The sequence below is a fragment of the Salminus brasiliensis genome, chromosome 13 (genome assembly GCF_030463535.1).
Source record: "Salminus brasiliensis chromosome 13, fSalBra1.hap2, whole genome shotgun sequence".
Lineage (NCBI taxonomy): Eukaryota > Metazoa > Chordata > Actinopteri > Characiformes > Bryconidae > Salminus > Salminus brasiliensis.
The window spans coordinates 35,327,919-35,471,267 of NC_132890.1; the positions used below are offsets into that span (position 1 = coordinate 35,327,919).

At 41.5% G+C, this 143,349-nt stretch overlaps 9 protein-coding genes across 14 annotated transcripts in view; 5 read left to right on the forward strand and 4 right to left on the reverse strand.

The window, feature by feature from the left end:
• The first annotated feature begins 3,161 nt into the window (after positions 1 to 3,161).
• LOC140575202 (ATP-sensitive inward rectifier potassium channel 1-like) lies at positions 3,162 to 4,328 on the forward strand. The gene has a single exon (XM_072695415.1). It carries the CDS (start codon positions 3,162 to 3,164, stop codon positions 4,326 to 4,328), a length of 1,167 nt encoding a protein of 388 aa, XP_072551516.1.
• Positions 4,329 to 8,140: 3,812 nt separating this feature from the next.
• On the reverse strand, positions 8,141 to 9,262 carry LOC140575199 (ATP-sensitive inward rectifier potassium channel 1-like). The gene has a single exon (XM_072695412.1). It carries the CDS (start codon positions 9,260 to 9,262, stop codon positions 8,141 to 8,143), a length of 1,122 nt encoding a protein of 373 aa, XP_072551513.1.
• A 6,498-nt stretch (positions 9,263 to 15,760) lies between these two features.
• Positions 15,761 to 30,122, reverse strand: LOC140574663 (sodium- and chloride-dependent GABA transporter 3-like). The gene is made up of 14 exons (XM_072694544.1): positions 29,993 to 30,122; positions 29,749 to 29,883; positions 25,465 to 25,602; positions 23,000 to 23,084; positions 22,400 to 22,532; positions 21,800 to 21,934; positions 20,941 to 21,044; positions 20,704 to 20,828; positions 20,490 to 20,602; positions 18,414 to 18,551; positions 18,123 to 18,225; positions 17,926 to 18,026; positions 17,618 to 17,788; positions 15,761 to 15,851 (listed from the first exon to the last, which is right to left on the reverse strand). Exons 1-14 carry the CDS (start codon positions 30,120 to 30,122, stop codon positions 15,783 to 15,785), a joined length of 1,680 nt encoding a protein of 559 aa, XP_072550645.1. The 3' UTR covers positions 15,761 to 15,782.
• Positions 30,123 to 32,356: 2,234 nt separating this feature from the next.
• Positions 32,357 to 53,124, reverse strand: vwa7 (von Willebrand factor A domain containing 7). Of its 3 annotated transcripts, none has more exons than XM_072694541.1 (17): positions 52,886 to 53,124; positions 49,641 to 49,922; positions 46,953 to 47,186; positions 46,171 to 46,267; positions 45,569 to 45,706; positions 44,870 to 45,065; positions 43,597 to 43,772; positions 42,859 to 42,971; positions 40,802 to 40,918; positions 39,796 to 40,002; positions 38,574 to 38,700; positions 38,065 to 38,217; positions 37,318 to 37,410; positions 35,935 to 36,212; positions 34,395 to 34,531; positions 33,745 to 33,904; positions 32,357 to 33,062 (listed from the first exon to the last, which is right to left on the reverse strand). In XM_072694541.1, the coding sequence occupies exons 2-17, from the start codon at positions 49,896 to 49,898 to the stop codon at positions 32,463 to 32,465; spliced, it is 3,084 nt and encodes a 1,027-aa protein (XP_072550642.1). In that variant the 5' UTR covers positions 49,899 to 49,922; positions 52,886 to 53,124; the 3' UTR covers positions 32,357 to 32,462. The 3 variants fall into 3 exon arrangements, with proteins under 3 accessions (XP_072550642.1, XP_072550643.1, XP_072550644.1); XM_072694542.1 differs by lacking the exon at positions 52,886 to 53,124 and adding an exon at positions 52,203 to 52,283; XM_072694543.1 differs by lacking the exon at positions 52,886 to 53,124 and adding an exon at positions 50,836 to 50,937.
• Positions 53,125 to 57,683: 4,559 nt separating this feature from the next.
• LOC140574823 (von Willebrand factor A domain-containing protein 5A-like) lies at positions 57,684 to 81,801 on the forward strand. Of its 2 annotated transcripts, XM_072694836.1 has the most exons (25): positions 57,684 to 57,811; positions 60,904 to 60,955; positions 61,631 to 61,833; positions 62,672 to 62,900; positions 63,077 to 63,240; positions 63,892 to 64,006; positions 64,982 to 65,130; positions 65,328 to 65,416; positions 66,183 to 66,327; positions 67,246 to 67,325; positions 67,408 to 67,522; positions 67,845 to 68,003; positions 69,172 to 69,275; positions 69,443 to 69,660; positions 69,887 to 69,908; positions 71,460 to 71,476; positions 71,611 to 71,640; positions 72,221 to 72,259; positions 72,676 to 72,702; positions 73,963 to 74,001; positions 74,462 to 74,488; positions 75,075 to 75,113; positions 75,785 to 75,921; positions 78,280 to 78,403; positions 80,251 to 81,801. In XM_072694836.1, the coding sequence occupies exons 2-25, from the start codon at positions 60,916 to 60,918 to the stop codon at positions 80,328 to 80,330; spliced, it is 2,391 nt and encodes a 796-aa protein (XP_072550937.1). In that variant the 5' UTR covers positions 57,684 to 57,811; positions 60,904 to 60,915; the 3' UTR covers positions 80,331 to 81,801. The 2 variants fall into 2 exon arrangements, with proteins under 2 accessions (XP_072550937.1, XP_072550936.1); XM_072694835.1 differs by lacking the exons at positions 72,676 to 72,702; positions 73,963 to 74,001 and having other exon boundaries at positions 57,727 to 57,811.
• A 7,838-nt stretch (positions 81,802 to 89,639) lies between these two features.
• On the forward strand, positions 89,640 to 116,470 carry itpkcb (inositol-trisphosphate 3-kinase Cb). Its single transcript, XM_072695659.1, has 7 exons — positions 89,640 to 90,473; positions 107,932 to 108,031; positions 108,819 to 109,032; positions 109,321 to 109,525; positions 110,531 to 110,632; positions 111,008 to 111,079; positions 112,431 to 116,470. Exons 1-7 carry the CDS (start codon positions 89,640 to 89,642, stop codon positions 112,641 to 112,643), a joined length of 1,740 nt encoding a protein of 579 aa, XP_072551760.1. The 3' UTR covers positions 112,644 to 116,470.
• A 1,912-nt stretch (positions 116,471 to 118,382) lies between these two features.
• Positions 118,383 to 126,000, reverse strand: actmap (actin maturation protease). Of its 2 annotated transcripts, none has more exons than XM_072695353.1 (7): positions 125,934 to 126,000; positions 125,368 to 125,583; positions 124,653 to 124,715; positions 123,678 to 123,802; positions 122,110 to 122,239; positions 120,870 to 120,940; positions 118,383 to 119,737 (listed from the first exon to the last, which is right to left on the reverse strand). In XM_072695353.1, the coding sequence occupies exons 2-7, from the start codon at positions 125,559 to 125,561 to the stop codon at positions 119,412 to 119,414; spliced, it is 909 nt and encodes a 302-aa protein (XP_072551454.1). In that variant the 5' UTR covers positions 125,562 to 125,583; positions 125,934 to 126,000; the 3' UTR covers positions 118,383 to 119,411. The 2 variants fall into 2 exon arrangements, with proteins under 2 accessions (XP_072551454.1, XP_072551453.1); XM_072695352.1 differs by having other exon boundaries at positions 124,653 to 124,721.
• A 349-nt stretch (positions 126,001 to 126,349) lies between these two features.
• On the forward strand, positions 126,350 to 130,108 carry snrpa (small nuclear ribonucleoprotein polypeptide A). 2 transcript variants are annotated; one of them, XM_072695117.1, is made up of 7 exons: positions 126,350 to 126,435; positions 126,984 to 127,073; positions 128,118 to 128,290; positions 128,400 to 128,573; positions 128,683 to 128,853; positions 128,939 to 129,027; positions 129,357 to 130,108. In XM_072695117.1, the coding sequence occupies exons 2-7, from the start codon at positions 127,001 to 127,003 to the stop codon at positions 129,514 to 129,516; spliced, it is 840 nt and encodes a 279-aa protein (XP_072551218.1). In that variant the 5' UTR covers positions 126,350 to 126,435; positions 126,984 to 127,000; the 3' UTR covers positions 129,517 to 130,108. The 2 variants fall into 2 exon arrangements, with proteins under 2 accessions (XP_072551218.1, XP_072551219.1); XM_072695118.1 differs by having other exon boundaries at positions 126,351 to 126,435; positions 126,989 to 127,073.
• An 8,760-nt stretch (positions 130,109 to 138,868) lies between these two features.
• The window catches only part of LOC140574738 (uncharacterized), a 76,480-nt gene continuing 71,999 nt past the window's right edge, over positions 138,869 to 143,349 (forward strand). Inside the window, exon 1 of the mRNA XM_072694673.1 lies at positions 138,869 to 139,146. Coding sequence (XP_072550774.1) covers positions 139,051 to 139,146 — 96 coding nt within the window. The 5' untranslated portion in view covers positions 138,869 to 139,050. The remainder of the gene's footprint in view (positions 139,147 to 143,349) is intronic.

Sequence of the window (143,349 nt, forward strand, 5' to 3'; positions counted from 1 at the left end):
TTGGGAATTGCTGAAAATATTTCGTTTTATGTTTATGACTTTGTTGACTACTTCGAAAATAACAGTATGCTCTTTGGCCCAGGGTGCCCAAACATTTTCTTAAGGCTTGTAGTATGTAGAGCTCAATGGCCATTTTGTCATAAATATAAATACACAAAAACCTGCTACACAGCTGAAAGAGGCAGTGGTGACTGAATGGTTAGAGCACTGGGCTATTGATGACTATTGATGATGGCCAAAAGCTGATCCACACTGAGAGCCCTTCCAGCTTCAAGTACGGCTCGGCTCGACCCGCCATCCTTTAAGATCCACGGAAGACGAGCGTCCAGACTTTTTTCTGTCCTGCACCGAAGTGGTGGAACAAACTTCCCCTGGGTGTCCGAACAGCAGAGTCCAACGCTCACTGTCCTCAAACCCAGACTGAAGACCCTCCTCTTCTGAGAGGACTTGGGTGAAGAGTAGAGTACTATGGTCTCCATATTGACTTGTGTTTAGTAGAGTCTAAGATTAGAGGATCTGAATTTTAGTCTATTTAAACTAGCTGAGGTTCTTCTTCAGTAAATAGTGAAGCTCTTTTGTAAGTCGCTCTGGAGAAGAGCTTCTGCTAAATGCTGTAAATGTAAATGTAAATGTAAATTATGAGGGTTGTGGGTTTAATACCCAGGCAAGGCAAGCTTCCACTTTTGGACACTGTTGGTTGCTCACCACTTCTGACACTGTGTTGCTTACTAGTGTGTATGTGTTCACTGCACGGATGGGTTAAAGTGGTGTAAAAGGTTGTTGTCTCTTAAATACACATTATTATTCAACATCCACTAACATCCATAAGGAAATCATTCAGCTGACCATAAAATAAAATATAAAATAATCCTTAAATCCATAAAATAAACCTTTAAGAAGAATGATAATAATAATAATAATAATAATAATAATAATAATAATAATAATAATAATAAAAAGACGGAGAAAAAAAGTCCATGGAGGGTTTGGCATTTCCTGGATGACTTCCAAGAAGCAGGTTTTCCGTTCTGGCAGATAGAACAGTGTTTGTGTGATGTTCTTTTGTAAAGATCAGTAGCCTGTCCAAATATTTGTTGTGTAAATCTACCCACTTTTCCTGTAGTGAGAAAAACAACAACAACTGAGCTTGTGTACAGGTAAACATCATGCGCAGCAGTCCTGCCTTACTTGTAGGAGGGGACCATAGAAAACAAAGAGGTTGCATACAAAGTTAGAAATACTTACTGAAGCACTGTGAGATTTAGAAAAAGGAGGATAGTCTGTGCTTAAAGACTAATTAAAGAATTCCACATGCAGTCTGTACTGCTACATGCCTTCCAGAGTCCTTGGAGAACAGAAACAGAAGATCATCTATAGAAGGTAAGTTCCATAGAAGTTTGTTTTTACTGTCAGTTTTCATCTCTAAACACTCTGTTCTGTCAATACCAGAACGAAACATCATCACAATAGAAGAACTTCCTACTCATTTATTCTCCTTCACTTTTCTGTCCAGTTGATTTCAGAGATCGCTGTAGACTTTTCCATCTCATCACTTTCTTAAATTCATTCAGTTTTACTTTTTTATCTTAAGAGCCATACTACAATTTAGTGGAGCAGATTTGCCAACCCATGTGAAGAAGAATTGAGCAAAACAACAGAGCTACGTTAGATTTCACCTTACATTCATGAGACTGCATTATACCTTCACACAGCCAGTATGTGGCATTCTTATGGAAACTTCTTGTTCTCTGTCATTTTTACTTTGTAATGCAAAAATATATATTAAACAGAATTATATACATTTTAAAAGAGTAGGTTGTCTTCTATACAAATGAATCTTTTACATAAATTAAAATGAATGAAAATAGAAAAAAAAAGAAAAATAAATGTAATATTAAATCTTTTTTGAGGATATTGGTAAAGTGGGCACTCCATATTGTCAAAGTTGGACCCTCACTTTTTGCAGGAACAGGGGCTGAATTGACCTAATGTAAATAATGTATTTTTAAAATTGGTTCAAACATGGAAACATAACATGTAGTATGTTTTATTTGTCATGTTATATAACATCAATAACAAAAATGAAAACAGATGTTGAAATTAACTCAAAAATGATATGATATAATGCTATTCGCTTATAGATTTAAACATGTAGAGATTTAAAACATCTCTCTTACTTATCATCATTATCAACACCTAACCTCAATAAGACAAATGACTAAAAAAAAAAAAAAAACTTAAAATGTCATCTAAAAAAAATGGCAAGTGTTCTTAACCAAACACATTCATTAAAATCATGAATTAAGCCTAATTAAAAAAAACAGAGGTTTATTTACATTTATGGCATTTAGCTGATGCTCTTATCCAGAGCAACTTACAAGGTTACTTGTATTACAGAGGTGGGTCAGTGTAGTGTTAGGAGTCTTGCCCAAGGACTCTTATTGGTGTAGCGCAGCATAGTCACCCAGACCGGGAATTGAACCCCAGCCTCCCACATGGTGTGGTAGTTCAGTGACAGGTAGTGGTGTTATCTGTTGCGCCACACCAACCACATTTGTGGTTTATGTTTCTCAAACTGATAGAAAATATAAAAGATTTATAAAAGATCTATCTACTATCTGGTTATCATGTTTGACTCATGTTTTTATCATGTGAACTAGGGGCAGTGAGCACACACACACCCAGAGTGTTGGGCAGCCAACTCCAGCACCCGGGAAGCAGAGAGGGTAAAGGGTCTTGCTCAAGGGCCCAACAGTGGCAGCTTGCCGAGCCCAGGTATCGAACCCACAACCATGTTATCGATAGCCTGGCTTTATGAGTAAATGTAGATAAATTACCAATATATACACAATATAAATAATAGAAGTAAAAAAGCAATAACAATATTATTTACACCACTTAACACCATTTCCCTCAGAGTAGTTGTATGGTATTTGTATGGTATTTCACTTCCATGGTTTGTCCCACCCCTGATCTGGAAGTTGGCTGGGTCGTGTCCCAGGAAATGATAAAAAATGTAACCCCTCATATCCCAAAGATGAACTAAACAACAGGTTTAAGTTAAATATAAATATACTTTAATAATAAAGTTAATAAAATGTTCTCCATTTAAATATCTCTGTTTTCTATCCTCAGACTGAGAGCATCCATATATCTGGACAATGACCCGTACCTTGCCACAGTTGCTCAGAGACTATCTGGATGAGCGCCGTATTCACAGGAACCGTCTGGTAACCAAGGACGGCCACTGTAACATTGAATATGGCAATTTGAGATACAGCAGTCACTTTGCCTACGTGCTGGACTTATGGACCACCATCTTGGAATTCCGTTGGAGTGTTGTCCTCTTCTCCTTCACCTCTGCCTTCCTTCTCAGCTGGTTCATATTTGCACTTCTCTGGTTTTGGATCGCTCACAATAATGGAGACTTATCATGGCAAAACCCTTCACCTGATCACAATGCTTGTGTAATGAATGTCTACGACTTGACCACCGCCTTCCTCTACTCTTTCACGACACAGATGACCATTGGGTACAGTGTACGAGTCATCAACCCAATCTGTCCTGGTGCCATCGTCCTCCTTGTTATCCAGACTCTCATTGGAACAGTTGTTAAAGGCTTCTGGTGTGGAGTGGTCATCTCCAAAATGTCCCTGCCTAAGAAAAGGGCGAAGACCATCAACTTCAGTAAGAAAGCGGTCATCTGCCCAAAGGATGGTGCCCTGTGTTTGCAGATACGATTGGCTAATCTTCGTAAAACTCTAATGGTCGGGAACCAAATCTACGGAAAGCTCCTCAGGACGACTGTCACCCCCGAAGGTGAAACTGTGATCATGGACCAGATCAATATTGATTTCATGGTGGATGCTGGGAAGGACAACTTGTTCTTTGTGTGCCCTTTGACCCTGTATCATGTCATTGACAAGACAAGCCCATTCCTCGAGATGGCGACAGACAATCTGCAACACCAGGAATTTGAGTTAGTGGTATTTCTGGCTGGGACAGATGAGGCCACCAACTTCTCCTGCCATGTCCGGACCTCATATATCCCTCGAGAGATCATGTGGGGCTACGAGTTCTTCCCCATCATTTCCCGCAGCAAAGAGGGAACCTACTGTGTGGACTTTTCTGAGTTTGACAGAGTGGTACCCGTACCAACTCCACACTGTGCCATCTGCTTCCACAATGAGAAAGCCCACCACTTTGACTCCAGCGATGGGACTGACAACCCAGTGTTTGAGGAAAGTGAGTTCCCTCATCAGGATGAATTCAGTCATGAGGGAGGTCAGACGTCTGTCAATTTTCGAACAGTTCGCAAAAGATCCTAAATCTTAATCAACAAATTTCTCATAACATTTGGTCCCACTATAGACTAAGTGTCTATAATAGTGATATAATAGCATCACACCTTAACAACACATGTGATAACAAGGCAAGTACTAGTCATCTAATCATAGTTATAGATTACAGATTACACCTAATCATAGTTATAGATTACAGATTACACCTAATTATAGTTATAGATTACAGATTACACCAGTCATAGTTATAGATTACAGATTACACCTAATTATAGTTATAGATTACAGATTACACCAGTCATAGTTATAGATTACAGATTACACCTAATTATAGTTATAGATTACAGATTACACCAGTCATAGTTATAGATTACAGATTACATCTAATTATAGTTATAGATTACAGATTACACCTAATTATAGTTATAGATTACATATTCCCTGGGTAATTACACAAGTTTGTATTGCTTAAATAGTGTAATTACTCTCATGCTTATAATTACACTCTTCCAGCTATAGTCAGAAAACTGCACGTCATATAAATGTAATTACATATATAATTTCATAAGAGAGAATCTGCTGCTACAACTCTCAAAATACACTTATTAATTACATGAGTGACAAAGTAAAGTTGATACACAGGTATTTACACAAGCTGTGCTGCTGTAAGCCATCTGTAACAGTGACTTGGTGCTTTAGGTGGATTGTTAATGTGTAATTCTGCAGTAATTAGAGAGGTTGAGGTTAAGGGCCAGGATAAAGGTTAGGATTAGGTTTTTGGTTGAGATTAGAGACACCTAAAATAAAGTGGGACCAAATATTTCATTGAAAGCAGAAGGACATTTCTTTTATCAGCCCATATTTCTGTGCATGTGCCTTTAGTCCATAACTTCATTTACATATCTTCAACATTTTGGCTAGGAAGGCTAGGAACTTTAAGCCAACGTATCATGTGCACCTTTTGCCTTTTACTTGTTAAAACTTCATAGAGGAAATCACTAGTGAAATACCAGGGTTTGCTCAATGGTTAAATATAGATGATTTAGGAGATCATGTATTTCGATCATGTGTGATGAATTACATTGATATGCAAATAAAGATTATTTTGGTATAACCTGTTGTTATTTCATCATTATAAGGGATATGAACCTATAACTGTCCTTTAAAATCACACTACCATAATAAACACTTATAGTAAGTTTATAAATCTTTTGGTACAGTTGTCAACATCAGCACAATATAACTACATGATGAATGAGGTACAGGGTAAATAATAAAATATGCAATGAAAGGCCACAATATTGCTGGAAAGATTGTTGAGTTATTTGACTTAAACAATATGGAACCTTTATCTTTTTAGATGAAATAACACTCATAAAACTCTCAGTAACATCTCAACAACATCTTAGTGATGCAGCAGCATCTGAGCATTCTGTAGATCATCTGGAGACTTCTACTGAATTCAACTGTTCTCCAGCTGGAGAGTCCACGTTCAGATCTGTAGACGCTCACCTGAGAAATCACTGATCATCTAATAGCTCTAATACTGACCATCTCAACATCCTCAACCAGTTGCTGCAGCCTGGAACTGGAGTTCACCAGATTACGCTGAGATTAAGGTGTGAAGGTGAGGGTTAGAGTTAGGTTTTTGGTTGAGGTTAAAGTTAGAATTAGAGCCAGGATAAGGATTAGGATTAGGTTTTGGGTTGAGATTAAGCTTAGAATTAGAGACAGGTTAAGGGTTAGGATTAGGTTTTGGGTTGAGATTAAGGTTAGAATTAGAGACAGGTCAAGGGTTAGGATTAGGTTTTGGGTTGAGATTAAGGTTAGAATTAGAGACAGGTCAAGGGTTAGGATTAGGCTTTGGTTTGAAGTTTAGGCTAGGATTAGGGCCAAGATAAGGGTTAGAATTAGGTTTTAGGTTGAGATTAAGATTAGTATTATGGGTAGGATAGGGGTAATGATTTGGTTTTGAGTTGAAGTTAAAGTTTGGATTAGGGCCAGGATAAGAATTAGGTTTTGGGTTGAGATTAGGGTTAGGATTAGGGCCAGGATAAGGGTTAGGATTAGGTTTTGGGCAGAGATTGAGGTTACGATATATAATACATAATAAACAGCTATAATTAAACAGGGCTATAAAATGTAAAAGCTATGTTTAACATGCTTTATGAACACATCATAAAGGATTTTAATTGTGTTAAATTTTTTTTACTCATATGATATTAAACAAAGGTAAAATAAAGCAATATAGTAAAACTTAATATTAAAAATAGATCAAGTGAGGCATCTTACCATAAAGGGGCCTTTATCACGTTATCCTAAATGTAACAACTGATACACAAGTTTATGAGTATGTACTTGGAGGATGTAATGTGTGGTTGTGCCCTCAAAGTTGTCTGATATGACAACATAAAGAAAGAAGAAACAGAATGAAAAAATATATAATTTTATTTGAACATGGACCAAAATCTGAAGACAAAATAACAGACTGAAATCATTCTAGATATCTTAATTCATAAGAAGTAAAACATTTGACCTGCCACAGAGTAAAGACATGTCAAACATGTGAAAAGACTGAAGACATCAGGTTAAAAAAATTGAAAATATACTCCTATTAAGCTACATGCATAGTACCTCTTCGGTCCGCTGCACTGAACTAGTACATTTTGTATCAGTTTACTCTACTCATGGTAAAATACAGGTGCAGTTCTTTGCATTTCATAAGCAAACAGTGTTAAGAATGTATACATTATCCTGCAGTACACAGCACATTCAGCATACACCCCAAAACTGAGTAGGCAGTCTGCTTAGAACATTAGGCTGAACCTAAAATGAATGTAATTTAATTGTGGACTTCTTTCATTTATCCCATCTAATAAAAAATGAGATCTTTATTTCTAAAGTGTATCTAAATGTGCATATGTTTTTTAGTTTAAATAAAACAGAATAAAAATAACCTTATTAAGTAACTGGACAAATGGGAGTTTTGCATATAATTCTTTAACATTTAAAAAAAATAACGCTCCCTTTATTTCTTTAAGAAATTGTCAAAACAGCCATTGAATGCAAGTTATTAATTTTTTTGCAGGAGAGATTGCTGCGGACATATGAGGATGTAAGGTAATACAAATGCATAAGGAAGGGCAAAGTAAAAAAAAAGAAAAGAAACTGAAATATTTAAACATACCCCCCTAACAACTTTGTATGACCTGGAAGACCACCAGACCTTTCTCTATCCGATCTTTGTAAGAGAAGAAAAAAATCTAACTTCACTTTCACTTTAGATCTGTGAGTCTCAATGGATGTAGACTTGGTCAAGAAGACACCAAGAAACACAAAAAAAAGCACATTGTCCTCAGAACAATGGACTGACCTCAAGAGTCCAGACCTCAATGTTGTTGAATGTGTTTGGAATGACCTGGATGGTGAGAAGTAGAAAATCCTCAAAATTTTAGGACTGAACATTGGAAGTGTAGAATAACAGAAACACTGAAAATGAGCCACTTGCAAAGAATAATAGCTGTAATAAAACCTATTGATTTAGTGGGCAGTTTAATACAGGCATACATGTTTGTTTTTCCTGATGCAGAAAGAAATTTGCCATGAATTTAAATAAATGGATGGTGGTCTCTGATTGCACAGTACTGTATGTTCTTTTCAACCAGTCATATAATTATGTAAACAGTGTTTATGTGCATTTTTTTTAGTTTTTTTTGTTTATAACCCAATTATTAAGAAAATACATACTTCTACTTTTTACGTTTATGTCCTATGAGTTTTCCACCATCACATCACTGCCACTGTGCTTCATTTCTTAATTACTTTTGGTTACTTGGTCATCACATTTTGGTAGAACTGGACTGATCCATTTCAATCACCTCAAAGTCCTTGTTGTCAATGCCATCTGCCACAGAGTGTTGATTGTGGCAATTCACATCATGATAGCAATATGCACAGTGAGCTGTTGGTACATGCTCCATTTTGGAGAAGTTGGAGAAGTCCACATGGTATTTGCCATTTTTATTGCGCGAAATGATGGGCAGGAACTTGTATCCCCACATGATCTCCTGAGGGATGTAGGAAGTCCTGACCTGGCATGAGAAATTGGTGGACTCAGCTGTGCCATCCAGAAACACCACCAGCTCAAAGTCCTGCCGGGGCAGAACGTCCACTGCCATTTGGAAGAAGGGACTGGACTTGTCAATCACGTGATATAAGGTCAAGGGGCACACAAAGAAGAGATTGTCCCTGCCAGCATCCACCATAAAGTCAATGTTAACCTGCTCCATAATGATCGTCTTGCCTTCCGGTGTGATGCTCGTCCTAATCAGCTTGCCGTAGATCTGACTGCCAAGCAGCAAGCTTTTGCGAAGATTAGCTACGCGTATCTGCAAACACAGCGCATCCTGCTTAGCGGAGATGACTGCCATCTTGCTGAAAGTGACAGCCTTGGCTCTTTTCTTGGGCAAGGCAATCCTGTTAACTAGAACCCCACACCAGAAGCAAGCAAAAACTGCACCAACTAGAACTTGGGCCATGATGACAACGATGGCACTAGGACAGGTTGGTGTAATTACTCGGTAGCCAAAGCCAATGGTCAGCTCTGTCTCTACAGAGTAGAGATATGCAGTGGTTAAGTCATTCATATTAAGGACACATGCACTGTGGTTTTCGGGTGGGTTCTGCCACCACAAGTCCCCATTATCACGGGCAACCCAGTACCAGATAAGCGTGAAGATGAACCAGCTGAAAATGAAGGAAGCCACATAAAAGAACATGAAGGAATACCAGCTGATCTCCACAAAAGTGGACCAGGTGTCTTGCATGTAGGCGAAGATGTTCTTGTATCTCATGTTGCCATATTCAATGTTGCAGTGGCCATTTTTGGTCACCAGACGGCTTCGTCGAATTCGGCGCTCAGCCAGGTAGTCTCTGAGCCACTGTCTTATAGTCTGTGCCATTGTCAAGACACTTGAACGCTCAGTCTGGGGAGAGAATATATTTATTAGACCCTGTTCAAAGTATAAGATTCTTGAGGAACCTTTGGAGGTACTTCAGTTTGAAACTGGAGGAACATTTTAAGGTGCTTTGAGGACCTTCAAGGAACTGTCTTCTAAAAACAGGTTCATCAAAGCACCTTAAGAGGTTCTTCCACCGTTTCAAATTGATGGATCTCCAAATGTTCCTCCAGGGTTCCTAAACTATTCACAGTGTATACTATGCATAGACAATTTTGGTTGTTTTGGTTCTGTATTCCAGAACAATGGATTTGAAAGAACGACTGAGCAGAATTTTAGAGCTAGTATGTGGTAATCTGTATTAAATCCACACCCCGAATTTAGAAGTACAGTCAAATTGTCATGTTTAGTAATTCTTCAAAAATTCTTTGCAGTTAATGACTGCCTAAATTCTACAACTGGCTATTTTCCTGGGTTTTGCTCTACCAGTCCTGTGTTATAGCTTTAAATATACCAAACTAAGGGCATGGACACTAACACACTGGAGAGTGAGGAACAACCTTCTGCAGGGTAAAATATAATATGGATATTTAATGTAGTTTATCAGATTAAGACATTGATTGAATGAAGTTCATGTTGACAGTTTCATGTTGATTAAACATCTATTCAGGGACTGGTTGCAAAAAAAATGGGTGTACATCAAGAGACGGTTCTTTACCTTTAAAAAGGTTCTTCACTCTCAGACTCATCTCCATTACTAACACGGTTCTTTATGGGACTGAAAGTGGTTCTTTTTTTATTTCACTTAAAGAATCATTTGAAGCACCTTTATTTTTAAGAGTTTAGCCATCAACTTTGTCTTCAGCAAGTGAAATCCATACGCAACAGCGTTTGGATCAGGTGACTTGTTGTCTGAAGAGTTCTGTACTGTCTGTCTCTGAAATACTCTCTAGCTGAAGGAGCAGAAACAACTAGTTTTGGTATTGGTTTGGATATCAGTTGTTAAGTGTTCAGCCACTGACAGTCATAAATATCAATGCTACCAATGTTTCACAGTATTTTGAATCTTGAGCAGTTTGCCTCTTTTAGCTTAAGTGCACAGTTCAATTTACTAGAGTAAAGAATAAAATATGCTTCTGCTGTTTTGGTTCTCACATCTTTTGGAATCAGCTAAATCATCTGTCTGATACAGTGGTGTAAATAAGGAATTTGAATATGTTCTAAAATACCATTTTATCTCCAAGTGTAAAATTCCTAGAAGCACATTTTACACCTGTGTATTCTATGTATAATCTACTCAGTGCCATGTAGACCTTACAGAAAATAACCTAAAAGAATACATCAAATGTAAGGAAATAAACAAGACAAGAATCAACAGAATCAACAAAGAATTTAAGTTTTTTAAGAGAAATTGACAAACTGATCATCCGATGCGAACCTACCTGTCGTAGAACTTTCTACGTGGACATTCAGGATCTTGGATCTTAGCAAATAGGCTGAAAAAAAGCTGATCTCTGTATCTCGCTCTGTCCCACAGTCTTACGCTTACGCTCTTCCTTTTTCTAAAAGTTGTCTAAAAGCCAAGCTTTTGTATGCTGCCTTTTTAAAAGCAAGGCCTGATGTTTACCTATACACAAAGATGTTTGGGATACTTCAACACCTTCTTAGGACAGACCAGGGAGTTTAGGGTTGGGCAAACTGGACACGCTGTGGTGTTAATCATGTGCTCATTCTCAGAAAGCTATACTCTTCATACAATCCATCTAGAAATGCTCAGAGCATCATTTTTTCACTTCAGCTCTCAAAATGAGAACAGCTGCTGGCACGAGAAAACGGCACATTAAGAAGAGATAGAAAAATATGTAAGAATATTAGAAAAGTGAGGTAGTTTTGTAGGCTAACAGCTACCATCTCACACCAAAAGCCCCAGTTTCAGTCATATTATTAGAACTGAACAAAAGAATGGGATCAGTTGGCTATTCAGTATAAGTCAACACATTTCTCTATGAAGAATTGAATATCTCAATCCTCCATTTATTTCACACTTACAATGTGGTTGGATTAAATGTCTAGTCAAAGATGTAAGCTGAGTCAGGTCACGCTTGTATTTGTCTGTGATTTGATACTATTGAATAAGGTCTTTATAGCTCCTAAAATATCTAGTAAAAATGAATGAAACAGATGCCTTACAGCTTTCAAAAGACTACGATCTCTCTTGGTTTAACAAAACAGGTGTCCAAAGATTTTATTTTTAATCTATGCCTGGAAAGAATGAGTTGTGATTTATGTAAAATGTGTTTCTAATTTTTTTATTTATTTACACTTCTAATTAATAATATTTATTAATTGTTAAATAATTAAAACATTGAATGAATTGAAAACATTCAATGAAAGGTTTTTCAGAGAACCAAAACAAAATTATAAAAAAATAATAATAAAAACCTAAAATGTTATCATAATAAAAGTTCAACAAAGAGTTCTTTGAATGAAGCAATGGAGGAACCATCAGTTTTGGAGAACCATTTTTATTACAGAGCTCTGACTGTAAATAACATTTGACTTCTTCATGGTTCTTTTACAGCTTCACTTTAAAAAAAAACTTTTGGGCACCTTCATTTTCAACACAGTAGGTTGGATCTGAACAGGAAGGAACTGCCATATTTGGTAGTGGACAGTTGCTTCTTCCCATTGTCCTCAGCAACTGGTGTCATTATTCATATTCCATTGTTGACAATTCAATTTTCTTGGAAATAAATTAGATGAATTTTGCCATAGACAGTGAACACAATTAATGCTTCTGTGTTTTGGATGCACAAAACAATATAAGAAAATACACAAGCATAAAGATATGAAAACATAGAATCCGGAACCCTTGTGTTGACAAAATATTATCTTTTGACCTGATTCTGCCATGATCTGTCATATCAATGGAAAATGTACATTAAACTAATCAATTTGTTTTATCCAAAGGCGCCTATGCCTGTCTAAGGATGTGAGAAATTCTGGACAAAAATTTAAAAAATGTTTATTTTAACATTTATGGTATTTAATAGGCACTCTTTAACAGAGCGATCTTAAAAAGTGTTGTGTTGTCCAGTCAGGAACATGTCCCTATCTAATGTAAGTAGGCCAAAGTCCAAAGATTCCTTTGTACTAAGATACTAAGATACAGCTCTAGACACAAATATTAATAAATACATGGAAAGATGTACCACAGTATTTCATGCCTAAATATACATCATCAGCCATGACATTAGCAGATCTGTGCAAAAGTATTGCCAATAGAATAGGACTCTTTGGAGCAGATCAACATCATGACCCTATTGGCACCATGCTGCCTAATGCCCGGCGTGGGCTATAGAGGGGTATAAAGCCCCCCGGCATTGAGCTGTGGAGCAGTGGAAGAACTGTGTTCTCTGGAATGATGGATGGTGGTGCTCCATCCAGTACTTTTGGGATGAGTTGAGGCACTGGGGGATGAAGTGAGGTGGTGTTCTGGTTCTGGATCTTTGCACATCGCTCTTTATGTATCTGTACTATATTGTTTTGTTCCATGTTGCACCGGGTTTGTAAGAAGGTTTTTCTTGCACCTCAGCATCAGGACAAAGAACGGTTTTGCTCAAAGGCTTCTCTTTCAGGAGCCTTGAAGGATACTACGTCAGTCCATGCTCAAAGGGTTCTATGCATGGATCCGGTTAAAGAGGTGCTGGTCCCTTTTGGCTCTATTGGGGTACCCAGCAAAGGGAAAAACCTTCCTGAACTTAAAAAGATTGAAGACTAGTCATGCTCATTTTTAGATAAGTTGGAGAAGCCAGGTGGCTTACTTTCGAAGCCCAGCCGAGAGATCCTCAGATCTCTCAGATCCTTACGGGTCTTCAGAGAAATTTGGGAACCCACTTTCTGTAGTTTCTTCTCTTCCTGCCAGCCTACATGCTACTACACCAAAGTCCCTACAGGAAACAAGTTAAGCAATGTGGCATTTTTCCAAATAGCCCTTTCTGCCATCTTTATTATGAAAAGTGTGGGTTAAAACTGTACACATGTGGAGTTCCTTATTTGGCTGTGAATGACAATGAATGTGTGTTTTCATAACTATATACGGTTGTTTGTGATTCATCCTTCATGGAAAGTCAGGAGAGTTTGCCCTCAGAACAACAAGTGCATATTGAGTGAGCATAATTTAGGCCCCTATGTTTTGGATGCACAAAACAATGCAAGAAAAAAAAACGCAAACACCGGAAGACAGGTGTTGACACGATACCGCTGACCTGGCTGATATCATGATTAGCTGTTTCATAGAAAGTGTACTGAACTGAACTATTTATAATAAATATTCAAATGAAATGTCTAAGCCTAAGCTTACAATAAAAAATAATGTATTGTCCTTTTTCAGTTACTTTCTAGATCTTAGAGGAGAAGTTAAACAATGGTTGGAACGTTCAACCCTTGGGATGCTGTCATTTGTTATACCAATCAAATTTACTTTACTAATATCACAACTTGCAGGACTTAATAGTCCCTAAAATAGAACCCTGTGGTACTCCACAAAATCTGATAAACTAAACAGCTAGCAAATAATAACTTGTTTAACTAATAGAACCATTACTTCAGGGTTCAAGGGGCTCAATAATTTGTTGTCTGTCTTTCATTAGGAATGAGGATGTTGTTTGTGATATACACTCAGCAATTTATGTACTTACTATGTATTTATCTTGTTTCTACCTTCTAACTTTATGTATATATGACTTTATATACTCCATACAGTTTCACATGAAATCATAGTTTTATTTGGGTCTGTGGTAGTGGACAGTTGAAAAGTCTTTGTGATGTAAAAAATTAATACAATGGCTATTCATGTAATTCCACAGATTGACTAATATCATAGCATATTATGGGAGTGCTCCACATTGGACCTCATAATCTATTGCCCTGTGTTAGATTGAACTCCAGTGCTGATACAGGTGATAATGTTTTAGGAATATAAGGATTTAAGAGAAGGCAGGCGTGTTGGTGTGTAAACTCAACAGAACGGCAGATGATAAACAAGACCAGGGTTGTGCTATAATATGCATTATTTAAAATAAAGGTGTCAGAACCTTTTTAAGGGTTTTTTGAGGTACTACAATAAAAGTGTTTTTTATAGAACCACATGTCTACGTTGAAAATTATCCAGGAACCTTTATTTTTAAGAGTTGGCCCGTCCTCACTGTGAATTCATGACTTAATCAACTATACAGTCTAGAGTATGCATTATTAATAATGAAATATCATAATTGGTGATGACATGTTCTTATCTCTGCATAGTAGAGTTTGCTTGTGGATCTGAAGTTTTGCATCCTCACTGTTTACATAATTTGTACACAAAACATAAACATCAGATCAGGAAGGTGTGATGTGCCGGCATCAGGATGTTAACGAGATTTTTACGCCCGGATGTGGGTGCACATGTCCATGTCATGTCACCAAGCTTTTAGAAGGTGCTTAGCATTATACCATAAATAAGTCTTTCAGAGTCTATCTCTCTCCCACAAAAAAACTCTCCATTTGTGCCATTTGTCACTTTTTGACATGCACTATGTCCAAATGTTTGTGGACACATACTCTCTGGCATGCTGCTAACTGCACTGTGTAACTGTGGTGAATCAGGCAGGACCATGCTTGTGAGACCTGTATGCCGCTGCATAACCCGAATCACATCTGCGTAAAATATGCTTTGACTTTCAGTGACGTTCTGTAAATTCCACTTCCCGAATGTCAGGGGAGCCCAGGAGCAAGAAATACCAATTCTCGCATGATGTTGCTTTAAGAATGTTCAAGTTTAATTTATTTATTTTATTTATTTTACATCATCTTTTCCATTATTTTTCCAGCCTCATCATTCTCACCTGTTTAAGAGACATGAGCCAATCCTACCCATATGCCCAAACCGGATACACGTACCCATGGTTTTATGTCAAAGGCTGAGGATTTTTTTTTTTTTTTAAGCCAAATCAGACCAAAAATGCCAGCTTGTGATGTCCTGTATATTGTGTACAGTCCCGTAGTCATCTCCAAACATTTTTCTATTAGTAAATAAATAAACCTACACACTGGTTGCAGTTGCTGGTAAAGCCAGAAGGAAATACTGAGGTGGTGCTATCCAGTATTATGCTGATTTGTGCATATCTTCACTGTCCTGTAAAAACCTTGTGTCAATTTTATAATGAATAGACCAATAGAAATGCTCCAAAATGACTTGGAATTAAAATGTTTTGACATTGACTTCCATTGAAGGTAAGACGTTTCTTTATCTCCTGTAAAGTTACAAATTTGGATATATAATTTTTTTTTTTTTTTACTATTGTAAGTAATCTTAGGGCGTGACCCCAGTGCTCTTGTGTAAACAGTAACATGTGACCGTCTGCAGTACTGAAGTGTTTTAACGAAGACAGATAGATCTGCTGGTTAGAGAATTTATTCTGAACTATAAATTCTCTTCATTCAAGTTCATCCAGTTCTCCATGTCTGCAGTTGAGGTCACATCCTATATCATGCTCCTTTGTTTTCGGGTCAGGGGGAGGTTCTTGTCGGGACTGGACAGGTAAAGCCAGCGCTGTAAAAAAGTCACAAGATATTTTTGTGTCATACTCTTTTAAACAGCAGGGGTAATTATAACAATAAGGACGTTAATAACACCATTATGTACACTATATATTAAATGTTTATGGATAGTGCATAATAGTGCATAATACATCTTATTCAGCTACTCTAAGTTGCACCCATTGCTGATACAGATGTGCATATATATATATATATATATATATATATATATATATATATATATATATATATATATAATAGAACTGTCTGGAGAAGATGGTACACAGTGGTATTGGCACCATGCTGCTGCCTAATGTCAGGCGTGGGCTAGAGGGGTATAAAGCCCCCCAGCATTAAGCTGTGGAGCAGTGGAAGAACTGTGTTCTCTGGAATGATGGATGCTGGAGCTCCATCCAGTGGCTGAGTTGGGGATGAGGTGGGTTAGGGTGGTGATCAATTAAAAACTAGTTCACAAAGTACTTGGGAAACTCACCCCAGAAAGGTTTCATTGTACAAAATCCATGGAATTACAATACCTCACCCCTCCTTAAAAAGCCAAGCCCACTCACAAATTCCTTCCAATGCAATTCCATTCCAATGAAAGTGTGATGCAGAGCCAACTGTCTGAATACAGAACGCTCTAAAAGGACATAAGGAGAAAAACCTTCCTGTCTGCCTTTCTCAGATAATTACCCAATCTCCCCTGTAGATGGCACAAATACACTGTTCTCTGTTACCTCCCCAAGCCCAATATTCATTGTTCAAGGGTACTGGAAGTTGCTGGTGCGTCCGTGATTGAAATTGATCTCATTACAGTTTATAAGATTTATTTTCATAATGGTTTTTACAAACCACATCTGGACAGAGAGTTTCACAAATATATCCTTGGCATATCCATCTCAGCATGTCCTGAAAACGATCTTGCCATCTCCTTTGAGAACTCACTGGTCACTCCATCTCCAGAAGCTCGAAGCCTTGGCGTAGTCATGGATGATCAGTTATCGTTCTCAAGCCATGTGGAATAGTAGAGTGGTGACCTTATTGACCAGCTGAGGTTATTCTTGAGTAAACAGTGAAGCTCTTTTGTAAGTCGCTCTGGAGAGTGTCTGCTAAATGCTGTAAATGTAAATGTATTTTATTTGTTGTATTACCTATTGTATCAAACAATTGCAAATTGCCACATGGAGCCGGCGTGCGAGGCCTCATTGCATGGGGCTAAAGTTAAAATTCTCAAAGTTAAAAAATGATCTTCCTTGAATTTTGGAAAATAGAATGATGCACTTCACTAAAAAGCAAAAAACGTCCCTGTATATTTTCATTTTTCTGCAGTTTTGGTTTATAGTGATGCTAGCATTACTGCTACTGAGTGTTGACTGGTTGGCGAGCTTACTGTGGAGTTACGGCCAGTTACTGGTCAGCTAATGCTATGGTAATGTTTAATGTGAGAACTTTTGTGGTGTTTAACATGTACATTATATATATATATATCCCTTGATGTCCTTTCAGGTGAAAGATAGGCCATATTTGAAAGATTGTAAAGTTACAAAGCGGGGTCAGGGCCGAGTGCTGAGCTCAGAGCATAGAAAGCAGAAAACTGACTCAACTGACTCAATAACTGCAGAGCTCTAGACCTGCTGCTGAGGGGCAAAGGGGGACCAGCTCCATATTAATGAATGGGATCTCACAAAAAAGCTCATTTAGGTGTCCCAATACTTTTGTCATATAGTGTACCATAGGTTTATATGCATCTTAATATCTTCCTTGTCTCGTCCGTCTCACCTGTTTGAGGGTCCCTTTCGCTGCCCACATACGGCCCAGTGCCCAGGCAGGCACCAGCAAGATGGAGGAGAGAGACATGAGCCGACCCAGCCCGTATGCCCAGTCTGGGTACACGTAGCCACGGTTGTATGTCAAAGGCTGCAGCTCCACCAGATAATATATAAATGTGACCTCAGAAAGGGGAGAGAGAGTAGCAAAGGAACAGCAGAACAAGAGTTAGACTGAAAAAGCTCTGTGAAGCTAGGTGAAGTAGGCTGGTCTGTTCAGGCTCTAATCCTCAACCATCAGTGCAAAAAAAAAAGACTCACCAGGGAAGCGAGAGGGGTGAGGTATTTCCAGCACAGCCTAAAGATGATGTTTGGGTATGACCCTGTCATGTCTTCAATAATGGCACTCAGTCGGTTTGCCCCTGTGAATGGCAACGTCAGCATGGCGGAAGGATTTAATGGTACAATGGATTTTGCAGGTACTACTTGCTTCTAACTTTGTAATAAATGTAACCCACCAAAGATCCAGCCAATGGTCATGGACTGAAATATAGACAGGAACAGAAGACAGGCTCCACTACAGGCATAGTAGTCATACAGCTGAAACCAGTACATCCCCCCCTGCAGGACACAATACTGTCTTTAAAAGAGAAAGCGGCAATTCTCGGGGGTCAAAGCATTTTTCAGACCAGATACAGGTAATTACGCATAATGAATACAGTTCCAGATTCCTCAGTCACTCTTTACCAGTTTAAATATTCGCCAGGGATCAGAATAGTTGATCAGATTGTATTCAAGCTCTCTCTGACCTCTGTGACCATGATGATCTGAGTTAGGTAGCAGATGATGCAGAAGAGAAGAAGAAAGAACTCTCTGCGTTTGGCCCCACGGAGCACTCGAGGGAACACGTCTGTCACTGAAGTAACGATCCCTTCGATGGCAGTAAACTGGCAACAAACACATCACAGTCAGCCTATTGAGGTTAGGACTAGGTTTAAGTCTAGGTTACTGGGGTATAAGGTACTTATGTTATGTGTAGGAGCAGGATTACTGGTAGGTTACTGAAGTTAGGGTTAGTTTATTAAGGTTTAGTTTAGGAGTAGGTTTCAGTGTGGGTTACTGAGGTTAAGGTAAGGGTTAGGTTTAGGGTTTGGTTTAGGTTACTGGTATTATGGTTAAAGTTTGGTGTAGGTTACTAAGGTTAGATTTAGGAGTAGGTTTAAGTGTAGGTTACTGAGGTTACGTTTAGGGGAAGGTTTAATTGTAGGTTACTGGAGTTAAAGGTTAAGGTTCAGGTTAGGTTTAAATGATCGAGATTCGGGTTAGATTTAGGTGTAGGGGACAGAACTAAGGGGTAACTGAGGTTAAATTGGGGTTAGGTCTAAGTGTAGATTACAGATGTTAAGTTTAGGGTTAGGTTTAGCTGTAGGTTACTGAGGTTAGGGTTGGGTAACTGAGGTTAAATTGGGGTTAGGTCTAAGTGTAGATTACAGATGTTAAGTTTAGGGTTAGGTTTAGCTGTAGGTTACTGAGGTTAGGGTTGGGTAACTGAGGTTAAATTGGGGTTAGGTTTATGTGTAGATTACAGATGTTAGGTTTAGGGTTAGGTTTAGGTGTAGGTTACTGAAGTTAGGGTTGGGTAACTGAGGTTAAGTTGGGGTTAGGTTTTAGTGGAAATTACAGATGTTAAGTTTATGGTTAGGTTTAGGTGTAGATTACAGATGTTAAATTTAGGTTTAGGTTTAAGTGTAGATTACTGATGTTACGTTTAGGGTTAGGTTTAGGTGTAGATTACAGATGTTACGTTTAGGGTTAGGTTTAAGTGTAGATTACAGATGTTATGTTTAGGGTTATGTTTAAGTGTAGATTACAGATGTTAAATTTAGGGTTTGGTTTAGGTGTAGGTTACAGAACTAAGGGTTGGGTAACTGAGGTTAAGTTGGGGTTAGGTCTAAGTGTAGATTACAGATGTTATGTTTAGGGTTAGGTTTAAGTGTAGATTACAGATGTTATGTTTAGGGTTAGGTTTAAGTGTAGATTTGGATGTAGGTTATCGAGGTTGGGATGGGTTTGTGGTGGACCTACATTTATGCGTACATTTGTAAGAGATCTGGGGATCCAACTTTATGTTTTTTAACCATATGGTATTACAGAATCAGAAATATACTCATTATAATCATCAAGAGTGTTATTGAAGTTCATATATATGCATGGATCATAATGTACCAGTTAGTAAGTTGGGTTTAGGTGTAGGTTACTGAGGTTAGGGTTAGGTTTAGGTGTAGGTTACTGATAATAGGTTTAGGGTTAGGTTTAGGTGTAGGTTACTAAGGTTAGGGTTAGGTGTAGGTGTAGGTTATTGATAATAGGTTTAGGGTTAGGTTTAGGTGTAGGTTACTAAGGTTAGGGTTAGGTGTAGGTGTAGGTTACTGAGAAAGGGTTTAGGGTTAGGGTTAGGTTTAGGTGTAGGTTACTGAGAATAGGTTTAGGGTTAGGTTTAGGTGTAGGTTACTGAGGTTAGGGTTAGGGTTAGGTTTAGGTTTAGGTGTAGGTTACTATGAAAAGGTTTAGGGTTAGGTTTAGGTGTACATTACTGAGAATATGTTTAGGGTTAGGTTTAGGTGCAGGTCTAGGTAACTGAGGTTAGGGTTAGGGTTAGGTTACTGAGGTTAGGGTTAGGTTTCAGTGTAGGTCACTGAGAATAGGTTTAGGGTTAGGTTTAGGTTTAGGTGTAGATTACTGAGTTTGGTGTTAGGTGTAGGTCAAAGTTAGATAAATGTGTAAATTGGGTTAGGGTTAAGATTAGTGTGTGTCTGTGTGCGTGTGTGTGTGTGTGTGTGTGTGTGTGTGTGTGTGTGTGTGTGTGTGTGTCTGTGTGTTTGCACCTGTGTGTCCACGCACAAGAGCATGACCATGATAAAGAAGCATATGGCCCACAGCTGAGGTAGAGGTATCATTGCTACTGCCTGTGGGTAAGCTATGAAAGCTAGACCAGGCCCTGAGACAGACAGAACAGAGAGTAACTTCCTGGTATTTTAGCAATATTATGATCGTATCTTTTTTCATTATATTTCTGCCAAACAGTAAATGATACAGTACCTGACTCTGCCACCTCTTCTATAGGTTTGCCATGTTCATGTGCCATGAAGCCCAAAACCGAGAACACAGCAAACCCTGCCACCACACTGGTACAACTGTTCAGCAGACACAGCATGAAGCAATCCCTGAAAGCACAGACATTCACACAGACTTAACGAAGGTGCTTCACTTACAGTTTGACACAGACTAATTACTTAAGCACTGCTCTGTATTACCAAATACTCTGGTAGGACTTACCGGTAGCAGTTGTTGTTGTAGGTGTTGTAGCTGCCCAGCACAGTCAGCATGCCGACACATGTACTGTATGAGAAGAAGACCTGAGCACATGCCTCCATCCACACCTACGTAAGGCCCACAGAAAACATCTAAGAGATGCCAGCCAACACGTTGCATTTTCTCAGTGGCATAGCATTTAGTACAGTTTGGAAGTATTTGCTCTTTTCTAAATATTTAACAAAGCATTATTACAGATTACAGGTGTTGGACAAAATAACAGAAACACCAACTAAAAAAACAACCCTTTCTCTAAACAACCCTTTTTATCTCAATGTCTCAATCTTAATAGAGTTGTACCTTAAGAAATCATGCTTCTTTTATCAGGTTGATGCAAAAGGAACCTAGATTTGTCTGACCAGGCACCTTTTTCCTTACCCTATTCCTCAACATTCCAGTTTTGTGTCCCAGCAATGAAAAAAAACATGGTATGGTCTTTTCTTCAACATCTAGACAGGTTACACTTCAGGGAAGGCCTAAATAGCCAGTCCTCAGTGTCTGCCGCCAACTGTTGTGTGGAGAGGGTCCATTATGTAACTGTTAACCTTTTTGTTGATGGCATTAAATCCTACATCCCCAGCTAACATGTCCATGTGGGACCTGTGCGGATAGCCCAACTGGGAATCAGAACCAGTTTTGTCCTCTAGTTTCAGTTACATATGGATGCCCACCAGGGTCAGCTTTAACTTATTGAGCTTCAGATTAGTATTTTTAGTATTTTAGTCCTGTGCTGGTGTATAATACCAGCGTGAAGACCTTAAGCAGCTTGCAGGGTGTTCTGTATGAGCTCCATGTCTTGGTGTAGGCGATGGAGGCACCGTACCTGCGGGTCCAACAGTCGCTCGGGATCAGGATAGAGGTAGAACACAACTCCCTGCAAGGCTCCAGGCAGAGTCAGCCCTCGAATCAGCAATACCAGTAGCATCACATAGGGAAATGTGGCTGTGAAATACACCACCTGAGAAAGGTTGAGAGAGAATATGCAATGGATCTGGTCTGGGTTATCAGATTTGATTTTGGTCTGACTAGAAAACTAGAAAGGTGGTCAAGGTATGGTCAAGGTAGCTAAAAAGCTCTTTGTTTAGGTGAAAACACACCCTATGCTGGTCAAGCTGGTCGGATTCATCGCATTGTATTCATTTGAGTTGGTTGTTTTATCTGGTTTACGAACATGACCAATCTGGCCATCTAGCTAATTATACTGGTTGCTTAGTTTGGTAAAGCTGGTTGACCAGTTTGGTCAATCTGGTTATAATGGTGGGCCAGCATACTAAGGCTGGTCAACCACCTGCTTATACTGATGAACTATTTTAGTCAGATTGGTCATGCTGCCAGACCAGACCAGCTAAACCAACAAATAAAAACTTACCTGATCAAACATCTTAACCAGCTTGACCAGCTTAACTAGTCCAAACACACTTACCTTCCCAGTGGACTTGACTCCTTTCCAGATGCAAAAATAGCAAATGATCCACACTGCAGTTAGACACAAGAGAACCTCCCAGTGGACCTTGCCCATCTCCTCAATACCATTAGAGATAGACAGGACTCTATGCCTGATAAGAAAGAGACGAAATGTAGAATTAATGAGAATAAATGTGTAGATCATCTTCAATTAGAACTTCAAATGTAATACAGTTACTTGTATAAGATTGTATGTAAAGGGTTTCACATGCAATGCTGCTTCATGGCAGATTTACACACTGACCAGCCATTGCATGAGGCGCAGCTACAGTACCATATACAGTTAGTTCATGTGGTAAATATGCTATTATTGTTTGTAATATAGGCATTGCAATGCAACATAGGGGTTGCAAAGGGCTGCATGACCCCCCTCCCCCAAACTCATTCCAAAAGTACTGGATGGAGCTCCATCACCATCATTCCAGTGATGATTCCATCTTCCACTGCTCCACAGCTCAATGCTGGGGGGCTTTATACCCCTCTAGCCTTGAGCTGCATTTTTCATTAAGGATGTGTGAGAACTTACAGATTAGTAGATATTCACAACCAGGCTACTTACTCCCAGAATTCAGTGGCAGCAGATGTTGAGTTGGATAGTTGCGTCCCGTTGAGAGTCAGGTTCTTTCCAACAACGTTACAGTCCTCTGAAGAAGAGCAGAAGCAGATGTGGCAGGATAATGCTTTATAATTATTATTGGGGCTGAAATCAGTTATCATTAAAGCACTATCATGATTATATTTTTAATTGTCATTAACAGTACTAATAATTCATGTAGTTATTTCGTCATTTGTTAGTGCTATTGATTTGTTTATTTGATTACATTTACATTTACAGCATTTAGCAGACGCTCTTCTCCAGAGCGACTTACAAAAGAGCTTCACTGTTTACTGAAGAAGAACCTCAGCTAGTTTAAATAGACTAAAATTCAGATCCTCTAATCTTAGACTCTACTAAACACAAGTCAATATGGAGACCATAGTACTCTTCTCTTCGTCTGAGTACTCTCAGAAGAGGAGGGTCTTCAGTCTGGGTTTGAAGACAGCGAGCGTTAGACTCTGTTCGGACACCCAGGGAAAGTTCGTTCCACCACTTTGGTGCAGGACAGTAAAAAGTCTGGACGCTCGTCTTCCGTGGATCTTAAAGGATGGCGGGTCGAACCGAGCCGTACTTGAAGCTCTAAGGGCTCTCGGTGCAGATCGGCTTTTGATCATTGCCATCATTGCCATTGGCAGTGATTAACATTGGGCTTCTATAAAAGGGTCTTGGTTGATGCCACAGTGTCTATCCTGGGTTCCCCTCTCCTCTTCCAGGTCGCCGCTCTGAGAAAGTTGCCCAGAGAAAGGTCATTGGCCCATATTCTGAACTGGTGGCACTTTTTATCTGCTTGCATCCGTGGGTGCAGTCAATATTGTGTTGGCTGTACTATTTGCTGTATAAGGGCAACAGTGTCCTGTATTGGTGAATAAGTTTACGTTTTTTATATTTGATTAGATAAGCTGACATACCCGCTAAGCCCCTTCCCTACAGCTATTTTTATTATCACTTTTATTTTGTTTTGCTTCATTGAGTGGGATAACTTGCTGCCGAGAAATTACTGTAGGTTAATCAATTAAGTCATACTGCATTCCTTTTAAGCATTTTTGTTCTTAATAACAAACTATTTGATTCTAATATTACAAAGCATTTTATTGTTTTAATATTCTTTTTTTTTTCTTTTACAGCCTTGTTGTTGTCAGCCCCTCGGTATTGCGCCCTCCCCCGGGACAATTCCGAGCCGTCGCCCTCCATAGGCCCAAATAAGGACTTCCTCCTCGTTTGTGTTCATGTTTGCTTCATTGTGTCAACTGATGTTGATTGGGTTCATGAGTTACACCTGGGATTGGGGGGTTTTTAAGAAGCCTCAACACCGCCATTCGGTGCCGAGAATTGTATCGTTTGGAACCTTGAGGTCGCCCGAGAGGTTCCCCGTAGGACTAGCAGTGTGTTAAGATCAGCTTCAGCTTCAGCTCGGCTTCCATGTTCAGAAGCAGGTCACCCTGCCAATCAAGTCATCAGCGAGGTTCGGTCGCTCACGGCCAGGATTTGCTGGCAACCCATGTCTTAGCTAGGCGACCCATGCTCACGGCAGCACGCTGCGGTTCCAGGTTTGGTCGGCCTAGCCGTTCTTGCTCGGTAGCTGGTCCCCCAGCTCAACCCCCAGTCCCAGGTTTGTTTGGTTCGCCCTCTTGTTTGCCACGTTCAGGTTTTTGTTTCCTCACTTGCCCCCTTTTGTTTATCCCCTTGCGTTAATAAATTTGCCTGCTTTGACTCCATCTCTGCAAGGGTTTGTCTCTCTGTGTCTGGCCTAGCACGCCATGACAGTTGTGGTGTATGTTTCTCTTTTTTTTCTTTTTTTTTTTTATACTTATTTGGTTAAATAAAATAGTTTTATGGGAATTCTTGTTTTGCTGTCCTTCTTTTCTGCAATTTCCAGAGTGCTGTAGTTGGCTACAGTATTTAATAGTATTTACATGAGTCTGAATTGGATTCTTTGCTCACCTCGCCACACAAACATAACCATTGACACTGTTCTGACTGTTCTGATGAATCATCCAGGTGAAGAAGTAAAAATTACTAAAGTAATTTCATGATGATGAAACACAATTACTTACAATTATAGTATAATTAGAAAATTTAAAAAAAACATAGTCTGTGATAGTTTCTAAACTATCCATCTATTTATATAGATTTAGTCATGTGAAAAAGTTAGGACACCCTATGAAAACCTTTGTCGTTTTACCTATATTTAAATAAATGGAAATTTGACCCTCATTTAAACAAAATGAGATAAAGGGCAATATAAGAAAACACATAAAACTGAAATGTCTTTTAAAGATCACTGCAAAATATCATTAATAGAAATGCAATGTTCTTGTGAGGAACACGTTAGGACACTCTATGTCTCATATTGCGAGTTTGGCTTTTTTCCATTCGTCCAGTAGCCGGTATGTAACCACACTAAGCTGTAAGGCCCGGTTTCATACCCGTGTTCCAGGCGTTATTACAGCTGGCCCAAGGCAACTGGGAGCTGAAAGAGAAGGTCAGGTAGAACAGCGCCCAGGCCAGGATCATCATGTAACACATGCCGTAGAGTTGAATCAACTGACCCGCATAGCCGATACCTGAGAGAGGACACATCACAGTACAAATGTAAGGACAGATAAGTGTGTGTATATAACCGACCTGCCACTTCATTAAAACCACCTCCACATTTCTACACTCGCTCTCCATTATAGCAGCACTGTCCAGTTCTATAATTCCAAACTGTATCCATCTGTTTCTCTTCTTATTCTGTTAGTTAGCCTCCTCTCCTGTTCTTCACTGGTCACGACCCTGCAGTACTGACCACCACAGAGCTGACTGTAGTATTTTTGGGTGGCGGGTCATTCTCAGCACTGCAGTGACACTGACTGACATGGTGTTGGTGGCGAGTGTGTTAGTAGTGTCAGTGTTGAGCAGGTGGTACGAGTGGATCAGACACAGCAGTGCTGCTGGAGTGTTTAAACACTGTCTGGCTGTCCACTCACTGTCCATTAATTTAGACACTCCTACTTAGTTAGTTAACCCTGTAGATGTGAAGTCAGAGCGAGAAACTCATTCTCTTGTCATTCTTCAGTGCCCAGAGGACGCTGCCCTCAGGACGCTGCCCACAGAATGCCGCCCACAGGACGCTGCCCTCAGGATGATGCCCATAGAACACTGCCCATAGGTCGCTGCCCACAGGATGCTGCTGCCCACAGGACGCTGCTGCCCATAGGATGTCACCCACAGGATGTCCCCCACAGGATGCTGCCCACAGGACGCCACCCTCAGTCCAGCAGTGACACTGAGGTGTTTAAGCACTCCAGCAGCACTGCTGTGTCTGATCCACTCATACCACCAGCTGCTCAACACACACTACTAACACACTCGCCACCAACACCACCATGTCAGTCAGTATCCCTGCAGTGCTGAGAATGACCCACCACCCAAAAATACTACAGTCTGCTCTGTGGTGGTCTGTCCTATGGGGTCCTGAGCATTGAAAAACAGGGTAAAAGGAGGCTAACTAACAAAGTCAGCAGAAAAGCAGATGAATATAGTCTGGAATTACTGAACTGGACAGTGCTCTTATATGGTCAGTGGAGAGGATAGAATGGGCAGTTGGTGCAGAAACAAGGTGGTGGTTTTAATGAAGTGGCCAGTCTGTATTATCACCAATCACACAAAAACTAAATCTCTCCATTACTGTTATTTTTCACTTTTTGGCCTAATTACATTCTGCCAGTCCTTACAAACTCACATTGTGTCCAAATTTCATGATGAATGGACCAGTAGAATTTCTCCAAAACTATTGATATAATAACTACTTTTACATCGATTTCCTTTGAAAATTAAGATTTTTTTTTTGCTCTCCTTCTGGATTTTCTCTTTTGTTCTTACAAAAACTGAAATCCTCATTGATGCTTTGACGCCTCTTGTCATGTTTTGACCTTCATGCCCTATCTGTAAGCTAAACCGTTTCTGTGTTATGAAACCAAATGTGAAATGAGGGCTAACGGTCCTAAGAAATAGCATAACTTTGCATGAACATGAGAGTAGACACTTATACTTGCATGCAAACTCTGACAGCTTTCATTTGCAAAATGCAGGGCTGGCCCTCAGTACTGTCACTTATTTTAAAAATGTTTATAGTTGGGCTGGATTCCCTGCTGTAACACATATGATTTAAAGTGTTTATTAATTTTTCTACTAAATATGAATGCAGTGGCAAAACAGCACTCACCCAGACACTCACCACTGTTCTTATGTGAAAGGTCTCTTTAGGATAGGAAGGTAAATGGTGTTGAGTATAGCCAAAGGGGTTATGTGACTTGTGAGGGCTTCCTCTGTTTAACAATGTTCTCATCTTACTCATGTAAACATGGGTATATAGTACATAGAACAACGTCTCAGCATGCACTGACCCTTGTAATTCCTTCAGCCCTCTTGGTATAACAACATGAATTGTTTATTATTACCACTTGGTTATTATTTCTTAATGCAAAATGTCAGCATAGGATTATATGCTTATATCTTAAATATTTGGACAGTACCAATGCTCAGATGTACAACTTGAGTAGATTGGTATATTTGCAAATCCTTTAATCCTTTAAAAATAGCTTCATTATTTACATATACATTAATACTTTAATTAAAATCAATATGATTTTCAACGTATATTCATTGTTCATTAATTGTTATATTCAAATTTCATTGTTAAATTGCTCTTTACCCTCCAAAACCGTTACTTAATTTTCTCACTTTAAATTTGACAGATACACAGCTGAAAAATGATTGCATATCTTGATGCATTTCTGCAAGTATTTGGCCACTTATTTTCCCTATTTATAGTATCAGGTATAATATTACCATATACGTAACATATCATATCACATGTCATTGCCACAAAAGCCTCTTTTATATGCACCTTACATTTATAAGTAGTTTTTGGATTAATATCTATAATGTTTATGCTAATGAAGACTTCTTCTGAAAATGTATTTTAATTAGTTTTGCATAATTATATATTAGCATTCCATTTTAGTTTTAGTATTATTATATTTTATATTAGTATTTAAAACTATTTTTATAACACTTTATAAGACTTTGGCAGGTAAATCTGCACTCTAATTCACTATTCCCCACATATTTCTGTATTTATGTATGTATGCTCTTCAATACACATTTCCTTACTGATTATCTTACACTGGACATGCTCCTTTGATGTTGTTGGTAAACTTTATTTACTATTTTATTTATTGTTTGTCAAATTTGACAAGTCTGCAAATTTTCTTTGCCTGGGAAGAATGGGCCAATATCCCCAAACAAGAATTGTAAGACTGCAGACTACAAAAGGGGTTACAAGCCATAGCGCTGGCCAAATATGTTAATATCACAATAACAATAAAAAAAAATCTGCAATATCTGCAGTATGTCCAAAATGGCACCTTTACTGGAATAGGAAAACCTTCTTAACTTTGGAGTATTTCTATTAGTCCATTCATTATGAAATTGTCATGACAACAATATATATATATATACACACTTATCTCACCTTATCTAAACTTAAATAAACATTCATTCAGTTCATGCCAGTGTTTACACTGGGTCACGGGCAATGAAATACCCTGAATTCCATCCTCACTCACTTCCCATTGGCTGTTTGCTTATTGGAGCACTGTCAGTGATTGGTAGAGAGGAGAAAAGCTGGCATGCCACCTTGACTTTTTAGTCTTCAGTTTTAGCTGAATGTTGTGCCCTGACGACGCTCGGATGTCTTTCTTTCGAAAGTGACTCGCTTGGAAGGTTGGTAGCCAGTCCAAGGTTAAAAAGGTGATAAAACCATCCATCCTAAACCAGCCATCATGAAGCTTTGAGCCTCCATGAATCTGATCCCTTATTCCCTAATCATGTTTCATGAGGATATGAAGAACTGGCTGCCGCTTGAAACCACTCACCGTTCACAAACACCCCCCAGGCTCACCGTTTACACCAGGTATTTTTAGACAGTTACAGAGTAGGTAGGTTTTGTTGCCAGCACAGGACCAGACCCTGGTATCAATATTGATTACTACAACATATCATTTTCATATCTCTCAAAATGTGCCGTTTCTTAGACACAGTAACAGACTGCTGAATGTTGAGTTTGGCTTGTGATGTTCACATTTAGAGTATTAAAATAAACTCAACACAGCATTTTGGAGCAATGCCAGGCAGGTTAACAGGTTCATCCAACATGTATGTTGAGAATTTTATCATAATATTTATGAGAAAATAAATCATTTTGAGGAAAAAGAATCTGGAATGAAGCGTAAACCTCTAAAGTAATGTTCTGAATAATTTTGCCCATGCTTAAATGAATTGCATCTCTTTAACCCTAAAGAAAAAAAGACCAATGACCGGAAATGAAAAAACCACCAATATTTTAAAATAATAATACATAATAATTTTCAGTGATGTTTCTAACAGAGAATGTATGTATTTAAGTTATGCAATAAAACGTTTTGGTGTTTTTGGCCAAGATTTGCCAATTTTAGGCCAATTAAACAGGCATACATTTGAAAACTGCAACAAAATATTATGATGAATATGTAGCCACCTAGGCTATGAATGACTAGGCTACATTATTGTGAATAGGCCACATGCATTTGAATCAGTTTAATTAATAAACACTATTTAGGGTCTTTTGACCATAGACAGTGTAGTTAAGCTCCCATTCAGTCTGCATATCCCCCACTGTCTCTTACCTTCTGCCAAAGGGCAGATGCGACGCCAGCATGTGATGCCCCCCTCTTGTGTGTACTGCCCCATAGCCGTCTCCAGAAGAAACAGGGGTATTCCACATGTCACCACAAACACCACATAGGGCACCAGGAACACCCCTAAGAACACCCAATACAACCATTAACATCATTAACGTGTCCAAAGAAATCCCCCAAAAGGAAGAAATCAGGAATTGTAAATAAACACAAACTGCATGTATGCTCTTACCCCCGCCGTTCTTGTAGCAGAGGTAGGGGAACCTCCACACATTGCCCATGCCAACCACATTCCCAGCCACGGCCAGAAGGAACTCGGTTTTACTGGCCCAGTGTCCCCTATCCTCTATTTTTCGCTCCATCTCTTCATGCAGTGCTTCTTCTACACAACCTCATGTTCTTCTGCTCTGCCTGATCATTTCTGATCCAGCAGCAGACTTCTCTTACTCCTCCCTCCGTCCGCAGATTTGACTGACAGCCTCTCTGAACCAGTCATCTACATGAATTGTGTGCCAGTCATGATTTCTCTTTCACTTTTAATGTGTCTACTATCCAAACTAGTGTTGCTAATACTTTCTGGCACAGTGCCTTGTGTTCTGAGTAGTAGCTGGGCAGGTTTGAGTTGCTGAGTACCATGATGGCAAACTATGAAATATTTGAACTATATGACCCTGAAATGTCCTTTAGTTTTTATTATATCTACTAACACATATCAACTCTGTTCTCTGGAAGGATGGATGGTGCTCCATCCAGTATTTTTGGGGGAGTGGTGAGTATGCAATATTCTGATCTCTCTAATGCTCTTGTTGCTGAATGCAAGCAAACTCTCACAGCAATGCTCCACCCAAATCTAGCAGAAAGAAGCTACTCCAACAGAAGTATTTCATTGGATTTCTTGCAGCCCATAAAGATAATTTGGCGCAGGGGCATTTCTAGACTACTTGTTGTACCGGGGCGAACACAGAATTTACTAGTAGTTATAGTATGTAATTAATACGTATAAATATAATATAATATAAATAAATAAATATAAATATATATATAACAAGATGGACTATTACTATAATTATTATTAGTAGTAGTAGTTGTTATATGTTAATAATATGTTATTAATAACATGAAGAAGAAAAAGAAGAAATATTGTTACTATTATTATCATTATTATCATTATTATTAGTAATAGTGGTAGTGGTAGTATTGGAAGTATGTCAGCTGTATATATATATATATATCTTGTTTATTAAACCAAGAACTAAAACAAATGAAATCTAATAAACAGATTATTTCTGGGCATTTCCATGCAAAATATATTTCATAAATACATTTTAAATATATCTTTTCCAAAAGAGATTTCTTACCCAGATAAGATGTTTTTTATTATTATTATTAAGCAGTTCATTTCCAAGCAGTGGTGAAATAATATGTTAACATATGAAGCTTAAAATTTATGATGAACTAATATTAAGAATAATAAGTTACTCCAACAAAAGCAGGAGAAACTCTTAGCATTACATTTCATTGGATTTTTTGCAGCCCACAAAGATAATTTGGGCACACAGAATTTTCTAGTATGCAAATAATATGTATAAATATATAAATATAAATATATATAACAAGATAAACTATTACTATAATTATTATTAGTAGTAGTAGTAGTAGTAGTAGCAGTAGTAGTAGTAGTAGTTATATGTTAATAATATATTATTAATAACATGAAAAAGAAAAAGAAGAAATATTCTTACTATTATTATTATCATTATTATTAGTAGTAGTAGTGGTAGTATTGGACGTATGTTAATATGCTAATAATAATAATAACAATTATTACTGTTATTATTATTGTTGTTGTTATTGTTATTGTATTAATAACATGTTAATACTATTAATAATCATTCTTAAATTATAACATTGCATTATATTCTGTATATGATCAGTAATATTACTTTCACACGTGCATGAAATATTTCCTCTGCAGCATCAAACTACATGTGAAACTGTGATTCTGTCCTTGCAGTTCATGTTAGCTAGATTACACAGGCTTTTAAAATGAGCAGTTGACTGTTATAATGGTGATATCACAACTTTTCAAAAGCCCCTTTCACTGCCTAGCATAAATACAGCCTGTTGTAAAGCTAGTTTAATGAATGCCTTTGCTTCAGTGCTCTAATATGTACTGGTGGTGGGTTATACAGTTATAAGTGGTCTTAACCAAGACATACAGCTACGAGCTTTCATTAGCTCGTCTGTAGCACCACTGCCTTTCTTTAAAATACGTACGAGTGTCCTTTACTCCGCTCAAAGACCCCACATACACTGAAAGGCTCTGGGTTCATGTTCATCTGCCCCCTGAGAGTCCACTGGCAACACTTCTCTACAGGGAGTAGACAAGCTGTGTGTGTGCATTTGCACATCTGCACAAGAAATTGTCAGCTGAATGCATAAATTTACAGTGGTGTCCACAAATATTTGGACATATAGTGTACCTTGGTGTCTGAGGGTGTTTGTGACATTATGACATCATGTTATTACTTATTAATGTCCACCTTTGTTTGTCTTTAATTGAAAAACATCAAAGCAAGATCAATTATGTTGTCAGTTAATTTTTAATTTACAAAATTCCAATGCAAGGGGATCAGACAGTTACCCTAACTCTTGCCTAACATCACTTCTACAGACAATGTGTAATAAGTAACGACCACATATTACAATGCACACAATCCCAATAATCCCGTTAATGCAAGAGTTAAAACCCAGCCTGCAGGCCCACTTGCTGCACTATTTTTCTCTTTTTCTCTTAGCGCCCTCTGCTGGCTGGCGATCAGGTGACAGCGCCTCATGTTTCCTGCTCTGTCCCACACTAGGAGGTCCGCCTGAGGGTCACAACAACCTGATGTATAGTGCAGTGTGATGTGCCTCCCTCTTGCCCACATGCTGACGTTCAGTGGGGGGTCACTGTGCACCAAGGTGCTCGTCTCTAGTTTGTGAGCTCGATGGCCAAGTCTTGTTCTGTGTCGGTGGAGCTGATGCTCTTCCACCTCCTCATTGAGCTGCATGAGAGGGCTTACTTGTCCTTCTGTAGCCTCCTTATGGAGTTGTGTGAAAGGGTTCTCAGCTCTCCTGGTGGTCTCCTTGTGGAACAGAGTGAGGGTGCCCTGGCCTTCAGCAAGTTGCACAGAGGCCAGGCCAGAGTGGCCCCGGTCCTTCACTGCCAGAGAAACACTCCAGTTGGCCAAAGAACATTGAGGAGGGCAGGCTAACTCCACACGCATGGCAGAACATGATGGAGGGGACATGTCTGGCTCCTGAGAAGATAATTACAATAGAAAAATAATTAGAAAAAAATTAAAAATGAAAAATGCCCCCACCCAGTTTTCGGTACTTCGGTACTGAGGGGCCTGTATGATTAGCCCAACTGGGCACCAGAAACTTCTGTCCTGGGGTTCAACGTTGGCCCCACATATGGATGCATCATCTGGGATGTGCAAAGCATACAGGGCCTAGATGGGACCCATGTTTGATTAAGCTGGCCTGTAAAAATGGGGCCCATTTGGGAAGCCCAACTGGGTCCAGGAGCCCATGCCCATCTGGAATCCACCAAGACCATGTTCCACCCCTGTGAGCCCCACATGAGCATTAAAATGTCAGCTGGGGAGATATATATCTCGTTTTTTAAACCAAGAATTAAAACAAATAAAATCTAATAAACAGATTATTTTGGGGCATTTTCATACAAAATATATTTAATACATACATTTTAAATATATCTTTCATACCTTATATCTTCCAGTCCATTTCCAAGCAGTGGTGAAATAATATGTTAACATATGATGTTTAAAATTTATGATTAACTGGGTAATATAAAGAATAATAAAGGGAAATAAGGAAATTCCATTAAAAAATCAAACTCAATTAAACTCAATTATTTATTTTTTTTTGCTATTCCCCATTTCTGTAATGTCATAAAACAGAGCACAAGTTTCTCACCTCTGGCAAAACTGTCAGATGGACTACAGCATAGTTCAGGTCAGGAGAGTCCTGTGCCTGGACAGTGAGGGTCAGTGTGACCGTTTGGCCTGCCTGGGCAGCGTGAGGTATCCTCAGCTCCGCCTCCCTCCTCACAGAGCCTCTCTCTCCTATAAAAAAACTGCAGTAGAATGGTGGTGAATCATCTTACAGCTTATAATGCCTGGCAGGGGTCTGTATATTTGCCTATTAGTGCACTATATGTGACAAAAGTATTGGGACACCTGCTTATTCACTGTTCTGTCTGAAATCAAGAGACAAAGAGCTGTGAGACTTTCTCTTCTGCTCTCTATTGTTGTGGGGATTTGACTGCATTCAGCAACAAGAGCGTTAGAGAGGGCAGGATGTTGGATGATCAACACCCCACCTCATCCTACAAGCACTGGATGGAGCACCACCATCTTCTCCAAAGATTCTATCGACAGTACTTCTGTACAAGGAGACTAGACAAGTTTGTGTGTGTGTGTGTGGGTGCAACTTGAAGTAGCCGAATGCATTTATTAGAAGGGGTGTCCACAAACATTTGGACATACAGTGTAGTGTTAGCGAAGTGAACTAGTCTTCTTCACTACTTTCAGCTTACCACCACCACCACTTGTGTTTGGCCTCACCTGGGGTCTTTGGCATCAGAGAGGTAGCCGTGGTCATCTTTAGCCGTTAGTGTGAGCCATCGTGCAGGACCATGGTTGAACACCTCAAACAACACTGTGGAGTGATGGCCTGATAGAAGCTGAGGAGCTGAGAGCACCTAGGTGGAAAGAGATTGCAGCATTATACTGTCTGAGAAGGAAAGACTGACTTGCATGTGTGGTTCTAGGGTTCTAGACAAATTTACATAACTTCTAAAAGGGTTCTTCAAACTGGCATGCCTAAAAGGTTCTTGAATATTGATGTAATCATTTTAATTGATGTATTAAAAACCTATATGTATCATCTTCAATAAAAACACTGTTACTGAGGCACCAGGGTGCAGCCAATCAGAATAAAGGGGGTGGGGCTTATGAAATGCCCACAAAACTGGACTTTTAATAAATCTATTATCAATTTTACAGCTTAGGATTTTTTGTAAATAGCAAGCACCCAGCAACACCTTAGCAACACCTTAGCAACCTACACCTATACTACAGCAACATCTCAGCAAGCACCTAGCAACACCTTAGCAACCAACACCTGATTATTTACTTGTTTGTTTGTTTGTTTAATTTATCAATTTCTTTCCTTTTTCTCCTAATTTGCCTATGCTAATTGAACCCCCCGTTTGAAGCTAGGAGGGTAAGGACTTATGTAAGCATACGTAAGCATATGTCTCCTCTGATACATGTAAAGCCAGCTGCTGCCTCTTGCGACACTGCCAGGCAGCCGACACACTTAGAGGAAAGCGCCGGGTCCCCAGCTAACAGACAACAATGCTTTTAGAGTGAGGAGGGGAGAGAGCGCCATCTACCCACCTGGAGGCAGGGGCAGTGGTGGCTCAGCAGTTAAAGCGCCGGGCTGTTGATAACAAGGTTGTGGGTTCAATTCCCAGGTTTGGCAAGCTGCCACTGTTGGGCCCTTGAGCAAGGCCTTTTACCCTCTCTGCTCCCCCGGCGCTGGAGTTGGCTGCCCACCGCTCTGGGTGTGTGTGTACTCACTGCCCCTAGCTCACTAGTGTGTGTGTATGTGTGTGTTCACTACCACAGATGGGTAAAATGCAGAGGACACATTTTGCTGTGCAGTGACAAATACATGCACCTTTACCCTTTTTTTTTACCTTTGGAGAGAGCACAGCCAATTGTGCTCCCTCTGACTCCGGCTGCTGATGGCAAAGTAGATAGTTTATTAGGTAAGAAGAGAATGGAGCAGTTCTGCTGCTAAGAACATTTCATGAAAGCTTTTTTAATGAAATCTTTTATTTTATTAATTTAATTTATTATTTTTAATTAATTAAAACTGGCATCAAACCTAAAAGTCTGTGCATCATTATGACCCTACTGCAAATATCTACCTATTGCTGCTGTACAGAAAGTGTATCATATCATGTCCATATTAAAATCTAATGTGGTATTTTGCATATCATTATAAATAACGCATTTTATTTGAGGCGTGTATGATAATGCTACATTATGCTGATTAATGCCAAACATTTTCCCTCAGATCACCCTAAAGTCATACCAGTATCTGTACGTGTGTGGGCTGAACCGCCTCTGAGGAAACTCTCTCAAGCTCCTTCCCCTTCCCGTCTTTGCCGGAGAGGCGCACGCTGAAAGGCATCCTGGGAATTGAGTCCAAATGGCCCACCAGCTCCTCACTGGACCAACTGGAAGATGAAGAATTCAGCAAAATCTTCTGCAGGCTCTCCCCGTTAGTGCCTAGCAATGTCACATGACTGAAGGTGGCTTCAGCACTGCTGGACAGGCCTGTCACAGCCACCACCACAAATGCTGGCACACCTGTCAGGGAGGGAAGAAAGGACCAGGGCTTGTGAATCTCTGAATTGATTAAGCATATTTCATGGAAGTCATATGATCATGTTTGTGGCAGCTTTGTTAAGGGAAGGAACCAGAGCAGTGAGAGTCAATACCGTGTTGTACCAACAGGTGGAAACATTGAGCTGGTGTTTATTAGTGAAACTCTGGATTAATGCAGTTATTACTGTTGACCTGATTATTCAGCTTCAAAAGAATTTCAGTGCTTGGTCAAACAATGTATTTATAGTGTATTATCTGCTCTTATTGGTTTAATTGATTTATTTATTGAGATTATTTTTCTTAATATATAATGTTCTGTACAGTTAGCTGTTTTAAAGTCCTATATAGAATTATTATTATTATTATTATTTTTATTATTATTATTATTATTATTATTATTATTATTATTATTATTATTGTTGTTGTTGTTGTTGTTGTTGTTGTTGTTGTTGTCGTTGCTGATAATAATAAATCAAAATTAAATTAAGTCATATTGTGTACACATAGATGTAAGGTGACCAAAAGCCTATGCATTGTCCTTCACAGTTATACATACATATACACAAAAATATACACAAAATATACACAACACAAATACATGTACAGGTATACCTTGACCTACCCTATAGATACTGCACTATCATTATTATTATTATTATTATTATTATTATTATTGTTGTTGTTGTTGTTGTTGTTGTTGTTGTTGCTATTGTTGTTATTGTCATATTGTTATTGCTGTTGTTGTTATTAACATTATTATTGTTTTTATTGTTATTGTTATTGTTGTTGTTATATTTGTTGTTGTTGTTAAATAATCACCATCATTTTATGCACAATATAACTACTACTACTACTACTACTAATAATAATAATAATAATAATAATAATAATAATAATAATAATGCATCTGCAGCTCAGCAGTGTTGCTGCGATATAGGTGTTGATCACACATGGGTAAAGTATGGCATGTAAATTATGCATTAAAACAGGTGGGCTACAGTCTGTAGCTGCTCAGCTGAGGTTGAAGGGGCTCATAATACACTCAATAAAAACAAAGCAATGCCTGGTGTAGGTTGCTTAAACAGACCCGCAATAGGACTGCCCTCCATCCTCCTCAGCCCTGGGTGAGTCTCGTTCGTCTCCACTGCAAAGTAGTAGAAGAAATCCAACGTGCTTTCACCTAGGAGACAGCAAACAGACGTGTCTACATAAGTCTATAAACACTATATGGACAAAAGTATTGGGACACCTGCTCATTTATTGTTTCTTCCAAAATCAAGGGTATTGAAACTAGTTTATTCTGCTTTTGTTGGAGTGACTCTACATCTCTACAGTCAGTAAAGAAGGCCTTTTACTAGATTTTAAAGCATTGCTGTAAGGATTTGATTGTATTGCAAGAACATTACTAACATCAGGATGTTGGATGATCATTTCCCAACTCATCCTAAAAGTTCTGGATGGAGCACCACCATCCATCATTCCAAAAACACAGTTCTTCCACTGCTCCAAAGCTCCTCAATGCTGGGGGGCTTTATACCCCTCTATTTGCTGCATTAGACAGAATGGTGCCAATAGGTCCATGCTTATCTGCTCCTGCAGAGAGTCCTATTCTATTGGCAGTACTTCTCTACAGGGACTAGACAAGCTGTTTGGGTGGGTGTGTGAGCATTTGCACATCAATGTCATGCAATGGGTGCACCTTAAAGTAGCTGAATGCATTCATTAGAAGAGGTGTCCACAAACATTTGGACATATAGTTTATTTTCCTACTGATTACCACAGATAACTTCTGAACCACATGTTGTAAAGATGCATAGTGGGCAGGCCTACTTACCTAAGACATTGAATGTGATTGGTCCGTGAGCTGTAACATTAAGCTGCCACTGTCCAGGCTCTAGGGGTGACAGCAGGTTGACTCTGTACAGGCCTTCTGATTGGTCCAACTCAGCCAGAGGACCTGGTGCACTAAGAAGAGACTGACTGGCTCCTTGGGAAGAGAAAGGAAATGAAATTACTGACCATTTGCTATGCCATTTGTTAGCCACCTCAAACCCTTGGCTGACTGGCGATTATTTAGGTGGTGGACATTTCTCAGTGACGTGGTAGATTGTGTGTGGTGCTGGTGGGAGTATACAACACATGTAAGGTCACTGCTAGGTTGCGAGCGGTCCACCACCCAAACATCCAGTAATGTCACACTACTGTTAGCTGCAGGCTAACATACTGAAGGTCAGCTAGCAGAAATGGTCATTATTGTAGAGTTTGGCCCAAATGAAAGACCTAAGGCAAATACTCGAATACGTGTTGCACTGTGAAAGTATGAGTGTATGTCCATGTGTGTACCTGTAGGACTGACAAGCACACACTGTGTGAGCTTTCCAGCAACATGCAGAGTGACAGCACTCACTCCTTGGTCAACCGTGAAGGAGTGAGACGAGTCAGCCTCACTTTCTGCATGAAACAGAGTCACCTGAAGAGAAACACATTCAGTCTCAAATCAGTGCCATTCATCCAGCTTATCTAGTCCCTGTAGAGAAGAGTACTGCCAATAGAATAGGACTCTCTGTAGCAGATAGTCAAGTCAGTCAAGTCAGGTCAAATTTATCTGTAAAGCTTTTTACAACTGTTGTCGTCACAAAGCAGCTTTACATAATTAGTAATTAGTAAAAGACACAAAAAAGACATAACGTAAGAAGACATGAAGGATCCAAGACCCCCAGTGAGCAGCCAATGACAGTGAGAGTGGCAAGGAGAACCTCAATCAGAGCTGGAGGAAGAAACCTTGGGAGGAACCAAGACTCACAAGATGGACCCGACCCATCTACCCTCCTCTGATCAGAACTATTGATAAATTATTGATAAAAGTTACCAAACCACCTAAACTGTTGAACTGCTCTGATCATGATCATAATATAATAATCATGGTGTAGTAGAACTTAATATAGTCATGACAGTGATGGTCAGAGTAATGATAGTTAGTGGGGATATTAATAATGGCAGATAGTTAAGAGTCCATTTAGGTTTTAACATGGTCATTAAACAGGTAGCAGTGGTAGGAGGGTGGGCCGCTGGTCTGGTATGGGTGGTGGTGCCTGTTGGTCGGACTGGTAGGTGGCAGCTGGTCTGACTCAGGTAGAGGGGACCTCAGCGGGCAATCTTCCAGCAGGTCGGGCTGGGTGGCCATTTACTCGGTAGGAGTAGGAGTTAGTTCTGAGAGGATTTTATGGAGAGTGGTATAAAGCCCCCCAGCATTGAGCTGTGGAGCAGTGGAAGAACTGTCACCTAACTAATGCTCTTGATGCTAAATGCACTCAAATCCTCACAGCAATGCTCTTCCAAAATCTAATAGAAAGTCTTCCCTGGGCAGTAGAGACAGTTTCTCCAGTTTAAGAAGAATACATTATTGAATGCCCTTGATTTTGGAAGAAACAACGATCAGCAGGTGTCCCAATACTTTTGTCTCCAAGGATTTCTAGTGCATGGAGTTCTAAGCTAGGGAAGCGAACCCCACTCTGCTGAGGTAGAGGGAAACCGTGTTCATCTTGTTCGTCATGTGGTATTGTACCTTGCTGGAAGCAGTATTGTCCTCCACAATAGCTGAGGCTTTCAGGATGTCTCTGTTTGAGGTGAAGATGGTCATTCCTCCAGACACGGAGGACAGTGAAGAATAGAGAGAGAACCTGTCAGGAGAGAGTGTCTCTCTCCTCTTCCTCTTTGTCACCTCTTTCCCTCCCGGCGCCCGGCTCGGATCTTCAGTCAACAGGAACGTGACCTGAGGGAGTTAATGAGATTGAGATTGAAATTCAGATTGGACTAATACATGGTTTGAGGTTGTTTTTATTTGTTAAATTATTATTATTATCATATTTAAATATAACATTGTGACCATTATTAATATGACAACTGAGGAGCAGTGTGCTCAAACAAACTGAAATGAAATAACAGCAATGTTCGATATGATGAGTGATTGGAGTACCACACCATGTGGGATACTGGGGTTCAATTCCCAGTCTGGGTGACTATCCTGCGCTACACCAGTAAGAGTCCTTGGGCCAGACTCCTAACACTCCATTGGCCCAACGCTGTAATACGAGTAACCTTGTAAGTCGCTCTGGATAAGAGCGTCAGCTAAATGCCGTAAATGTAAATGGGAGGTGGCTCAGCGCTGAGTGGTTAGAGCCTCGGGCTATTGATGACAGGGTTGTGGGTTCAATACCCGGGATTGGCAAGATGCCACTGTTGTGCCCTTGAGCAAGGCCCTTCACCCTTTCTGCCTGGATGGCTTACAAGGCTGAGGCTAATATCCATCTGTGTCCAACATTTATGTTAAATATGGTTGTCTAGTCTTGAGAAGAAACCTTGAGAAGAACCAAGACTCAAAGAGGGGAACCCGTCCTCCTCTGGAATATCAGAATATCAGAACAACAAGAGTAAAAATGGACAAAAACAACAGCGAATTAAAAGCCATAACTGATAAGAATGTAAAGAAACTGTGAAAGTCCATCTAGGTAATGCAGTGAGGCCAGAATGAATCCATGTAAGAATCCAGAGCAGGAAAGTTCATGTCTTACCTTGCTCTTCTTTTCTAGAACGAGCGCTTTAACAGTGCTGTAGAGGTGGCGGTCTTTAGGAGAGGCGTCCGTGAAAACAAAAATCTCAGACAGCGGTGGGCTATGGATCAGTGCCAGCTGGAATAGACAGACACAGAGACACAGCCCATAACTGAACTGTATGTTTGCACTGTTTATACAGTTACAGATATCACAGGAGGACAGTAAATCACAGGGGATGGACAACAGCTACATCTTAATTAACCCCTTACATAGGCTATGGTCTGCCGACGGGCTCGAAAGTGTTATTACAGGCTCCTATTATCAAAGAACGGCCCACCGTGTAGTTAATTAGTGTAATACACCTTAATGTGTAATAAGCCTTGGGGTGCTCAGGGGTTAATGCTGAAAGGCAGCTGAAATTAAGACATATAGAAATAGTGCTCAGTCAAAAATATTAGTAGTAAAGTAAAAATACCTGATAAATTAAACTTTGTTACTGTAAGTACGTGTGATTTTGGTAGATTTGTACGTTACTCCAGGATTATTGACACTAAATTATTTTTATTATATTTTTATAATTTTTACTTAGACCCTCAAACTGTATTTGATTTCACATTAGCATACCAATTTGTGGAAAAATATCTAGAGATGTTCCAGGCTTATTTTAATGGATCGGGTCTTGGCTATTTTAATCATAATCCAGTTCAGAGTCTTTGTTTAAACCACGGTGTTCAGAGCACCATCTGCTGTCCTCAAGGCTCCATTAACGGACATTAATATCTCCAGCTGGCTGCAGCAGCAGCAGTGTGGACGTTCTCAGAAGGTAAATAGAGGAGTTGAGGTTCTGCAGTGTGGAGCTATTTTACAGTAGAACCTAAAAACAGACCATAATATCTGACCCTTTATAAAACTCTCATTGAAATGCTCTGTTTTACCAGCGGGAGAACCACAGAACCGCTCACTCGGCTTTCTCTGTTCTTAAACCAGCACTGAAGAACCCGTTCAGTACCGAGTGGAGGCTAACGCTAATGCTAATAGAAACCCCAATCACGAACACAGCATTCACCCAGTTATTACACACCAGTAGACCAACAACCACAGATACCAGTCCAGAGTGTGCACCACTACACACACTCATACACACACACACAGGAAGTGATTAGACTGCAGTGTTGTAAAGGAGCTGGGAGCTGATTGGTCAGGGAGGAGATCAGACTGGATTATAAGATATTAAACACTATAAAACAGTGATTTTAAGAAAAGTCTTGACTAAACTAAATCAGTCAGTCCAGAAAGTCTGATTATAGAAACTGATACTAAAAATAAAGAGATTTACTGATCAGATTAATCAACAGCTCGTCTGATCTAAACTGTGGAGCTGGATTATTTATACACACACGAGATCATATCAAATCAATCGATACTCAGCATTAAGATTGGGTGGCAAAGTAACCTGATTGGGAGATCCCTAATAATATTCTGTCTGGAAAAGTCCAACTCAGTATCAGCTTTTGCTGGTAGCTGGTTTTAGATAGTCTCAGGTTCGACAGTGAAGGTGGTTGAAAAGCTGGTCATGCAGACAAAAATATACCCTATGCTGGTAAGCAAGCTGGCTAACCAGCTTAACCAGCTTCACCCGTTTGAGCCATCCAGGTCCATTTTTTTTCAGCAGGGATGTTTTACTGTGGTGTTTTGCCTAGCAGATTAAAATAAATTATTTTAAATATAATCTATAAAAAAAAAAACAGGTAAACAAATGCAAATCAAATGTAACAGTATCTTCCATCCACTGCTAAAGAAAAGTGAAAGTAAAAGCGTCCAGATATACTGGGCGGGTTGCAGTGCTTGACACAAACAGCATGAAAGCGCTCAGCTGAGGAGTTTTATTCTTATAAATCTTATGGTGGTGTTCGTTTTTTTTTTTTGTCAACGACACATGAGGGAAGAGAGTAGTAGTGTCAAATATTACGTAGTAAACAGTAAACATGCTGGTAATCACTTTTTCAGAATGGTTATAGAGATGCTGTTTACTCTTCATGTCACAGAAAATCTGATATCTGATTGCATGTGGCCACCTGAACGGCCGAAAAGCACATCTCTGGTTCATCTCCTCCACCAAGGGCCAATAAATCCTCCATAAACTTCTGGAATTCATCAGGATCGTCCGTCTCCATCACTGGACCAACATCTAAAAATACAAGAAAAACAAACCAACCAAAAACATTTCTGTGTTTACAGTGATGCTGCATGAGACCGTAGTTGTTAAGACTTCTGTGTAATTGAATGCTTTTTTTCTTCAGCCCTAAAAACTGAATTCTTTGTACTTCAAGCAGCATTATGTGCTCCTCAGCTCCCCCTACAGGCGCTGTTGCACCATTGCAGGAAACCCCAATTGCCATTTGATGCACATTGCCTTCATTGCACACATGCATTTATTGACAAGCTGAGAGCTCCAGAAGCAGAATCTGAAGGTAGAGAAGCATGTGGGCCGAGGCGGTAGAGTAATACTACAGTATTTTACACTGATATAACTAATATGAACAGCTCTGGAGAGAGGTTCTCCTCCTGCAGCTCCACCACCAAAGCTCCATAGTGCAGTTGACCATTACCATCTAGTACGGAGGGGCTGGTCCAGGATCAATTCTCCACCGAGCTTATATACAGCTTATAAAATCTTTCATTAAATGTAATTCGGGTAAAATAATCAATTAATCGTGATATTGATTTGAGGTCATATCACCCAGCATTATACTGAAGCTATATATATACACACACACACATGCTTTCCTCTTGTGTGGTTGTTGTGCTCTTACTCGGGTCGTGGAAGGGCACCAGCACGAACGTGCCCGGCAGACCAGGGGCTTGGCTGCTGGACCGAGCCTGAATGATGGACAGGATACGCATCCGGGCAGCTGTGATCTCTTCGAACATGCTACCTGTAGTGTCCATGACAAATACCAGGGCTGGTGGCTGCTGGACACTGAAGAGCCTGGAAGAAGCACATGCAGACCTATAGTGCACAGCTCAGCTTGATTTCATTATGCTAAATCTAATTATGGCCAGTCAAATTCAGTCCAATCCAGCTTACTCCAGCGTAACACAATTAAGTTAAGGACAAACACACTTCGCTCTAGAATTACTAAGACACAACCTCAAGTGAAGCCTCAAGCAGCCTCTGGTTCCAGTAGCTTTCCTCTAAAGGAAAAAATTATCTTTGTGGTACACAAAAATATTCCAGATCCATCATTTTCCCCAAACGTCACTGGATCCTCTGAGTTACCAGGTTGTTACGGAGACTGATATGAATATTGCAACATCCACCCTTCTGCTACCTCTATACGTCTGGGCATTAAAATGGCATTGCATGAATGTAGTTCTGCTTTTAAACTGCAAAACTATTATATACACTAAATTGACAAAAGTATTGGGACACCTGCAAATACATTGTTCCTTCTGAAATCAAGGGTACAATAAAGAGTTGATCCTGCTTTTGTTGGAGTAGCTGTCTCTACTTTCTTAGGAAGAAGGCTTTCTAGGATTGTATTCAGCGACATGTTAATGAGGTCAGGATGTTGGATGAGCACCACCCCATCTAATCTACAACTCCCCAGCTCATCCTAAAAGTATTACATGGAGCACCAACCGTCAGTGGACACAGTTCTTCCACTGCTCCACAGCTCAATGCTGAGGGGATTTATACCCCCCCCCCCCCCACCAGCCCACGCCTGGCATAAGGCAGCATGGTGCTGGTATCTGCATGGTATCTGAGTTCATGAGAGTCTAATTCTATTGACAGTACCTCTCTACAGGGACTAGACAAGCTGTGTGTGTGCATTTGCACATCTGTGTCAACAATGGGTGCCTAAAGTAGCTAAATGCATTTATTAGAAAGGATGTCCACAAACATTTGGACAGATAGTGTTAACCATGGCCCTGCACATTGGTTCGGCCTTGGCTACGTCTCAGATGCTATAGCGTTTGGTGATCTATGTTGGATACTGCTTGGATTTGGACTTGTGGTGAGTTTGCGATGGCGTCACATCACGGCAAAGTCTTTAAGTAAGCTGATTTGTGAAGACCTCTGACCTGAGGAAGCATTTGGGGCCCACTTCGTCCCGGAGATCTTGGAGCACACTGAGGGTTGCCGTGGTTGCGAGCCGTGCAGCTTCTTTGTGGAGATAGTGGTGGGGGGAGAAGAGAGGGGAGGTGCTGTCCTTATTAATACCACCCTCAGCTCCTTGGTGACGACTGATGTCCAAAATACCGCCATGACTGCACTTTCCTGTGAGACATCACCACAGCGTCCTAAAAGTCTTACCACAGATTGCCGAACCCAACTTAACCTCTAGGTAAGCAACAGTTCAGCCAAAAATTTCATTTACACAATTTTGCTTTTAATCCAGGATGCACTGGAACGTTGAGGCTAAAACACATACCATATGGACAAAAGTATTTGGACACCTTCCCATTCAATGTGAAAAAGCAGCTTATCCCAAAAGTATTGGATGGAGCACCGTCCATCATTATAGAGAACGCAGCTCCACTGCTCTACAGCTCAATAAAGCTGGGGGTCTCTATACCCCTTCAGGCACTGTGTCTAAATGCCCATGTTTATCTGTTCCAGAGAGTCCTATTCTATTGGCAGTACTTCTCCACAGGGATTTGCACATCAGCAACGGGACCAGCTTAAGTAGGGGTGTCCACAAATATTTGGACATACAGTGTATGTGAGCATTGTACATTTTTAGAATACAGCTGGACCTGGTCATCTGAGAGTCGGGATACCTGTGGGCTTGGCAGGGTACGTGCTAAAGTAGCCGGTGGTCAGGAGTGGCTGTTGTGTGTTGTGACCCCTGACCAGCTCCTCTAGAAGATTATTATAGCAGCTGAATCGGTGGCATGCAGCACAGGTAGGAGTGTCCTCTGAAATCCACAAGTAGAGAAATTGAGATGAGATGAGATATTGCTATGACAACTGAAGCTCATTGCAATAAGCCTTTATAAATGTTAATAAATGCTGCCTCTGTGTTTAAACTGCTGATCATCTAAAACCCTGTTCACACCTGGCATTAGCATGCGTCCTGGGTGAGCCAATCATATGTGGCCAGCACAAAATGGCTGGTGCGCAAGCAAAACTAGGTGCCTCATCTCAATTAATTAATTATTAATGTACATTATGCCCCTCATTTCAATCACAAGCACTTACAGGACATGCGTTTCAAATGCCAGGTGTGACCCACTATGCATTTTGGCCTTCATTTGTGATCGGACCACCCGAGACGGATGGCAATATCAGCTGTGAACGGGGCCTAAGGATATTACTGCTATGCGTGCATGTGTTGGATCACCCATATAGATCTGCCCACTGTACCTATAGCATAGCTCACCTGAGGCCACAGGTACCGCAGGCTCTTTAGGGTGCAGCAGGTGACGATATTCAGTATGTCGTCCCATTTCCACCCAATTACTGTGGCTGTAAAAGTCCTGCACACACAGATACACACAGAATAAGCAGGCAGCTCTAATAGACACTACTTTAAACTAGCTAACTAAAGAGGCATCTGCCATTTGGAATAAACCATTTAGTCATTTAAATGGACAAAAGTATTGGGACGCCTGCTCATTTATTGTTATTTTCCGAAATCAAGGGTGTTAAAAAGAGATTCTGTCTCTACTGTCCAGGGAAGAGGGCTTTCTACTAGATTTTGGAGCAGCATTGCTGTAAGGATTTGATTGCATTTAGCAACAAGAGCATTAGTGAGGTCAGGATGTTGGATGATGATTACTAACCCACCTCATCTCCAACTCCCTAACTCATCGCGAAAGTATTGGATGGAGCTCCACCATCCATCATTCCAGAGAACACAGTTCTTCCACTACTCCACAGCTCAATGCCCCTCTAGTCCACGCCTAGGATTAGGCAGCATGGCGCCAATAGGTTCATGTTCCAGCTCCAGAGAGTCCTATTCTATTGGCAGTACTTCTCGTCTACAGCGACTAGACAAGTAACGTAAAGTAGCTGAATGCATTCATTAAAAAGGGTGTCCACAAACATTTGGACGTATAGTGCATTCATCTCACTCAAGCTCTGTGTTAACAAGTATAGTTAGCATTAGCAGTTATAGTTAGCCCCCTTGAGTGCTCTTTGTTTTCTGCAGTATCCGTGCACCTGTAAGGAGTGGAAGAGCTGCCCCAGGCTATGTCTCGCCGCCTGGTATTCCTTCTTCTGGGTGAGCAAAACGGTCTGCTTCCAGAAGTCCCGCAGCATCTCGGTGGCTCCTTCTACTCTCTCTGAGTCAAAATGGTAGACCGGGTCAGACCGAGTGGAGCTCAGGAAGTCCATATCAGCGTTGGCACTGACCACCTCGTGGACGGCCTGCCAGAAGGCCCGACCCAAGCCTGCCTGGGATGAACACATACAGAAGGGTGAGTCAGGTTGTCATGTCTAGACCCACTGAATTTCCCATGCAGCAATGCACAATATTTGGACAAAAGTATTGGGACACCTGCTCATCCATTGTTTCTTCCTAAATCAAGAGTTTCTCCTGCTTTTTTGGAGTAACTGTTTTTACTGCCCAGTGAAGAAGGCTTTCTATTAGATTATGCACCACTGCTGTGAGGATTGATTGCATTCGGCCACAAAGAAGAGCATTGTTGGATGATCAAGTACTGCATGAAGCACCACCATTATTCTAGAGAACACAGTTCCAGTGCTACAGAGAGTCCTATTCTATTGTTCTATTGACAATACTTCTCTACAGGGATTAGACAAGCTGTGCAATGCATGCATTCGAAGGGGTGTCCACAAATATTTGGACATAAAGTGTAGTTTATCAGTGATTCATATCAGTTCTCTTCTTTCTGTCTTTCTTCTTGTTCTTCAGTTACTGGTAAGGCCTGGATGTGGTTTGAGAACAATGAGTAGCTACGCAGATTTTCAGCAGTAAGCAGATTTTCAGCAGTTAGGTTTCCCTGAAACTGTGGTTACAACATCAGCAAATTCAATTTGAGTAGAGAGTAGTGAAAAGCTTTACTTTCACAATCTGTGAGGCAAGACAGCTTAGAAAGATTCATTTTGCACATACACTGTTTTTACCATGCCAGTGGCAGTAGATTTATAACTGCATTATTTTAATATACATTTCTCTAGCCTGGCCACACTGAGCATGAATCAATAAGCAGCAAACTTACATGAAACAACACCAGAGTGGAGTTCCAGAGCCTCCACTGTAACAAGAATCCTCGAGCTGTGAGCTAGAGCAACTACTATCATGGAGAAGCTTAACCACTGACTGTGTACAGTACTTAATATGGCAAGTTGTTCATTTATAGTAGAATCAGAATCATTTATAGCAGTTATTGGATCATTTATAGTAGATACTGAACCATGTATAGCAGTTATTGGATCATTTTTAGTAGATACTGAATCATTTATAGCAGTTATTGGATCATTTATAGTAGATACTGAATCATTTATAGCAGTCATTGAATCTTTTATAGTGGATATTGAATCATTTATAGCAGTTATTGAATATTTTTGAGTAGATACCAAAATATTTATAGCCGTTGCTGAATCATTTATAGTAGAATCTGAATCATTTATAGCAGTTATTGGATCATTTATAGTAAATACTAAATAATTTATAGCAATTATTGAATAATTTTGAGCAGATACTAAATCATTTATAGCAGTTATTGAATGATTTTGAGCAGATACTAAATTATTTATAGCTATTTTTGAAAGATTTTGAGCAGATAGTAAATCATTTATAGCAGTTACTGAATCATGTATAGTAGATACTAAATCATTTATAGCTGTTGCTGAATCATGTATAGTAGATACTAAATCATTTATAGCTGTTGCTGAATCATTTATAGTAGATACTAAATCATTTATAGCTGTTGCTGAATCATTTATAGTAGATACTGAATCATTTATAGCTGTTGCTGAATCATTTATAGCAGCAATTAAATAATTTATAGTAGATACTGAATCATTTATAGTAGATACTAAATCATTTATAGCAGTTGCTGAATCATTTATAGTGGATACTAAATCATTTATAGCAGTTGCTGAATCATTTATAGTAGATACTGAATCATTTATAGCAGTTGCTGTATCATTTATAGTAGATACTCAATCATTTATAGCAGTTGCTGAATCATTTATAGCAGCTATTGAATCATTTATAGTAGATACTGAATCATTTATAGTAGATACTGAATCATTTATAGCAGTTGCTGAATCATTTATAGCAGCTATTGAATCATTTATAGTAGATACTGAATCATTTATAGCAGTTGATGTATCATTTATAGTAGATACTCAATCATTTATAGCAGTTGCTGAATCATTTATAGCAGCTATTGAATCATTTATATCAGCTATTGAATCATTTATAGTAGATACTGAATCATTTATAGTAGATACTGAATCATTTATAGCAGTTGCTGAATCATTTATAGCAGCTATTGAATCATTTATAGTAGATACTGAATCATTTATAGCAGCTATTGAATCATTTATAGTAGATACTGAATCATTTATAGCAGTTGCTGTATCATTTATAGTAGATACTCAATCATTTATAGCAGTTGCTGAATCATTTATAGCAGCTATTGAATCATTTATAGCAGCTATTGAATCATTTATAGTAGATACTGAATCATTTATAGTAGATACTGAATCATTTATAGCAGTTGCTGAATCATTTATAGCAGCTATTGAATCATTTATAGTAGATACTGGATCATTTATATGGTGTGCTGTCAGGCTAAATTCTGCTATAATAAACAGGACGTATGCTCTCACTGGTAGAAACACGTATCTTCTGTTCCACTATACTGCACCTCTTACCTCACTGTCAAAGTCCTGCTGGTATCCCTGCGTCCTGCTCAGAGTCTCCATAGTGACATTGATCAGGGCCTGCTCAGTCATGTACTGGTGTGTGTATGAGTCCCAGGACAGCGTCAGCACTCGAGACCAGAAGTTGGGCAGGAAGGCCCAGCAGACAGAGGTAAAGTGGATCAGCAGAGCAAAGAGGCTGATCCAGGTTTTGACCTTTACAAGACCTCTACCCATGGCTCCACACTCAATACGAGACAGGCAGTTCATCTTGCAGTTCTGTCATATCTGTAACTAAAGGAAAAGACCCATCAATCACATACAGCCATACATATATTGCTATACTTATGATAATTTACAGTATACATCTCCAAACACCTTTTTTTACAACCGATAGCAGTGCTGACATTGTTCTTCAGAGCAATCATTCACTCAATGTTTATTGACCTGAAGCTTACTTTATATTTTTATAAGATCTACTCGAAAAAAAATAGTATTTGATATCTACTATGAATGATTCAGTATCTGCTATATTTCAATTGGTAACTACTATAAAATATTAACTATCTACTGCATCTAATTCAGTAAATGTTATAAATTATTCTGTATCTACTAGGAATCGTTTCACAATGGCTGAAATGATTCAGTATCAACTATGACTGATTCAGTAACTGATTACATTTTTTTGAGTATCTACAATGAATGATTCATAATTCTCTATATATATATATATATATATATATATATATATATATATATATATATATATATATTTCATATCTGCTATAAATGATTCAGTGTCTACTATAAAGTATTCATAACTACTATGCAATATTCAGTGTATACTATAAATGAATCAGTATCTATTAAAAATGATTCAATAAGTGATATAAATGAATTAGTATATATAATATAAATGATTCAGTAACTGATATAAATGATTCAGGATCTACCATTAATAATTATATATATATATATATATATATATATATATATATATATATATATATATATATATATATATATATATTTATATAATTTATGTTACATCTGCTATAAAGGATTCATATCTACCATAAATGATTCAATAACTGATATGAATGAATCAGTATCTACTATAAATGATCAGAGGTGTCAGGTGGTTGGATGAGAAGTATAAACAGACACCATTCTAACTCCCTATTGGTTTATAAGAGATCCATCACACCTGCACACGTCCCGTCACTCTCCAGCGAGCTCACAGCAGACGTCTGTAGTCTAGTATGAAGACTGTGTCCATGGCAGAGACTCAAGAGAGCTGCAGTGAAACGTCCCGACTGAGCCCCACATTTACACTCCAATAAAGCTTATTGATCACACGCCTCTGAAGTCTGACTTTCTGCAGCTTTACAGAACTTCTAGACAACGACTCCTCATATTTTCCTCCATGAAGCTCATGTTGATGCTCAGTAGAGCACAGAGACGCTCCTTTAATAGAGCTGATATTACTGAAATGCTTCATTTTCAATGGGCAGATCTGCAGCTGAAACAGGAACCTAGTGCAGCCCAACATTTTTAACATCAACATTTTAATAGAACATCCTCCTCATTATGACTTTTAGAGAAATGGGGGGGTGGGGGGGTAGTGCACTATAGACCCCTGTGGCGCGGCTTTCGGCCTTTGTTTTCCTTCTATTACTTTTACTTTTCTACTTGAAGTCGTTCTGAAACCAGTACTTTTACACTTTTACTGGAGTAAAAATTCTTCAACTTCTATAGAAGTCTTTTTAAACCCTAGTATCTCCAGTTCTACCTGAGTAATTCATGATAAATGATTCAATAACAGATATAAATGAATCAGTATCTATTATAAATGATTCAGTATACATCATTCATAATTCAATATATATTAATATAATTTATTTAATATCTCCTATAAAGGATTCATATCTATTATAAATGATTAAGTAGCTACTACAAATTATTCATAAGTACTATCCCATATTCAGTGCATACTATAAATGATTCAATAACTGATATAAATGAATCAGCATCTATTATTATTAAAAGATTTATAAACTGATATAAATTATTTAATATATGCCATTACAAAAAATACTCATAACTACTATGCAATATATCTAAAGGATATAAGGGATATAAAGGATTCAGTTACTATTATAAATCATTAGGTAACTCACTATAAATAAATAAATGATCTAGTATCTATTACACATGATTCAGTAACTGATATAAATGACTCAGTATCTTCAATAAATGATTCAATAACTAATATAAAACATTCAGTAACTGTAAAAAAAAATATTCTAAGAAAGAAGAGAAAAATAATACTGGACAATAATTCTGAAACAAATGAAATTTGTAGACTAGATTCAGGATGATATCACCTGCTAACATCTAATAAAAGCATCTACTTTTACCTCTCCTTAAGTCATCACTCAGTCATCAATTCACTGAAATATGGAGACGGTTCCTCAGGAGGATCCTGTAGTTCTCTACAGTTTTAATATCAGCGAATCTCAACTCACTTCCTTTAATCATAATAAAGCTACAAATTGTGACTGAAGTGCTAACCTGTGGTTTTACCAGTCGTGTTCTCTTTCAGTGCGCTTCAGTCTGTACAGGATGCGGTCAGACAGTGTCTGTGTGTGTGATGGAGGCAGACTGAGACCCAGAGAAGAGAAATGACAGAGAAAACTGGGGGAACTGGCCGTAAGCCGTCAGCGTGCTCTTATCCAATGCAACTGGTTGGCTTATCAGGCGTGCCAGAGCTTGCTGTTTGTGTGTGTGCCTATATATGTGTGTGTGTGTGTGTGTGTGAGTGTGTGTGTGTGTGTACATGAGCTTCTGTTTACATGTAGGGTACACCCCATGAAAACCTTACTGAGAGATGATATATATATATATATATATATATATATATATATATATATATATATATATATATATATATATAACTAAACACATCAAACTGCAGAAATGTCTTTAAACTTCATTTATAACGTGTAATTAATATGTTATTATTGTAATTAATCTCGGAGGAACAAGTCAGACCACTAAAATCACCTAGAATCAGGTGCAGCACATCATCTGCAGAAGATCCGAGCAGTCTTAGAGAGGGTTTTGCAGGAGCCTGTTTACTCGTTTGATTGAATCAGGCAGCAGGGGTTTCTCTGAAGCTTCCTCCAGCGTATAACAGACAAGCTCATAAACACACGCTTTCCGTAAAGCCTGACAGGACTGAGATTCTGTCTTACCTGGATTCTGTGCTTCTTTATTCCTCTCCTCTCATCAGCTCCACTCCCTGATCAGCAGCGGGTTTTGTCACGGGACTAGTCAGGAAACCCATAGCGTGCATGTCAAGCCTTCTTGGTTTTCTTCACAGCCACAGTCACAGTTCTGCAATGTGTTGCAATGTGTCTGAAGCCCAGTTTAGCGCTCAGATTTTCAGGAGCCGTGAAGGCGAATGCAGATTGTGTCTGGCTGATGATGGAAGTCCACATGGAAGTCCCCTGCTGTCCCATTTGCCCCTCTCCTTTCTCTTTCTCCCCCTCTGTTCTTCTTGCCCCATTATGGCATGCTACACTTGCTCCCTACAATAGGCCTGAATACATTAAGCTTCAGTGTGTTTTAGCCTCGGCCTCCCTCCCTTTCTCCCTCCCTTCCTCCCTCTTTGCCTTTTAATCTCTCCCTTTTCTCCTCCAGTAAAAAAAGAAGAAGCCATGCAAGTAGTTCCCTGGTGGCTCCTTTATCTAATCATCACATGGGGTTTGCCATCCAGCCCGAATTTGGGACATTAGACACCTTATAGATTTATAGCAGGGCTAAACTGGATTGCACGACTTTTTTTTTTCTGGGCACTCTTTAAAATAAACATGGTGACTGCATGTGGTTTTGGGGAAAGATCTTTATGTGATAGAAGCTTGTTACGTTATGCAGAGGTTTTTTAACCCCTTTAACCCCTTCAACCTCTTAAACACTGCATGAAAGCCAATTCTTCAGTTTTTTCACTTGCATAACTTGCATAACTACAGTGCTATCACAATAAATATCAGTATCATAGGCCCTACAATAGAACAATAGAACAATAGAATGATTCTCAACAGTTTGTGCATTAGGATTACTAACTGAATAATGAAGCTATGGGCTAATGGGTTCAGTGGGTTTCATGTGTTTATGTATGCACAATACACCAAAGAGGGTCCAAAAAAAGCCCAAAGTGGGTTTGCACGAGGCACTTTCCCACATTAGGGGTTAATGAGGTTAATGGGTGATGATAGCCCGCCTCATCTTCCTGTAATTGGTCCGAAAGTCTGAACCATCCAAACACTGCAAATTTTGGTCAGTTGGTCTGGATAATAACTAAATCACACCTGCTATTTTGATTTGGACCAAACTAAAAAGTCGGAAGGTTCAGACTTAACAAAGTAGGTGTGAAAACACCCTAAAATACCAACGAACCCCGGATGCAAATGTCAAACAATCAGTGGAAAGCAGACTATGATATTAAATACCTGTGATCAGCTGAAATAATGCAGTGTCTGTGTTCCTCAGTGAAGGCAACTGAAAAGAGCTGCTGGAGTAGAAGACTTTCTACTAGACATTGGAGGAACTTTGCCGTGTTCAGCACCCCCCCCCCACCGCATCCCCAAACTCTCCAGCTTATCCCCAAAGTATTGGACACCACTCCAACCATCATATAGCTCATAGGTTCTTGTTGTTTATCAGCTCCAGAGAGTTCTATTCTATTGGCAGTACTTTTCTACAGGGCCTAGACAAGCTGTGTGTGTCAGCAATGGGTGCAACTTAAAGTAGTTGGATGCTCTTATTATTAGAAGGGGTGTCCACAAACATTTGGACAAGAAACTTTTAAGTACAATGTAGAACCCAATGTGTTTAGAGTGGAGACTCACATTAAGGCATGAGGTTCATCACTAGTGGCAAATAGGCAGTGTTGGCTGTGGCATTGGCAAGGGGCTCCACCATACTGATCTGAGTTGCCAAAGAGTAAATAATAATTATTATTTCTAATATTATTATTATTTAATTATTAATGATTTATTATTTAAATTATAATTTTTAGTAATTAAATTTGTTGGTTGGTTGGTTGTCACCGGTTATGGGACTAGTTTATGCCACTCATACCCACCTGGAGCCCACCTTCCTAATGAATGGGGAGATCTGATTGGCCCATGTAGAGCAGGGATGTGACCTTCCTCTAATTTAAGTCCAAATACTGATAATATTAATTAATGAGAAGCTGTAAATCAATCAAATAAACGCTCCAGAATAAAGGAACCAGAACCAGTCTAGAGCCGGCCCGGAACACACACACACACACACACACACACACACACAACTCGTTTATTAAAAAAGGGTTCTTAAGTGCCTATAACTGCCCCCAGAGGGTCAGAATATGTGCATTGGAGATGTATTCTGGAGATTCAAGCGAAATCAGTTTGGGCTGACGTTAGGAAAAAGACTTGAGTGAAAAGTGTGTGTGTGTGTGTGAGAGAGAGAGAGAGAGAGAGAGAGAGAGAGCATGTGTGTGCTTAGGGGATGGGGGTGACTGAATAAAGACTGTGAGTGGAGAAAGTTAGTGTGGGGTTTCAGCAGAAGAAAGGAGTGAATGGGTGGGAATGGTACAGAGAGACAATGGGATCAGACAATGAAGCAGTAGCTGGAATGAGGGCATGACTCATGGCTGTGCTTGAATAGTTGGACCCACTGGTCATTAGACCTGTCAGATGGCTCATGCGTATGCTAATGGTCAGGGGAAAGGCAGCGGTGTTTGTCATTTGCCAATCTGAGAAGTTTCCTTGTGTACCTGATGGGAGCCAGAGGCCAAGTAGGCTTTATTGCAGGTAATCCACGAATAGAAGACAGTTGAAAAAGTTTGTGGACGCCCCTTTCGGCATTCGGCTACTTTAACAGAGGCATGGGCCCTCAGCAATGTCATGGATTGTGTGCTTCTGCATAGTGTTGTCACCAACCTTTTATAATCTATGTTGAATCTACGCCCCCTAGTGGCAAGGTTACAAAGTCCACCCCTGCTGGCATTACAGGGTTATGATGGTTGTGCTAAAGTCGCAGAAAACAGAAGAAGGTTTGGTTTCTGGTATAAATCTGGCTTTAAAAACTATGTGGACAAAAGTATTGGGACACCTGTTCATTCCCTGTTTCTTCCGAAATCCAGGATATTAAAAAGAATGTATCCTTCTTTTGTTGGGGTAACTGTCTCTACTGTCCAGGAAAAAGGCATTCTCCTAGATTTAGATTAGCATTGCTGTGAGAATTTGATTGCATGCAGTGACAAGATCGGTAGTGAGGTCAGGATATTGAAGGGTCACTACCTCAGCTCATCCCAAACTCCCCATATCATCCCAAAAGTACTGGATGGAGCTCCACTATCCATCATTCCAGAGAACACGGATGTTCCACTGCTCCACAGCTCAATGCTGGGCACTAACAGGGGAAAAGAGGTCAATCTGAGACTTGCCCACGGTCTTTATGGGAAACCATCCTTGGGTAGAGTCTCTATAAGCTTGCTGAATATGTTCACTGTCTAAAAGGTGGGCCTATCTGGATGTGTAACATATATCACAATACAAAAAAAGGCCTGAAGCAAAAGTTTGGGCACCCTGCATGGTCAGTACTTAGTAACACCCCCTTAGTCATACCCACAGAGAAGTACCACAGTTTGTGGGGGGGTCTTGCTAGTAGACAATGACCTTTCCTACCAATGTCTGTTAGCAAGCTATAGTGCTAACATGCTAATTAAAGCTCATTTCAATGTAACATTGTACAAATAAAATTATATTAAATGATAATACACTAGTTTATTATTTTATGCTATTATATTTAGCATTTTATGCTATTATGTTAGTAAATGATCTTTCCTACCAATTTCTGTTAGCAAGCTATAGTGCTAACATGCTAATTAAAGCTCATTTCAATGTAAAATTGTACAAATAAAATTAGATTAAATGATAATACACTAGTTTATTATTTTATGCTATTATATTTAGCATTTTATGCTATTATGTTAATAAATGATCTTTCCTACCAATGTCTGTTAGCAAGCTATAGTGCTAACATGCTAATTAAAGCTCATTTCAATGTAAAATTGTACAAATACAATTATATTAAATAATAATACACTAGTTTATTATTTTATGCTATTATATTTAGCATTTTATGCTATTATGTTAGTAAATGATCTTTCCTACCAATTTCTGTTAGCAAGCTATAGTGCTAACATGCTAATTAAAGCTCATTTCAATGTAAAATTGTACAAATAAAATTAGATTAAATGATAACACACTAGTTTATTGTTTGTATGCTATTATTTGTAGCATTTTATGCTATTATGTTAATAAATGATCTTTCCTACCAATTTCTGTTAGCAAGCTATAGTGCTAACATGCTAAATACAGCTCATTTCAATGTAAAATTGTACAACTAAAATAATATTAAATAATAATACACTAGTTTATTCTTTTATGCTATTATTTTTATTAGTTTTATTATTTTATGTTATTATATTAACATATTAACATATTATATTATTATGTTATGTTATAATCTTTTCTATTAATTTCTGTTAGCAAGCCATATAGCTAACATGCTAATTACAGCTCATTTCAATGTAAAATTGTACAAATAAAAAAATACACTAGTTATATTATTTTAAGCTATTATGTTTTATTATTTTATGCTATTATGTTAGTAAATTATCTTTCCTACCAAATTCTGTTAGCAAGCTACAGTGCTAACATTCTAAATACAGCTCATTTCAATGTAAATGTGCAAATAAAAGAATATAAAATAATATTTTTGTGCTAGTAAATTATGCTAAGTGTAATTGCACTTTATAAAATAATAATACACTAGTTTATTAAAAATGATTTGAATGAAGTTATTTTGCTGAATGTCAAAATAATTAGATTTTGGCTTCACTAATTATTTGCTTTGATGCAGAGATGCCGGAAGCAGAAAAAAAAACACAACAACACAGGGTTTTTACTTTCACTTTTGCTCTGCGCGTGAGAAAGGTGTTAGGTACTTTACCCCTGGTCCAGTTCGCCCACACCGCAGAGCGCCGCCCACCAGGGACAGGTACAGCTACAGGTTCTCGAAGACAACAATCCAGGAGCGAGGAACAGCGCTGCAGACCAACACACGTAAGAAAGACCACCTTCAACACGCTATTAGACCTAAAGCTCAGATCCTCCACCCAGCAGCAGCAGTGTGCCATTATGGCGTTTCTCTTTCTGTCCTAAATGATGGTGGAGCTTCTAGCTTATTTATTTATGGTTAAAGTGCAGTAAATCCAGCAGCAGTTGCTTCCTTTCAGTCTCCAGGTCCCTGAAAAAAACCTGAAAGGCTTGTTAGTCTCCATGCTGTGAAATGATTGGTGTGAAGGACTCATGACAGTCCTAGTGCCCAGAAGCGCACGTTTAATTACAATTACAAAAATACTGTAAAGTAATTAAAGTAAATTATCGTCATTTGGACGGTTTACCGGCTCCAAAACAAGAGCTCAAGGGCTCAGCTGATATGATATGTTGGCTAGTGAATCTATCCTTATCTCTTATCTGCTTTCAGTTTCCTTGGTAAAGAAGAGATGAGGGTCCGTTTCAGAATGCTTTCAATTACTTGGCCTCGCCACTTCCCCTCAGGAATCCCATCATGCCTTAAAGCTGCCCTAGAGTGGATAACTGTTTATTTTTGCATAATTGATGCAAAATGTACAGTTTGGTACATAGGGCCCTGTCTTACACCCTTCGTTTAAACAGCAACAGTGCTTGTGAATATATCTATGCCAATGGGCACGTGGTCTCGAAATGAGGGGTGTTCAGGTCAATTTCTGGTGTATTGCTACGTATCTTGGCGATAGAAAACACGCCAGGTGCACCACTGACTGAAAACAACCTATGCAGACGTCAACAGTCAGCGTTAACCTAGGCAGACGTCAACAGGCAACATCAACCTAGGCAGACGTCAACAGGCAACGTCAACCTAGGCAGACGACAACATGTCAACGTCAACCTAGGCAGACTTCAACAGTCAACGTCAACTTAGGCAGACGTCAACAGTCAGCGTCAACCTAGGCAGACGTCAACAGTCAACGCCAACCTAGGCAGACGTCAACAGTCAGCATCAACCTAGGCAGACGTCAACAGTCAGCATCAACCTAGGCAGACATCAACAGTCAACGCCAACCTAGGCAGACGTCAACAGTCAGCAACAACCTAGGCAGACGTCAACAGTCAACGCCAACCTAGGCAGACGTCAACAGCAACAACCTAGGCCGTCGTGAACATTCAACGCCAACCTAGGCAGACGACAACATGTCAACGTCAACCTAGGCAGACGTCAACAGTCAACGTCAACTTAGGCAGACGTCAACAGTCAGCGTCAACCTAGGCAGACGTCAACAGTCAGCATCAACCTAGGCAGACGTCAACAGTCAACGCCAACCTAGGCAGACGTCAACAGTCAGCGTCAACCTAGGCAGACGTCAACAGTCAGCATCAACCTAGGCAGACATCAACAGTCAACGCCAACCTAGGCAGACGTCAACAGTCAGCAACAACCTAGGCAGACGTCAACAGTCAACGCCAACCTAGGCAGACGTCAACAGCAACAACCTAGGCTGACGTGAACATTCAACGCCAACCTAGGCAGACGTCAACAGTCAGCATCAACCTAGGCAGACGTCAACAGTCAACGCCAACCTAGGCAGACGTCAACAGTCAGCATCAACCTAGGCAGACGTCAACAGTCAACGCCAACCTAGGCAGACGTCAACAGTCAGCGTCAACCTAGGCAGACGTCAACAGTCAGCATCAACCTAGGCAGACATCAACAGTCAACGCCAACCTAGGCAGACGTCAACAGTCAGCAACAACCTAGGCAGACGTCAACAGTCAACGCCAACCTAGGCAGACGTCAACAGCAACAACCTAGGCTGACGTGAACATTCAACGCCAACCTAGGCAGACGTCAACAGTCAGCATCAACCTAGGCAGACGTCAACAGTCAGCATCAACCTAGGCAGACATCAACAGTCAACGCCAACCTAGGCAGACGTCAACAGTCAGCAACAACCTAGGCAGACGTCAACAGTCAACGCCAACCTAGGCAGACGTCAACAGTCAGCAACAACCTAGGCAGACGTCAACAGTCAACGCCAACCTAGGCAGACGTCAACAGTCAGCATCAACCTAGGCAGACATCAACAGTCAACGCCAACCTAGGCAGACGTCAACAGTCAACGCCAACCTAGGCAGACGTCAACAGTCAACGCCAACCCTGGCCGACGTGAACATTCAACGCCAACCTAGGCAGACGTCAACAGTCAACGCCAACCTAGACAGACGTCAACAGTCAACGCCAACCTAGGCAGACGTCAACAGTCAACGCCAACCTAGGCCGACGTGAACATTCAACGCCAACCTACGCAGATGTCAACAGTCAACGCCAACCTAGACAGACGTCAACAGTCAACGCCAACCTAGACAGACGTCAACAGTCAACGCCAACCTAGGCAGACGTCAACAGTCAACGCCAACCTAGACAGACGTCAACAGTCAACACCAACCTAGGCCGACGTGAACATTCAACGCCAACCTACGCAGATGTCAACAGTCAACGCCAACCTAGACAGACGTCAACAGTCAACGCCAACCTAGACAGACGTCAACAGTCAACGCCAACCTAGGCAGACGTCAACAGTCAACGCCAACCTAGACAGACGTCAACAGTCAACGCCAACCTAGACAGACGTCAACAGTCAACGCCAACCTAGACAGACGTTAACAGTCAACGCCAACCTAGGCAGACGTTCGTTGCTATCTTGGCAGTAAATTGTCAACACAGGCTACTTCAGGAAAGTCAGTAAAGCAATGCTCGGATGTTGGTGAAGCTAGCTAGCTGGGTGCTATGGCCAGCCATGTGTCACAGGGAGTCTAGCCAGGTCCTGGGCTGAAAGCTAACTCTAGCAGACCCTACTACAATCGTTTCAGCTAGCTACTGAACCTACTATTAATATGCGGAAGCTTAAATAGTAGCATTAAGCAGCTTTGGTTGTGTTGTAATCAGTAGCTGAGTAGTTTAATGTAGACATACGATGCGGTGTCTCTTTGCTAGTTGTGGTGTTCAGGGCGCTCGCTAATCTTGCTAGCTAATATTGCTAGTTTATATTGCTACTGTTTACATGGAATGAGTTTTCTTGCTGACATGCTGTAAAACCACTTCTTTCCCTTAACAGACCTCCATAAACATGGACAGCTGTGGCTTAATAACTGGAAAAGGTCAACAAGGTATGGCCTGCTTTTCCTTTCCTGAGCTTCTACCCCACAGGAGCACTGTGTAGCTCTCTAAATTCCACACTGTATCCATCTGTTTCTCTGCAGACTTTGTTAGTCAATCTCCTTTCACCCTGTTCTTCAATGCTCAGGAACATGCTGAGAATGACCCACCACCCAAAGGAGTTGCACATTAGGGTAGATATTTTCAGTTTAGCGCCTTCAGCCACAGATGCAGGTCCTCTTCTATGGAAGGTGGTGGATATAAGTTATATGGTGCTCCAAAACGCAACAAACACTCTGATCTTTCAGCGTTGTTTTGGAAAGCTAGTTAGCTCTGCCCTAAATAGCTGTAAATAACGTTAATCAGCATGTTGTGATTGTATGATCAGTATGATCTACTGTATGATCAGTGTTCACAGCAGTAGCCTCTGAATACGATAGCAAATGATCTAAAATTCTACACACAAGCAGAAGAAACAGTCTTTCGGAAGTGGGCGTGGCAGAATAAGGTGAATTGCTTTTTAGACGTTTCTACTTACCATTGGCTAGGACAGCTCTAGCAGGGAAGTGTGTGCGTGTTTTGCTTGTACATGGAGGTGTTTGAGTTGAGAAAGCTGTAATGTCCTCCGTACCTGTGTTGTGGTCATGTGGACCATTATCTCTGCTTCCTCTTTCATGTTTTTCAAGTGCCTCTAAAGAACGTGGAAGTAGAAGTGCAGGTGAAGGGGTGCATTGCCATGGTAACGTCTGTCCTGCGGTATGTGAATGAGGAAGAGCTTTCCGTGGAGGCCGTGTTCGCGTTCCCACTTCCTGCCGAGGCGGCTCTCTGCCACTTCAGTGCAAAGGTCGCGGAGGAGGAGGTGGTGGCTGAGGTGCAGGAGAAGCAGAAGGTGAGCATGGAAGTGCAGAGACTGAAATCTGAGAGCAGAAGTACGGTGGAGCCCCCTTCCTTCTTTTAAAGCCCCTGATACTAAAGATATACCAGAATAAGCAGAATAAGCTTTTCCCAACGTTAGATTCAGTGTATATATGTGTATAAACACACACACATATATATATATATATATATATATATATATATATATATAAAAAACTCCTCTCATCCTCAAAACAGTCATGCACTATGTGTCCAAATGTTTGTGGACCCTTCTAGTGAATGCACACACACACAGCATGTCTATCCCTTGGTAAAGACGTACTGCCAATAGAATTGGTCTCTCTGAAGCCGATAAACATGAACCCATTAGCACCATGCTGCCTAATGCCAGGGGTGGGCTAGAGGGATTTAAAGCCCCCCAGCATTGAGCTGTGGAGCAGTGATTTTTGGTGCTCCGTCCAATACTTTTGGGATATGTTGGGGACTTTTATCACTGAATGAAATTTCCAGTACGAAGCTGGAGAACCGCTGTGGAAATGTTAATTACAGAATATTTCCATGCTGTTTTAGCAAATAACAAGGGAATGTATGTAGAATAATTGTTGTCCCTGTATTCCATATAATCCCACTTTCTGAGACAAAATATAGACCCTGTAAACATGCATTAAATGAACGTATATATTTTTTAAGTTTTATGAGTTATTAAGTAGTAATGAGTTCAGCTGATTGTAAATTTGATCACTTTCATTGATTTACTGGTCTTGAATTCTGTGCTGACTTTGTCATACCCACATTTAGGTCATCTGGGATTTTTCGTTCATTAATGATGCATTTGTCCCTTTCTTGGTCAGGCACGGGAGCTGTATGATGATGCGTTAAGTTCGGGACAGCAGGCCTTCCTACTGGAGGAGAGTGACGAGAGCTCAGATATTTTCCGTCTGACCGTGGGCAGCCTGCCTCCAAAAACAAGTGCTGCTGTGACTCTTATCTACGTCATTGAGCTGAAAGTGGAGGCAGATCAGGGCCTGCGCTTCTGTCTGCCAGCTGTACTCAACCCACGATATGCACCCAGCAACATCGGCAAGCTATTTATTATTATTACTCATAATTCTAGTTACTAATAATTCTGCACATATTTGGCCAAGAGCTTTTTTCCTTCATGTTCCAATGAAATGTGTCTGATTTTCCAGTCGTCTTTGCTTGGTCAGGTCTAATGTGGTTGTTTTGACCCTTTCCTCTCCATCTTCTTTTTACAGATACAGCTAATGTGCCCCAGGTGGCAGGTGTTCCTTCAAGTGCCGTGCCTTATACTTTGTCCCTTAGAGTCCTCATCACCTCGCCGATCCCCGTTTCTAAAGTAGAATCCAACTGCTCTCTGGAGCCACTGACTTACCTCAACACAGCTCGCACCCAGGCAAAGGTGTGTTTGTTTGCATGTGTATGATGAATGTTTCCGAAAGGCAGTAGGTTATTCAGGGGGAACAGGTAGTTCGTCCTAGACCCAGAGTAAATATACTGGCCGAGCTGACTCGCAAATGGATCCAAATGACTAACAGATCAGGTAAAATGCTGCAATGTAAAATAGCTGAATGCATTAACTAGAAAGAGTGTCCACAAACATTTGGACATATAGTAAACGATTGTGTTGGCTTAGAAACCAACAGAAGGCTCATATGTGGGCCTAACAAAAGTGAAAGTAGGTTAAATAAAATGAAAGGAAAATCAAAAAAGGGTGCTTTAAACATAATCTTGGGGTTTAGGCCACGCCCACCTTTGGTTCAACTACAGATACAGTATTTGGAGCACTAAACAGACACAGGGACAGATACAGATAGTGCCATAGCCTCGCAAGAGTGTGTGCAGATGCATTTATCTATTTTAATGTTGCGGGAAAAAGGATAATCCACTGATTCTGAGCACCAGAAGACCCTTTCCACTTCCTCTCCGACTTGTTAATTGGCCAATGAGCTGGATCAGGTGTGTTAGAGCAGGAAAAGCCATCCCAGCAGTGTTTGTGTTAGCAGATGTTCCAGTGTTCAGGCCAGTTGTCTCTTTATTTGTCTGAATACAGGTGAGTCTCTCTCCAGGCCACAAGTTTGACAGGGATGTGGAGCTACTGCTTTATTACCAGGAAGCTCATCGACCCACTGCCATAGTGGAGGCAGGACTAAAGAATGCCAAACCAGGTAAGAGTGTTTAGCTCATTGCTAGTCCAGATCTGTTAGATGTATCATTTCCTGACATCTCCTTAAGGAAGGCCAGTTTCATTTCATTCCATTTAATCCTTCATTAAAATATATCCAGTGGGCTGCTGGTGGGACTGTACAAATCCATACAGTGACTGGAGCACCCAAACCCACTTTCAGCTACTATGTTCATTTGTACTTACTCTAATGTTATATGGTTCATTAACAGCACAGTGCTGTAGGTTGGCCATGTGATCCCCCTCTCTCTCCTGTGTACACGTTTTAGATGTCAGCTGTTCCAGCTGTTCCTATTCTTTGTTTTTACCGCTGCGTTCAGAGCGCCCTCTGGAGTCCTAAAGACACCATAAAACAGACATTACTCACAGCCATCCGCAGTCAAGTCGAGAGGCTTTTATTGTCATTTCAGCTCTGTATATGTTTTTTTCAAGAACAAGGGTACCACATGGAACAATAACAATACAGTACAGGACAGACTGCAAAAAGTACAATGTGCAAGACAGTACAATAAATACAACAAATACAATAAATATGACTAAATTCTGACAATATAATAAGCTATAAACCCATATAAAGTCCCAGTCATTGCAATGCAGGTGGGACAAACCAGACGCTCGCGGATAAAAACATGAAGAGTGTCATATAATGAAGAGAGGGTAATTCACAGATACAGTAAACGAAACAGTCCAGGTCAAAACCAGCAGAGAAAGCAGATACATGAGCTAGACAATATTATATATATAGTATATAATGCTATATTATATGAAGACAAACAGAAGAGAGTGCTCAGTATGCTTTATGGAAATTGTGGATTGGCTCGGATTGGACTAGGGCAAAATACCTGGATCTGGAAATTCTATTATTCATAATAGTGCAGTAAGTCTTAGATTAATTATACAGGGATGTCGTGATATGATTTTTGTCATTTTTTTCGGTGTCTCTCTCTCTGCTTTGCAGGTTCTCTGATGGGCGACACTGTGGTCATGCTTAGTCTGTGTCCAGAATTCCCTCCGGAGGTGACGTCTTCTTTTGGGAAGCGTGGGGAGTTTATTTTCCTAATGGATCAGTCTGGCAGCATGTCAGGGTCCTCGATCCGAAGCGCTCAGGTAAAGCTTTGCATTTGTTTAAAACAATCCACCGATCTTTAATATGACAAACTTGAATGGCTGTCATATTGAAGATACTTACCTGCGTGAGTGCTGTTAGGACTGGTCTTTGTTTGCTGAGAATAGACAGGTTATTATTCTGGCTTTTATTGACTGTTTGTTTGTTTGCTGGGTTGATTTCCTGTGTCTGTCTGCAGGAAACTCTTCTCCTGCTGCTGAAGAGCCTTCCTCTGGGATGCTACTTTAACATCTATGGCTTTGGCTCTAGCTTCAGGTCCTTTTTCGCGTGAGTGCTCTGTGGTCATGTAGGTCGCCATGATCATAATCTTCATTTAAATAGTCTTTATTTTTAATTTCCTGGATTTTAGATTTAAACAGTTTAAGAAGAGCTGTTATTTCATTATTAATTATATTATCATTTAAATATGGTTAATAATCTGGAATTGTGTGTTAAACTAATGCGATACACTAAATTTCCAAATGTTTGTGGACACCCCTTAGATAGATGTGCACATACACACACTGTAGAGAAGTACTGCCAATAGAATAGAACTCTCTGGAGCAGATAAACATCATTAACCTATTGGCACCATGCTGCCTAATGCCAGGCATGAGCTAGAGGGGTATAATAAAGCCCCCCAGCATTGGAAGCAGTGCTGTGCAGTGGAGGAACTGTGTTCTCTGGAATGATGGATGGTGGAGCTCCATCCAATGCTTTTGGGATGAGTTGGGGAGTTTTGGGTGATGAGGTGGGGTGGTGATCATCATCCAACATCCTGACCTCACTAATGTTCTTGTTCCAGTCAAATCCTCATAACAGTGCTCCTCCAAAAGCTAGTAGAAAGCCTTCTTTCCTGGATAGAGGAAACACTGAATAAGCAGGTGTCCCAATACTTTTGTCCATATAGTGTACTTCATTGCAAAGCTGGTATTACAATTACAACTGAAGGTGGCGGTGCCTCCATGTGTGTAATGGTCTTGGACGGTATGGACGGTACCTGTGCAGAACTTTCTGATTCCTGTGTTTATTGAATGGTTTGTTTTTATTCCAGGAGGAGTGTTGAATATACTCAGAACACAATGGAGGAGGCAATGAGGAAAGTGGAGGCTATGGAGGCGAACATGGGTGGCACAGAGATTCTAAAACCACTGGAGAACATCTATGGTCAAGCATACCTTCCAAATCACCCCAGACAGGTAGATTGGGCTTTGAATATCCACAGTGGCAATGCTGTCCCACAGCAGTACACAGCAGGAACATCAATATTTTAGGACTGAACTCTGCAGTGTTTAATATCTTACAGGCCAGGCTGACTGACCTACCAGACCACTCAGCTCCCAGCTCCTTTACAACTCTGCCATCTGATGACTTGTTTGTGATTTGTGTTTGTGCATTAGCATTAGCTTTAGCTTTAGCCGCCTCCTCGGTTCTGAATGCGCCGTTCAGAGCTGGTTTAGAACCAAAGAAAGGATCGTGGTTCTCTCGCTGGTAGAACATTAGAGCATCTCCACCATAGATTGACCACTAGTTTCTAACCAGGCATGATTCAGGAGTAAAGACGGGATGGGAGGGACGTTAGATCTTCCTAAATGAAGATAATGGAGTAAAAGATCTCTGTCATTGTTCAACTACATTTCAACATTTTATGGAAGAGTGAAGAGTTGAGATCCTCCTCCACTCTTCACCTGCTGCTCTGTGGCCGTCTGCTGTTGCTGCGTCACAGCGTTTACACCGAGGCTCTGAGCTAACGCTAAGCTAAAAATTTCCTCTTCCCCAAACTTTCCATTCCACCTTAAATAACACAGCAGTTCTGCTCTGCTGCTGGAATGTACACACTGTAACTGCGGCGCTATTTAAGGTGGAATGGAGAGTTAGCATTAGAGCCAACTTTAGCTTTAGCTTTGGCTGCTAACTTGTAACATCGACGCTCTTATCAGCTCAAATAAAGCTCTGATTGGTTTTACTCACTGAAATAATCACACAGATGAACTCTGTTTAGAGCTCCCAGCTCATCCCAAAAATACTGGATGGAGCACCAGCCATCATTCCAGAGAACACTTTTTTATGTTTTTTATGAATATTATATATAAATTCTTTTTCTTTTTTGTTACAAGGTGTTTGTTTTCACTGATGGAGAGGTTTGGAACACCAAAGAGATCCTGGACCTGGTGAGAGCTCACGCTCCGTCCCACAGGTCAGTTCATTCACTCGTTCACGCCACTCCACAGCAGTCTGCAGTTTTTTATGAATGACACGTCTGACTTGTCCACCTCCAGATGCTTCACCTTTGGCATTGGGCAAGGGGCCAGCACTGCTCTGATCTCAGGGATGGCCAAAGAAGGCCGCGGCATAGCCCAGTTCATCACAAGCAGTGACCGACTACAGCTCAAAGTAAGGCTGGGCGTGACCCTGTGTGCTTACACTCTCAGTAGAGCATAAAGAAATACAGGCTCTGACTGAAAGGTCTCCCTGTTTGTGGTTTAGGGCACTATTAAGTGTGCCTGCCATTTTTGTGGAATGTGGAATAAATCATAAAGTGGAATTGTATGTTTATGATGAGGAAGTGTCCCAATTCACTTGTGTTTCTACCACTACTTAGTGAACTAGTCTCTCCCTATATAGCACATGACTAATAAGGGAGTAGGGATCCATTTCGGCCTCAGTCTTCCGTCTTCTGTCTCTACAGTTCTAACCTGTGCCTCCCTTTCTGCAGGTGATGCAGTCTCTCAGCCTCGCTCTGCAGCCCTCTGTTGTTGACATCTCCGTAAAATGGACCCTTCCAGAGGGGGTGTCCGTCACGACTTTGTCACCGCCCCTCAATGTTCTCTTTCAGGGTCAAAGAGCTGTGCTATATGCGCAGCTCACAGGCGAGGTGAAATGTCTTTAATATAAGAAAAATTCAAATTAGCCGAACTGAATAATTGTCCAACAAGGTGCCAGAGCACCATATGCTATCCTAGGTGGCTCCTCCCTCCTTTGAGGGATCGAAATTGTGTTATCTGTCACTAGCCACAAATGTTGTTTTATTTTTTATTTTTTATTTCTGATGCCTTAAATAGTGGGAAACAGTCATGGATAAAGTATTGGCACCCCTGCACTGAAAACCAGTCCCAGGGTATTGTGGTAATCACAAATGCTTTGGTATTCAGATGTTTATCTCCTTCCTAATCGAACATCCTATAAATTCCACCTCTACCTTGTCCACATGTCTATGACAACCCTCCCAAATCATCATAAGCTGAGGTCATAATCCGATCTAGCAAAATCACTGAGATCACTTTTTTCTCCATTTTGGCGGTTGGTCTGAGTGTTACCTGAAGCTGCTGGCCCTTATATCTACATAAAAAGTCCGGCCATGTTCAGCTCCTCCTCCTCTGCTGCTGTGTTCTCTCTTAACTGGCTTCCTGTAGCTGCTGCCCAGGTCATCAGATTCAAACCCCTGACTCTGGCCTACAAAGCCAAGACTGGACCAGCCAGCCCCTCCATACTTGATGGCGATGGTCAAAAGCTGATCTGCACCAAGAACCCTTCCAGCTTCAAGTACGGCTCGGCTCGACCCGCCATCCTTTAAGATCCACGGAAGACGAGCATCCAGACTTTTTACTGTCCTGCACCGAAGTGGTGAAACGAGCTTCTCCTGGGTGTCCGAACAGCAGAGTCCAACACTCGCTGTCCTCAAACCCAGACTGAAGACCCTCCTCTTCTGAGAGTACTTGGGTGAAGTGTAGTGTATGTAGAGTATTGTGGTCTCCATACTGACTTCGGTATTTAGTAGTATGTAAGCTTAACTAGCCGATACAGACTAGGTAAGGGTATTTTCTGAGTAAACAGTGAAGCAATTTTGTAGGTCTCTCAAGTCTTCAGTGTAAATCTAAATGTACAAGCTGTTTTCTGCCCATCCCCCTTATTAGATTTGATAAGAAATAAATAAGGGTACAAATAATGCATGATGGACATTTCTTTAAGTCTCATGATATGGAATATGTATACCAATATGTTCATTTCTTATATAATAAATGCTTTGTGTCTGACTTTCTCAGAGCTCTGTGAGCAATGAAGGAACTGTGGCTCTGCACTACAGTCTGGCAGAGACACCAGTGACAAACCAGCTCAGCTTCTGCCTTAAACCAGCTGAAGACACAGGGTAACACACACATACTGTCCATTGACCATATTGACCATATTTATACTATATATAAAAACACTGCATACTGAATTGCTACCTTTACCTCAGATAATAACTGTGAAAGTAACCTGGAATTAACCTGGACTCTTTGTCGTTTTTGTTGTCGTTGCTGATGCTCTGTTAAGGCTCGCCGTTCACAGGCTGGCCGCTAGAGCTGTAATCCAGTCTCTGGAACGGGAAGAGAGGGAGAAGAAGGATGCAAGCTTAAGAGAAAAGGTGGTGGAGCTCAGTGTGCAGGCAGGAGTAAGCAGTGCCTTCACTGCCTTCTTATCCATCCACAAGGGCAGCGGTCAACCAGTGAAAGGACCTCTGCTGAAGAGGGCGCTGCCAGTGGCGCAGAAGAGTTAATTGAGTTCATTCTTTTTATTATTTTACATCTGATTTATTCAGGGCTTCAATCAGCAGAATAATAAGCTAACATACAACTCCCTTGATATTCTGAGTCAGGCTTCAAAATTAAAATATGCAAAAACCCCAGCTATTTAGAAAGAGGCCGCACAACTGGTGCATCTTTACGGGTAAAATTTTGGATATAAAGTGTGACACATCTCTCTCTCTCTCTCTTTCAGGAGAATGTGCGGGGATTAATTTGTAAGTTTAAAATCAACATATGCATGTATACACACACACACACATATCTATAGATATAGATATAGATATAGATGTGCAAATACACACACACACAGCTAGTCCCTGTAGAGAAGTACTGCCAATAGAGTAGGACTCTCTGGAGCAAATCAGCATCATGGACATATTGGCACTATGCTACTGCCTAATGCCAGATGTGGGCTAAAGGGGTATAAAGCCCCCCAGCATTGAGCTGAAATGGTGCTGGTCAATTCAATACTTTTTTGATGAGGTGGGGAGGTGATCATCCAACATCCTGACCTCACTATCGCTCTTGTCACTGAATGCAATCAAATCCTCATAGCAATGCTCCTCCAAAATAGAAAGCCTTCTTCTCTGGACAGTAGAGACAGTTACTCTAACAAAAGCAGGGTCAGCTCTTTTACTCTTTTACTCTTGAATGAGTAGGTGTCCCAACATTTTTGTCAATATAGCAAATATATATATGGGGTGGGGGGGGCAGATACCACAGTTTGGAGCTGGTGCCCAGAACAGCTAGCCTTTTTTGATAGACCAATAGACAGGTAAACATCAGGGTATCTGTCCATAAATTGAAGCTTAACTGTAGGTATAAGTGGATCATGCCTCAAGACAATGACCCTACGCATGCATGTAAGTCTGCAAAGAAATTATTCAACAAGAGAGACTCATGTTGCATGTTGGAAAGTTCAGACCTTAATCCAATAGAAATGCTGTGGAAGAATCTGAGGAAGAGTAGTTCATTCAAGGAAGCCCACAAAGATTCAGAGCAGCAGGGCGAAATTCCTCCAAGCCGTCTAGCAGGACTGATGAGGTTTACTTGACGTTGAGGTTATTGTTGCTTAATACGGTGAACCCAAACCGTAAGTTGTACTGACATGAAACTTGGTCAATGGGTAGTTGTTCCTCCCGCTGATGGTGGCACTACAGCGAGGCATCAGATTTCGAGGTCCATATCTCCCACCCCGTATAATGTAGACAAAGAGTAGGGCATCATATAGTAGGGCCTCCTTGGACCCCTGAAATCGCCGCTTGCAGCTATATTTAAGTGTCACAGCGTTTTGCCTCACTTGTTTAATTGGGTTGGCTTTATCTTTTTTAGGTGAGTATTAGGTGAGAAATATCTAATCATGTTTCAGGGCACTGTATGTTCTCCTTTAAAGCAGCCTGATATTGTTGCTGTCCAGTGAAAACCATGGATCTATTTTTTTTGTCTAGTTTTAGTTTTCTCAGTGGTTCGAACCCTGGAGCTGCTTCTGTACACGGTGTTAATAACTCTGTATGAATAGACCTGTAGAAAAGCTCTAAATTATTTTACACTGACTTTAATTCATAGTTCAGAACATTTTTATTCTCCTGTAAATTCACCATTTTGGAGATACGTGTTTTTCATTGGACAGTGACGATAAACAGTAAGGCTCAGGCAAAAACCACGTAAACACCAGGTCCCTTTCATATGTGATTTTGATTATATTTACTGTTCCTTTACTGAGCAGACAACTCATCTGCCTCTCTTCTTCCCTTTAAAACATATAGGAATAATGTTTATTTTGGTGAGTGGCAGATGTTTATATATACATCATTATATTATTATTATATGTTTATTTTTAATATTATTATTAATGAATGTTAAAAATGTAAACTTACACTTAACCTACACTGATCTTAACATTAATACCACTCACAGGCTGGTCTGGAGCTCTGGATAGATCAGGAGGTAAGTGAACGGTCAGTTCTTGAAGGTGATGTTGGTGTTAAAAGCAGGAAAATGGACAAGCGTTAGAATCTGAGACACTCTGAACACGAGAACCGGACTGTGATGTTCTTGACAACTGGGTCAGAACATCTCCAAAACATCAGGCTGGTCTTGTGGGATGTTCCTGGACATTTTATTCCAAATTTAAGAAGGCAAAGGTCCCTTGTCACTGCACTAAGTACAGCGAAATGTGTCCTCCGCATTTGATGCATCTGGGGTAGTGAACACAAACACACACACACACACACACACACAAACACACACACACACACTAGTGAGCTAGGGGCAGTGAGCACACACACACCTAGAGCGGTGGGCAGCCAACTCCAGAGCCCGGCGAGCAGAGAGGGTGAATCGTCTTGCTCAAGGGCCCAACAGTGGCAGCTTGCCGAGCCCGGGAATAGAACCCACAACCCTGTCATCAATAATAGCCCAGAGCTCTAACCTCTGCTGAGTTTATAATATTTATAATTATTGTATTGACTAATATTGTATTGACTTGGATGAATAAGTATGACATTTCTGTTCTGTGCGTTTTTAGGTTGCGAGGAAGTCGACGGTGCTTATGATGACCCGGGAGGTAGATATCAAATTCATGTTTAAAACTTCAAATAAGAGCCAAAACCTTTAATGTTTCCTTATTTACATATTCATGCAATAAATGCTTAATGCCTCTAATCACTCATCATTATAAATGCTGTTAATGCTTAATATTAACAGACTTGGCTGTTTGCAGCTTTAACGATTAAGTGCAATATGATTATTCATTTCTTGTTCTATTAATGTGTGATTAATAATAATTAATCTAATTAAGCTGTGAATTATCACAGTTATTCACAATTAAGGGGTAGATATGCAGTCAAAGTTTTCCTCATTAATAATTGATTAATGCCTGTAATCTTTTATTAATACCAATAATCTTAGTTTGACTTTTGAGAAGTGATTGTCTTTTGAGATATGATTATTAATTTCTTTTATATTTTTTCCTGCACACAGTTATGGAATTTGGATGTAGATTTACAGGTAAATATTGAATTTATGTCTGACACTTAAATGTTAACCTGAATGCAGTCAGTCCTCATTAACCTGTTTATCCAATAAATTATTAATGCCTGTAATCATTTTTAATGCCTTAATGCATTTCCTAGTCCTGGTTTGACTCTTGATTGTCTTGGTCTTAGATATTTACAGACTTGATTGTTTGCAGCTTTGACGATCAAGTGCAGTATAATCAATAATTTCTTGTTTCAAACTTTTAAATAATAATAACAAAGAGGACACTGGGGACACACATGTGTCCAGTGTAGTTAGGATGTCATGGCTGCCCGCATCAGATTCAGACCCCTGACTCTGGCCTACAAAGCCAAGACTGGACCAGCCAGCCCCTCCGTACTTGATGGCGATGGTCAAAAGCCGATCTGCACCAAAACCCTTCCAGCTTCAAGTACGGCTCGGCTCGACCCGCCATCCTTCCAAGATCCACGGAAGACGAGCGTCCAGACTTTTTACTGTCCTGCACCGAAGTGGTGGAACTAACTTCCCCTGGGTGTCCGAACAGTAGAGTCCAATGCTCGCTGTCTTCAACCCCAGACTGAAGACCCTCCTCTTCTGAGAGGACTTGGGTGAAGAGTAGAGTATTATGGTCTCCATATTGACTTGTGTTTAGTAGAGTCTAAGATTAGAGGATCTGAATTTTAGTCTATTTAAACTAGCTGAGGTTCTTCTTCAGTAAACAGTGATGCTCTTTTGTAAATCGCTCTGGAGAAGAGTGTCGGCTAAATGCTGTAAATGTAAAGGGGGGCTTCCAGTAGGCCTAAGTTGTAGGTTGAACTGTAAGGAGAGGATTTGGTCATATATGTTATTGAGGCTATTTATTGGTCTGTTGCTAAATGAGTGAATGTGGACGTATTAATGGACATTAACAGACTGTAGCTGCAGGGTTTATGAGCTACTTCCACACACACACACACACACACACCCACACACACACACACACACAAACACACACACACACTAGTGAGCTAGGGGCAGTGAGCACACACACACCCAGAGTGGTGGGCAGCCAACTCCAGAGCCCGGGGAGCAGAGAGGGTGAATGGTCTTGCTCAAGGGCCCAACAGTGGCAGCTTGCCGAGCCCGGGAATAGAACCCACAACCCTGTCATCAATAATAGCCCAGAGCTCTAACCTCTGCTGAGTTTATAATATTTATAATTATTGTATTGACTAATATTGTATTGACTTGGATGAATAAGTATGACATTTCTGTTCTGTGCATTTTTAGGTTGCGAGGAAGTCGACGGTGCTTATGGTGACCCGGGAGGTAGATATCAAATTCATGTTTAAAACTTCAAATAAGAGCCAAAACCTTTAATGTTTCCTTATTTACATATTCATGCAATAAATGCTTAATGCCTCTAATCACTCATCATTATAAATGCTGTTAATGCTTAATATTTACAGACTTGGCTGTTTGCAGCTTTAACGATTAAGTGCAATATGATTATTCATTTCTTGTTCTATTAATGTGTGATTAATAATAATTAATCTAATTAAGCTGTGAATTATCACAGTTATTTACAATTGAGGGGTAGATATGCAGTCAAAGTTTTCCTCATTAATAATTGATTAATGCCTGTAATCTTTTATTAATACCAATAATCTTAGTTTGACTTTTGAGAAGTGATTGTCTTTGTCTTAGATATTTACAGACTTGACTGTTTGCAGCTTTGACAATTAAGTGAAATATGATTAATTTCTTTTATATTTTTTCCTGCACACAGTTATGGAATTTGGATGTAGATTTGAAGGTAAATATTGAATTTATGTCTGACACTTAAATGTTAACCTGAATGCAGTCAGTCCTCATTAACCTGTTTATCCAATAAATGATTAATGCCTGTAATCATTTTTAATGCCTTTTTGCTCTTTTGTAAATCGCTCTGGAGAAGAGCGTCGGCTAAATGCTGTAAATGTAAAGGGGGGCTTCCAGTAGGCCTAAGTTGTAGGTTGAACTGTAAGGAGAGGATTTGGTCATATATGTTATTGAGGCTATTTATTGGTCTGTTGCTAAATGAGTGATTGTGGACGTATTAATGGACATTAACAGACTGTAGCTGCAGGGTTTATGAGCTACTTCCACACACACACACACACACACACACACACACACACACACACTGCCACAGTCCTACAACTTGGGATACCCAAGTGTGTCTCCAGTGTCCTCCTTTTTAATAACCAAAATATGGTCATCCTAGCATTTTGATCAGCTGCCTTTCTAAAGATGATAATCACACATTTAACCAACCATTAAACTTTTGACTGGCACTGCAGATGTTTACAGACTTTGCAACTTTGAAGAATAAGTGCAATATGATTATTCATTTCTTTTAGATTTCCTGGAAACAGATGGACATTTTGGCTCTGGAGCAGGTAAATGTCTCTACTGTCCAGGGAAAGGTTTCTGATCGATTTTGGAGCAACAACAAGAGCGTTAGTGAGGTCAGGATGTAGGATGAATGATCACCACCCCACCTCATCACCCCTAACTTTTCAACTCATCCAAAAAGTACTGGATGGAGCTCCACCATCCATAATTCTAGAGAACACAGTTCTTTCACTGCTCCACAGCTCAATAAAGCTGGGGGTGGGCTTTAGCTATACCCCTCTAGCCCACGACTGGCATTAGGCAGCATGGTGCCAATAGGTTCATGCTTATTTGCTCAAGAGAGTCCTATTCTATTGGCAGTACTTCTCTACAGGGACTAAACAAGCTGTGTGTGTGCACTCGCACATCTGTGTCAGCAACTTAAAGTAGCTAAATGCATTCATTAGAAGGGGTGTCTACAAACATTTGGACATATTGTGTGTATGATATATAGACTTATATACAATTCTTGGTTGGAACATGCAGCCGCTGTTGCTCAGTGATGAAAGTTAGAGACTGTGTTTCCTGGAAATCACATGATTTTCATGTTCAGGTTCATGGCAGCCTGGCATTTACACCACAAGAAAAATGTGATTACTTGTGATTAACTGCAAAAATTATTTATTATTTTAACCTTCACAAATAAAATGAGAAAATGTGTTTTTGTTTGCATCAGAACCTTATGTCCAGAAGGAATCCTACTTGGAGCTGGTCTCTCTCCAGAAAGCTGCAGGCTACTGGGACATGAACACCGACCTTCTCAATGTGTTCAGCAGGACAGAGGAGGAACTGGTCCAGCAGAAGCCTCGTCAGGTTGGTTGGGGACAGCATTTTTAAGGCTTTAATGGTCAATTTTTACACCTATGCATTTGCTTTCTAAGAACATGATAGAAAAGCTACTGTGAGGAAGGTAAAACTCTAAGAGCATGAGGAAGAGTTGCTGAGAGAAACCAATACTCAAAAGGTAAAACTGTCTAAGAACATGAAGAAAAGCCACTGAGAAGATCCAAGACTCAAAAGGTAAAACCTTCTAAGAACATGAAGAAAAGCCACTGAGAAGATCCAAGACTCAAAAGGTAAAACCTTCTAAGAACATGAAGAAAAGCCACTGAGAAGATCCAAGACTCAAAGGGTAAAACTTTCTAAGAACATAAGAAAGAACGGCTGAGAGAAACCAAGTGGCCAAGTAAATTGTATTTTCAGTGAAATATTCTCAGTGGTCAAGTAATGGATGAACCAATAAGAAGGACCTTGATTCAAACCGAGAAACTTTGTAAGAGCATGAGGAAAGACCACCATGAAGACCCAAACTTCAAAAGGAGAAACTATTGGAACATGAGAAAGAAACACAAAGAAGCACCGAGACTGAAGAGGAGAACTCTCCAAGAGCATGAGGAAGAACCACCAAGAGGAACCAAGACTCAAAAGAGGAGCCCATGCTTCTCTGGATTTCAGCCAACAACAAAATAATAGCACCACCTAACGATTCAAATGAGAGTCAAAGTTCCAAGAGAATCAGTGGCTTTGAAAGCTACAATAATATTCGTATAACATCATCAACATTAATTTATGTATATATATATATTTCTCATGTTTTATTCATGCTTCAAGAATAAAGTTAGATTACCTTTATTTTTTACAATGAATTCTGAATATTAATTAAGAATTTGTTGGAATTCTGGATTTAAAATATCCAGAATTCCAACAAATCCTTAATTAATATTCAGAATTCATTGTAAAAATGAAGGTAATCTAACTTGATAAATATATATTCTTGAAGCATGAAATAAAACATGAGAAATATTTATATATCCATAAATGAATATAATATGTGGTGACGTAAAAGTGGAAGTAGGAGAAAACAATAATCCTCCAGTAGATACAGATACAGTATTTTAGTACTTAAGTACAGTAGTAAAGTAATTCTACTCCATTACTATACATCTCTGCTAGTCAGTTTCTGACCACAGAGCCACTTTTGACTGGATATTTGTGGGCGGTGGACCCAGTCTCAACCTAACTGTGACACTGAAACTGACCAATAATAAATGGAGTAGAGGGTGGCTGACAAGTTGTGCAGCCGCAGCTGGGCTACAGGCTGTTACTGTGCTCCTACCCCAATCAGCCAAGACGTTAACACCACTGATGACAAGTGACCTCACTATTTATTATTTATATATTGGACGAGCAATGTTGGGTAAGGCCCATCGCCGACAGTATGCTAAACTCTATTATGCTACAGTGCAGTAAAGTGTGCTTACCACCACACTAATGACCAGTGCACTTAAAGAGGCTAAACTGGAACCACTATGCTTATACTTATTAGATACAAGATCTTGCAGCACAAAGGTAATTCAAATATGGAGGCAATCAGTGGATCCCAGGATAAGCCCTTCCACCATACAGTTCTTAGGGGGCAGTGATGGCTCAGCGGTTAGAGCTCTGGGCTATTGATGACAAGGTTGTAGGTTTGATACCCGCCACTGTTGACCCCTTGAGCAAGACCCTTCACCCTCTCTGCTCCCTGGGCTATTGCCGCAGCAATTGCTACCCACCGCTCCAGGCATGTATGCTCATAGTCCACTGTGTGGGTTAAAAGCTAGAGACATTAATTCCATCTATGTCACAAATGGTCAATATGGTTGTCTTGGCCTCAAGTAGGGTTAGCTAAGCATGCTGAGACAACCAGGCCCAACCTGGTTTATAAGCTATTTAAAAAACACCAGAACTTACCCTCGGTGCTCAGAACCGCTCAACCCTGCAGTGGAAAAGTGGCCATTGCCAGTACTTGAATCGAGCCATTTCTGTATGCATATAAGAAGCTGCCTTTGTTTTTAGCTTATCTGTAAGAGAATTTGGGACTTTTGGAGAGGGCTGAGAGAATTTGGGACTTTTGGAGAGGGCTGAGAGAATTTGGGACTTTTAGAGAGGGCTGAGAGAATTTGGGACTTTTAGAGAGGGCTGAGAGAATTTGCAGAGACTTTTAGAGGACAGAGGCTCTTTTGGATAACCACGCCGCCAGGCCACATTCCAGAGGACGCCTTACACAAATTCCCAACCAAACCCGAACCAACCACATAGACACAAAACAGACCATCCCAGAAATGTGTTATTAGTACTAGCGCTGTTCATTGATCCTGATAAATGTGTCTTTCTCGTGGTGGTGTGCAGGTGGACAGTGCTGTGTGGGCTACTGTCCTGGCTCTGATCTGGCTCCATGGCTTTAAGGCAGCCCAACAGGAGGAGTGGAGGTTCATAGCCATGAAGGCAACATCCTGGATCCAATCTCAGAAAGGTGACAAAAAAAAACATCACTCATAAACACAGCACGGATTATTTTAATCACTGTTGACTTTCAAAAAGGTCTCAATCCAAATGTGTACATTATATGTCCAAATGTTTGTGGACACTGCTTCTGTGAATTTATTATTAGACACCATGCTGAGGGGTGTAAAGCCACCTAGCATTGAGCTGTGGAGCAGTGGAAGAACTGTGTTCTCTGGAATGATGAATGGTGGAGTTGGGGATGAGGATGAGGTGGTGATCATCATCCAACATCCTGACCTCACTAACGCGCTTGCATCTGATTGCAATCAAATCTTGACAGCAATGCGCCTCCAAAATCTAGTAGAAAGTCTTCTTCTCTGGACAGTAGAGACAGTTACTTCAACAAAAGCAGGATCAACTCTTTTTTAATACCCTAGATTTCAGAAGAACAAATGAATGAGCAGGTGTCCCAATACTTTTGTCAATTTAGTGTAGCTGACAGAGGGCTGTGAAAGCTGCTCTGCTGACAGATTACAAAGGTTTAAATGCCTCTGTCTGACTTTTTGGACGTTTGGACGTAAACTTGGGAATGAGAAACACTAAATCAGGTAGTGGCAACAATTCTAGCGCATGGAAATATATATGAGATACATGAGAGTATCCTACCCAGGAAGTCTTTTAAAGACTTTGGAGTGGACGGCCAGAGACCACGGGAAAATGGAGAAGGCAGCACACGTCATAAACGTATAAATTAACTAATATTACTTATTAATATCTGATATACTTAATTATATACATTTAGATACATTAGATATATACACTCGCCTGCTTATTTACACCTGGCTTACATAGCTATTGGAACTGAGCTTAAATGTTCTTTATGCAGTTAATATATAATTTATATATTTTTTATTTTATATTATTATATTTAGATTATACTGTTCATTGTATCTCTGCAAAAATCAGGATTTTAATTCACAATTAACACTTTGGCTTGGCTGTGATTGGCTGTGATTGGCTGGGCTGTACCAGGGGTGTGCTGAAAGCGAGTGTTGTGATTGGCTCAGTTCATCAATAGTCAACATTCTATGTAAAAGGGATCAGCAGTCCCTAAGCATTTCCCCAATAACTCCTCCTCCTCTCCATTCCTTCTGCTCCTCTTCTGTCCTCTCCTCTCCTCGATTCCTCCACCTTCTTCTGGGGTAGGAGAGGAGCAGGAACAGAGGAGGAGTAGCAAAAGTTTCTGGACGCAGCCCCTGTATGGCCAAAATGCCAACTTTACAAGAGAAGGAAAATATATACCTTCCCAGCTTTTAATGGAGGTCAATGTAAAATGATTAGATTAGTCATTTTGGAGCATTTCTATTGGTCCATTTATCAGGAACCCATGGTCACATGTGACTAGTATCTGGATTTTATCCTGGTGAGATTTTAACCACATGTATCCACACTTTATAGCCAAATGCGTCTCCGGTTTGCCGGACTGCAATTCGAACTGCTGTGTGAGACAGAATAAGCAGAGTGGCTCGTTATGCAGCAATTATTACTGGTGTTTTGGTTGTACTGGGAGGGGTTCTGGTTGTACTGGGAGGGGGTTTGGTTGTACTGGAAGGGGTTTTGGTTGTACTGGGAGGGGGTTTGGTTGTACTGAAAGGGGTTTTGGTTGTACTGGGAAGGGTTTTGGTTGTACTGGGAGGGGGTCTGGTTGTACTGGGAGGGAGTTTGGTTGTACTGGGAGGGGGTCTGGTTGTACTGGGAGGGAGTTTGGTTGTACTGGGAGGGGATGTGTTTACACTACTGTAACGTGGCTCAAATGCATCAAATGCCTGTATGTAATGATTGTAATTTGTGTCTTCCTGTGATGATGTGTTTCAGTGGGGAACCTGTCCGAGTGTGTCCAGGCTGGAAATGCTCTGCTGGGGTGTCAAGTAAAGGAAGAGTGTCTGGGTCTTTGAGAAGCTTCTGCAGTCTGGCCTGCGTCTGAACCTGCACTTCCAGACTCGTTCCTGGTTTTTGTTATTCGTAATGTGCCTCAGTTTCCATCAACTGGCTACATTAACTATTCAAATTCTATTCAAATTCTAATATGGAAGCCGATAACAGCCATAAGCAATATTTAGATGTACGCGTAAGTACGTAGGTATTTATTCCAGGCTACAGCTGAAGTGGATGTAATGCTGTTTGACCAGACAGATCTTTATTTTGACAAATTTTGAAATGTAGACGTTATGCAAATAGTGCTAAAGGGGAAAAGACTACGTCCACAGCTAGCCACAAAGTTTGCATGCTCTCAATGTATTTTTATTATTATTTCTGTTTCGCAAATGAGAGTATGGTTATTATCCAGATGTGATTATATGAGTTATATGCATGCTTGTTCAATACACTGAATGCAGTCGGTGTAAATACAGCAAAGTTCTAAGATATAAGATTAAATACCTTGTATGGTTGATAAACTGACATAATCATAACCAGTGTCTATGTATACCGATCAGCCGTAACATTAGTACCAGGCAAAGTGAAAAACATTGATTATCTTCATCTACAGTGGCTCCTGTCAAGGAGTGGAGATATGAGGCAGCAAGTGAACAGTGAGTTCTTAAAGAGCTGGTGTGTTAAAGACCCTGAGGCACTTTGACAATAACCAAACTGTGATGTTCTAGACGACTGGGTCCGAACATCTCGAAACATCAGGCAGGTCTTGTGTTTTTTTTTTTGTCTGGCATGCAGCGTTCAGTACCTACCAAATGTCCAAGAAAGGACAACCAGCATGGAGGTAATGTCCGAAGGTGTCCCGATACCACAGGGCGCCTTCAGAGGTCTTGTGGAGTCCATGCCTCGAATGGTTAGCTCTGTTGTCATGACCCTAATGGAACTAATGTCATGGCTGATCAGTGTGTGTGTATATCGTAGATGTGTTTACTTGAGGTTATTTGTGTAGAGAGTTGCTGATGTCTCAGCTGATGTTAGCTGCTCATTACTAGATTGATTGGCCCTAGCTCCTCTTTTGTAGTTTTTAGACTACACCCACCCACAACTAATCCCCTTGGAGGTATTTTCTGAAGAACAAAGGTGAGGACTGTCTCATAGGAATGACCCTTGGCTCTTGTCTTGTTGGACAGGCCTGATCTTGACCTTATATTTTCTGGCTGGACTGAGAAATACCCCCTGGGCTCATTAGCTAATTCTGAACTCTGACCCGTGTCCTTGTGTAGTGTGTTATTATTGTGTGACCTTGTGTGACCTTGGCTGTGTTTACTATGCAGTCAAATAAAACTCTGGTGTCTTTACCCATGTCTCCTGCTTTGTGGTTACGCCTGTGTTTCAGTTTTAGGGCTTGTGCACTTGCACCCTGGTTTGTTTGGTCCCAGAACTGATGGTTTCCACCATTCTCCTCATGGACAATAAAGACTGTTCACTAATGCATCTTGCCTTCTTGCCTTTTTTACATTATTACTTTAAAAATGCAATGATATGAATTCTTTACTTCATAATTGCTATGGAAAAGGCGGTTGGATATGACTGCAGTGCTTGAATTGAATTACCATTACATCCTTTGCCAATATCAAAATTCTTATTTATTGTTGCAGTCAGAATTGTTCATCCTCCGTTGCAGAGTTACTAGGTTTGTTAGCAAATTTTACAAACTTTCAGCTGTTTGCAATAAACCAACCAATCAGGACCAATTTAAGTATCTCAAAAACGACTAATATAGAAGTGTTTTCTCCAAATTCAACACAAAGTCCACTTTTAATGACGACTGTAGTCTCAGAATCATTCAATCTCTTCATGACCAGCGTCTTTAGTACTTAGTAGAACCCTCTTGCTGTACTGATCTGCTGCAAACATGATGCACAGCCAGACTCCAGCTTCGGGCAGCAGCATTCTTGAGGAATCTTAGCCTCGTGGCCTCCAGTTCTCTAATATTCTTGGGTTTGCTGCTGCAGCCGCCTCCTTCAAATCCCACAAAAAATGGTCAACATCATATTTCATCATTTCAGAAACCTTGGTATTGGAAATGAAGCCAAAACTGTCCACGATGTTGTCAAATAAACAACCTGAGTCTGCACTGTAGAGACCAGAGGTGGAGTTAGTAGATTTACCTACTCATTTGGTAGATCCACCCCTTCTCCCAGATCTAGCTCAGGTGTCTCAGACCGACTTCACTGAGCTTCCAGCGTAGAAGCAGTGGGTTTTGTCCCTGGATTCCCAGTTTGTCAGTTAGTGGACGCTCCAACAGTAAAAGTGTAGCTCATGTAAGTTCCTCTACAGCTCAGCTCCTGAGGCTGCCTGTCAATCACTTAATTCCTAAGTGTAACCCCGCCTTCTTACAATATAGCAAAGGGTTAAAAACTGTGGGGAAATAAAAATGGAAAATGGGCCAATATTAGCATGGCTAAAATATTTAAATATTACTCATTAAAAATATGGAGATGGACGGAGCTACACATCATACTGTAACCAGCCAGTAGAGGCGCTAAACCTGTGGCTGCTTCACTTTTGAGAGACTTTGTGCTGTCCAATGCTTTCACAGTGGATGTTACATGTTATGCAAAGCCTGGTACCGTTACTAGGTTACAGATGCATAAAGAGGAGCCTCTTAGCCAATCATGTTGCGAGGTGGAAGGTAACTGTGGTATGTGTTTGTTGTAATCAGAAACAGAGCCGGGTTTCTGCCAGCACTGTGGTTTAACACACCGCACAGCACAAGCTGCTCTTCTCTCATACACACTTCCTGTTTCTGAGTGCATGCTGTAATGGTGATTTAGGTGCACAGTGGTGGCAAACCATGTCTGACTGGTTAAGGTGTTCAGTTCAGGCCATAAATGTGGAAAAAAAACCTGTACGATAATAGCCCTACTATGGGATTCTAATCATCTCCCAGACAACATGCTCATGTGGGGCTCACATGAGTGAAACGTGGGCTAGGTGGGTTCCAGGTGGGCATGGGCTCTGAGTGGGTTTGTACATGGGTTGTTACTGGGACCCAGTTGGGCTTCCCATATGGGCATTACATATCAATACAGCCCATCCTAATCTCACATAGGTCCCATCTAGGCCTTATGTACAGTGTACAACTCAATTGGGCCCCATGACTAGCACATCCTGTTCCCATCACTGACCCTGGTGGGCATATATATATATATATATATATATATATATATATATATATATATATATATATATAAGCTATAAGCTTTTGGCTAACCATACAAACCCAAAATGTTAGCTAGGGTTGGGAGGTGAAAAATGTGTCTGTCTGATTTTTAAATGTTAAATAATTCCATGTCAGCGTTTGTTTCGACAGTCGCTACACATTCTCTGTATGGTTTTATACCCCTTTAAACACGTCTGTTTAAGCCCCGCCTTCTCACTCACACTATTGGTAAACATTTACCTTCATCTGCATCAACATTAACCACCACAGACGATTGCACACAGCCTAAAAATGCATAAATAAACACAAATATTTTTATTTATTTTTTTAATTTATTAATATATATTTTTACATTGCCATGAAAAGAACAAAATATTATGTCAAAGGTGGCCAGTAATGCTCCCTCTGGCTCTGGCTGCTGATGGCAGGCTGCATAATCTGGGATATGTACCAGCGATCCTCAGGTCATGGTGACAGAGCCTCAGTCTGCTGGACTAAGGTGAGTGTATATACACTATATGGACAAAAGTATTGGGACACATGCTCATTCATTGCTTCTTCTGAAATCAAGGGTATTAAAATAAAGCTGATCCTGCTTCTATTGGAGTAACTGTCTCTCTCTACCGTCCAGGGAAGAAGGCTTTCTACTAGATTTTGGAGGAGGAGCATTGCTGTGAGTATTTGACTGCCCTCAGCAACAAGAGCGTTGGTGAGGTCAGGATGTTGGATGATCATCACCCCACCTCATCATCCCCAACTCCCCAACTCATCCCATCCCAAAGTACTGGATTGAGCACAGTTCTTCCGCTGCTCCACAGCTCAATGCTGCTGGGGGGCTGTATATCCCTTTAGCCCACGCCTGACATTAGGCAGCATGGTGCCAATAGGTTCATGTTGATCTGAGAGTCCTATTCTATTGGCAGTCCTATTCTACAGTATCTACAGGTACTAGGCAAGCTGTCTGTGTGCATTTTTTGTAGCAATGGGTGCAACTTAATTGCATTAATGCGTTCATTAGAAGGGATGTCCACAGATATTTGGACACATAGTGTTGTAGTGGATTATATGGTGTGTTCAGCTGCTTGTGCACTGTGTAGAGATGACACCAGGGGGAGACAAAACTCCACCCTCAACCAGAACGTCCCGGCACTGATTCAAGGATGGACAGGACAGTGTGGCAGCACCACAAGACACACTCTGATTGAATATATTTTTAAGGGACATCATGTATGCATTTTCTATTTAAAGAAAGAACAGATAGAGCTGAGTCTGTGGAAGAGACCAAAACAGGCCAGTCTTCAGTCCCTACATCAGGACCCCCTGTATGAAACGCTTTCAGTGGACCCACAGATTTATTGTATGAACACAGTGGTATGACTGTTTACATGACAGACACATTCAGCTACTACATACCAAGTGGTGGCTTTTAGCTGTCAGCAGTCTACTCAGCTGCTGACCGTGGGCTAATAGGCCCTGACCCAGACCAGGTCCTCACTCCTGCGTCTACAGTGGTTTTGATTTGCTGCTGTAATCAGGGTTGTAACTGTAACCAGCTTCATTGGTTCTTGTTTGCCAGAACTTTGTGACCGACACTGAGGCCACATTTCACACCCATCAGATATTAGGAACTTAAGGACCACCTCCCTGATATTGAGTAGATCCCCCTTGTGCCTCCACAAAACCTCTGACTGTCCTGTAAGTTGTGAGGTGGAGCCTCCATGGACGCTACTCGCATGGTCACCGGATCAACAGTTGTTCTTCCTTGGAGCACTTTTGATAGGTACTGACCACTGCATACCGGGAACACCCCTCTAGACCTGCATCTCCTGATGTTTTGGAGATGTTCTGACCCAGTTGTCTATCTAGAACATCACTGCTTTTAACACCATGATCGCCTTCAAGAACTGACGGTTCACTTGCTGCCTAATACAGATCCTCCCCTGGACAGAAGCCACTGTAGTTGGTTTACAGATGGATGAGCTTGACCTCAACTTGAGAACCATCAGGGCATTTCCCTCTGGCCATCATGGCTTTCAACTGAAGTGTACCACTTGTTAAAACAGCATAGTGGATAACACTGCTTCTCATTACAGACTCAGATTCATTTCTCTGTCTGGGCAAACCCCCGGCTCATCCTGTGGTCACTCAAAGCTTCTGTCAGTGAATTTTTGCAGTAAAACTAGTAACTGCTTTCGTTTCATTGCATTTGGCCCCATGATGAATTTCACATAGTAAATGTAGTGAAACATTTACATTTACATTTATGGCATTTAGCAGACGCTCTTATCCAGAGCGACTTACAAGGTAACTCATATTACAGAGGAGGGCCAATGTAGTGTTAGGAGTCTTGCCCAAGGACTCTTATTGGTGTAGCGCAGCATAGTCACCCAGACTGGGAATCGAACCCCAGTCTCCCACGTGGTGTGGTAGCTCAGTGGCAGGTAGTGGTGTTATCTGTTGCGCCACACCAACCACGTCAGCTTTGGTGAAGGAATGTGACGAGTGTGTCCCAATAAAGAAAAAAGAAAAAAGAATTGTATCTGTATTATTTAACATTATAACATATATAATATAACATTAACATACATATATATATATTTTTTTTTTGCTAAACTTTAACTAAATCTTAATTTTTCTTCATAGATGTTCATCCCTGTCTGTATATTTTGTTCATTTGTTTAGTAGTGAGTGCACTTTTCAGACACTAGATATTTTATGAACACTATATTATATTGTTTATTAGTATATATATATATATATATATATATAAATGTTGTATATATTGTTATTGTTTATATATATATACAATATTTACAAAGGTTCAACATCCTACTATGTTCAACCCTATTATTATTATTATTATTATTATTATTATTATTATATTATTAATATATATGAATAAAAATAATATATTTATATATTATATAAAAATAATATATACATATATTTTTATATTCATGTAGTATATATATATTACTATAAATAAAATAATAATAATAACAATAATAATAATAATAACAGAGTTGAATATTGTTCATCCCTGTCTGTATATTTTGTTCATTTGTTTAGTAGTGAGTGCACTTTTTAGACACTAGATACTTTAAGAACACTATATTATATTGTTTATTAGTATATATAGATATATACATAAATGTTGTATTTATTTGTATTGTCTATATATATATATATATTTAATAATCTTTGTAAAGATTCAACACTCTATTATGTTCAACTCTTATTATTATTATTGTTTTATTTATACTAATATATATATATATACTATATTAATATAAATAATATATTTGTATATTATATATATGTGTATATAATAAATAAATATATTATTTATAATAATATAGAGTCCTATTCTATTGGCAGTCCTATTCTACAGTATCTACAGGTACTAGGCAAGCTGTCTGTGTGCATTTTTTGTAGCAATGGGTGCAACTTAATTGCATTAATGCGTTCATTAGAAGGGATGTCCACAGATATTTGGACACATAGTGTTGTAGTGGATTATATGGTGTGTTCAGCTGCTTGTGCACTGTGTAGAGATGACACCAGGGGGAGACAAAACTCCACCCTCAACCAGAACGTCCCGGCACTGATTCAAGGATGGACAGGACAGTGTGGCAGCACCACAAGACACACTCTGATTGAATATATTTTTAAGGGACATCATGTATGCATTTTCTATTTAAAGAAAGAACAGATAGAGCTGAGTCTGTGGAAGAGACCAAAACAGGCCAGTCTTCAGTCCCTACATCAGGACCCCCTGTATGAAACGCTTTCAGTGGACCCACAGATTTATTGTATGAACACAGTGGTATGACTGTTTACATGACAGACACATTCAGCTACTACATACCAAGTGGTGGCTTTTAGCTGTCAGCAGTCTACTCAGCTGCTGACCGTGGGCTAATAGGCCCTGACCCAGACCAGGTCCTCACTCCTGCGTCTACAGTGGTTTTGATTTGCTGCTGTAATCAGGGTTGTAACTGTAACCAGCTTCATTGGTTCTTGTTTGCCAGAACTTTGTGACCGACACTGAGGCCACATTTCACACCCATCAGATATTAGGAACTTAAGGACCACCTCCCTGATATTGAGTAGATCCCCCTTGTGCCTCCACAAAACCTCTGACTGTCCTGTAAGTTGTGAGGTGGAGCCTCCATGGACGCTACTCGCATGGTCACCGGATCAACAGTTGTTCTTCCTTGGAGCACTTTTGATAGGTACTGACCACTGCATACCGGGAACACCCCTCTAGACCTGCATCTCCTGATGTTTTGGAGATGTTCTGACCCAGTTGTCTATCTAGAACATCACTGCTTTTAACACCATGATCGCCTTCAAGAACTGACGGTTCACTTGCTGCCTAATACAGATCCTCCCCTGGACAGAAGCCACTGTAGTTGGTTTACAGATGGATGAGCTTGACCTCAACTTGAGAACCATCAGGGCATTTCCCTCTGGCCATCATGGCTTTCAACTGAAGTGTACCACTTGTTAAAACAGCATAGTGGATAACACTGCTTCTCATTACAGACTCAGATTCATTTCTCTGTCTGGGCAAACCCCCGGCTCATCCTGTGGTCACTCAAAGCTTCTGTCAGTGAATTTTTGCAGTAAAACTAGTAACTGCTTTCGTTTCATTGCATTTGGCCCCATGATGAATTTCACATAGTAAATGTAGTGAAACATTTACATTTACATTTATGGCATTTAGCAGACGCTCTTATCCAGAGCGACTTACAAGGTAACTCATATTACAGAGGAGGGCCAATGTAGTGTTAGGAGTCTTGCCCAAGGACTCTTATTGGTGTAGCGCAGCATAGTCACCCAGACTGGGAATCGAACCCCAGTCTCCCACGTGGTGTGGTAGCTCAGTGGCAGGTAGTGGTGTTATCTGTTGCGCCACACCAACCACGTCAGCTTTGGTGAAGGAATGTGACGAGTGTGTCCCAATAAAGAAAAAAGAAAAAAGAATTGTATCTGTATTATTTAACATTATAACATATATAATATAACATTAACATACATATATATATATTTTTTTTTTGCTAAACTTTAACTAAATCTTAATTTTTCTTCATAGATGTTCATCCCTGTCTGTATATTTTGTTCATTTGTTTAGTAGTGAGTGCACTTTTCAGACACTAGATATTTTATGAACACTATATTATATTGTTTATTAGTATATATATATATATATATATATATAAATGTTGTATATATTGTTATTGTTTATATATATATACAATATTTACAAAGGTTCAACATCCTACTATGTTCAACCCTATTATTATTATTATTATTATTATTATTATTATTATATTATTAATATATATGAATAAAAATAATATATTTATATATTATATAAAAATAATATATACATATATTTTTATATTCATGTAGTATATATATATTACTATAAATAAAATAATAATAATAACAATAATAATAATAATAACAGAGTTGAATATTGTTCATCCCTGTCTGTATATTTTGTTCATTTGTTTAGTAGTGAGTGCACTTTTTAGACACTAGATACTTTAAGAACACTATATTATATTGTTTATTAGTATATATAGATATATACATAAATGTTGTATTTATTTGTATTGTCTATATATATATATATATTTAATAATCTTTGTAAAGATTCAACACTCTATTATGTTCAACTCTTATTATTATTATTGTTTTATTTATACTAATATATATATATATACTATATTAATATAAATAATATATTTGTATATTATATATATGTGTATATAATAAATAAATATATTATTTATAATAATATAGTATATATAATAATAATAATAATAATAATAATAATAGAGTTGAACATAGTAGGATGAAGATTAAAAAGATTGTATGAAGTGTCTAAAATAATTAATGCACAAAGTTCATTGTTAAATTGGAGTTAATTGGAGTTCAAAAGGTTAAATTAGTAAAAATCTACAGTAAACCTGAAAAAGGGGCAGAAAGTTCCCAAAAACGGAGCAGCGCGTGTCGAGAGCAGCAGCAGCAGCAGCAGCAGCAGCAGCAGGACAAGGTGGGCGTGGTGTGAGTGTTAAAAGCCTCGTGATGATGGATGTGTACGGAATGCAGAATGGGCCAAACCCTCCGCGCTACGTCTCAGCCTGCCGTCAGAGCGAGCGCGAGCGCGCGGGTCGGCGGCGGAGAGGAGCGGTCAGACCGGAGTCTCATGAAAAACAAGCAGCAGTCGCCCCGACTCCGAGCGTACCGGCCAGTCACGGAGAAGCGGAATGTGCCGGAGGAGCGCGGGGAGGTAAACGGGCGGAGCAGGGGGGGGCGACAGCACCCCGGAGGTGAGCGCGCTGACGCTGCCGGGCACGAGCCGGGGAGAGTGCTGAGAGCGCGGCGGCAGGAGGAGGGCGAGCTGGGGCTCGGGAGCGACGATGCGTGGGGCAGCCGGAGCATGGAGGGCGCGGAGGGAAGCGGCGCGAGCGCGGCGAGGAGCAGCCTCCGAGTCCCGCCCGCAGACATGACCAGAGACGCCCCGTTCGCGGAGACAGGCGCGAGCCGGCGGACAGGCGCCGGGGACGGCGGGGAAGGGTGTGACTCGTTCGGGGAGAGCCGGGGGGGGTTCGGTTTGGGAGGTTATCCGAGCTTTCCGGGCACCATTCCTCAGCTCATCGTCACACGCGACCCGAGCCCCAGCCGCAGCGAGGCGCTGGAGGTGCCGCGGCGGGGCGACGAGTCGCCGTACTCGGACAGCGGCTGCGGGGGCTCTCCGGTGCCGTACTTCTCCCTCCGCAAGCTGTCCAGCTCCTCCTCGGCCGGGCTGTCGTCCGCCTCGTCGTTCGAGGAGTCCGAGGATGACGTGACCGGAAGTGATGCCGAGTTCGCCGGCCTGTCCCCCAGGAGGAGCGGCCCGTTTGGCAGTCCAGAGGAGGAGGCTGGGGTGAGTGCTTGTTACCCCTCAATCCACACACACACACACACACACACACACACACACTACAGCAGCTAGGTACTTTAATTACTGACCATTTAGCTGATGAAGTACCTCATGAGTACCTCTATTATTATTATTATTATTATTATTATTATTGGTCAGTTTCTGACCACAGAACCACTTTTTTATATATATTTTTATATTTATTTTTATTATTATTATTATTATTATTATTATTATTATTATTATTATGCTTGTTTGGTCCAGTTCTATTGGTTCTGCACTTGGGCTGCTTTCTTGTTACACCCCAGGTCAGGGATTGATTGTGGGTTGATGCCCTTATCTGAGATTTTTCATGCTACAGATACCAAAGCATGCAAAAATATGGGGTGCACTGATACCTACAATATGTCTAATATGACTGGAGCAAACATGAGAGGCGACTGAATACCCTGCCCTGTGCTCATGTGTTAAATTTAAGGTAACGGCGTAACGATACGCACATTTCCAGATTCATTGCGATATTAAATTTCAGTTTAATTTTTGATATTTTGCCTGATGTACTTTTACGGAGCCCTAGTTGGGTCAGATGTGATTTCTCTAGTAGCCTTTTAGTAACACGGTCCATAAACATTACAATTTGAATATATAATATATAGAAAAATGCATTATTTGGTTATTTGAGCATGGGTGTGTTACAAGTATAAGCCCCTCCCCTAGCCTGCCTATTGAATTCTGATTGGCTGAACCTGGGTGCCTTGTTGACGTTGGTTTTAAAGAAATATGGTGGAGACTCTTAGAAAGAGACTGGGGGCTGTATACAGTGGCTACGGCCTTATAATAACTTGGGGGTGCATTATTATTATTATTATTATTATTATTATTATTATTATTATTATAATTACACCTGATCCAGGTTCATTAGGAGCTTCAGGAGCATCTGATTATACAGGCAGGTGTGTTGGATCTGAGCTTTCCAGGGTGGTAGATCTCGAAAACTAGGATTGGTCACTCACCTTCTTTAAAATGTTGGACTTTAATGCTGAATATTAAATAAATAAATAGAAAAGGAAACATTGAATCGAACAAACTTCACCGAATTGAGACTGCACGGTATCGTAACGGACAGAATTACGAATTTTGTGACCCGTCACACCTCACAGCAAGAACACCCACACTAAGATCTCATGACCTTACCATTTCTTTTCTTACAAAGAAGCCGTAGTACCTCACGAACTGTGGCTCCTCTGCCGATAGATGCTGGACATACTAAGAGGTTCCACTGCCGTTCTGTAGAGAACTTGGAACTTGAGTAGGAGTCAGCAGGTATCGGGTCCGAGTTGTTTTGGAAGCTACTTTTACTTCCACTTGAGTCACTAATGCATCGAGGAAACTAGACTTGAGAAGTAGAAGTTTTGGTAGCGGTTTCCGAATCAGTCTAGATACCTTCAGTACCACGGCTGCCCCCACACCTGCCTGAAACCGGGTAGGCCCGATGTAGCTGAGGCTTTCTTTGCTTTGTTCCTGTGTGTATAGTTTTGACAGTGTGTGTCATTCCCTCATCATCGTCATCATCATAATCATCAGCAGACCGAAACTCTTAATCAGATCTTCCCTCTTGATCTACCTCCATAAGCTTGCTCTTGCGCACACACACACACACACACACACACACACACACACATGCTAATCTCCCGGAGAGCCCCTCGCAGGCTTAGGGCGTTGATGATTAGCGGCTGAGATTGAGCTCCAAACACAGGCTGATTCACTGTGTAGCAGTCATTAGCATAACAGTGCAGAACAGCCACTGGCCTTGAGCAAGCGGTCCCATGAGCAAACTGGGATGAACACGTTGGCTCTTTGTCACTGTGTAGCTAATCCTGTTTGGAGGAGACCGGCGGAGCGGATGTGTAATGACCGCCTAATCTGTCTGACCGAGAAGCTGTTTGGAAGCAGGACTCGTCACTTTCCTAGAAGTGTCCTTCTGCCCTAAACATTGCCAGCTGTGCCCTCCAAAACACTGTGCATGGGCCGGTTTCCTGGACACACCACGCTACATGTCCAAATGTTTGTGGACACCCCTTTAAATTAATGCTTTTATGCTTTTTTGCTGTTGCTGACACAGATGTAGTGTAAATGCTATTGGCACCGTGCTGCTGCCTAATGCCAGGCGTCGGCTAGAGGCTTATAAAGCCCCCCAGCATTGTGGAGCTGTGGAGCAGTGGAATAATGGTGGTGCTCCATCCAACACTTTTGAGAGGAGTTGGAGATGATTTGGGGTGATTATCATCTATAGCCTTCATGATCAGACTCAGGTCTGAGCCAAACTCTGTGGGTCGGCAGATCACTAAGGCCAGGGCAGGGCACTTCTGCCATATGTATATAACTTAATATATACCGTTATATAATTTTTATATATGTTATGTAAACAATTTTCTCCCAGGAAACTTTATATGAGGTTATTAAAACTGAATTAAAACATTTATATTAGGCCTTTGCTTCTCAAACCAGTTCCTGGGAACCCCCAGACAGTGCACACTTCTGCTCTATCCTTATGTTTTGGTGCAAAAACCAGGATCCTATAAACTGGTTCGAGAATCTCTGATATAGGCACATCAAAACGTGCTTGATTTGATACCAAAACGATCAACTTTGTTAAATAACTGCGGTAAAAGTATTTCAGCTTTTTACAATAAATACAATATTTATCATTTTTGTAATATCAGTAATGGCAAAATTCTGATATCGTAACAACTCCAACAACCGCCTTGAGATCTAACCAGGCCAAGAACAGAGCATTAGTCATGGCCTGAACAGTCGGTCAGTCAGAATGTCCGTTCTGGGCCCAGTTACAAATGGGAAAATGTCAGCTGACTCTTGAGAAATGCAACATTTTACAGGCAGCAGTTTAAAAGGCTAGATAAAAAAGGAACGTTTTTGCAATTACGAGCAGCCTTTATGACCACGCAGGGTCACACGTCACAGGGTCAAAGGTCATTGATGATTAAGTTCGAGTCTCTCCCGGGGAGATAACGCTGGGGGACAGAGGTGGGTGTGCAGTGTTTACACTGTGCCATGTGATTGGAGGTGGGCTGACCGTTGCTTACTCTGGTAATTTCACGTTTGCTGCTGTTTGTGGAGTGTGTTCCACTGTTACGTAAGGACCGCTGTCTCCCCTCTCGCTTGTTGGGGATTCTAGGTACAAAACATCAACTTTACAATATTCAGGCCAACTTTACAATATTCAAAATCTACCTTGAAACCTTGAAGAGAACCTAAACTCAACAGGGGAAGCCGTCCTCCTCCGCTGGCTCCCACTGTGATGAATCTACAGTAATGTAGAAGACCTTGAACCAATGTAATTACACCAATTAAGGCCATTGATCAGTGTCTGGGAGGCTTGACCGAACTCTCCTGTATCTGGTGGTATCTGACACCTAGGCGCTGGCAGCAGATCTTTTAAGTCCGGCAAGTTGTGAGGTGGTGGTGGTGGGACCTCCATGGATCACATCAATGGTACTTACCATTGCATACCAGAAAACCCTCCACAAGACCTGCCTGATGTTTTGGAGATGTTCTGACCCAGTTGTCTAGCCATCAAAGTGGCAATTCTCTCACACTCACTTGCTGCCTGATATGTAGATCCACCCTTCAACAGAAGCCACTGTGGATGAAGATCTTCCTTGTTTTTCACTACACCTAATGTTCCAGAAGGTCCTAATGTTTTGGCTGGTCTGTGTATGTCACATGCATTGAAGATTACTATACATTACATTTATGTTATATTGGTTTGCTTCAAGCTCATATTAATGTATTGGTTTAGGGCTAACGTTAGCTTGGCGCTATAAATCACACAGCTGGTAAAATACAGTACTGAAGACCAAATGCTAGTATACTGGAAACACCTGGGCTAGTGTTTTTAGTATACTAGCTTTTGGTCTCTAGTATTTGTATATTGTTTAATAATCTAATATATATATATATATATATATATATATATATATATATATATATATATATATATATATATATATATATATATATATATATATATATATATTTATTTTCAAAAATTTATCAAATTAGGACACAAGAATTATACTGAATCAAATTCAGGGTTTTGTTAATCAGTTTGCCTAATCTACTTTACCACTTTACCAGTATTACCAGGGGCAGCTACTGGCTCAGAGGTTAAAACACTGGGCTATCGATACAAGGGTTGTGGGTTCGGTACCCGGATATGCCGAGTTGCAAATGTTGGGCCCTTGAGCAAGGCCCCTAACCTGCTGACAGCCCACCACTCCAGCCACATTGGCTCACTGTGCGTTTGCCACGTAAGATTTTATATAATAAAAGGCTTAAAAAGTAAGTTTTAAGAAACCGAAGAAGTGGGCGTGGCAAAATTAGTCCTTTGATCTTACTAAACCAGCTCAATCCACATGCTACTTTACCTTTCAGTGACGGTGCTATATCTCTCAACTTGTCCAGAAATGCACGTGTAAACTCAATTTTTTGGAAGTGCGAATTACTCTTGCTGACTGTAGGGGGAGCCCAGGAGCAAGAAATGCAGATTCTTGCATATTGCTGCTTTAAAGAATGATTTAAGAAAGACAGCATTGTAATCTATTCAGAATAGCAGTTCATAAACCATAACTGTTAAAATATTGTATTGATAACTTGCTCTTTCAGCCGCAGTAAGCTTTTTGTTGGAGCTTTTCGCTGTACGGTCCACACTGTACAGTGACGAATACGTGCACCTTTATCCTTTACCTTTATCCTTTCATAATTTCACTGGACAAAGATTTGGTTGATTCTTCACGTAACCAGCTGAGCTCTTCAGTGTTTTTCTCTTTGTGGTGCAGCGCAGGAGACGGCATGTGGTTGAAATACAGGAAGATGTCTTCGGAAAACACACACACACGCTCACGCGCAACCACTCACACACTCCATCTAATTTCCTAAGTTAGGAAACTGTGTTGAAAGCCGGGCAGAGATGGAGCTGATAGCGGCTGCTGTTGATATGCACTGTGTGAGTATCTGTGTGTCATCAGTGAATCAGAGTGAATCAGCAGGGAGAAGAACTTCAGGAAGTGTGTCAAACTCGACGACTACAACAGTGTTTTGTGTATCCCAGCACCTCTCCAGACGAAGCTGGCGGCAGCTGGTTTGGTGACGGCTCTGCTCGTCATTACTGACAGTCGTTGGATTATTGTCGCAATGCTGACATGCTCTTAACATCCTGACCAATCAGAGAGCTTCTGTGGTTGTCTAGATGAAGGCATTAAGCTGATATGATATTGATGGGTGGTACTGATTATAATTGAGGATCGCAGCATCATTAGTTAGTTATTGTAATATTTAATGCATACATTTAATTGGCTCATGTGATGCTGGGCGATGTATGGCCTATAGTGGAATACCATGATATTGACCACACTGCCATAGCCATACTGTAATGCTAGTGTTTCTTTTGCCCAGTTTAACTTGTGAATTTAATTTTGTTCCCCAAACACTCAGCAGTGACCTACAGGTGTCATTTGCCTGGTGCATCAGGTTGTTTCGAACAAACAGTTTTTAAAACCTGTGAAATGGGCCCTGAGTGGTCCAGCGGACTAAGGCGCTGTTCCCATGATCGTCAGCCGAGGCCTCAGGAGAGCACAATCGGCCTTGCTCCTGGGAGGGTAGACGGCGTTCACCCAACGTCGCTGCGGTGCCCGTTAGATTTTATATAATAAAAAGCTTAAAAATTGAGTTTGAAGAAACCGAAGAAGTGGGCGTGGCCAAATTCGTTCTTTGATCTTACTAAACCAGCTCAATCCACATGCTACTTTACCTTTCAGTGATGGTGCTATATCTCGCAGCAAACTCAATTTTTAGAAGTGTGCGAATTACTCTTGCTGACTGTAGGGGGAGCCCAGGAGCAAGAAATGCAGATTCTTGCATATTGCTGCTTTAAAGAATGATTTAAGAAAGACAGCATTGGTAGCCGAGGCCCCGGGAGAGTACAATCGGCCTTGCTCCTGGGTGGGTAGACGGCACTCTTCCAACATCGTTTCGCTGCTGGCCGCCACTGGCCGGGTGCGTTGTCGTTGTCGACCCTCACTAGTGTTGGGGGCATTAGTACGATTGGGGGATAGGGAGTACGTACGAGTTGGGGAATTGGCATGGTTGAAATATCTGATAAAATTCATTAAAAAATAAATTAATAAATAAATGAAGACAGTGAAAGTGTGCGTAATTTCTACCTCACTTTTTTTTCCTACCAACATTTCCACTAGGTCTGCACAGTGTATAGTTTAGCATAGTCATCACAATGTTCACATATGCAGTAGTGTGCATGTTTTTTTTGCTGCTTTTACTGTAGAGAATTTTCACGGTTCTGATATTAAAAGTGAACTGCTGTTTAGTTTAAATGATGATAAAGGAGCGCACAGCTAAACGAGATTGCATTTCTCCAGGTTTCCGCATGCAAATACAACACAAGTAGGCAGACAACGAGGCAGATTAAACAGCACTGACAGACATAACATCATTAGAATAAATAGATAAGCCTGTATATAAAATGGAGCGTTATTGCACTTGTTTACAGTTTCAGTTTGGGTATATGGGATTTTTTTATTGTATTTGCTTTAGATCAACAGTCCTGAAGAGCATCGTGTTGATGTGTTGTGTTGGTGGGTGTTTAGTGACCTGATGACTTGTGGGGCGAAGCTGTTGTTGAATCTGGCAGCCGTACACCATACACAGCAGTAGCGTTTGCCAAAAGGTGGGAGGCTGAGCGTTCCATGGGGACGGTGGGTGGGGTCTCTGACTCCCAGAAGCACAATATCTACCTAATATTGATCATTGATTTCACTCCAATCTTGAATACATGGGGTGCATTATTAACTATTGTACAATGGTTAGTTGTGGCGACGCAAGCTGATTGGTTGAGAGCGGTGTTGGAATGAATCCTGTAATGAACCAAGAAGTAAACAAGAACAGCCTTAAAAGATTAAAATAGAATAAACAATAACATACAAACAATACTTACAAATATTTTAGATATATATACGCACACACACCACACACACACCCACAGCACCATGTAGCAACATGTAGAATGTAGAGGACCACAGCTTGTCCTTTTTTTGCCTTAGCTAATCACACCTCAAGACACGCTTATGTGCGCACACACACACACACACACACACACACACACACACACACACACACACAGTGATGTCAAGTCAGCTTGGACTGAAAGACTGTGTCATGGAAAATTGAATTGTGGGTGGTTCCTCTGTCACTAAGCAACACTAAAGCCCATAAATGGTGCGGCTTTTTTCCATCTCTGTCCCTGTCTCTGTCTCTCTCTCTCTCTCTGTCTGTCTCTCTCTCTCTCTGTCTGTCTCTGTCTGTCTCTCTCTCTCTCTGTCTGTCTCTCTCTCTCTCTGTCTGTCTCTCTCTCTCTCTCTCTCTGTGTCTCTCTCTCTCTCTCTCTCTCTCTCTCTCTCTCTCTCTCTGTGTCTCTCTCTCTCTCTCTCTCTCTCTCTCTCTCTCTCTGTGTCTCTCTCTCTCTCTCTCTGTCTCTCTCTCTCTCTCTCTGTCTCTCTCTGTCTCTCTCTCTGTGTCTCTGTGTCTCTGTCTCTCTCTCTGTCTGTCTCTCTCTCTCTCTCTGTCTCTCTGTTATGATCATGTGTCAGAAATCCCCTCTGCTGTGGTGGAGCTCTTTTACTTTCTGTCTGTCTGCATTTGTTCCATGTCTTAGCCTTTTTTGATAGAGAAGAATGTGCAGAATGAAGGGAAAGTTTTGCTCTTCCCTCCTCTCACACACACTCGCTGAAACGTGCACACGCGCGCACACACACACACACACACAGACGCACTTCTGCAGATGCAAAAGAAAGTGAGGGCGGCTCTGTGGTTTTGAATATAAACACGCTTAGAGTGTGAAAATGTCTGAAGCCCTAAACTCCTGTAGATCATCCTCCCCTTCAACAACAGCAGCAGTGAACTGCACAGGCCTGCCCAGACGTCCCGCTGCATCTGAGGAGGAGCTGGGCTGGAAGTGCTTTATTATTATTATTATTATTATTATTATTATTATAAACAGTGCTTTGTTATATTTGCATACATTTTTGTCTTCACCATTGCCAGACCTCTCCTTGAGGAAGATCAGTGTTTACACTTCCCCTTCATACCTAGTCTATCTAATCAGTCCTTCATTCCAGTAGACCAGGTGACCTGCTGCTGGAACCGACCTAACCCAGACCGTGTCTGGAGTTCACGGAGACGATCAGCACCCAACTGTATTCTCCAGTAGCATTTACAGCTTTACTTACTGTATTTGTTTATGTACTTATGCAAAAGTTTGGGTACTCCAAGTCCTTTTGGAGCATTTCCATTGGTCCAGTTATTGTTAAATTTTGACAGTGTAAAAAAAAAAAAACACCCGGTAGATTCACATTGTGTCAAAGTGAGAAGTGTACAGCAGTCAACCAGAACATTAACACTACCTGCCTTATATTAAGTAGATCCGCCACCACAACAGATCTGACCGTTCGAGGCATGGTGAAGGTGTCCTGCTCTGGTGTCTGGCACCAAGACTAATGTTAACAGCAGAGCCTTCTTTACATCCTGTAAGTTTTTTTTTTTAGGTGGGTGCCCATGACCAATGCCCATGACCAATGCCCATGATCAAGATAATCAATGTTTTTCCCCCAACTTCACCTGGTACTAATGTTCTGGCTGATCAGTGTAGATTCTCAGCACTCCACCTCCTTTGAAGGTAGTAGTAGTAGTAGTTGTTGGACAGGTTTGTCCTCCGAGCTGAACATGCGAATGTGTTTCAGGAATTTGTGTGAAAAGAACATTATGGTGTGAGTTGGGAGGGTGTGTGTGTGTGGGGGGGGAGGGGGAGGGGGGGGGGGAGGAGTGGAAAAAGGGTAGAGCTAGTGGGTGGGGACTGCTCTGACACCTAAACTCGAAAAGAACCCAGAAAATTACACGGTGCTCCCTTCCCTCCCTCACACTCTGTATTTACCTCACTGTAGTGTTTGGAAGAAGTGCTGATTATAGGATTAGGGTCAGAGGAGGTAGAGGAGGATGGGGCAGAAAGGGAATGAATATAGAGGGAGCGAGAGAGGTGTCGAAAGTGTTTAGGAGGGGAGAGAGAGGGAGCAGAGCTGGGAGGAAGACAGGAAAGTGGACACGGCTCTGAAAGACCGTAAAGAGGGATCCCTTTATTTAGGACAAGCGGTCAAGCAGATGTTGGGTGAGTGATAGTCCAGCTGGGACGGAAGTGAAGTCCAAGGAGATGTGTGTGTTGGGTTTGTTTGTGTGTGTGTGGGGCTTTGAAGAAGTTTCCCCTGAAAGTGAGGGCCAATGATGCAAAAGTTTGGACACACCCAAAGATTTCAGCTCTCATTAGCTGGACAGGGCAATGGCTCGTTCAGTTGGTCATCATAAAAAACAGATGATGCGAATTTTAAAGCTTTATCAATACTCTGGGAGTGTCCCAATTGCGTACTGATTACTAATACTAACTAGGGTTTGAGTATGACGTATGTAGAGGAAATGAGGGTCGTAGTTGAGTGTACTCACTCACTGTCCATCGTAACCACACTCAAAAATGGACAGGTTTTATATCCCACAATGCAGTGTGAAATCAAAAGGGAGGAGCTACTCACATCTGGAGCAATTATTAGAAAAAACTTACAGCAATGAATGTTGGCATAGCAACGCTTCATCACTTTCCTGGTAGTAGATTATTTATTTATTTATCTATTTATCTATTTATTGAGTGTACTAACCTGCCAAACCTACTCTATTGAGATCAGTGTATATGGTCTATACCTTATTGTAGAAGTGTGCAGTACGCAATTGGGACACAGCCTCTGACTCCTCTCAAACTTTGTCCCATCAATCAGCAGCCTTGGACTCCTCTAAGCAGCTGCCGAGCACTCACGCAGCACGTTATTCCAGGTTCTCCTGTAATTAAGAAAGACTAAGGATTCCTAGAAAGGCAAATTTCAGCCCTGCTTGACCTTGAGGAAAGTTTATAGCATGACTCTGCAGAGTGCTCAAACTTTTGACCTTCTGTTTTTGTTGTTTTGAAACTGTAAAAGAATGGAAATTTAAAAAAAAAGTAATATTGTTTAAAATATTAATATAATGTTTGATTTTTTAACTTGATGCCTTTTGGAAATCAGGTCATCTTTTATTTCTTACCTATTAACAGTAACCAAGATTTTGCTGTACTGCATAATGGACTAATCAGCTCCTTGGCCTTATAAGCTTTTATTGATGACGTTACATCACTGGTTGGCTGTTGGTGGTGTCCTGATTGGTTGGTACAGGCTCTGGAGAGCTGGTCTCTAAATCTCGAATTCTAAATAAATCATATATAGTATAATAACATTTAATATTACTCTTATTATATTTTACTGCAGTAGTCCAGCATCATCTAAACGCTCTGGTCTTCCAGATCAATCTGAGAACTCTGAGCTTCTCTAGTTTTAGAAGGACTTCCATTACTCCTCAGACTCGTCCTACACAAGTGCATTGTCCTGTACTAGATTATAATAATGACCCCACATCGCCCGCACTCCGTTCCATCCCTTTCACTTGTAACCAAGGATGGGGATTTTGGTTGCGGGGGCCTGGTGGTTTGGGGGTGTTGGTAGATGGGTGGCGGTGTGCTGACTGTGGGTGGAAGGGAAGAAAACGAAAAAATGAGAGTGTGGTTTTTGCTGGTCTGTCTTATGCGATAAGATGTGAGAGCTGTCAAACCACAACAGACGCACTCAGACCAGTGTAGCAGTGAGTCGAAAACTCAGTCTGGACTGATTTGATTGAACGCATTGAAATTATTATTATTATTATTATTATTATTATTATTATTTATTTGTATCTTACAGATCTGACAGTCTGATGTTTCAAGATGATTGTTTCTAAGACAGGTGTTCTGGTTAGCCTGTTTTATTTGTTTTATTATTTATTTACATTATTTTTGGGGGAGGGGGAGGGTGCAAAAGGGGAGGAAACGAGGACAAACCTGTAAAAGCGCTCAGATCACTTAAACCACAAACCCAGACGGAATCAGCATCTCTTTATTTAGCCAAGTGTGTCACACATACAAGGAATTTTACTCTGTAAGAGCAACACAGGTACATGTAACAAACACACAGACTGTTAACAAGTATTACACTAAGAGAAAATGCACTAAACAATAAATAGAATAAAAAATAATAAGTTAAACGACTAACTGCTGGCTGCTGACTGGGGGTCTTAGATTTTACATGTCTTTTTATGTTATTTATTTTTCTTTTTTTCTGTCTTTTACTAATGACTGATTGTGTAAAGCTACTTTGTGATGACAACAGTTATACAAAAAAGTTATACAAATAAATTTGACTGCATAAAAGTAGTAAAAATCAGAAATCGGTACTCGTGCAGGTGTGAAAACTGCATATCCGTTTCCAGTTCAATTCATTTCTATTTCAAATGTTGATACAAAGCAGCTTTACAGAGATCCGGGTCCGAGCCTCTTTTGAGCAAGGAAAAACTCCCTTAAAAACCTTAAGAGGAACCGAGACTCAAAAGGGACACCCATCCTCTTCTGGTCGACACCGGACGATAAAAACCAAAAAAGGAATAAAAACAACAATAAAATTAAACTGAATTAAGAAAAAAACACACGGTTCTAGTTATATTTCTGGGGCGGTGCCAGTCGGGCTGCGGAGTAGGGTATGCACCAGTGCGTGGTCTGCAGCATAGAATTGATGCAGAAGCAGGACTCCTCATACCTTGCTCCACCAATCAGCAGCCACCGGCTCCTCTAAGCAGCTGCCCAACGCTCTGGACGTTCAAATAAAGGCTTCAGCAAAGCATCACCCACCTGTAACACTCTCGCTCGCTCTGAATGGCTCCGCTGAGGAACCAGGGATTTCAGAGTGCTCAGCTTTAACCCAGCTTCAGTCCCTTTCAGCCTTTGTGTCTGTAGTGCTGTCTGTCCCCACGTCTGCTTACACTGTATGTCCAGCATTAATTGGGTCAGTGATTCTGAATAGAACGTGCTTTCATTCTCTGCACAGGAACGGAGGTGGTGCACCGGTAAGCCAGGCGGATTTTCCGTGACTGGTTTAAATGTAATGTGTGTGTGTGTGTGTGTGTGTGTGTGTGTGTGTGTGTGTGTGTGTGTGTGTGTGTGTTGTCTCTGAATAGAAATATGTTAATTCAAACCATCAGACAGATCCTTTCCTGTTCTTTTTTTTTTTTGGGGGGGGGGGGTGTGGCGGCTTTTGCTCATAATAGCTGTGACCTTTGACCCCTGGGATGGAGTCTCTGGCGCCTCCCGTGGCTGGACTGTCGTCACCGTGACGACAGCCAGACGCATTCCATTCCATTCACTTAAAACAAGGCATGGGATTGAGACAGCACGGGTCTGCGTTCGTGGTGGCAGAGGCGGATGAGTTAGAGGGGTGTGTGTGTGTGTATGTGTGTGTGTGTGTGTGTGTGTGTTGGTGGATTATGGGGGTGTGTGCGGTTTTTGCTGGTTTGTCTTGTGACCGAAATGTGACCGTTTGCAACAAATAGACCAAGACCAGTGTGTTCAGTACAAGTCAAAAGTTTGGACCCACTGGGGCTAAGCACTGTATGCAAGAGATGGATCTGGGTTTAGTACAAGGATGATTTAGTGAAGGTTAAAAGACATAACCTTTTAACCTTTGCATAATTTGCTGAATTTCAGTGGTTACAGTGAAATTAACTCAACCAGATGATCTTCTATAAAATACGATGTCTCACAAAACCCAAACTGGTGTGAAAACTAGGGCTGTAAGAAAATCTTGATACCAAAGTATTGCAATATTATTATATTTAGCTGTATTGAATTGATTCTCCAAAACATATTTGCTATACTTTTAGTAATTTGTAATTATTTGATACCATCATACATTTTCTTAAGAATTACATTTTTTAATTTAAAAAAATCACAATATATTTCTTGGCTAACAGTATCACAATATATCACAATCCTGAATCGTAACACCTGTATCGTGATATGTATTGCATTGCCAGCTTCTAGCCAATACACAGTCCTTATAGTCTTGGAGTCTGTTGGAAAAGCATCCCAGAACCCATGAGGGGTGCCATCTTTTTAGACCATAAACTTAACAGGGGTCCAACAGTACCAACGTTTGCTTCTTCACCGTTACTCCAAACCAAGAGCGAGCAAGAGCGAGAGAGAAGGAATGTCACATGACCCCTGACACCACCCCCCCCTTCCACTAGCCTGAAGGCCAAAACTGGAGAACAGAGAGAGAGAGAGAGACTGAGAGAGCGTGGTAAGTGAGCCATCAGTCTGTGTTCAGCAGTGAGAGAATGAATAAAGGACCAAGAGAGGCAGCTGAATGGAGCCAAGCTTGATGGGATTAGACGCACTGTAGGGGGTGAAGGAGCGAAGGACAGAAGGAGGAACGCAGGAGGCGCTGGTGATTAGATTAAGATGTCGTAGATTGGAGCTGGAAGGTTAGATAAGGCTGTAAGAAACAGAGAAGTTGGACATATCGCTTGAACTGGTGACACGAGGTAAGAGCCCCAAAATGAACCACAGCTCTGGCTTCTGCTGCTGGTCATTGCTTTTGCTGTTGTTGACCATTCTGGGATCTGTGCGTTAAATTGGAAGGATTTCTATGTAGCCGGCCTGTCTGCGGCTTGGTCATGGCAAGCGGTCGTTAATAATAGCCATTAATTTGTAGTCACGATCAGGATTACTCAAAATCCGTAGTCGGTGTGTGTTGGTGTGTGTTGACCGTCTCAATTAGTCGGCCTGATTTGTGATCAGATATTTATTGGGTTTCATATAAATGTACAAATCCAAACAACCAGGTATTTATTAGAAATGACAAAAATGGGGAGCAGAAGGAAAATGGGTGAATTTGATGGTTTAAATAAATAAATATGTAAATATTGATGTAAATGTAGTTCAGTAATTACTAACTGTCACAAGCTGCTAATAATAAGCATGTACAGGCCTTTGTCATGTACAGGAGGTGCATGTGGGAGTGTGTGAGGAGTGCTGCAGTATACCAACCACTGTAATAGGGGAAAAACACACACGTGGAAAAGTACAGTGTGTGTGGAGGGTTTGTGCTTTGCGTATTAGTACCCATGTGTAGGGGTAGGGTGTGTGTGTGTGGTTTTAATGTGTATAGATACAGTATGTGGGAGACAAGGGTGTGTAGGAGCATATTGTGTATGTGTGTGTGTGTGTGTGTTACAAGGTTATGACTGAATGCCCTTTCAAGTCGACTAACTTTTAAAAAATAGTGACTTATTAAGCCTCTTGTTTTTTTTCTGGTCATTCGAGTCGGCCTTTTCCGAAAAAACAGTGGAGATGCTTTGCCTAGGGTTTGGACAAATAACCACTCACCCTGCTTACGTAAAGGCCATCGAGTTGGAGTAACTGTCTCTACTGTCCAGGGAAGAAGGCTTCTTTCTGCTAGATTTTGGAGTAGCATTGCTGTGAGGATTTGATTGTGTGATTGAACACAGTTCTTCCACTGCTCCACAGCTTAATGCTGGGGGGCTTTATACCCCTCTACTAGCCCACACCTGGCCTGGCCTGGCCTGGTGTGGCGTTTGGCATTTGCCATGGTGTTAATTGGTTCATGTTTATCTGCTCTGGAGAGTCCTATTCTATTAGCAGTACTTCTATAATACTACATTTACATTACATTTACATTTACGGCATTTAGCAGACGCTCTTATCCAGAGCGACTTACAAAGTGCTTTGCTATTTACCCAAGAAAACCTTCGCTAGTTAGAATAGACTAATAATTCAAAAGATACCTCTAAGCTTAGACATTACTAAACACAAGACAATAAGGCGACCATAGAACTATTCGTCCAAGTACTCTCTGAGGGGGTGGGTCTTCAGTCTGCGTTTGAAGACAGCGAGCGACTCGGCCGTTCGGACACCCAGGGGCAGCTCGTTCCACCACTTTGGTGCCAGGACAGAAAAAAGCCTGGACGCTTGTCTTCCGCGGATTTTGAGGGATGGGGGGTCGAGCCGAGCCGTACTTGAAGCTCGAAGGGCTTCAGAGACTAGACAAGCTGTGGTGGGACGGTGATCATCCAATGTCCTGACCTCATTCACACTGTTGTCGCAGTCAAATCCTCACAGCAATGTGCCTCCGAAATCTAGAAAGCCTTCTTCCCTGCACAGTAGAGACAGTTACTCCAACAAAAGCAGGATCTACTTTTTTTAATATGCAGGTGTCCCAATACTTTTGTCATATTGTGAAGTTCATTGCAAGAGGGACCTTTTGTGGGGGGGTTAGCAGTGTTTGCAGCAGCAGAAGCATGTGGAAAGTACTTAGGAAATTTCCCTTTCTCACAACAACTTCACGTGCTGCTGTCGAGCAGGGTTGAACGGCCTCTCTGTGTGTGTGTGTGTGTGTGTGTGTGTGTGTGTGTGTGTGTGTGTGTGTAGGGGGTGGTGTGTAGGGGTTGTGTGAGGGGAAGAGTTTCAGAGTACACAAACCGCATGAAAGGTATCTCTCTGTGAAACGACAGAGGACCTGTAATCTAGTTAAGAGCTTCGACTGTTGCTGACTTTTATTTGACCCTAGTTGTCCTTTTCTGCCGTAATACAAGTGACCCACACGGGCCGGCGAGGCCGGCTTGAATTTGATCAGCACTCCTGTGGTGAGCGGTGCCACCTAAAACCTGAACAGTCACAGAGCGTTCATTTACTTCCAAAAAACACAAACACAAGACATGCTTGTCATTTCCCGCTCAAGCCCCGCCTCCAATTAATCATTTGCCTGTAATCAATACCTCAACAGCCTGAATGCGTCATACCTTTTCTCTGTGACCTCGTGCCTCAGATAAAGTCTTCCCCGGCGAGTGAGAGTACAGGCTCTTTTTGTGGCCAGCCCTGGGAATAGGGCCCTCCGAGTGCTGAGCTGCGTACACAAACTCAGGCTGGGTAGCCGATATTTGCTCAGATGGACAGAACTGATTACAATTAAAGCAACATTATGTAAAATTATTTACCTTAAAATAGCCGCTTCAAAATCATGTTGATTCTTCGTCGACCTGTAATAAGCAGAATAGCGCCTCAATCATTGCCACGGCAGACTCGCCACGCTGCTAACGGAGCTGTGTAATTTCGGAGGAGTGGGCAGGACAACAATCGCAACACTTTGGTATAACCTATAGGTATACCTATTTGGTATAGTCCTATTTGTGTAAAATCCTGTAATACGACTCTACCGCCTCAGTCCACATGCTTCTTTACCTTTCGATGACCGCTTTGCGTGTTTTCACAGCTTGTCCAGAAATGCATGTGTAAAGCGTGTCCTTCAGCGGTGGCTAAAAGCGTGATTCCACTTCCTGACTGTAGGGGGAGCCCAACAGCAAGAAAAATGCCAGTTCTCCCATAGTGCTGCTTTAAAGTGAGGGTTTGGCTAAAAACATCCCCAGTTTACAGCCGAAGTGACTTATTCAGCCAAGCCTGCTTAAGACCTGCTTAAGTTTCGAGGCTAACGAAGCAACGAAGGACTTTACACTGATCAGCCATAACATTAAGACCGCTGAGGTGAATTGAATATTGATTATCTCTGTGGGACATTAGGCAGCATTTGAACAATTTGAGGGGAAAAATGCCCAAAGTGTAGATCCCATTAACAGTGGGAGGGAAAAAAAGGTCCAAATGTTTGTGGACACCCACCCCCCACCCCCCGCCCCACACACACACACACACACACACACACACACACACACACACACACACACACACACACAGGTTGCCCCCACTGCTGACACAGATGTTCAAATGCGCATACACACAATGTGTCTAGCCCCTGTAAAGAAGTATTTGCAATACAATAGGACTCTCTGGAGCATTTCTAATGCCAGGCGTGGCCTATAAGAGTGTAAAGCCCCCCCCAGCATTGAGGAAATTAAGGTGGTGCTCCATCCAGAACTATCAAAAAGGTCTGCTAAATATTATTGAATTGTCTATTAACTGGATAAAAGTGTGGCTCTGAGCTTCCAGTATGCATATACTACATTAGCCTCGTAGCACAAGGGGGTGCTTTTTTGCGGACGGGGGGGGGGGGGGGGCTGACCCACAGTTTTGGCTTGCTGAATGTTCATTCAGGATCATATGCCTTATATCAGGGGTGTTCAGCTACAGGTGGTAAGCGGGTTTAGTCGCAGTGTTTGAGCTGGAAAATTACCAGTGTTATAAACTCCAGCCCTCCAGGACAGGAATTGGACACCCTTGACCCAGGCCATACAATAGTAAGGACAGTACAGGTGAGAAAAGCCTGCTTGTAGATCAGCATTCCTGCACTTTGGTAAATGTGACGCAGGCTGAGACGCTGATTTGTGGGAGTTTCTCCCTCTCTGCTGTTCTGCCGCTCTGTGCTGGTCACCTCCATAATCCGGTTTCGTGTTTCTGTGATTTCAGGCAAAATCGTGGAGGAAGTTGAAAAGCATGGTGCATTTCTCCCCCTTTGTCGTGTCCTTCAAGAAGCGCTACCCCTGGGTGCAGCTGGCCGGCCATGCAGGTATGGGGGCTTTGTTCTTATATACACACACACACGCACACACACACACACACACACACACATACATATATATATATATATATATACACACTTCGTTTTTCCTCCTCTCTTTTGTCCTTTTCTGTTTATTCATATACTTAATTTATAATTCATAACCATTTTCCTAACCTCCTTCCATCCCTTCGGATTAAAGAGGCTGATTTTGTTACTGTGCCTTTACAACTATGTAAATGAACCCTGCTGCAATTGGCTGATTAGCTGCAATGTAATATGCCTCATTCATTTACATTTACATTGAAGGCATTTATCTGATGCTCTTATCCAGAGTGACTTACAAGGTGGGCCAATGTAGTGTTAGGAGTCTTGCCCAAGGTACAGCGCAGTATAGTCATCCAGCCTAGGAATCGAACCCCAGTCTTTCCATGGGGTGTGGTGGCTCACTGGTGTTATCTGTTGCGCCACACCAACCACATTCAAAAAGGCGTAGACCTTCTGCGTAACTTCAGCATGAGACTTGAGCATGAGGGCTAAAGTGCTGCTATTGGTTGAATTGGTGTATGTAAATGCCTTGTTTTTGCGACCTCACTTTTAAAACAGGTAGTATTAAATAAGAAATTATTATTATTATATTAATAAATGATAATAGGTCATTTAAAGACACAGGACTCTGCATGTGTCCAGTCTGAACTCCCTTTAAGCACCCGGGAGTGCAACAACCATTCATCATCATTAAAGGTTTGGCTTGAGGGTGCAGTTTATCAGCTTGCCTGTGTTTTCGTGTGTGTAGGTAGTTTCCAGGCCGGGGAGGATGGTAAGCTGTTGAAGCGGTTTTGCGAGTGTGAGCAGCAGTGCCTGCAGAAGCTGATGGGTGACTCACTCAAGCCATTCGTCCCTGGCTACTATGGTGTGGTGCAGCGAGACGACCAGGAATACAACCTGATGGATGACCTGCTGGCAGACTTCGACTCTCCATCCATCATGGACTGCAAGATGGGCAGCAGGTGAGAGGATGGTGTTGGACAGTGGGGTCTATATTCAGTGGGGGGGGGTCTGAGGGATGCTGAGGGTTCGAATCCCGGGTCATGCTGCTTGCAGTCAGGCTGTAGACTGAAATGCTGGCTGTATGTGACCACTGTGATGAGTCAGAAATAGGTTGGTGTTGAACAGTATGCATGTAGGGCATCAGACAAGGTCGTGCAAGGTCCGCTATCTTTGTTTACGAGGGTTCTCGGAAGTCTCTCTAACCTCCCTCTCTCTACCACATCCTTTTCCTTCCTTCCCGGACCCAGAACCTATTTAGAGGAGGAGCTGGTGAAGGCTCGGGAGCGGCCCAAGTTAAGGAGGGACATGTATGAGAAGATGGTGGCGGTGGACCCGGACGCACCAAGCCCAGAGGAGCGGGCCCAGCAGGCTGTGCTGAAACCGCGCTACATGCAGTGGCGAGAGACCCTGAGCTCCACAGCCACGCTCGGCTTCCGCATCGAGGGAATCAAGGTGGGCCACGCTGTAGCTATTAAAGCCACCACACTGCGCTGTTTAGCAGTCTCTGATGTAGGCAGCCAGATGCATACTGCAGCTCACCTGAATAAACCTACACTATATGCTTAAAAGTTTGTGGACAGTCCTTTTATTAAATGCATGCAGCTACTTTATGTTGTATTACTTTATGTTGTATTACTGTTATATTACTGACACTGAAAAGTGCAAATGCACACATGCACAGCTTGTCTAGTCCCTGTAGAGAAGTACTGCTCAATAGAATAGGACTCTCCAGAGCAGATAAACATCATGAACCTATCGGCACCATGCTGCCTAATAATGCCAGGCATGGGCTAGAGGGGTATAAAGCCCCTTAGCTGTGGAGCAGTGGAAGAACTGTGTTCTCTGGAATGATGGATGGTGGTGCTCCATCCAGTACTTTTGGGATTACACTCTTATCGCTGAATGCAATCAAATTCTCACAAAGGTGCTCTTAAAAAAAATTTAATAGAAAGCCTTCCTCCTTGGACTGCAGAGACATTTACTCTACATTTACTCTCTTTTGAATACCCTTGATTTCAGAAGAAACAATGAATGAGCAGGTGTCCCAATACTTTTGCCACTATAGTGTATAATGTGGAGACTTTTTTTTTCTTTCTTACTCACAAAACTAAACTAAGAAATTCAGCTGTTGAACTAAATTATAGAGCAGAGATGTTTGACTTTGCCGACACAACCACAAGCAAGTTTCTCGATAGCGTATAGACGTCTGTTCACACACAAAAGAAGTAATTATTCTGTTCTTTCTATTAAAGGAGATGCAAATACTGTATCTCTGTGTGAAAGTAAATAGTAGGGAGGGTAGAATGGGTTTGCAAAGTAGCAAACTGGATATATAAATAGCTGTGACCGCTGCTGAATGTCTCTGCTTGTGCCGGATGAACTAAATTCACTGAAATAATACATGTGCATTATTTGTATAACCTGATTATCAGGGGTTTTTTTCCCCGTCTCGTATAGAAAGCAGACGGCACATGCAACACCAACTTCAAAAAGACGAAGCACCGCGAACAGGTCATGAAGGCCTTGGAGGACTTTGTGGACGGCAACACGCAGATACTGGTATGTTTTGCTGTGGTTCGATGGTGGAATAGTTGGAGTAGAGTTGAGATGAACCCATGCAAGATAATGCATTAATTAGGGGAGTTGGGAAGTGAACTAGGGTTGGATATCCAAGTCTGTACTGTGCTGACTATTATTGGTTCAAATGTGAAGGGTACTCAACCCTAGTAATGAATGAATGAATATAGATGACTATGATGAGGAAGTCTCTTTGGTCTCGTCTTCCAGTTAATCCCATCATTAGACCAAATTACTCATGAAGGATCTGACGAGATTCACATTTAATCACTGTCCGGAAGCGAAGCCCTGGCTGGCAGTTTCAATGCAGCATCGTAGGTTTCATTCAAGCTGACCTGTTCTGTTTTCTCATGGCAGAGGAACTATCTCCAGAGGTTAAAGGAACTGCGCAGTGTGTTGGAGACATCAGAGTTCTTCAGAACACATGAGGTGAGATGCTGGTTCACAGGTTCACTACAGTACGGTTTGAAATCACGATCAGCGTTTTCAGTTTAAACCAAATCATTCAAATAAAATATCATCGTCATTCTACCTTAAAAAGGCCCAAAGAACCACCAAACAAGTGTTCCCCTAAAGTTCTGATGGATGGTTCTTTGGATAACCATAAGATGTGTGAGTGTGAAGACGATTTTAGGCATTTAAATATCACATAATACATTGAGGTTCTAGCAAGAACCCTCTAATTAGTGTATAACCTTCACGTTCTGACCTTTTAAAAGGATCTCCCAAACGTCTCTTTTTCAGAAATGGTTCTTTAAGGAACTAAAAGAGGAACTAAATGTCCTCTGACAACGTTTTCTCACGTCACCCACCATCTCCTCCCCATAACCTAGTCCTACAGTCTCTCTCCTACAGTCCAACAGTCTCTTCTCACACCATGACCCTTGATTAAAGGCACGGTCTTCAAACCTCACAAATTTGTCATTTAGATGCTGATGTTCAACGACAAATTCAAAATTAAAGACTTTATGAAGAATATGAAGCATTTTGAAAAGCGGTGGTCAAATCATAAGGCCTTTAACATGACGAGAATATGCTTCAAGAGCTGTTTTGCTACACCATATGGACAAAAGTATTGGGACACTTGCTCATTCATTGTTTCTTGTGAATTCAAGGGTATTAAGTATCTCTAATGATCTCTAGTGTCCAGGGAATACTTTCTAATAGATTTTGGAGAGTTGCTGTTTTGATTGCATTGAGTGCCTTTAATCTGAGTGAGGGCAGAACGTTGGATGATCACCCCACCTGATCCCCCAACTCATCCCAAAAGTATTGGACACAGTTGCTCCACCGCTCAGTGCTGGGGGCTTTATACCCCCCTAGCCCACTGTTCTGACATGAGTCCTTCAAGCACCACGAGCCCTTTCAGCTTCACGTACGGTTCTGCTTAAGCCGCCATCCCTTAAAATCCACGGAAGACGAGCTTCCAGACCTTTTTACTGTCCTGCACCGAAGTGGTGGAACGAACTTCCCCTGGGTGTCCGAACAGCAGAGTCCGACGCTTGCTGTCCTCAAACCCAGACTGAAGACCCTCCTCTTCTGAGAGGACTTGGGTGAAGAGTAGAGTACTATGGTCTCCATACTGACTTGTGTTTAGTAGAGTCTAAGATTAGAGGATCTCTGAATTTTAGTCTATTTAAACTAGCTGAGGTTCTTCTTCAGTAAACAGTGAAGCTCTTTTGTAAGTCGCTCTGGATAAGAGCATCTGCTAAATGCTGTAAATGTAAATGAGTCTTCCCCATTAATACATACATCATCATAAATCTGACGCTCTCCGCAGGTGGTGGGCAGTTCTCTTCTGTTTGTGCATGACGCTTCAGGACAGGCCCGGGTGTGGATGATCGACTTCGGGAAGACGGTCCCTCTGCCTCCCCACCAAACCCTGGACCATCGCACCCCCTGGACTGAGGGCAACCGCGAGGATGGCTACTTATGGGGCCTGGACAACCTGATCGAAATCCTAGGCGCCATGCTGTCGTACACGGCCTCGTAGCCTCGGACCCAGGCACTGCTCCTGCTGTTCTGGGGCCTGGAGTTTAGAAAGTAAGGCTCAAACTCTCAACAGAAGAGAGGAAAGAGAAGGCTTGAGGGCTTGATAAGCAATGCTCATGGCTCTGCGCTGTAGAACAGGAGGAGGGACGGACAGCGGGAACGTTTTGATGAGAAGGAGGAAAGGAAATGCTGGAGTCGAGACGAAATCATTAGACTTGGCAGACTAATGATTGGTCACTCAGTATGCGTTCTGACTCCCTCTTATCTGCCTTCGTTCTGGGACACATACTGGGCAACATCGCAGGACGGTATATGCGAAACACCGTACGCTGCTCTTGGACCAAAACAAGAAAGGAAAGAAGAGTGTCTCTGAAAGTGACCTTAGCAGACAATCGCGGGACAATGTTTTATTTTGAGACTAAAGCTTTTTTTTTCTAAGTATACGTTCCTTTTTTAAGTCGTATGCAAATAACACTAGAACACTGGAAATTAGTTTTTTCCATTTGTGCATCTGTTGGTATTTTTTTAGTAATGTAAATAGACTAATTTAATTTTATCCTAAAGGACTTTCCTTTTTTTCTATAAGTCAAATCATTTTTTACTGCCTGTTCCTTTACAAGATTTGCAAAAATAGGCACATTTTTATATATGTACCCCATGATCACATGGCGTACCTGAAATGCTCTATAGAAAGGTCAACATATCCCTTAATTCATGCATACTGCACGGTTTGGAAGCTTGAGGTCTTGCTCAGGTAGATGTGAGGTTTGCTTCCTGAATGCTGTCGTAGTCAATCTTTGAATCTTAATTTCTGTGAAACTGGGGCATGCTGAGGGTCCCCCTTAGCGGTTGGAATGGCGCACTGGAAGCCTTAGGGTGCTAGATAGGTGACCACCTCCGGGCTCCTCGTAATTTGTAACTCACTTAGTAAAACCTGTTGATCACAGGGCACGTCGGTGGAAGCTCACTTTCAGTTTTGGAGTGGCTTCCTAATATTGCTCACAATTTCATAGGGTGGAGGTCTTTGTTGGCTTATCTTGCCTCGCAGATGTACTCTCAGTAAACGATAAACTGGATCCATGTGTACGCCATTATTTTGGAGCTCAGGAACAATGACTTGTGTGTCTTATTAGTAAGTGTGGTAGGACATGTTAAATGACCGGCTGGAGCCGAGAACACTGTACACCGGCCGCTCATTGAGGCAGTGCACTAAGCGTTCCCAACCCTTTTGGCACCACCTTTGGTAGCAGTGTGTGTTTATGTTGTTTCCGGAAGGCTGCCAGTGTACTGAGTGCTTCATTTCCTGGAATTTGTTGAGTTCCATTTGATATGAACTTTTTTTGGGGAAAATTTTGGGTCCGTGTTCCAGACCCATATGATTCGACCTTGATTTGAAAAGCATGTGAATTCTCAGTTCTCCTCAAAAACACTCGAGATTAAATTCGGTTGGACAGACTTAACTTCCTGTATTTTCTAGATACGTCAACAAGCATGTTTTAGGAGATCATCAAAGGCCGATTTTCATAAAGCTGGTTTCACGTGACGGATTACGTTTCCCCACCACCCGAGGACAACATTTACGTACGGGAACACGCTGCCAAACCGGTTTCTGCCCTTCGCGCCATCTAAATTCATCTCATTGTTATGTAGAACAGTGTAAACAGCACTCTATCGACCTTCAATCTGGGCGGAGAGAAAATAGCCGAAGGCCTTTTTTGTACCTGGAATGTGTTGATGCGTGCAGATACCCATCTGTGTCTGATTTTTTTCTTTCCCATCATACAACAGTCGAGTGAGTTGAGACATGCTGAAGCGTTAAACCTCTTAAGCACAGATAATTCGTAGCTTCTCCGAACATACTGCCGGCGTTCCCCTAAAAGACTGACTTGGAAATCAGCAAGCCTCATTCTCCTGCTCTGACAGAACTACCTAACCTGACAATTGACTGGTGAGTTCAGAGAATCAGGTGTGCTTCAGCTGGAATCAGGTAACAGAACTGTGCAGGAATCCGGCCCTCCAGGACCTGAATTGCCCGTCCCGGGTCAACGCAGTTTGTTGATCATAGCTTAGTGCTTGGGCCGGCTCTTCTCAGAAGTGTCGAGTTGCATAGTTCTCGCTCTAGGAAGGAAATGGATCAAGAAAAATGAGGCAATGGAGAATTTTGTACATGGCCTGTAACTTGTGTACACCGCTGTTGTCATAAGTAGAAATCCTTGTATCTCCTTAATGGGAACATGTAAAAAGATTTATTCAAAGTCATTTTAGACTTAAATGTTCTTTTGTTCCACTCGTCAGAAAATGTTCATGAAATGTAAAGGATAACTGGAATTTTCACATGGTGTATTTATCTTTTTATTTTATTATTATTTATATATATATATATGACAATAACCCAGACCAGGAGTATTCATCTCTGGCTCTGGAGGGCCAGTGTCCAGCACAGATTGGTGATTTTCCTGCTCAAGCACATCTGACCTCAGTTAAGGAGAGAAATTCTGCATATTCAAATTGTCGAGGCATTCAGAGTGGGTTTGGTGTGAAATGCTTCGTCCAAGACAAACGCACAGGGTCTGGGTTGAGCACTGTGGTGTGGAAATTTAAAGGTCTCTTAAAGCTACAATTAGTTTTTTGAGAGATTTTGCCTTAAAATGCATTCCAAATGGTCCCATAAGACCATCGTCCTCCATATTGTCCCACATCGGTGGTTCTGTATAGTAAATAGCATGGCGCCCCCCTGTTCAGACCCCTGTGTTAGGGTTTGCAAGTTTCTGTACAATGGACCACTTCACACCAAGCCACTCTGAAGGACTTTTTCACCTCAACAGCTGAATTAAGCAAAAAAAAATGACCCAAAAATACTAATAGGTCTAGTTAATTTGTTTGTCTACCTTGCTGAAGAGAAACCCGCCTGGTCGAGTCGCTCGAACTGGTTGATTTTACCAGCATGGTTTGTGTTTTTGCAGGTTTTAGCTGGTCAAACAGCATGACCATCATGACCAAGCTGGTGGACCAGCCTGACCACACTGGTCCACCAGTATGACCAGCATGACAACCAGATTGGTCATGTTGATGGGGTTGGTTTATTTTGCATGGATGACCATTAACTACCTTAACCATCAAAGACCAGCTTGGACCATCTGAAACCAGCTACCAGCAAAAGTGCTGGTCTGGAGCTGGAACTTTTAGCAGGGCTCTTCTGCACCAGAGGGAAGAGCCCTACAACATCATCAGCTGCTAACCTTTGCTCGGGAAGATCAGTTTTTGAAGGATTTTCACAGAAATCAGTGTCTACACGCCCCACGGTTATCAGTTTAATTGTGCCCTTAATGCAGATTGAGATATCAAATAGAGGGTGCACAGACTTTTTCACAGATCATTTGTGCTATAGATGGAGATCTTGGGTCTAGTTTGCAGGATCAAAAACCGCAGCTTTAGAAACAGGCTTAGTCTGGAAACTACATGCCAGGACATATTCTCCTGACTCTGTGGGAAAGGGGGTGGAAGGGGGGAAGCCTCATTAACTGGCCAGTCTACCTTTTTAAGTCTTACTGTGTATGAATGGGGACTATTTACTGGACCTGGCCTGGACCGTCACTGGATGTGCCTTGGTTTGTCTCGTCACCCTGCAGACCTGACAAAGTGTTAATGAACAGGATAAAGTATTATATACACACAGACTAAGACCAGTTATGGGGATATATATATTTTTTATAACAAACTCTTCTGTGCGATCGAGAACAGGCGTATCGACTTGTTGGACTTTGCTCAGATGTTCTCCCATTGCTTTATCTTGAATGCTAATACAATAAACTGGAACTATGAGCATTACAGGTACTTTGTCTCGTCATTAGTTTACAATGTTGGTACACCGCATTCGTCTTTGCAGGAAATTAAATAAATTAAGGGTGACCTAACTATTATGCAGTAGGGGAGAGTGTCTCAACCTTATATATATATAATTTTTTTTTTTTTTTTTTGGTAATATAAATATTAATTGACGTATATTACAATGAGCGGATAAACCGCAGAGCACTGCTACTTAATTATTCATTTATTTATCTTCATTGCTGGAAATAACATTTACATTCATTTACATATTTGTAGCAGAGATGTGCAGGTTTCTTGCATTCACATTGATCTTGCTCAAATACTTAGGGAAGAAAAAAAAAAAAAAAAAAAAAAAAAAAAATATATATATATATATACACACACTTTTTATATAGTTTTATATATGTATGTATATCAATAGAAATATATATACTATATATATATATTATATATTTTTTGTACATTTATTTATTATAATTTTTAATTTACATTTTTAAATATATATTAATATACATATATATATTTATGTATAATTTTTGATGTGTGTGTGTATATATATATAAACTACATAAAAAGATATAGTATTTGAGCAAGATAAATGTGTATGCAAGAAACCTGCACATCTCTGCTACAAATATGTAAATTAATGTAAATTTAAATCCAGCAATGAAAACAAATAAATGAATAATTTAGTAGCAGTGCTCTACGGTTTATCCGCACTTTAGACAAGACCACCATGTTCACCGTTAGTGTTGGACACAGAAGGAATTTGGCCTCTGCCTTTAACCCATCCAAGCAGTGAATACACACCAGCGAAACACACACAGTGGACTTAATGAGCACATGTGCCCAGAGCGGTGGGCAGCCATTGCTGCAGCGCCCGGGGAACAGAGAGGGTAAAGGGCCTTGCTCAAGGGTCCAACAGTGCCAGCTTACAGAGCCCGGGTATCGAGCCCACAACCCTGAGCTCTAACTGCTGAGCCACCACCTCTATATGTGGACGTGTTTCACTGGTGTTTGGATGCACAAAATACTGCATAATGTGCGATCAACTGGTATGGCTAACAATGCTAACTTTCAATTTAATTCAAATGTTGGGGGGTAAAAGGGAGACATGATCTAATGGGTAGGTAAGGGCGGCCAACCTAACCTGAGGCAGTGCTTACAATGATAATCTAGGATACAAAAGTGGGACATGATTAGATTAGGTTAGATTCGCTAGAAAACGGCAGTAAAGGGCTGTTAAACCAGTCGTGGTCAACTCTAAAGGCTTCAGTTAACTGGAATGTGAGCAACTCAGATGTGACCTCATTCACAGCTCCAAAACCCGACTTCCCTGGTAAATGGAACACAGCAAAAGCTCTTGGGTGAATATTTACAGTGTTTACTGTATTTGTGAATCGTGCGGTGTCCTAAAATGTGTGAATTAAATGTTTTAAGACATGTACAGAGGTGGGGTGACTGTCTAAGTGCAGTGTATTGTAGTAAAGCTAGCCTAGCATATCCAGTTGTCAACTAAATGAGGCTGGAGGCTGATCGCCTGCCTCAGAGTCAATCAAACTGAGCCATCTTTGCCAACCTATTCCCTTTTGAAATGGTCTTAATCAGGGTACAAGCTCAGGGTACAAGAGTTTACTTCCCTAAGATGCGGATCACGTGACTAACCGTCCACTCACAGATGTTCACTGACGATGATGACCTCTGTTCCACTGCAGAGCAGTGACCTCATGTTTCTGCTTTCATCATTTCCTTGATCAGAAGAAGTGCTTGCTTAATGTGCAGTGACCACAGGAAGAGCCTCAGAGCTGGAGGTAGAAGACTGCAGTATTACAAATATCCTGGCTGTGATGTTGCAACTAGGTATTGACAGCATGCCTGGCTGTGGTTCGTTACGAAAATTATGTAACACTATGGACAAAAGTATCTGGACACCTGCTCATTTATTCTTTCTTCTGAAATCAAAGGTATTACAAATTTAATTAAAAAAAGACCAGGCAAGAATGGGCCCTTTAAGTGCACACTGGTGAATCCTATTGACTGAAATAGCTGCGAGTCACAAAGGAAGCTGAAGTAAGGCCTTCCTAGCAGACCTCGCACTCCTTCGACCGTTTCCTGGCAGCCTCAGCCGTGTCGACTTAGAAGAGAACACTAAAATAGTGATAAACTCAGGACTTCCTGATGCAGTCGAAGACAAAAACCATGCAGCAAATACTGCTGTCTTTCCCTTTCACTCAGTCATGGGAGGTATTCAGGAGGTGTTTGTGTTTCACGTCCTTTATGAGTAACTCCTCAACTTCCCGGAATATAGCAGTTCTCAACACAGCCGCTCTTAAAAATAAATGGCTCTATAAATGGTTCTTTGAGCGATGCCACAGAAGAACCACTTTTGGCTGCATGAAGAACTATGATTATAATGTGTGTGAGATGTGTGAGGGTGGAGAACCTTTTATGGGTTCTGTACAAATTAAAAAATGTCCTCACACTCTCACGTCTCTATTAAAAACATGGCTCTGTATGTGGGTCTTCAATGGCACCATTTTTAAGAGTGTATTGTACCAGTGTTACCAATAATCAGCCAAGGCTACTGTGATCTTCTGATGGCAATGATGCAATGCTGAGAGAAATTCCCATAATCTAACCCAGCTTCTATTTTCCTGAGTCACAGCAGCAAAAAAACATACAGCTCAGTCTGTTCTAGCACCAAGAGTCACAAGTTCCCGGCTTCCAGATTCCAAAAGCACAGAAAAGAATTCCCTTAATTTTCCCGGAAAATCATCTGCACTTCCGCTGGAGCACTTTAAACAGCAGCTGCTGCAGCAGAAGCACGGTCAGAAATGTACAGACATAAGGACACCTAGTGGACGAAAAAGTGAACTACAGGCTGGCTCGTAGCAGCACCCGTTCAGTTCAGATCACTCTTGATCAGCCAGCCATTGTGTGATCAGTTTGTCTTTGAGTGCAGTAGCAGCACCTGACCTGCCAGTCCCTCCTCCACGCCACCAGGGGGTAGCACATAGTGGGTCCCATCACTGGACCTCTGGGGATCCATCTCCTTGAGCTGCGCGTTACTCTGAGCCACCGTCTCAAACTTCCACAGCTGGTAGCGCAGGCTCTTGCCCTGTTTGGCTAGGATGTAGACCTCTGCGACTGCATTCGGTGGCCACTCGGCTGGAGCTCTGCCTTCAGAAAGGTGCAGCCAGGGTAACGTGGCGTCAGTGGAGAAATGTCTGCTGGGTACGCTCCCCTGAAGCAGGCCAAACAGTACACCTAAAAAAAAGGGGGATAAAACGCATGGGTGTAAAATACAGAGATGGCAAATACAATATCCAGTACTGTTACTGGGCTGGTAGCAGCAGAAACTGCTGGGCTGGATGTTGCAGGAAAAAAAACATGAATTTAATTCTGTAGCAAAACAAGCTAGAAATAAGAGAACCATTTTTAATCAGAGAAAAAAAAGGAAAAACAGGGAAGCCTAGTTTTGCCGGACCGCCATTGGCTACACAGAACGGTCAATGGTATTTCAACAATGGGGAGTTTGGGGCCAAAATATCTGTGACCTCTATTCTGTTTCCTGCTTGGTAAAGGACGACTTCAGTCTTGCTCTCAGAGCCTTAAGATGTAGAGCTCATATTTACTAGTTTGTAGATGTGACGGGCCCAGGACCTCGTGAACATTGCTTGTGGCTAACGCCATGGGGGCGATGCTGGGCGAGGCTGACCGCTGGTGTGGTAACGATGCTTACAATGCAGTAATGAGTCTGGGCGAGGCTAATGCCACAGGAACTCTAGCAATTCTAGGTGAAGACTGGCACTGTAGCCATGATAACAGCACGGTAGTGATGCCAAAGCCATGGTAGCGAGTATTTATTTATTTATTTACCCTTTATTTAACCAGGTCGGTCCCGTTGAGAACCAATGATCTCTTTTTTAAGGGAAGCCTGGCCAAGACAGCAGCAAAACACAATCTAGTTGGATCAATAGGGTTAAATAACAAAACGTTTACACAAAGCAAAACCAGGAGCGATAAGCCACTGATTCCAGGTTCCTTATAAGATCTCTGAATCTTCCAAGAGAAATAAGTTCCTCCAGATTCCAAAATGCATAAAGGAACCCTTGCAGAATTCAGTACGAAATTTGGGAACATTAAGCAGATAACAATCATTGGAACATAAGGAATAAGTACCCTGGGTTCTTGATAGTACAGCTAACTCCATCAATATTTCTGTGGTTATGTCTGAAGAACCCAGAGCGATGCTTGACGTGGCAGTAGCCATGCTAACGCCTAGTCAAAAATATCAGGTCAAAATGCGTATAGATATTGAATAAAATAGGTAATGCAGGTATAAATACTGGATTTCCTGCTGGTGTTTATGATTCCTTGAGTGATCTCTCGGTCTTACCTGAAGCTACAGCCCAGTGTGCTTTGTGGCCGTGGCGAAGACAGGGCTCATGGTTAAAATCCTCATCATATCTGTGCCAGAGCAGTCAAGGTACATACAGAGGCAAGAGCTGCAGGGACATTTGAGCCAAGTGAAAAAGATGATATATTAAATAAATAAATAAGAGAGATAAGATAAGATAATCCTTTATTAGTCCCACAGTGGGGAAATTCACAAGGGATAGCAAGACACTCCAAAATGCAAAGAAATTACCAGTATATACACAATATAAATAATAGAAGTAAAAAACTCTGAGAAAAAACAATATTATTTACAGATTATTGCAAATTGACAGATAATTGCACATTGTATTTTTACATTGAGAGGCCTCTATTCCCTGAACATGTGTGTGTAGTTTAAGTGTAAATAAATAAATAAATATTATTATTCTTATTATTAGAATTTTTGCAGACTGACCAGGTGTTTGAGAAAGTATAGGGAAACTGAAAGTGTGGGGCACCAAGCAATACTTTTTGTTTTTTTGCCAAATGATTTTTAAAAGATTAAGGCTGTATACAATCAACATAACAGTTGAGTAACACATCATTACAAAATGAGGTAAATTAATAAAGAATTAATTAAATACGTCTATGTATTTAATTAATATATATATATATATTAATATATGTATTTAAGTCTATGTTCTTTGAATCATCAGAACATTCAACTTAAATATTTATACATTAGTATTTTTAAGTATATAAGTATAAAAGTAAAAAAGTATAATAAGTTAAATAAGTATAATAATGTATTTTAATATTGTGGTAAATATGATATTGATGCGATATGATATTGATATAATATGGAGTTGTTTTCCTTGGGAGTCTGGATAACACTGCATTACACTAACCCCACCATGTGGAGGATGGGTGTCAGGCTAGTCTTTACTGTGTTTTTACTGTAATACTAATAGTACTTATTGTAGTACTACTAATAATATTAATATAAATAATATGATTATGATAAAAAGTGAATATTAAAATAATGTGGGATAATACTACTACTACTACTAACAATAATAATAATAATAATAATAATAATAGGGATATTAAAATAATAGGAGGGAATTCTGTGCCTTAAGCAACGTCGTACTATATAGAGTGAATCTTGAGATCTGTCTAATCTGAAGAACTGTCAGACCGCTGTCAATGACTCAGTAAGAAAGACCAGATGACTATAAAGTAGACATACAGAAGGATACGGTATTAAGACCGGCTGTCCGTCAGTGAGGTGTCTGAGGATCAGTGCAGCATTGTCTCCTGCTATGCCACCGGATAACCGCTGAACTCCGCAGCCACACACTTCCTCTGCAAGGAGGGCCATATCGCCAGCTAACACACAAGACAAGAGGCAGGTAAACCATCCGAAGTGAGGCGCGTTCGAGAAGAGAGAGAGAAATGGCTCACTGAGCCCAGTGCTGCATTCACAGCCCACCCAAACGTGTGTGCGCACAGGCGGTGGAGATATCACGGCTCATTAGAGTGAGACAGAGAGAGCGAGGGCTATTGTTTTAATAGCATTATGAATGTGCCATGCGTGATTCTAGCCAAGCAGTGCAGGTCAGAGCGAAGGGTCTCACTGTGTCGCTGGCCTGCAGTGACATAAATGGCTCTAAAATAAATCTCCTGCCATCATCACATAGTCTGAATGCAGTTTCAGCACTACTGTGTACATTAAGAACATTGCTGTTCACAGACTAGTGCAAATAGACTCGTAAATTAAAAGTGCCCTATAATAAAAATAACTGTATTCATCCTGGCATAGCTGAATAATCAGAGTTCAGTACATGGAAGTGATAAACCGTGAACCTCCAACACCATTGTGTCTTCCGAAAATAGCTAATAGCAAAGGCTAAAAAGGCTTAAAGCTAATGCTAGACCAACCAGAGGAGGTGGAAGGGTCTACTAGAGGAAGCGCTGCTGCAGGTATCTGTGCAAGGCAGTTGGATTTTTTTCTTGTTACAGTGTATAAACCCACGGCCACGCTTCTCCCAACTCTTATTATTCAACTATGCGAGGTTAAAACACTCTCTATGTCTCTTTACCTCATCTGAGCAAATGACCGCCCGCTCACCCTACTCGACCTACTGGAAGCCTGACCGCTGGGGTCCCCTCTACCTGCATCAGACCAGCTGCCACCTACCAGACTGATCACCAGGCTCCCCCACCACCCGTGTCAGACGAGCTGCACACCCTCCTGCCACTGCTACCTGCCTAATGACCATGTTAAAACTTACATTAAAAGTTCTGATCAGAGGAGGATATATGGTTCCCCCTTAAGAGTCTTGGTTTGCTCAGGGTTTTTCTCATGTCCTCTTACTGATTCCAGATTCTGTAAAGCTGCGTTGTGACGAAGCCAATCGTAAAAAGCTCTACAACTAAATTTGATTTGTATAATAAATTATAGTTTTCCATTCTTTAAAGGAAAAGCTAATTAGCTTGTGCTAATCATCTGTGCTAGACTAAGAGAGGCTACTGTGGGTAGTTGTGGTGAAGTAAACCAGCCATTAAAAGCAGAGCTTATCATTTTCCTAAAAGAAAAATCTGCTTTTTATTCTAAGGCAAAATAACAGGCTTGTAAAACTGCATCGGAGCATTTTGTGCCCCAACCAACATCACATACTTAATATTTCTATGTTTTAATATTAAGAACAACTTAAATGCTTTTAAAATGGAAATATCACTGATTCTTCCAAATTTCTGCATAGTTTGGTGGTTGTGATGTAAACAGTGATAAAACACTGTGATGAAATGTGATGAAAAGCCCTACCTGAAAACATCTCTCCCTGGGCAGTGTAGCCTTTGTCCAGTGCTGTCTGTACGATCTTCTCCACAGATATGGTCTGGGTAGGCATCAGCAGATGGGTTGCCATCCATAAGGCCACTAGACCACATCTAAAATCACAAATCAGCTGTAATTTAAGCAATGTTCTCAGCTGAGATCAGAAATCACGTCATTCAGAGTGGTCTGATGTGAAATGGTTCACCGTTGAGAAAATTAAAGCAACACTATGTAGCTTTTTTAAACTTTAAAATAGCAGCTTAAAAAAACATATTGTGACGTTTCACTGTGAGCTGTACTAGGGAGAGCAGCATCACTAGCATTGCTAATCCTGGGCTCGACATGCTGCTAACTGCTACACAGTTCTGTTTCTCTCAGCTTGTGCAGAAAAAGTGGTGGCCCAAAGTACGAATTACACTTCCTGACTGTAGGGGGAGAAAAGGAGCAAAAAATGCCAATCTTCCATATTGTTGCTTTAATGTCTCCGATTTATTTTTGGATGGTGGTGGTGACGGAAACCAGCAGTAAAGATGTCTACAACACAAATACAAATGTATTATTATGCCCTACTTACATCTAATTTTAATGTTGATAAATATCTATCATAATAATATCATAACATTTTAAGCCACAATTTCAAACCTATTTTTAAAAAAAATGCAGAACAATTGTGGCCATTTCATCGTATAACTTTCTTTGGTGTAGCTTTTAGAGGCGTTAAATTCTCCAGACGTGTGATTCCCATCACCCCCACTGTAAACAGACTGGGCAAGGTTCTCAATAATGGAGAACTTTTAACCACTAAAATCTAAAGTCGGTGAAATAAACTAGGTTTCTCAAACTCAAGCAAATGACTTCAGACTTCAGCCTGATCTAACACTCCTGATAAGCCAACATCTGATCTGCACAATCAGGCATGTTGTATCCCAGATAAAAACAACACCCTAAAAGTATGTGACTCACTTTGGGCCGTCCTGAATCAGCGAAGGCACATATTTGTTGCAGAGCACCCACTCAAGGTCCTTCCTAAAACTCCACGAAGAAAATTACGCATTAAATACAGAAGAAACACCTCAGATCGTTTAAACCAGTTCTTCCAGCAGTTAGTAGAGCTGGGCAATATGATGATATTTCATCGTATCGTGATCAATATGACAATATGCTTCTTTAAGCATATCGAGGATATGATCAGTGCTTAAATAAGACTGATGCGCTGCAGGTTTCAGCTGCAGCTGCCTGGTTTAACTGGATAAAATGCAGCACATTTCCTTAAAAATCACTGTACTAAAGATGTGTGTTTGAGCGGTAGTTTTTAAAAATCCATCACGCATTTTGTCTGCGATCACGTCTATCCTGATGAATATTGTGCATTGTGAAATTATCTTAAAATATCGTGATACAATATTTTCCCCATATCGCCCAGTGTGATTTTCTAGCAGTAAATAAACAATAACAGTCAAGAAAACACACCAGAAATACACCAGTCAGAACAAGGGGCTGATATGTGGGTTTTAAGAAGAATACAAGCTTGGCTGCTGACTCCTTTATGAACTCCAGCCACTGTATTGTCAATTTGATGATAGACTTGTTTATTGGGACTGATTTGATCGATTTGATTGATTGATTAAACTTGATTGCATTGTCTCTTTGTTTATTTATATTCACTCTAATGTCATACCTGCTCTCTCTCTGGGCAAGCAGCAAGCGGGCCTCCTCAAAGTCTCCTTCCACAGGAGCCTTCCCTTCAGCTATAGCCTGGTACAGCTTTTTCTTGCTGGATGCAGAGGGAGCCAGAACAGGGGTGTGGAGAGGTGGTGGAGGTGGAGGTGGAGGTGGAGGTGGAAGAGGGGCAGGAGGGAGATCCACCGACATGATCTCTTTCCAGCTTGTCACACTAATAAGTGAGAAAACAGTGGAGCAGCAAATAAACAAAGGTTCCTTAGGCAGTCACAGACATTAGGCCGGTGGTTGTCCCCTCCAGACGTGAGGACCCACTGCCCCGGACAGTGAGTCCTGGAGGTATTCTCTGATTCTCTCTCAAGTTCATGAAGACCCTAGTAATTAGGTGATGAGCTTGGATCAGGTGTGTTAGTGGGGATAGATGATACTGTGCAGGGCAGCAGGTCGACCCCAGGACTGGAGCTGAGAACCACTGGTGTAGGCAACAGATCCAGGCCAATGAAATTGAGGACAGAGGGCATTAATACAGGGTGGCATTGCTGATCAATATAATGACCTACAGACCTCCTTCAGAACTTCACCAGTGTCCAGAGAGAGAGCACGACAGCCTCCAGACTCCAGACACCTCTTCCTAATAAGGGCATGACATAGGGGTCACCACAATCGGACATGTTTACAGCAAATTAGATTTTTTTATTGCTTTAAACAATCATTTATCTGTGTAAACTGTCAAATAAATCAATAAAGGCACAGTTGTCTTAAAATCGAGTCAAAATAAAGGAAATTCAACCACTTACAGCTCCAACACAGACCGGTGCTACAGCGCAGCTGCACGCAGCCTAGCCCCACCAATCAGATCACGGAACTCGCAAGGGCAGCGTCCACTAGCCAATGAGAATCAGATACGGCGACTTTATCTGGAGACAACTGTCCAATTGCAGGGCTTGTTTTCTGGGAGGCGGGACTTCCTGAGAGGGTCACGGCCGGTATCGGTTCCCTTGCGGCGTGTTGGTGTGCTAGCTAGCAGCCTGGTTGTAAGGGCGTAGTTTGTTGTTTTCTAACCAATGTAAGTCATTATTTTCATCTTTTATTACATTTACGCGTTTATATTGTTGCAAATGTTGTTTTTCTGTAAGAAAAGTTGTGAAATTGAGCTTAAAATACAGGCATGCGAGCTAGCTAGCTTAGGCTGTGTCTTAAATCGCTCCCTATTGCTTATCTAGTGCACTAGATAGGCGACGATGTTGTGGCACTTTACATTAGAGTAGTGCACTAAATGTAGTGCGCGGAGGAGCAATGTGGGAGTGAGCCTTTATTAGCGGCTACTTGTAGCTAGGCTAGCTAGCTGTAAGCGCTGTAAGCTCCACGTTTCCGTTTTTATTGGCTTTTATTTAATTTCTCAACGTTTTTAAGTTTATACAACTTAGTTGAAAATAACTGTGTTAATAATTTTTATCCTAGCTACATTTAAAGTCACCGAGCGCTACAAGCTAGTTAGCTAGCTAGCCTAGCAGGCTAACCACATTACTCCACAGTATGTTAGCTAGCTAGCTGTCTAGCCTCCTGCCAAGCTAATAGCTTTTGTGTTTGCCTTGCCTTGCCTTGGTTTGGTAGCACAGCTCCCTAGAAGGATGGCTGCCCAGGAGCTGCGTCTGAATCACACCATTTACATCAACAACTTGAATGAGAAAATCAAGAAGGATGGTAAGTTTGTCTTCAGCCTGATGTTTAGGGATGATTAGCAGTGTCCTGCTGGAGGGAATTCCACTTAGGACCAGGTTTTGCTGGTATGAGCTGGCCTCTGATGGTCAAGGTGGTTGAAAAGCTGGTCGTTAAGTGGAAAACATCCGGTCCAACACGGCCAGACTCTGCAATAGCTTCTTCCCCCAAGCCATCAGACGTCTCAACTCCAGAGACTGAACTGATGTGTTTCTGCTCCATGCTCTCTCTCTATCTCTATCTCTATCTCCCTCTCCCTCCAACCATTTACCCCAGACAATATGGAAAACATTTTGCACTAATAACTTTACTACCTCACTGGACTCAATATTTATTGCACACTGCATAATTTGCACACTACCCCTAATTATGTATTATTCTGTCTGCACTGTGTCCACGTGGTTGGTGTGGCGCAACAGATAACACCACTACCTGCCAGTGAGCTACCACACCATGTGGGAGACTGGGTGACTATGGGTGGCTATGCTGTGCTACACCAATAAGAGTCCTTGGGCAAGACTCCTAACACTACATTGGTCCAACGCTGTAATACGAGTAACCTTGTAAGTCGCTCTGGATAAGAGCGTCAGCTAAATGATTTCTGTTTTTATCTATGATGATAGAAATCTATGATTTCTAAATGCCATAAATGTCCATGTTGCTCCATGGTCCTGGAGGAACGTTGTTCCGTTTCCCTGTGTACTCTGTATGTAGTTGAAATGACCATAAAACCCACTTGACTTGATTTGACTTGACCTTAGCATGGCCAGCTTGACCCATCTAGGCATACAGCTGTCCATACTAGTGGAACACTGTGGTTAGGCTGGTCATGCTGGTCAACCACTGTTATCATGGAAGTTAGGCTGGGCAACAAGCTTGGTCATGCTGGTTGACCAGCTAGGTCTGGTTGGTCATGATGACGGACCAATAGAAATCATACACTCTACTGGTTAAGAGGTGTTTTATTAATATTTCTTTTGTGTGTCTAAAACTGTGTTCTAATAATCTTGCTTTTGTCTTCAACCACAGAATTGAAGAAATCCCTTTATGCCATTTTCTCCCAGTTTGGGCAAATCCTGGACATCCTTGTGTCCCGCACCCTTAAGATGAAGGGTCAGGCCTTCGTCATTTTCAAAGAAGTCAACAGTGCTTCCAACGCTCTGAGATCTATGCAGGGTTTCCCGTTTTATGATAAACCCATGGTATGCCACTATCCGTAACCACGGTAACTGCACTCTTGGCCAGTTGACCGAGATTGGCTCCTGTTGCATTTATTAAAAACCTGCTGAAAATTTTGTTCCACTGTTTCAGCGCATTCAGTATGCTAAGCAGGACTCCGACATTATTGCGAAGATGAAGGGTACGTACGTGGAGCGGGACCGTAAGAAGGAGAAGAAGAAGCCTAAAAGTACTGAATCGGCTGCCTCGAAGAAGGGCGTGCCAGCTGCTGCCCCTGGCATGGCTGGAGTACCTGCTGCTATGCCTGTGAGTCTGTAATAGAAGCTAAATCTTTGTGTTCGTGTGATGTTTTTTTAAGCCTGATGTTCGAGCAAGGTTTATAATCTGATGATGAATTACTTGCTTTATTTTGAAGGGAATGCCTCCAATGAGTCAAGCTCCTCGTATGATGCCAATGCCAGGCCAGCCTCCTTACATGCCTCCTCCTGGTATGATGCCTCCTCCCGGTATGGGACAGATGCCCCCAGGTGCCATGCCTCCAGGTCAGATGATGCCGGGGCAGATGCCTGGCCAGATGCCTCAGCAGGTATGCAGTAGGGACTACACACAGCCCAGTTCAACTCATGTTAACGTTTTAGACTTTAAATAAATATCTGTCCTTTTTCTTGTAGGTGTCAGAAAACCCACCCAACCATATCCTGTTCCTCACCAACCTGCCGGAGGAGACAAACGAGCTTATGCTGTCCATGCTCTTCAACCAGTAAGTGATTGATGATGCTTGTTAATTTAGCTTGCCATCTTCTTGCTTCCATCAAACTGATTGTGTGACTGAAAAGGCTTAAGGTTGTTTTCCGTCTCTAATTTATCACATGCAGTGCTTCCACAACTGGTAGGGAGACCTGAAGAGAGCAAGGTCAACTATGCTCTCTCAAGGCCCCAACTGCTAATGGCCAGCAGCATGACCGGGATTCAATCCAGCGATCCTTTGGTCGTCCTTATCCTGCTGGACCACACTGGCTAAATTTATTTTTTGGTTATATTTGGCTTCCTGTGGTGCTCACATGTCTCGTCTCCCTCTCTTTTTCTAAGGTTCCCAGGGTTCAAAGAGGTGCGTCTCGTTCCTGGTCGTCATGACATCGCTTTCGTGGAGTTTGACAATGAGGTGCAGGCAGGTGCCGCCAGGGAAGCACTGCAGGGCTTCAAGATCACTCAGACCAACGCCATGAAGATCTCATTCGCCAAGAAATAACCGTCCAGTCTCGAATGCTGATTAGAGTTCCATAGGGGAATAGTGTATATACCTACAGTATAAGCAGGCTTCTGTGCTCTGCATCTGTGTGAGGAGATGTAGAGTTCAGAAGTGTGAACAGGACTGTTCTCCATCTACTGTGTAGTCACATTCAGGGACGAGGTAAATTTGGTTATTAATGGTCATGTCAGTGCTGTGCCTAAGAGCAGGCATTCTGAACATCTGGATGGAAGGTAAGGACTCTTTCATACCAGCAGCGCGTCCAGTTGTATTGGTTTTTTTTTTTTTTTTTCTTCTTCCACTCCGTTAGCAAGAGGATTTGCGTTGGAGTTTGTAAGTAGCTTTTTGGTTTTATACTTGGTTTTGCTTTAACACTCTCTCTCGTGTTCAAAAGCATTGCACCCAGAGTCTGGCCTGCCCAGACATCACACCTGGAGCTTTTGTTTTAATTAAAGATGTTCTTACTAAAACAAACTGCTGTTTGTCTATAACTTGATTAACTGTATGTAGGGAATGTCTAATATTCTTGATCACACTGTCCTGAAATGTGGTAAAATTACTGACGCATGATCTCTGGTGGCTAATTTATTTGACAAGATTAAGATAACTGGAGAAAATGCACCGTTATTCAGTAAACGATTAAGCAGGACTGAACAATTGTCAGTCTTCCATAATGCTAATCCTGCTCAATTTCCTGATATGCAACTGATATGTACATGAAGTGTCCCCATTGGTCCAGATTTCCTGTACCTGGTTTTAAAAATATACATTTTTATAAGAAGTGGTGAAGGTTTGTGTGGCGCATTAGTTGCTGCTAGAGTAAGTTTAGCAGTAGAGTATAATTTAGCAGAGGAATGGCTTCTTGGTTTAACCTTTAAAAAAATAAAATAAAATAAAAATAATAAAAAATAAAAATGGAGACGTGTTTAAAAAACTTTTTAAAAATATATATATTTATAGTGTCAAACTAGAAATCTCCACCACACCAAATAAAGCCCTTATATTTACTCCAAAGTAAATGCTTGTCCTTTGAGGATTTTGTGTAGTGTTGACTTATTTTATATATTTATTGACATTTAAAGTTTTAGGTTAACTTTCCTATAAGGTAATTCCTCCAGATAAATGTATAGGGCTGTAACATGGAGGAATCAAAATTTACTCGATGCACAAATGTGGTGTTGAATAGGATGTATAGTCTGTGAATTATGATGGTTGATGCAGTTTGCAGATGCACCACGTTCATGACCGGCCAGCATGTTCACCCAACATGCCAAACTGCTTGCCTGCTTCCCTGCTCTAGTCTCAGCTCAGTCCAATTCTGCTAAAAATGAGCGTGTTGATGTGAGCTGCACTGTTAGTTACAGCACTGTTAAATATAGTAATAATAGAAATATGCTAGATATTAGCAATACTATAACTCATTAGCTAGTATATTACTAAAATTGTGTACTTGTTACTAGCGCTAGCGAGTATATTATTACTAACTGGCTCATACTTAATGATGAGAAACCTATTTTCACTAATAACTAGTATATTCTATACACTAATTATTACTAATTACTAATATTAACATAATACTACATGTCTAACTAGTAAATTACTAACATTATTAACATAATGCAACTAATAACTAGTATAATAACACCAATACAATTAACAAGCATATTACTGACAATACTATTAAAATCATATGTTATTGTTAACATATTACTGGGACAAATTAATGAGTATATTACTACCATTATTAGCATACTACTAATAACTTGTATATTCTTAATACTATTAATGAGGATAGTATTACTAATGTTATCTAAGAAGACATGAAATGCCTTAATACTACGAATAATATTAACTAGTATTATTACTAACATTATTAACATTACTCCTATTCATGATATATAGGAAGTAATATAATTAGTATAGTAATATAAATGTTCTTAGGCAGGCAGAGGGGTACAGCTGTGCCCCAGTAAAAGTAGTCCTCTAGAAACACCCCTGCTTTTAAGTCCAGCTTCTAATGCTTACACCCCAACCCTCTGTCCGAGGAACGTGTGGATCACTGATCATCAGTTCTGCTGTTCATTTCCGTTCGGAGCAAGACGCCTTTTTGAGCAACGTGAGCTCATATCTGATTTTGCAGAAACATAAACAGCAGCCTTTCTTTGTTTTTTTTAAGTCAGTGGTTTAAAATGCAGAAGAACCCCAAAAGAAGCGAGTGTGAGCGAGTGTCCCACGGTTTGCTTTTCCAGCCCAGCTGGAGGCCTCTTCCTTTTTGTGGCTGAAACTCTGAGAAGTTGCTTCTAAACAAAGCTGTAATCGGATTTAGCTCGATCTCCAGCTCGTCCTCGTGTGACCTTTTGAGAGGGGAAAGTGTCATCCTTCAGCTCTTCCACTGTCTAGACACCACCCCCCATCTTCATCTGTCCTCTAACCTTTTCGCTTATTGATTTTGCAGGCCGGTTTCTTGAACAGGTTTTTCACATTTGTTTGGGACGGACCTGCTCACGGTCTTATTGCATTAGTCTGGTTTCCGTGTCTCTGGAAAATCCAGCACCAGCGGTTCACAGAGGAGTCAGTGCCGTCTGTGTCGCTCTTTGGCCGTCGCAGCAAGCGCTCGTCCTTGTTACTTGTGGGTGTCCTTGTCCATTGCTGCTTTTTGAAGTGGTGGCCAACGAGTTCAGGCGAGGGAGGGTTTCCTCCACATCTCTCTCTCTCTCTCTCTCTCTCTCTGGCTGTTTACAGCAAGGCAGGGTTAAAGGCACAACCGCCGCTGCCTCGCCAGCCTTTAAACAGCCTTGAAGTGGGAACTGCTTTCCCCACCTCTGGAGCGCTGTTGGCCTTGGTTAAATAAAAAAGTTGTGGATTTACTGGATACCATATAAACTATTAAAGAGTAGCATTCACTCAGTCAGTCAGATTCATACATAAAAAACAACTTTAACGTGGTTGTGATGTCACAGCCATGAGCACGCCACCTTAAAGTGAGGAAGGAATATCGCTGAAGAGTAAAAGTGTAAAGTGTAAAAGTACTGGTTTCAGCACGACTTCAAGTAGAAAAGTATAAGTAATGGAAGGAAAACATCACACCTGCACACGTCCCGTCACTCTCCAGCAGCTCACAGCAGACGTCTGTAGTCTAGTATGAAGACTGTGTCCGTGGCAGAGACTCAAGAGAGCTGCAGTGAAACGTCCCGACTGAGCCCCACATTTACACTCCAATAAAGCTTATTGATCACACGCCTCTGAAGTCTGACTTTCTGCAGCTTTACAGAACTTCTAGACAACGACTCCTCATATTTTCCTCCATGAAGCTCATGTTGATGCTCAGTAGAGCACAGAGACGCTCCTTTAATAGAGCTGATATTACTGAAATGCTTCATTTTCAATGGGCAGATCTGCAGCTGAAACAGGAGCCTAGTGCAGCCCAACATTTTTAACATCAACATTTTAATAGATCATTCTCCTCATTATGACTTTTAGAGAAATGGGGTTTTGGGGAGGGGGGGGGGGGTAGTGCACTATAGACCCCTGTGGCGCGGCCTGAGCTTTCAGCCTTTGTTTTCCTTCCATTACTTTTACTTTTCTACTTGAAGTCGTTCTGAAACCAGTACTTTTACACTTTTACTCTTCAGCGATATTCCTTCCTCACTTCAGTGTGGCGTGCTCATGGCTGTGACATCACAACCACGTTTAAGTTGTTTTCACGTACCCTTTAAAAGTGTATATGGTATCCAGTAAATCCAGCCTGTTAGCCAGCCGGATGGCATCATGTTATGCTGTAATGGGAGGCCACAATGCGACTTTAGGGAATAATTTAGTGAAATGTGAATTCAGGCCTTTTAAAAAGAGTGTGATGTTTAATTTCCCAGAGATGTGTGTGTGTGTGTGTGTGCGCTGCACTGCTGGGTCTGATACCTTGAGCGTAGCAATGATTTGCAGCTTTCTCTCCTCAGGCAGCCTCATGTTGTGTTCCTGTTTACTCACTTCCTCCGTTCGCCTTCTCAGCCCTTTCTTTCCGTTTGATCCGTGCCGCCTCGGCAGACGCCGAGGTTTGTGGAAATGTCCCCAGGTCAACTAACGTCCCTGTTATTTCTCAGAGCTTCTTTGTAAAGCTTAGTGTTTTGGGACAGTTCCACTGGAGCCAGATGGAGGCAGTTAGACATGCTTTGTGCATAATGCCTGTTTTTCAGCAGGTTAGGAGATTAGTATTTGCAGTTGCTCACTTGCACTTGCTCTCTCTTTCTCTTACTTGGTAATAACGGAGCACTGAGTGATCGCCTGAGAGGGACAATGAACGATGGGGGACGATGTCCCGCACCAGGAGACACAGGTAATTTGGTTCAATTAAGTCTCAGTGAAGCCAGATTAGGTTTTAAATGGGCCTGTATTGTCAAACGGACCAGAAAGCGCCGTCTTAGGCCGTACTATACCGTACCCGGAGTCACTCTCATCGCTCCCTTCTCACTGCGTGTACAAAATGTGCATTCTTCTGCACTCCCCCCCCCCAAGCCTACCCACACCCTTGTGTTTTTTGCCTTGAGAAAGTGCTGACCTTAACCGCTGGGCTAACACGAGCTATGTATATGTCTGTTCCACGCTGCTGGCCTGCCGCCCCCTTTTCCACCAACACTGCACTCTTTGATTCACTGAATCCAAACTTTTATCTCATGCCCTTCATGCGTGGGATCGGCCCAGGGCAGAGGTGGGTCACAATTAGGAACTTATCCTTGCATTTTTTTTTTTTTCAAGTATGTTGGTGAGGAAGGGTATCTACTGTTCCCTCAGTTTGACATTAAAGCAGCCATATGCAACATTTCTATCTATAAAGTAGCAGCTTTAACATCATGTTGATGCTCCACTGACCTGTAATGGGGAGAGTAGCACTCCCCATGCTGCCTGCATGTAAATCTAGGAAAACGAACTGTAAATCCCTGTGCTATTAGTCTACCGCCTCAGCCCACATGCTTCTTTACCTTCCAGTGCTGGTTTAGAAATTCACATAAAAAGGGTGTCCTTTTAGAGAGGCCTTTGATCTCCGATCCGGTGTCGACCAGAAGAGGGTGCCACTGTTCCTTGCTGCCTTTTGGCTTGCTTCGACCCTCCGACCTGGATCTCTGTAAAGCTGCTTTGTGAAAACATCTATATAAATAAAGTACACAATCGGACTTAAGTGTCATGCTGTATCTTTGAGGGGAACAGTCATGCTGCTTGTACCTGTACTTTACCTAGACCGTTTTCTTGCTGTTGACCGAGAACAGACAGAACTCAGCACGTCTCCAGAACGCTCCACGCTCCAAATACTACCCTAAATAAAACCCTGAACACTAACCTACCCTCCTCAGTCTTGAACAGGAGATGCTAAGCTAACATTGCTAACAAACACTGGACTTAGACCGCCACCAATCTCATCTCAACCTGGATCTGCATTTATTTTGTGCAGAACGTACCGTATATGTATTACAGTATATGTCCAAATGTTTGTGGACACCCCTTCTAATGAATGCTTTTAGCTACTTGCACCCTTTGCTGCTGACACAGATGTGCAAATGCACACACACACACACACACACACACACAGCTTGTTTGGTCCCTATAGAGAAGAAGTACTGCCAATAGAATAAGGACTCAACATGGACCTTTCGGCACCATGCTACCGGGCTAGAGAGGTGTAAAGCCTCTGGAATGATGGATGGTGGAGCTTCATCCAATACTTTTGGGATGAGTTAGGGAGTTGGGGATGATGAGGTCCCAACATCCTCAACCCTAAAATCCTAACAGCAATGTTAGCTCCTCCAAAATCTAGCAGAATGTAGCCTTCCCTGGAACTGTAGTCTCTGGAATGATGGATGGTGCTCCATCCGGTGCTTGATTGAATGATCCTGTGTCCCAATACATTTGTCCTTAGATGTTTAAACCCTTGTCTATCAGTTTTTTTGTTCATACATGTTCCATAATTTTAAAACAACTAAATGCATAATATTATGCAAATATGCAAATGGTGACAGTCTTTGTTAGCAACATTAGCTTAGCGTCTCAGGTTTGGCTGATCGACTGCAGCTGAGGTAAACGCTAAATGATGTTAATTGGACTTTTGGCCAGACTATTCCTTTAAGTTTTACAGTTCTCTAGCCTGACTGTCTTGCCCTATGTGGTTCTGCACTACATCCAAACAAGGCGCTACAGTACTTACAGCAATTCACATAGCCCACCAACAAGAACCAGAGCCACATCTGGATTCACCCACAGCCTGTAAAAAAGGCTCAATAACAAGAACCAGAGTCACAGCTGGATTCACCCACAGCCTATAAAACAGAGTTACAGGGTGCTGTTCCAGTTGTATCTGCAGGTGGCGCCAGTTCCTCGCACACAGTGCACATGGGAAGTCAATGGCAGGTGTCGGTCCCCAAGCCTCCCCTTTCAAGATGGGACCGACGGTTACCCCATTTCTCACAGTTCTCACACCCAACCGGAGAATCGCCTCTCAGTGTGGAAGTCGGCATAAGGAGTCATTGAAATTCCGGCCGAGTGCCCGGGTCAGGGCCGCTATATGCTAATCCCACCCTCATGCTGAAGAGCCCTCTGTTCCGGCCCTGGGTTACTCTGCTTTGGGGAAACACCCGGTTGCCATGAGAGAGGGGAGGGGGGGCTTCATAAAACTGTCTCACTTGATTGTGAGCATAAAGCCGTTTCTTGACTGACTGACCGCAGTGACCGAAGCGTGGGTGTCCATTTTCTTACTGTATTTATTATTTTTTTTCCATTCCCAACTTGTGTGAGGTCACTTCTCCAGTCACTAAGTGCACCGGACAGCCAATGGCACGTAAGCGGGCGAACAAACAGACCAATAAACACTGTACATTGCCTGGCTGTCAGCCATCACTTGCATGCCTAACCATGCATGTCCCTCTGAGGGAGAAAAAACAGGGTCCCCCCACAACCGCAGTAACGCAGCGAGGGGGCCAAGCACTGGGCAGCCCAGCTTGGGCTTTACTGCTTTGTCCTCAACCAGCCACCTGATGACAAAGTCAGTGAAAGCATTCCACTCAGATTTTTTTCTTCCTGCTCCTCTGATCTCTGATCTCACCCCCACCCCCTTCTGCCCCACATCCACCCCAGATTAAGTAAAGCTTGGATGGGGTGGGGGGGGGACTGCAGTGACCTCTCAGGGAATTTGGCCACCCAAACAATAGCTCAGAGGACAGGCCCGGGCTTTATTGAACATGATGTGTAGCAGAAAATTGGTTTGAAGGTTTGGGAAGGGAAGGGGAGGAAGGGGGTGGGGGGCGTACTGAGGAACCCAAGACCACTCTCACACACTCTCAAGTCTGGATACTTCAGTGAAGGGATGGTAAAAGTAGCTAACAGCAACCAACTGGTTTAAGAAGTACTGGGTGAAATCTGGGACTGCAGTGGAGCTTCTTTTAGGACATCCAGCATCTGTCAGAATCAGAAATGAAGGTTGTCAGGAGGTACTTAGGAGTTTTTGGAATCCTTTGAGCTAAAAGCTAAATTGCTAAAGTCTGAAATGTGTTTGAGGAACATCAAAACAGTCCAGGTGTTCGACCATCAGGGGCAGGGTTGATGTATACGCCCCAAAAAGGAACTGAGGAGTTCCACGTGGAAGTAGCTGGGAAAGTGCTATTGTCCTCAAAGGGGAATTTCACAAATTTGTTTTAAAAAAACAACAACAAAAATATAAATAAATAATAAAAGAAACATATATGCTGAGAAAAATACTAAATTATAGAAAAACTTAAATTTTAGACAAGCTACATATATTAGCTTATTATTATCTACATACATTATAACATATTATTCTTATTATTGCTACATTTATTATTCCTACTATAATATGACATTATTTTCTGAGTGTGTATATACAATTTTATGCTAATGCTAATGCTAATATAATGAAAATCTGTAAAATTAGGCGTATTTCTATTCCAGTAGTACTTCACTAGCTGTTCCTCTACCTTAAGCAGCAACGTAGCCACAGAAGCAAATTTTCAGTAGAGCGTATGGCCACATCTCTAAAACTAGGGGGTGTGGTCTAGGTTTGATAAGCTGAAAGTATGAAATATTTATTGAGTTGTGTGCCAACGCTCTATTCTGTGATATGTTTGTGGGCCATTTTGAAAAGCTACAGAGCAGCCAAGGTTCACGGCCAGGTTTTAGGTTTTAAACAATGGACAGAAAGAGAGAACCTGTGTCCCACTGTTCCAACCACATTTCAAATCATGCCCCTAACCCATGGCATGAAGTCCTTAGCTGGCATAGATAGGATCCTTATGAGTGGGGGAAGGTCAGTGTCACTCAGAGGCAGGCTCGGAAAACCTCTGAGACGCAGTATAGGGTCATTCAGAGGCCCACTGTGATTCTGAGGTCTTCTGAGACACGATGTACACTCACTTCAGCAGTGGGCCTGGAAAAAGCTCAGAGACGCAATGTGGAGTTGCATCGGCTGTTGACCTGGCAGTCCTCCAAATTGTCATGTATACTTGTTCCGGCGGTTGCACAGCAATCCTGAAGAGTCGCTCTGGCGGTCAACCTGCTGGTCTATCCAGCAATCCTCCAAACCGTCATAAATAGTCACTCTAGTGGTCAACCCGTGGTTGCCCAGTAATCCTCCAAACCGTCATGAAGAGTCGCTCTAGCGGTCAACCCGGCAGTCGACCCAGCAATCCTCCGAACCACCATGAAGAGTCACTCCGGCAGTCAACCCGGCGGTCGACCCAGCAGTCCTCCAAACCATCATGAAGAGTCACTCTAGCGGCCGACCCAGCAGCTGGCGTTGCTTTGTTGGCTGGTCTGAACCTAGACCTGGACCTCCTAGCTGTGATATAAGGCCACTCTGGTGGCCGGCAAGGACAGCTAGAGCCGGCAGGGGGCGCTGTTGTGGTCCACCTATGTGTATTTGGAAGCATTTTGGGTTCAGCTTTTGGGGTTCCCATCACTGCCCATCAGGTCTAAGTACTGCTGTTCTCCAGCACTGGAGCATTTATGGTGGAATTCTGAAAACTCGGTGGAGCTGCCCTGAGCTCCTATCCAGCAGAAGCGCTCAGGGAAAGGCGAGGGGGCCATAACTTGGTCGGGGCCAGTTTTTGGACCCTCCCTCTACGTCCCCTCCACACACACACACTCTCACGCGCTCCATCTCCGTTCTTAATGAACTGTGTGTGTGTGTGTGTGTGTGTGTGTGTGTGTGTGTGCGTGTGAGTGAGTGAGACAGAGAGAGAGAGAGGGAGAGAGAGCGCGCGCAAAACAGGATGAGAGATCAGGTCAGTGAGGCAGCAAGTCGGACACCCAAAGCTTCTTAACGGCAGCAGGTGGAGGAGGAGGAGGAGGAGGAGGAGGAAGAGGAGCAGACAGTGAGTAAGAGAGAGAGAGAGAGACAGAGAGCGAGAGAGACACACCCACCGGGGGCGCGCGCACCCGTCACCCACCTGCGCGCTCTCGCTCTCGCTCTCACCACCGTCACCACGAGCAGCGAGCGACCAGCAGCGACCGATGGCACCGGTTTCAGGGTGAGCGTGGATGAGGATGAGGATGAGGATAAGGATGAGGAAGGTTTGGGACGGAGGAGCCGGCAGCGCGCTGCTCCTGCTGCTCGCGCTCGCGGCGTACGCGCAGGTAAGCAGGCGCGGATTTACGCGCTATTTTCAGCAGCGCCGTGACTTTTCCGCTCGCGCTGGACGCACGGGAAGGTGGACGGACAGATGGGTGGACACAGCTGAAGTGGGCTCAAGCAGTTCACTGCTGCATTGCTCGTTAGTGAAGCCTGATGTATCTAGAACCCGTTTGTGTGCTCCACTTTGCTGAGCCCCTTCAGTGGTCTGCTTTAGGGATGACCCCAGTGTGGCAGAACCGAGGACAGAGCAGGAGGTTCCAGCCTCAGGGAAGCTTCACTAGCGCTGGTTCGAACCCCAGCCTTCAAAACACCTCACTCCCCCCCCCCCAGTCTGGGCGTTCTGCCATCCTAGAGCTACCAAATATGGAGATTTTCCACTGCTTCCTTGCTGTTCTCTCTTATTGTTGAAAGGAAATGTGCATTAGGACAGTGTGAGAGCTGTTGAGTGAGCGTGCATGTGTGTGTGTGTGTGTGTGTGTGTGTGTGTGTGTGAGAGAGAGAGAGCTGCAGTCTGGAGCCACCTGTTGGTCCTTCTTTCTTTGTTACACTTGTTGCTCCTGCATGGGCGTGCAGCTCCAGCCTCATTCAGCCTGCACTGAGGCGAAGGTGCGTCTCTGTGCTGAGTGGATGAAGCCCCCAGTGAAGAGAAAAGGATGTGGGTTAGTGGAGATGTGCTGTATAGGTATAGGTATAGGTGGCTCTGGGGGTCTTAGGAGGCCTGAGGTCTTTCTCCAGGCGTGTGGCTGGAGATTAGACTGGGATTTGGACCATCAGGGTGGGATGTCACCGTCTATGCCGGCCTGATGTCTTTGCACTGTGTGTAGGGGAGGAGGTAGGCCAGTCAGGAGCGTGTTAGGGGTGAACTGGTGGGAGTGGGAGTATCTCTGAATAGGACATCATGAAGTCTGATTTTTCCATGATTTGATTGGGCAGATCAAGTGTAAAAAAATATACATACATACATATATATATATATATATATATATATATATATATATATATATATATATATATATATATATAGCTCCGGCCTACACCCTTAACTAGTTACTAGCTTGCATTGTATTTCATAAACCATGGACAACATTTCCCCTAAACTCCAAACACAAATATTTGATATTACAGCATTTATTTATTTGCAGAAATGACAACTGCTCAACTGCTCAAATAATGCAGAGAAATGATGATAATAATTATGATGTAAAGAAGTTATTATTCATATTTAAACACAGTGCTAATATCTGAACTCTGAGAGCATTCAGAAATCACTATGCTGAAATAACCTCGACGGCCAATCACAGCTCTCATGTGTCGGCCGGCTCTCCACTAGTCTTTCACGTTGCTGTTGGGCGACTTCAGCAGCTCTAACTGCTTTTATACTTTTAAAATGCGCCAAAATTGAAGAATATACCACTGCTGGCACGCAAAATCAAGCCAACTGATTGATAACATATTGATAATACACTGCCGATGTCACGCAAAAACCTCGTACCTTCATTTTAAATTGAACTGAGTTGTTTTTTACATTGTGTCCAACTCTCATGACGAATCGACCAATAGAAAAGCTCCAAAATGACCTGGAGTCATGTGGTTTTGCATTGACTCCACTAGTCTTTCACATTGCTGTTGGGACTCTATGCCATTCATTGTATGTCTATTATTGTCCGTTTTGAGTTTTCTTCATTCTCTGAACCCTGAAGCTGCTCTGTGTGCTGTGTGAATACTTCTGGATGAATGGACCAATAGAAACTCTCCAAAATGACGTGAAATGTAATTGTTTTCCATTGACTTCCATTGAAAGTTACGTTGTTTTTTTCTTCTCCTGTGAACTCACCATTTTGGAGATACATGTTTTTCATTGGACAGCGATGAAATGTATGTATGTAAACATTATATCATATAAAATATTATCTTATCTTGTGCATTTGTAGCTTAAAGGCTTCGAAATCGTGGTGATGCTTCACTGACTGTAACGGGGAGAATCGTGATGCTGCTGTTGCTACTCCAGGCTCGGCACGCTCCTAACTGCACTATTGAACTCGGGTCAAGCACTCGGGGCAGGGCAGCTTCCAGAGGCTGGTTCTGTCTGTCTGATTTCTCAGCTTGTCCAGAATAGGGTTGGGCGACATCCACATTTTTCTTTATGGGTAACTTCCGAACAATCTCACCCGTTATACCCCTCTAGCCCACGCCATGTTTATCAGTCCTATTGTATTGGCAGTACTTCTCTACAGGGACTAGACAAGCTGTGTGTGTGAATCTGCACATCTGTGTCAGCAGCAATGGGTGCAACTTAAAGCATCTGAATGCATTCATTAGAAGGGGTGTCCACAAACATTTGGACATACAGTGTAAGTAGCATTGTGTAGGTGACATGTCTCGAGTACGAAGCTTTATAAAGAGTCGAACTGCCGGAGACCGTCTCGCCCATTTCAACCATCACTAGCCCCCTAAAGCGCTTCCTAGGAACCCAGTTGATTCCATTCTCCAGTCGTCGTCCCCCCCCCCCGCTGCTGCTGAGTTCAGGTGTTTGGGCCTGGGTCCTCGGCCCACAGTGTGGAAGCTAGACCCTGACTGAGACAAACCTTTGAGCTGAGAGACTGTGTGTGTGTATTAGAGGTTTCTGCTGTGGGTGGACATGCCTGGCCCGGCACTGAGGGCGTGAGAACTCTGCGGTCTTCTTTGTGCTGCTCTGCAGTTTGTTGCTCCGAGCTTTGGGCTTTGGTTCGCTGCGAAACCTGCAGAATTATAGAGCTTGCGTTGCAGCATGCAAAGAACTTGCTTCCAGGCCTGTGTAATGATTTTCATTGAGGTAGGAAGGACATAATATGATCTTTGGTCTGCATTTTTCATCCGTAGAGCTTTAGACATACGAGTGCTGATGCACCTTTAAGCCTTTGTGATGCAGTAAGCTGCAGGAGGTGCATTCTCAGCCACTAAGAGCCATAGAAGCTTCTTTTAATACCAACTAATAGGGCAAAAATGCATCATTAGGGCTGAACGATTTAGGGGAAGTCATCTAATTGTAATTTTGTTATAATTCTGATTATCTCCAATAAATTAAACTTCTAAAGGCATGTTCAGTTTTGGGCTAAGAAGAACAGCGTGTAGTCCATTTTTCGGACTTCGCCGTCAATGTAGGGCAACGTAGGGTCTGCGGTTGCCTCTGAATGGCCTAACTCACCCATAGGCAGTTCACAAGCTCTACAAGCTTTACAGTAACCTCATACATAGGGTTGCAAAATTCTGGGAATTTGGGAAGTTGGGAAATTTACCATGGGAATGAATGGGAATATTGGAAGCTAAAGGTAAGAAACTTATATATAGTTGGTAAAATATACTATAAATATACTATATTAGATATGATACCAAAACAGTCAAATAGCAAAGCTACTCCTCAATCCCAGACACACGACACATTACACACTGCAGAGCTATTGAGAAGAAGACCACCCGCCCCCCCTGCATTCACTGTCCATTCGTCCATCACATGTCCAGCATATGTCCAGATGATTTCTAGAATATTCCCATTCCCATAATCTTGAAGTATTAATAATATGATAATAATGCTGACATGACTGTGTTGGATATTGCTTGTGCAGATAAACAACAGCATTTGGGCCCTAGACATGAGGCCCTCATGTACGACAGGCCAGTTTTAGTGGAGCATTGAAACAGTACTTGACCTTTTTCAGGCTTTGGAAAGCAGCAGTCCATTAAGGGTTGGACGACGGCCATCTTGGTTGAACACTGTAGTGTTTTCCCTGGTTTCTGACAGAGTGATTAATGTTTTAGGCCTGAATCTCACTACAGCTCTGTATGTGATGGTGAGTGAGGGTCAGTATTGTAAGGCTAACTTGCCTGGCCGTTGTACTGAAAGGATAGAGGTTGTAAGGCCAATAGCTACTAGTCATGCTTTTTTGTCCACCGTCTCATGGCAGTGGACAGTAGAGTCTGGAGCATCTTCAGAAGTGGTGGGTTTAATGTTCCTGGAAAAAGAGAGAGAGAGAGACAGTGAGAGAGAGAGAGAGAGTGCTGAAACGCTGGTATGTAGGGAATGACCCTGGCATGGGATGGCAGGAGAGGAAGAAAGAAGGATGGAGAGTGATGACTGCTTCTCTATCTGTGCCGAGTGTTTGATGTGTGCAGGTTTTAGGAGCAGGAATGGGACAGTATGGCACAGCGCAACAGTGCGAGGACAGTGC

Excerpts from the sequence above, each read along its gene's own strand:
- vwa7 (XM_072694541.1), bottom strand. The coding sequence starts at position 49,898 with ATGAACTGCCTGTCTCGTATTGAGTGTGGAGCCATGGGTAGAGGTCTT. Across the intron at positions 38,218-38,573 it reads TGTGCTTGTCAGTCCTACAG|GAGCCAGTCAGTCTCTTCTT; the intron begins GTACACACATGG and ends TCTCTTCCCAAG. Across the intron at positions 37,411-38,064 it reads AATCACATTCAATGTCTTAG|GTGAAAGCACGTTGGATTTC; the intron begins GTAAGTAGGCCT and ends GCTGTCTCCTAG.
- LOC140574663 (XM_072694544.1), bottom strand. The coding sequence starts at position 30,122 with ATGGAGCGAAAAATAGAGGATAGGGGACACTGGGCCAGTAAAACCGAG. Across the intron at positions 21,935-22,399 it reads GAGTCAAGTCCACTGGGAAG|GTGGTGTATTTCACAGCCAC; the intron begins GTAAGTGTGTTT and ends AACCTTTCTCAG. Across the intron at positions 18,027-18,122 it reads GACCATTGGCTGGATCTTTG|GGGCAAACCGACTGAGTGCC; the intron begins GTGGGTTACATT and ends TGCCATTCACAG.
- actmap (XM_072695352.1), bottom strand. The coding sequence starts at position 125,561 with ATGTCGGTGGATCTCCCTCCTGCCCCTCTTCCACCTCCACCTCCACCT. Across the intron at positions 122,240-123,677 it reads CCAGGGAGAGATGTTTTCAG|CTGGCGATATGGCCCTCCTT; the intron begins GTAGGGCTTTTC and ends CTTGTGTGTTAG. Across the intron at positions 120,941-122,109 it reads GGACAGCCGGTCTTAATACC|ATATGATGAGGATTTTAACC; the intron begins GTATCCTTCTGT and ends GCTCTGGCACAG.
- LOC140575202 (XM_072695415.1), top strand. The coding sequence starts at position 3,162 with ATGACCCGTACCTTGCCACAGTTGCTCAGAGACTATCTGGATGAGCGC.
- LOC140574823 (XM_072694836.1), top strand. The coding sequence starts at position 60,916 with ATGGACAGCTGTGGCTTAATAACTGGAAAAGGTCAACAAG. Across the intron at positions 67,523-67,844 it reads GTGACCGACTACAGCTCAAA|GTGATGCAGTCTCTCAGCCT; the intron begins GTAAGGCTGGGC and ends CCCTTTCTGCAG. Across the intron at positions 72,260-72,675 it reads TGCTTATGATGACCCGGGAG|TTATGGAATTTGGATGTAGA; the intron begins GTAGATATCAAA and ends TCCTGCACACAG.
- LOC140575199 (XM_072695412.1), bottom strand. The coding sequence starts at position 9,262 with ATGGCACAGACTATAAGACAGTGGCTCAGAGACTACCTGGCTGAGCGC.
- itpkcb (XM_072695659.1), top strand. The coding sequence starts at position 89,640 with ATGTGTACGGAATGCAGAATGGGCCAAACCCTCCGCGCTACGTCTCAG. Across the intron at positions 108,032-108,818 it reads GCAGCTGGCCGGCCATGCAG|GTAGTTTCCAGGCCGGGGAG; the intron begins GTATGGGGGCTT and ends TCGTGTGTGTAG. Across the intron at positions 111,080-112,430 it reads AGTTCTTCAGAACACATGAG|GTGGTGGGCAGTTCTCTTCT; the intron begins GTGAGATGCTGG and ends CGCTCTCCGCAG.
- snrpa (XM_072695117.1), top strand. The coding sequence starts at position 127,001 with ATGGCTGCCCAGGAGCTGCGTCTGAATCACACCATTTACATCAACAAC. Across the intron at positions 127,074-128,117 it reads TGAGAAAATCAAGAAGGATG|AATTGAAGAAATCCCTTTAT; the intron begins GTAAGTTTGTCT and ends CTTCAACCACAG. Across the intron at positions 128,291-128,399 it reads CGTTTTATGATAAACCCATG|CGCATTCAGTATGCTAAGCA; the intron begins GTATGCCACTAT and ends CCACTGTTTCAG.